At 45.0% G+C, this 144,179-nt stretch overlaps 1 protein-coding gene across 1 annotated transcript; it reads left to right on the top strand.

Annotated features, from left to right (window-relative positions):
* The first annotated feature begins 49,707 nt into the window (after window positions 1-49,707).
* sorcs1 (sortilin-related VPS10 domain containing receptor 1) lies at window positions 49,708-138,433 on the top strand. The gene is given in 27 exon segments (XM_067259137.1): window positions 49,708-50,508; window positions 95,262-95,329; window positions 99,487-99,616; window positions 108,458-108,592; window positions 112,687-112,760; window positions 114,369-114,433; window positions 115,751-115,869; window positions 116,090-116,179; window positions 117,450-117,629; window positions 119,139-119,285; window positions 120,612-120,714; window positions 122,287-122,363; window positions 123,601-123,692; window positions 124,292-124,399; window positions 126,068-126,185; window positions 127,740-127,873; window positions 129,069-129,182; window positions 129,628-129,799; window positions 130,091-130,277; window positions 131,170-131,303; window positions 131,863-131,986; window positions 132,242-132,354; window positions 133,246-133,380; window positions 135,359-135,458; window positions 135,973-136,078; window positions 136,710-136,867; window positions 137,128-138,433. Coding segments are annotated over 27 exon segments (3,813 nt in total). The 5' UTR covers window positions 49,708-49,743; the 3' UTR covers window positions 137,193-138,433.
* Window positions 138,434-144,179: the final 5,746 nt, after the last annotated feature.

Genomic DNA, 144,179 nt, shown 5'->3' with positions numbered 1-144,179 from the left:
TGTTTCCACTAGAGGGAGTGCTCTCTCTCTAGTCTATGGTTCCTGTACCTCCCTCTCCTTTTTGTAGGTCAGGAGAGAACGAGAGAGAGAGAGAGAGAGAGACTGTCTCAGTCTGTTTATTTAAGTAGGTGCATGGAAGGAGTTTAGAGAGAGGGAAAGCAGGATCCACTATCGTTTCACACGACAGGTATGCGGCCACAGCCTGTTGTAACTACCCTCTACCTCCTACACCTGTTCTGGGAGAGAGATGGGTTAGCCCCCACTCAACCCCCCCCCCTCCCTCCCCACACACACACTTTCCATCTTCCTTTTCTCTTTGTCTCCCTGACCTGGTGTCGTTGCTCCACGGCAGTCTTTATCGCCCAGAGACCAAAGGTACTTTTTTTCTGCAGTTGTCACCGGCTGTTCCCGGTATCTCAGTAAGCGATAGAGACGATAGCAGCTCGGGTGATTTGATTGGCTTTGCTGCCGGGCCAGTGCAGTTCCAGCTCCACTTTTGGGGGTTAGCGTCAGCCCAGGTCTATTCTCAAACGCATTGTCAGTTGAAGGAGAGCTGTTGAGGCGGCAGCCATCTTCATTTGTCGTCGCCTAAATGCTTTGTCATTATCAGGCATGTTCAGGGACTTTGCTGGTAGGTTCAATATGGGACGAGTAAAGAAATAATGTGGGGAAATGAATGAGAAACGATAGCTGTAAAAATGAAGTGCTTTAGAAGATTGCCACACTACACTGACAACTCTAGCGCCTATTTAAACTAGGGAGTATTTCCCTAGTGCATTGTGGGAATCTCAGTTTCATACACAGGAACTCAACCATACAATCAATTTCCAACACATCCTGATGATTTACTATGCAGACTTCAATGTGGAGCTCTGCAATCTGTTTCCCGGCAGTATATTAAAATTAAACTATTTGGTTACTGTTATTTTCTACTGTATTATAACCTTTTAGAACGTTCCAGTTTTATTAACTATAGGACATTGTCGTGGACTCACAACTTCAGACTCGATGTTGTCCAGTCCTTTGTTGTTTTTGCACAGAAAGAATTCTGCAACGACTCCTATTACTTCTAAACAACAACACTCTAGAATTCGCTGAAGGATGGTCAAACCAAGAGAGAAACAGATTTTTCTTCATGACGAGGCCCTTTGTGCTGACATTGATATCACACCTTTCACTGGGAGGAAAATACTGCTGGATCAGTAGTATGGATTTCTCACAAAGGCTCAGTTGCTGGTATGCTACGTTCTCAAGGAAAGCAGTTAATAATATGACAGTCTGACAAAGCATAACCATGGAACTTTAGGCTGTTATGTTGTTACTTTTATGTTGTTATGCTAGTTTGAATATACATTTGCATTGTAGTCGTTCATTTTGAAACGTATTACTATACTGTGCCTTTTACTTTACAGGACTCCCAACAGACAAGCAGTTTGGTGTAAAGACATCCATCACACATATCCATATGTAGCATAGTCAGCATACAATTCATGAACAATTCAAGTATTCAACGATTCCCGGTCATGCCAACTGACGTTGTGTCCTTGGGCAAGGCACTTCACCCTGCTTGCCTCGGGGGAATGTCCCTGTACTTACTGTAAGTCGCTCTGGATAAGAGCGTCTGCTAAATGACTAAATGTAAATGTAAATGTAAGTAACACTTCCTAAAACATCTATTCACAAGCCAACCAGTTATGAAGCGCTTCTAAGCAACTGTTTAGTAAAGTGTTACATTTCAGAATCACTGGACACATATCTCCGAACAACTCTAAAACAAGTTGATAAGCAGTATTTCGTCTATAAACCACCCCTGGTAGGAAACGGGTGTTTTGCCAAAGCAGAGCTGTGGGACATCTCCAGGACACCTCTCACTGCCCTGCCGCAACCCTGACTGGTCCTGAACCGTGAGTTTTCCACACGATGACACAGCACCTTATCTATCAACTCTGAAAGCACCCCCCTAGCGATGCCCCCTTAGAGACGGCCCCCGGGACGCTTTGGGCTCCACCCCCCCCCTGGCAAAAAGCCTCACCCCCCCCCCTGCTCCGGGATCCAGGGCTGACACATCTTCAATAGGTTCATCACCTTTTCCCGTACTGCTGAATATACATCAGATAGGCCGACGTCTCCTGAGAGACATGATCCCACGTCCCCCTCGGCCTACAAACAGTCCCACACACACACACACAGCCACACACAAGTCACACAAACACATAGCAGATTCTTTGGGGCCGCCTGAAGACACAAGGAACCTCCCTCTCCATGACAGATGGGAAATGTGTACCGAGAGCTAAACTCTATAGCAGGAGCCCCTTGGTATCAGATAGTGGCGGTGTCTTAAAAGTGTTTAATGCACTTGCGGAACTACTCCGGAGCTCTCAGAGGGGATGGTTATTAAAAGTTAGCTGCTTCTGCAATGACACTTTTTTTTTTTTTTTCCTATAGCTTTGGTTTCTGGCGTTCGTTTTTTCAGGCGCGTTTTTTTTTTCTTTGGTGATGGCCACGAGGGGAAGAATTTTAATGAGGTTTATTTACTCCCGGGCTTTTGTTTTATTCCTTCTTACATTTAGTATGGAGTCTCCCTCAAGGTTCACATTTTACTTTAATCAGCCATATGAATATCCTGTGTTTCATAACATACACCCATATTTACCTTGTCAGAAACCCTGTTGAGAAAATAAATGTACAATTTAAAACTCCTAGTTGGAGTACGCAGAGCCCGAGAACCAGGCCCATTAGTGTTCTGGACCTAAACTGACATCTTTACTAGCACAGCCCATGAAGGGTCTAATCGTCCAGTAATGAGAGCTTGAGCAGGGGATCCTTCATGTCTGTGACAAGGTGAGGGATAAAACAAGCTGACGGTGGCTATCAGGGAACCAATGGCCTTTGACAGAGCTACTAAGGGTATGATGGATAAGGTTAATGGGGTAGTGCTAGAAGAAAAAAGACTCACGGTGTAGATCTGCCTTTACAAGAGCAACAGCCTTCATAAGCATTCCAGGTGGGTGATGACTCACAGGTGAGGGTGGGGTTTGGGACCACAGTGAAATGAAGACTGTGTCTATACAACTTCACTCAGAGCAATGAGTGAAGTGAATCCTCAAGTGTTACTTGAGGATTTTGTTAAATAGAAAAAGGCATCAAGGACGACGCTTGCATTTATTACATATGTAATAAAATTATATTTTTGTATGTGCTTTAAGTAAACCTTTAGAAAAAGAAAACAACACGCTGTTCTGTGGGAAAGTTTCTGAAAGACTTTTGTACAGGACCATCACATAAACTTGTCAGGTGAGCACTTCAAGGTCCCAGCTTAGAAATTCCACGCCACCAAACTGCAATCATTGGTCAATCAGATCTGAACGGTAGCAACAAGATCCAGCCTCTTTGCCCATCCTTGTTCTATTGCGCAGCACTCATGGTTGAGGAGTACTTACGGGAAGGCCATAGACAGTGAAGACCTTGCAGTGTGTCTGAAAGGTGAGTGTGGTGTGTGTGTGTTTGTGCGTAGGTGGTGCATGTGCGTGTCGTGTGTGTGTGCGAGGCCGTGGCCCATACTTACCCTTGAGGAACCTGGCCAGATGTGGGAGAGGTCTCAGTTGAGCAGGGAGGTACCCCTTGCTGACTCGGCGCTAGTGCTACAATGCGCAAGCTCTTCGATTAATAAGCATCGCTAGCTGGCAACTCAGAAAGGGGGGGGGGGGGGGGGGGGGTTATGATATGGAGGTGTGTGTGTGTGTGTGGGGGGGGGGATTGGGTGAAAGCTAAGAGACAAGGGGAGGGTGGTAAGCATCGGGTGAAAGCTCTTTGTGAAAGAAGAGGAAGGAGGGTGGACTGGATTGCGAAGCTAGAAGAGGGGATGGTTACCATGGACTGGTCTCAGTAAAACACAAATCAAACTGAACACCCGTCTCTCAAAGCTTTGGTGGGCAGCATTCAAAGAGTGCCTTCCAAATGTACTTTCTTTAACCATTCACAGGAACCAAAATTGATGTCTCCTCTTCTGGAGGGAAGTTTTGTCAGCGGAGGAAATGTTAACTTTAACAGTTGTCGACCGAAATACTGCTGCAATTTAGGCTACACCAGATTGCTTGCACAACAAGGACCAGACAAGAGCAAGGCCTGTTAGATGATTTGATGCAGTTTCACCACTAGTTTGTTCTTCTTCATAGTTTCGAGACATCTCATCTTCTCCACTTCAGAAGCCCCTTCCAATCCCCAATGCATTCTGGGTTCCTCATTTGAAAAGCCTGAAAAAATCTGCCAACTCTGCCGTTCCACCAACCTCCCTTAAAATAACCACAGAAGAAGTGTAGAAGGCCTCTGTTGGTCGTATTCCACTGCGAAAGCAGGTCATGTTGCTCCTATTTTAAAAGGAACCAGACAATTGCAAGGCGTATGGTACATTACAAGTCAGCAGAGGCTGCATATACGGTCGAGCTCGCAGGAAATGTTCACAAATTGAAAGATGTCTTTTAAAAGTTGGCCATGACAGCACAAATAAACCAAAATGAAAACTCTGGAAAAAGAAGATGCTGGCGAAAGCATTATGGTTTTTATAAACAAATTGTCTACGATTTTCCAGAGAAAATGCTGGCAACACTGGTTGAATAGTGAGTTGACTTTCCCACCTTGTGAAGTAATGACCATAATCATGTTGTGGTTTCTGTCCTTCGCTACTTAGAGGTCACGTTGTCCTGCTAGTTCATTTCTTAGCTGCGGAATATCGGCACCTCAATAAGTGGAATCCTCCAAATGGAATGCTGTGCCCCTCCATTCTTTTACCTGCAAGAGTTTCTATGAGAGAGCGATATTTAAAATGCCCCCTTGTTAAAACCGAATGCCCGCCCATTCAATTCGTTCTGGAAACAAGCCTGCCTTAAGCTACTAATCCATTCTCAGAACAGACTGCACTTATTTAGCCTGTTTGTTGTCATTTGAAGTGCACACAAAACAAATGTATTATCTTTTGTACATTATGTAGGTTCTTAAAACCTTGCTTGACATGTGCAGTATCTCTGTTAGTGACTCGGATATGAGAAATACCCCAGAAAACTATAAATAAAATAAGAAAATTTACATAATATGATAAGACTAGTAAGATTATTATAAGAACAACTTGTAAAGAGGATTAGGGAAACCACTGGGGCACAATATAGTTCAATAAATGATAAAAAAAAAAAAAATACTGAGGAATTCTGAAACTAAATGAACTTTTCTTTTGCTAATCATGCATTCAGCTTTCCACATTAGAAGAAGCCTCTTTCGACCATCACATGTCTCATTCTAATCACTGTCACTGCGGGAAGTTCTGTAGCACAGCATGAAACAGACTAGGAAATGTACTATGAAACACATTGTGTTCCACTGGACTAATTGCAAATGTTGCTCAGTCTCAATTGAAATAACAATGCCCGGTTTTCACATTTTGAGAAGAAGTAGAAATTCAGAAGTTCATGAAACAACATTAAAGTGCTATTAGGGCGACAGTCAGACAAGGGGCGACACATGGCAAGACAAGACTTCTCTGAAATATTAACAAGAGATACCTTGTTACACTGAAAATTTAAAAAAAATACTCCTCTTTGAGAAGCATTATACAGTACGCAATAAACTTCAATCAACACTTTAGGTACATTTTAACCTAATTTAAATTTATCCTGGCTTACAGTGTGTTTACCAAATCTGATGATAAGGTAAGCGATCGCTTTTACACTGCAATCAGTAAACGGCAATATTTGTTTTGATGTGTTGATACTGCAGGACAAGAGGAAAGGGTGGAGAAAGTGGTTGCAGTTTCTAAGAATCTAATTATAGTGAGCAGCACTTGCAAATGAATGGTAGACTGTCATTGCAGAGGTGCGATCTCCAATCTCACTCCTTCGTGCGACAAGTCCCTCTTTTCTTTTCCGCGGTCTGACGTGTTCATTTACCCATCAGTTATTTATCTCTGAAGGGTTTGTATCTGAATATTCGTCTTTTTTCCCCGTTAACCCATGACTTTTGCTGTGCCTTTTGCTCGGAGGTAGAAAGGATAAATCGTGATCTTCTCAACATTGCAAATGTTTTTGATCTCTGACGATGTGGTTTGTACTTTGGTGAATAATTTATGCCGAGGATGCAGTCATGAGACTTTGATTTCACAGACTGTCTCTCCCTGTGTGTTCCCCGCACATTCCCCCCCACCCCTTTATCTCTCTCTCGATATTTCTCTCCCTCTCGCTCTCTCTCCCTCTCTTTATCTTTCGCTCGCTCGCTCGCTCTCTCTCTCCTCTCTCTCTCCCTCTCTTTGTCTCTCTCTCCCTCTCTTTATTTCTCTCTCCCTCTCTTTATTTCTCTTTCACTCGCTCTCTCGCTCTCGCTCTCTCTCTCTCTCTGTCTCTCGCTCTCTCTCTCTCTCTCTCTCAAGAGAGAGCTTAATCCTGCCTATATGGTGGTCCTTCTCACCAGTCATCAGCAATGTTTCCCATCATGCAACACTCCGTCAGATGGAGCTGAACTTGACAACGACACTCTCCGAAGTTCTTATTCTTTTCCTTCCCTGAATAATTTACCTGCCTCTGAATCAATGTTTGGCCTATAAAAATGCATGAATGTTGAATGACCTCATGGGTTTGCGTGCTGCACAAGTATTTTCGGTGAATCAAACGACAATCACAGATAAACAAATCCATCAGCATTCAACACAGCTCTTCCGAATGCCCCTGCCTAATGATGACACATGCCATTTTAAAACCGGATTGATTTAGTCAAAGGAGACTCTTGTTCTGTAGTCTATACGGTTTTGTCACTGCATGATAACATAGAAGAAGAATCGGCAGAGACAACCTGAGGGGTTGGGAGATGGAGTGTGGATGTGGAGGGGGTGGTTGGGAAGGAAGAGGGAGGGTGTCGGACGGGAATGGGAGTTGGATGGGAACGGGGAAGGGGGAGCGAGGGTGGGAGTAAAATGGGGAGGAGGGGGTTTGGATGAGGAGGGGGGGGGGGATTTGATGTGAGAAGGGGGGTTCTTTTATGAAAGCAAGTGGGTGCTGAGATGTGGGACTGTCACATAAATAAACCGGGGAAGTACATGAGACCTGGAAGGCCACCATTATTCATCTCAGGGAAAATAAATGATAAATGTAATTAGTTTTCTTATTTAATTATTCGCCAAGGGCTAATGAATAGAGACCATGCTGGGCAGCAGGGATGAAATATATATGCTTGGTGTCCTATGGGTGTAAAGAAGACTGTGTACAGTCTGAAACGACACAAAACGTCTATCAATTGTAACGACAATCTCTGTTGTGGCCAATTAGACAACTTTAATAAGACACAGTATGTACAAGTTAGAGGACTTGGCGGTGTTACCCGTGGCAACAAAGCAACAGCCCTGGATAGCCATCCAAAAACACAGAGGTGACATTTTTCCAAGACACTGATTAACAAAACATGGACGTGGAGTTCTGAGGGCCAGACTCTCACGCCGGCTCTCTGACGTCTTGTCACTCCTCACTGGAGTGTGGCCGCATCCAGCTGCAGGGCTCCAGGACTGAAGAACATCCAGATAACAGATTAATGCGTGGCCCCCGCCAGGGAGGCCCTGGAGGGGGGCAGGGGGAGAGGGGGTCCTGAAGTCCTTCTCTGGGGCTCTTGGATTGATTGCCTTGTTCGACGATTCAAACACTTTTATCGTCTCTCTCCCTCTCCCTCTCCCTCTCCCTCTCTCTCTCTCTCTCTCTCTCTCTATCTCTCTCAGCAACACGATGCACCCGCACAGAAGAGCGTGCTGAAGCAGACCCTGGGGCAGGAAGATGAAACATGAAGAGGTTAACCACGTACCCGATACAGAGCATGTCTACAGCAGGCATTGTAAGACTTCTCACAGGGCATCGCTACACCTTTTCCCCGCACAGAGAGCCAAAAAGCAGTTTGTGCCAAAACACATTTTCTGCAGGGACACACACACAAAAACACATTTCTGGACAGGATTCCCAGTTAACCCCACGGTTGGCAGACGTGTAGGGCCCTGGCTTAGGGGTAGAAATAATTTGGGGTTGATTTTCGCCATCGCTCACACGTTTTGGAGCTGGCGCAGCAGATGCAGAGCCACAGCGGCTTGATGAGGCTGGTCCTGCTGGATGCAATTACGTGTCAACATCCTCTGATTATGTTCTCAGCGAAGCAAGACAACCTGCCACAGAGGAAGAGAGAGAGAGAGAGAGAGAGAGAGAGAGAGAGAGAGAGAGAGAGAGAGAGAGAGAGAGAGAGAGAGAGAGAGACAAGCGAGAGAAGACACTCATCCATCTTCCCATCCTCTCGTCTCACCAACCGTTCCACCGCTGGTCAATTACTGCAGAGAGTCGAAACAGACCCCAAACGTGTCTAAGGGAAGAAAAGAAAAAGTATTCTAGAGAGACTGGGGGATGGATGGAATTTTATAAAAGACAACCACAAAATGGAGTGAGATAAGGCAAGGGCAATTATTTATACACTCCCTCAAGTCAAACGACCTTCTCGGCCATGAGCAATCTTACGAAACGCCTCCCACAGCACTTAGCTGCCAGCGATACCTTTGTTAATCGAGAGCTCCCAAATGAAAATGAGTCTCTAATCAGGAATTGATTTTGTGGCCATTAACCGGGATGTAACATTAAACAAGTCTTCAGTACCTGCTTTGTTGAGTGCCGCGCTGTCATTAGAAACTCGGCAAGGGGCCCCTGGAGAACAATACTGTCAACTGACTGTCTTGTCCACAGCCGTTCCATCGAGCATCCACACAGACGGCTCGTTGGAACGGAAGATGAAACTAAACAGCCGTGCACTTTGACTCCTAACCCCAACCGCAAATATCATCTCGCGTACATTTTCCAAAGTGAACTTAATCTCTTTAGACTGCGTCGGCACGGCCGGTGTTGGCCTGACAGAGTTGCTGTCTTCACCCGCTGTTAACGTGACAGATGCCTTGCACCCGACTTCAATTAGAAAGGCTCCGTCTTGCAATACAAAGGGTATTCGTCCCCTATTCTCCAAACAGACAGACTCCTGGCACTCGTTATTGGACTTAAGGTTAGCTGCTATCATGTGCTTGTCAAACAGCAATCTAACTCTTTGCCATCTGTTTACATTAGTGTTAATCATATCCATTCTCTCACCTTATTGTTCCAGATGGCTTCCATAATTGCGTTGTTTCTTCTGCAGATGTTTTATGGGACTGTTTGGGATCTGCGCCAGACCGCGCCTGATACAAAACGGTGACGGTTAATGGAAAAATAACAGTTTTGGCTGACGGGTTCCAAGTTTTTGTCACCGGTCACCCAAACACGGGAATTTGTCACTAATGGACGGAAGTCACTGTAAATTCGACAAGCACAAAGGTATACCTGTTTTAGCACGTTTAAGTGGGTGGGAGAAGGTGTCAAAATTGTAATCGTCATTTTTAATTAACCAGGTGCTGATAATACATTTGCATGCAGTCTGGTTGCATATGAGGGTTGCCACAACTTCCTTATGCAAGGAATGCCATTATTCTGGATCTCCTGCTGTATGGCTCTCGATCATAGCTTCAGTGTCGACTTTGGTGGATGGTAAAGTGCTTGCGTCATTCTTAGGAAGGGTACACAGTTTATCATGAATGACTTTGTCATACCGGAGAACAAAGGTTTTTTTGTACGTGTGCAATTTCACAGAATAGGTCAAGCTCCACTGTCACAGGTCATAAATGCTGTTGGTACACGGCAAAGCATTAGTTCATAAATAGTGTTTGAAAATGCCAAGTTTAGTTTTCCCCTGCACAGAGTTCAGAGACTGAGAAGGTTCTTTTCTAATCATCTGTGTGTGTGTGTGTGCGTGTGTGTGTGTGTGTGTGTGCGTGCATAGCACCACTGATTTAATCTGAATTTGACAAATGTTGCTGACGGAAATAGGAAGGCTTTGCCATCCAACATGGCAATTTGGAGGACGGCCTCATTTCCCCCTGCCATTGTCTGCATAGCAATACCCCGCAATGAACTGGAATCACATTATGCTGCTGATACAGGGGCATCAGCTGCACTGTTAAAACCATGCCAGGGGAACAGGGAGGGTCATGCAGCCCCTCCACTTTCCTGATTCATCTCCTCAGACAGGGTCAAAGGTCAGATGATGACTGTAGCTTCCTCGCCAGCCAATCAGGGCTTCCTGTGGAAGCGGGCAGGAAGGGGTGAGGGTTGTAACAGGTGCATTCAGTTGTTTTGACACGGCGAAAACCTGATGAGATGTTTGTATGTTTGCGGCTCTCTTTTTCCACCCGCACGCCAAACGATACTACACGTCGTGTTTCGTTCAACTTTTTTCAGAGTGGAACCTTGCGTGGTCACGCCACATTCGACGAAAGACATTTTAAAATGCACTCAATTACAACTCACTCTCACAAGTCATTGTTTTGAAGTTCACCTCACCGCTCACTGCTATTTGCCCATCTGATGACAGGACACAGTTATCTCTCCATGTCTTCATCCACCCCACCCCCTCTCTATTTGTCCCCTCATTGTCTAATGACAATAGGGATTCCAGATATTGTCGTCCCATTAAAATCCCTGGGACAAAAGTGAATGGAGAGGCAAAATATCGAGCTTACAATTACACACTGACACAGGCAACCTCAGCAAGATGGCCGCCCTCATTTCCTTTGTATTCTCTGAATCAATCTCTGAATCAATTAAACTGAATAATGTTTAATTCAAGACCTCCGCGGCCTTCCTATTTGCATGGGGCACAACTGCTGTGGTAGGCATTACATACAATGACTAAAAGGTCTGTGTTATTGTGTTTTTTTCTTTTATTGCGTCGGTAATGAGACATCGAAATTTCTGAGAGTGAATCGGACTGTCAGTGCAAAACCTGCATAGATGGCACATTGTACAGTCTCAGGGTAGATACAATAGCTGGACATGTGGTCCAAAGGTTCACACACAGTCCAACACACACACACACACACACACAGGACTCCAGGGGGAGGGGGGACTTCACTAGACAGGGGGAGCATTTCCATCGCCTTCAGGGCCTTTGTCTTCACTGCGTAAGACGACATGCGGTGCAATCCTCCGGAGGCGCACCGGCGGTGAATAATAACCAGGATTGGCGTTCATGAGCCGCAATAAAACGCAGGAGATTGGAGCGCATTGAGGGGCAGACGAGAATTTCACAATGACATTATAGATAACTAAGTGTCGGTTGTGGTTCAGGGCACATTGAATGAAAAACCACTAATCATGGGCATTATAATGGGTCTCGGGATGGGTGAGAGAGTTTTTGGCTCTATTTGGAATACGCCGAACAGATATAGAGGTAGAATTAGATTATTTAATGGACCTGGGATTGTAGCGCTCTGTGACAGAGTACTGCACACACTCGTGAAGGAAAGGCTGGACATATTCTGACCCCACACTTCCTGCAGGGTTGTGGTGTTTTTTTTATTTTTTTGGTCCAGCATTTCGGCAAAGATGGCATTTTCCTTTTTTTCGCTCCTTACTCTAAGAAGCAAAAGGTTGTTACTTTTTTGGTCCACTTTTGTCCGAGTGATTACCCCTGAATCAGCGTTTTTGTTCCAACACCCCAACCTGCTGTATTTGCCTTTTTTCCCACCAATCAGACGCAAGAGTGAAACATGCTTACAAGACCACTTTTAAATCACTTTATCGTATGGTACGGTGAGAAATGTCAATACAATTGTTGTCAGAGTAATGTAGTTACACAGTGTTGGCACCAAAACAAGAGCAAGCTACACGCCGGAACGTCCAGAGAGACAAATCGAAGATGTATTACTTTTTTACGTTAGTGGGACGATATGTTTCTGAGATGTTATTTTTAGTGACAGTGGGTCACAAACTCAACATGGGGGTCAAACCTCATGAATGAATATCCTAACCTTGCCAAGGTCATCCTTGTGAGACAGCCATGTACTAACCTTATGATAATAATCTCTTCATTACTTATCCAATGAGAACAGGCAGACTGTGTTAGGAAAGATGTGTCTTACGTCAAATTCGATGGCGTGCTACTGACATAACTCGCAGTTCATAATTAGCTCAGGATTTTATGCAGTATTCAGCAAGATTTATCCGTGTGATTTACCATTTGTGTCTTCTCTGATCAGGCATTCAGTATAATGGGAAATTGGGTTCACAATTACTTTAATGTTTCTGGGATGTCAGGTTGTCAAGCTAACAGGACAACCATGATTGAGGACGTCTCATTGACCTCCCCTTGAGTATACATTATGTATAGTGACTGGTCATGTACAGTGACTGGTCAAGCCATAGCATGTGCTAGCCGCAACTAGTGGATTCAAGCAATATGTGGCAATTACTGTCAATTTATTAGATTGCATAGAAGGGCTGGCACTTGGCAATAACAGTGGCAATAACAGTGCTGTAATTCATATGGGTGTTCCATATTAGCAGGTAGACAGGTTTCTGGAGTTCCACATTCTGGAATTCTAGAAGCACACACACAAGAAACTACTACCCAACAGTCCAACAAGTTACAGGGAGACTTATTTATAGATTATGATTCATGACATGTTTTTATGTGTTTGAGAAATGACTCTTTGATTGTTATTGGCAAGGTGAGGAGGGCCAACTGTTCTAATGGTCTAATATGGATTTCTTTTCAAAACGAGTTTGAGTAAATCAGAGCGCAATGTCAGTGGCCTCCAGATCAGATGATACAGGACTCATGCTGAAGAGAAGCACTTGGCTGTTGCTAATGTTTCAGATTCCTTTCTTTGTAATTCTATAGTTTCAATAGTGATCAAAGTTCCATCATGGTTGTCTTTATGAGTGCGTTAAAGAGTCCAGACACGCCATTGTAAATTGCTCCGTTGTATCTAAGGAAAGTACATGACATGCAACGGGAACATCCAAATTGTTGTGGGCATCATCCATGTTGCTGAGTCTTCCCACTGCTGTAAAAACCACAAGTACCATACAAACTACAAGTCCCATACAGACTACAAGTCCCATACAAACTCCAAGTACCATACAGACTACAAGTCCCATACAGACTACAAGTCCCATACAGACTACAAGTCCCATACAGACTACAAGTCCCATACAGCCCAAAGCACGGTTGGTGTCTGAGTCCTGGCTCCATGTGTATTTAAATCACATCTCAGAGAGGTTTAGAAGGTTAAACCTTTTCATAAGTCACACTTGCTTTTTGAGCTTCCAAAGGAACACAGGAAGAGAAGAAAAAAACCTCTTGAGTCATTCGCCCGTAGAAGACAAAGTGTCGGTGGGTTTCTAAATGAGCTTATTAACCGCAGTGTTATTAGCATACACAAACACGGTGCCTTATTACAAAGCAGCTGGACTGCTCTGAAAAAGTTGGAGACTTCGCCTGACCTCATTAGTCCAAGCATATGGAGGCAGACCTGCGTACCAGCACAGACATTGAGATTACAAAGTAAGTAACCACAGTGACCACAGTGATTAAGTTTGGATAGGACCGCTGAAGAACAGTTTCTCTTTCAGAACACAGAGTCCGTTCAACTGAGAGGTGGGAAACCGTGTACAGTTTTAACATACGACAGGTTATTCAACTTGAGTAGAGTTTGCTGATTGCACTGAACGAAGGGAATCATCGATTAGCGTTTTGAGCAACATTGTACATATTTTGAGAAAAAATCCATTGAGGGGGGAGATCCATAAATCATCGTAAAAATGTGACAAATCTTATAAATGCATTACAATATACTGCTGACATAGTCTGTGCTAGTTATGTCGCAGCATTAGCGAGAGCTCATAGCGCTGGCTGAAACCAGGAGAATGACATACAGGAAGCAAGCCTGGTGGATAATGACATGTCGCCTGGGAAACGCGATGTGACTCCCATTACTACCTGCAGAGCTGAACTGGCAGACATTTCTGGGGCTATCATCGCCAGGAGAGGATAGCCTGGAGGATGGCACCAGAGGCCTGGTCGTGTCAAGATTTTTGAGACGCAGCTTTGACTGCTCCGGAGGGCTCCGGTTGAAGACAGACAGAAAAGAGGAGGCGATTAAAGCCCCCCTCTCCTGAAATGACATGATGTTTTACAGCACAGGACCCTAAGACAAGCTCAGAAAGAGACTCAATGCTGTGGCGTAACAAGCCCGAATACATGCTTGAAGTAACGGTCTAAGCATCTTAGAATAGGCAATTGCTCCCTAACTGCGGAGTTTTGTCTGAAAATGTTTCCAAGTCAAATAAGCTCCATGCGAAGGCAATTGTTGAAACTTTGAGTGACCTTAAATGCCTTTTCAACATCTCTCACAGATTTTCAGTGTTGTATGTTTAGAGCTTAGAGGGGCTATGATAGGGGGAGACATCTTAGAGGGGCTCTGATAGGGGGAGACATCTTAGAGGGGCTCTGATAGGGCAAGACATCTTAGAGGGCGGGCTTCCTGATGTGTTTTTTCTCTTTTTCTCTCCCTCTGTCTCACTCCCTCTCTCTTTAGATCTCTGAGTGTTTGCCCATGCAAGGCCGTCACCTTGGAGCTTGGTCAACTCATCAGGTAATTCAGGGACAGGCAAATAAAGTCCTACCAGGGAATCTTAGATAATGTTTGGATCTACTTTGTGACTTTGAATATGCCTGCCCTCTTCTGTACCCCGTTGCCTCGATTTCTCTCCAGGGGTTCATCTCTCTTCCGCTTTCTTTTATATTTTTCTTTCTCTATTTTTCTCTTTTTCTCTCTCTCTCTTTTTCTTTCTCTCTTTTTCTTTTTCTCTTTCTCTCTTTTTCTCTTTCTCTCTTTTTCTCTTTCTCTCTCTCTCTCTCTCTCTCTCTCTCTCTCTCTCTCTCTCTCCACCGCTCACCTCATCCCGTTTCTCTCAATCTTTCTCCTTCCTCCTCCACTGACATGCACAGAAGCTCGTATGTGGAGCTAATCATTTTTCAAGGCCATGATTTATAGGCCCCTCTCGCTAATAAAGAGTGAGTAACAAGCTGTCAATGAGAGCCCAAGGTTATTTATGCCCCTCTGCTGCAGGAACATTTCTTTTCCTTCTCGACAACAGGACTTCCTTCCTGCTGATGGTATACAAATCCATCCGAGAAAGCTCTGGTAACATGATTTTTGTTTTGCTGTCGATGGTGATGTGGTGCAAGGACACTGTTATCTTCTGATGGAGGGCGCCTCAAAGCGTGGATAGAATTCAGAAAGGTCACACGAACACGACAGCTAACAGGTGAAATGACAAGTCCTTTGACGATAGCATTGTAAATGTTAATATTTAAAATGAAATCAATGGAAATGGCTGAGATGCCTTTCAAAGGGGCGCAGCGGAAAGCGAATCCTCCTGGTTTTGAAACTGAAACTTGAAAGTTTTCGGTCGTTGGTTGCCTCGAAGGACAGTTGCACCCTCCAACTATTGAATCCCCTGTGTACTTTCACTTTTAATGAGGGAACAAAGTACTTGGTGTAGAAATCGATGCACTTGTCATTCACAAGTGTGTTTAGATCTTGAGAAAGGTCACGAGGCCCAAAAACGTCGATTCTCACATAAAGTCTCAAGTGCCATCCTGCAAAATATCATACCATGTCGTACTCGACCCATCCTAGAACGTCTCCCATTCTTAAATCCTTTAGCTCAAGTCCATAGGAGGCCTCACAGAATGCATCAGTTCCAGCCGCCTCCACATACAAGGATATTAATGGCTTTTAGCATTACTTTCATCCAAAAGAAACCTGGATACTAACAATTACCATGGATACCCGGCCAACAATTTGGTGTGAACTGGAGATTTATTAGTACAATAACTGGGAGTCAGGTGGCTGAGCGGTGAGGGTGTCGGGCTAGTAATCTGAAGCTTGCCAGTTCGATTCCCCGGCTGTGCCAAATGACGTTGTGTCCTTGGGCAAGGCACTTTACCCTACTTGCCTCAGGGAGAATGTCCCTGTACTTAGTGTAAGTCGCTCTGGATAAGAGCGTCTGCTAAATGATGTAATGTAAATGTAATGTAACTGCTTAATACATCAATTACATATGAGCATTCATCTTCTTTTAAGGTGTGGCTAGGGCATCAATGGAATTCCAATGATTGAAGTATTAACATCAAATAGAGCTGGATGGTTTTACTATGAATTCGATCATTTTCCGAAAGGTATGAGTCTGTATGTAGCTTCCAGTATCATTGTGTGAGAGTAATGACAGGCACTTGTGGTCAAGCCAGCAGGGAGTCAATCTTCTGTTTGGCAGCTCTAATCCACTCATCTCTTTAGAGAGAACTATAATTCACTCTATACCCCATGTCACTTGCAGATTGAGTTGCTTTCAAAATCCAGTTGCAACAAAGAAGTAAAAAAAGATAAGCTTTTACGCTTCTCCCCAAGAAAGAGAATCTGAATATCTTGTTTGTTGTGGCACCAAGCCGCATATCCGATTCCAGCACTGTGTTTTTTTTTTTAAGCGACCGATACAAATAAACAGAGACCCCAATCTGGAGGTGTCCCTCCGTGTCTTGCCTACTAATTTCAACATTTTCATGCTGTCAAGGAAGAAAGTGTCATCTGTCAAATTTTTTCAAATGTGTGATGAAGGCTTTGGTGCGGTGGTGGGAATGTGAGGGAGAGGGGGGGGGGGGGGCGTCAGTGATACTTGGGAGACGGCCATTACTCATTCAAAAGATAAACATTAGACTAGTGCAATCAGAAGATAACAGTGAAAAGATTTAGATCCCCCACAGTGGGTGGCAGATAACTGAGAACACCTGCAGCTTCCAGACTCCTCTATGAATTCAATTAGAAAGGAGAGAGAGAGAGAGAGAGAGAGAGAGAGAGAGAGAGAGAGAGAGAGAGAGAGAGAGAGAGAGAGAGAGAGAGAGAGAGAGAGAGAGAGAGAGAGAAACAGAAAGAGAGAGAAACAGAGAGAGAGAAACAAAGAAGTCATGGGGGAGGCCTACTCGCGATGCTGAACAACAAGAACCAGAGGAGAAGTTGCCCAAGTTTTCACTACCACTAAATGTCGTTCGACTCAACTCCTAAAGGCCACGTCAGTTCCAAACAGCTGTACTGACAAGACAGCCGGTTCCCTTAAATTCTCCTGTCGTACCTACAGTACATGACTCAATACGAAGGGAGAATGGGGGGTAAGAATCTGCTCTTCAATAAGTAAAGGCTTGCGAGAAATTTATATTCTGTCAACCGGGAGCAAACATTCAACGCAGTTTTTAATTGTCTGAACGCTAAATATTCCCAAGGTATTTGTCCAAAATAACCAACCCCACTGAGCACATGAAGATAATAGATTTGTGTTTGCTGAAGTCAACACAACATACATTTCTGTTGTTTATTCTGGAAATATGGAGCCGGAAGATCACTTGCGGTCTTTGAAATGGTAAATTCTTCAAGCTTAACGCATCCCATAATCACATTTTGAGTGGATATTGATATGCAAAACCCTAATGAATGAGGACTATTTGGGGAACACAAACTAGGTGACACATTGGATGAGTAGCATACTAACTGACAGAATTCACCATCAGTTTTCCTGTGCAAACTTTTTTTCCAGCAGGTTCAAAAGCACAAAGCACAAGTTGATTTGAGAAGATGTTGACCCAGATAATGTCTAGATTTTATAATGAGCGCCACAGTGAGCTATGGGGAGTCCACTGAACTTTAACAACTGCCGCGAATCTCACCAGCAGAGTGCAAGGTACACCAGCAGTAGCCATGCTCTGAAAATAGAATGCTCCACCATAACCCCGTAAGTGTAGTTCACCATCAGGGGAAAATAATTTGACGATACGCCCTGTGGCTCTGATGAACTTCCCCACATTGATCGCACATATCTACTATATATGTAGAATAGACTAATGCAATCAAGCTCTGATTAAGCCCTACCCAAACACAGCCTGAGCCCTAGTTAAAAAGATGTTAAATAAACATGATCACGATGTCTATTAATATCATTAGCATGCTAATTTACAAAGAAAGAAAAGTTTAAGAAAACACGTGAAACACCACATTGTTTCCGCGGATCACCGGACATGTCAAGTTTAATAATCCTTTGAGAGAGGGAGACAGAGAGAGAAGAGATAACGAGAGGAAGGATGAGAGAGGAGAAGGAGACAGAGAGACATAGAGGGAGGAGAAAGAGAGAGGGAGACAGAGAGAAAGAGAGAGAAAGATAAGAGTGGGAAAGACTGGATGTTTTCCCCCCATCTTAGTGCCATTGTCCAGGCTCCTAGTGGACCATGAAATGAATACACTGTGATAAATTATTCATTGTTTTAGCTGTTTTTTACCTTTCTCCTTCGTATCCTTGAGAGAGAGTGTTGCATGTTGACAATGCAGAACTGGACCTGGTGTCGCCTTCCTCGTTTGTTTTACTTTGAACATGAAAGTTAACAAGCATCGGCGGGCGTGGAGCAGATTCATTGTGCTTTAGAGCATAATGAATGGTCTAAAGCACCTCTCCTAGCTTCTGGTTCCTCCTCGCAGCAAAATGCCGCCTCTGTCATTTCGTAAGCCTCTGGGCTTCTTTTTTATTCTCCCCCACTCACATCTCAATTTGTGAGGAGTCTCTAAGTGTGATTATGGCTTTTATCTTTGCTTCAGCCCGGTATCGGAAATGTGTAACATCGAATGGAGGTCTTATAGAGGTGGGAGAAAGTCGTGTTTACTGGATCTGTGCCATTACATTTACATTTAGTAATTTAGCAGACGCTCTTATCCAGAGCTACTTACAGTAAGTACAGGGACATTCCCCCCAAGGCAAGTGGGGTGAAGTGCCTTGCCCAAGGACACAACGTAATTTGATACTGCCGGGAATCGAACCAGCGACCTTCTGATTCCTAGCCCGATTCTCTAACCACTCAGCCACCTGACTCCCTTAGACGCATGTGCTTGACGAGGCTGAGAGAGCATCGGAACACAAACATCATCAAGAACCGAACCCTTTCAGTGGCTCAATTCACGTAAGATATTTCTGGAAAACACTGTATGTGTGGACGTAGAAAAAGGTTGATGTAGGTTTTCGCTAACAAGAAAGGAAACAGCATGAGAGAGAAGAGTGAGAACAGAGAAAGAGAGAGAAAGAGAGAGAGAGAGCAGAGTGAAAAAAGAGCAGAGAGGGAGGGTAATAGAGAGAAATATAGCAGACAGACGGAGAGAAATACTTTAATTGCCTTTTGCCAAGCATCCTCTTTTGTATCAGATTATTGGACTGGCATCCCGCTTTGTTTCTCATACCTTATTCATCACTGGGAGACCTTTGCAGCAGGAATTATCAAACAGAATAGACTCCAGGCATAAACATGACCAGACAGACAAAGAAATTGAAATAATTCTTTATTTATCACATGGATCTCACATTAGTCAACAAAATGGTCTGGCATTACAAAAGAGATGAAAGCGTGGTATTTAAATGTGACCTACATCAAGTCCCGCTACGCTTGTCATGATTTTTGACGTGTGTCTGTTATGTTAGGGCTGTCGCTTAGGTTAAACTTCAGCAGCAAGACTACAATGGAGAAAGGGTACACTGTGAGCTTGCATGAAGGCACAATATTGGCCATGTTATGGCGTACAAGGGCAGAGAGTAATATCACACATTAACTACCCAAGCCGTGCCAGGGCGACACATTCAGTCCATCTCGAAAACTGTACTTCAAAGCATACTCTGAAGTCTTCCGTTAAGAAAGAGGATTCACAAATCAGTTTCTGTGCCAAAGCGACAAATTCAAGGTCTGGGTGGTAGTAAACAACACTGTTACCTTCTGAAGGTGAAGTTTACTTCACGGCAGAAAAAAAAGAAGAAAATCATCCGCCACCGTCTCTTTAAGTCTCATGTCTGCTATCGCCTGGTAGCTTGGCTCAACACAAGCAAGCAATTAAAATGGCCTTGTATTCCTGTGTGTGCGATTCAAAGACTTTGCGACCTTGACTGGTTCCTTGACCCTACACAGAACCCCTTCTCAACCTTACATGGTGGTGTTGAACCGTGTCGGCCGCAGTCATCTGAATTCATTGACGGGCCTCAGAGGAATGGTTGGTATGAAGCAGTATTTCCCACCTGTGAGGTAGACGGCAGCTGCAGACATCAGCTCATGATTTGAAAGTTTTTTTGTAAGATAAACCGAAGCAGCTATCTGCAGTAGTTAAGTGACAGGAAAAGACAAAGCCAGGACCAAAATAATGGCCCATTTTTGGGGGTGCAGCAACAAAAAAACTTTTGTTCACGGTTTGTTAGATATTCACAAAAACAACAATGGGAATCAATTTTGCAATCATCTTCTTGGTTATTGTCTCGCAGTCTCCACAGAGCAACATGTAAATTCCAAATCAAGTCATCGCGAACAACCATTCAAGGTTGTCCTAAAGTTAGCACCAGGTCCCTTATGCTTGATAATCACTGGCTGCCTCTCTTTGCAAACAAAATGGCCTATCTAGGCCTCCATCTGAATGACACAGAGATAATTATCGAACTGGGGGCCTCATCGGAATTCGTCTGAACGCCCGTTCCCTGTGAGACAATGTGACTATTGTGTTAAAATCCCTGTCAGCTATTTTTATCATATCTGCGGCGGATCTAGTCGTCAGTGAATTCATAGAAGGGTAATTACTTCACGCTCTGGAAAAATACGGGTGGCGGTCTCGTGGCAGACGGCAGCTGGAGAGAGGGTTTTTCGTGCAAAGCAACACCCCAGGGTTGTCTGGGACCCGAAAGGTTGGATAGACAGAGAAAGTGAGAGAGGGAGAGAGAGAGACAGGGAGAGAGAGAGAGAGAGAGAGAGAGAGAGAGAGAGAGAGAGAGAGAGAGAGAGAGAGAGAGAGAGAGAGAGAGAGAGAGAGAGAGAGAAAAGCTAATATGAGAAATAATAATTTGAGGGGTGGGGGGGGGGGGGGATACAGCGCATTGAGGGAAGCTGGTGATGATTATTCTGTCCCAATGAGTGGTATTGTGGAAAACAAAACGTCGAGCCACGATGGTGTTGAGGATGATTAAGTGTAGTCCCCGGGCAAATTAGAAGGTAAGCCGTGTGTTCGTTTGAATCAGATTCAAATCCTGTGCCGTCGACGCCATCTGGAAATGAGAAACTCCAAACTTAGCATCCCCAAACTTTCATGAGGCTCTGAGTTCAACATCCCGATGTGTGAATAACGGGTTTTTTTAAAGAACGCTTCCTGTTCTTTATCTCTAATAACATATCGATTATGAATGAGGAGCTTATGGCCCACGCTACACAGAAGGGGAAAGGAAATTATCCTCATCCGTGTGTCAGGAAAAGCCTACATAATCAGCGATGTCTCGTTTTCATTATGAAACACAGAGGAATGTTTCAGCGAGTTGGGCCTATTTCCTCACATCCAATCCATCATCATTCAGGTGCGACAGGCTTTTAATTAACCTGAATGACATCAAATGATCACATTTATCATATGGACACTCGCAATTCTCCAAAGTGTTGTTTGAAATGGATCTGGAGACTGGCATTAGACACGTTCCTTCATTTGGCCCGACTACACCACAAGACTGAAATAGATGTATGTGGAGTTCACAGACATAATGTCTCGACCAGACACAGCCTTAATGAAACAAGGTTTGGAAATGTATTTTTCTAAGATAGCTTTCCATGCATGAAGTGGTTTGATTGCCATTTCGTTCTCTCATCATTGAGCGGTAGCCTATATTTGTGGAGATGGAGGAAAAAGAAGGCTAAATTACTTATACCAGGTACCGTTTGAATTGAATGCTCAAAGCCAAAATGTTTGGTGGGAAAAGTATGTCTTGTCTATGCGACATCCTCCAAATTCTGCTACAAGCACAGCTGACACACAAGCTCACACAGGTAGCCCATTATAAAAAAGCGGGATAATTACATAAGTGAATCACAGTACATTCCTTGCTCTCCAGTATCCTTCATCTCTAAATAATGTCCACTTTAATTTGATATCCTAGTGTTCTGTCGTCAATGCATTTTCATCCACCAGCACCAGTACAAACCCATCATAGCAGTCTGACGTTCTCCTGGAAATGCAGGACAGTTGTCCGATCTTTCATGCCCAATCAGAGCCTTCCGTCCCTCGATATTTGCCAGGTAGCAAAGTGGTGAGCCTGCCAAACAGTCAGGAGGAGACCACCCAGCAGTAATTCAATGCGGAGACCAGCCTGGCAACCTGGGCTCTGCGGAGATTGATGGGGTTGCTGTGTTTAATTACTTTTATTTGTGTTTTTGGCAAGAATTGCCTATTGAGCTGTGTTTTGTTTTGAAAGGTTGTTGTTTGTCTTTGGCAGAGAATTGCAATCATGGGAAAGAAGATTTACAGGTGGTTCACATATACTGCCTTCCACGGAAACGTGTCTTCACAAAATAGAGTACAGTTCCCTCCTGGAGACAACAACATGTACATCCTGTACATTTTAGAAAAGTAGGACAATATTGGAAACATTTCTTAACAATTGAAAAAGCTGAAATCATTCAGTCATAATAACCCATTAAATTTCCCAGTGACAATGTAACTTATAAAACAACAGTAACAGTATTAGCTGTGGGGCCGGGACAGATGCTATGTGTGTGTGTGTCTGGTGTGTGTGTGTGTGTGTGTGTGTGTGAGTGGGTGTGTGTGTGAGTGCGTGTGTGTGTGTGAGTGTGTGTGTGGATGTGTGACAGACAACGAGAGACTCAGGGTTTGTAGACAGACCGAAAGAAAGAAAGATGGATTGCAGAAGCGACCTCTCGGAAGTGGTCCGTAATTGTTGGACCGTGGTGTGCATGGTGAACAAAATCCTCCCGCCTTTTTTTCTCTGCATGTGGAAAGGACCTTGAGTCCTCGTATGAGAGTGTCAAGAAAGCTGCAGACTGACAGTTCTTCTAAACGGCAACCTTTATGACAGTGGGCGGCCATAGCCCTGTGACTATCCGTGAGGGCGAGACGGACTCGTCTTAGTCCTCATTAATGTAGGCGTTAGACATGGCAGTGTTTTGCTTTCTAGGGATTGGGGTGTTTCCAAGTAATGAGGAACGAATATTTTCATCATTGCGTTTTCACACCAATCGTGGTCTCAATATTCCCTATTGCGGGATTCACGGATGGGAATACGAACAGAGGAAAATGCATCAAAGCATTTGAGATTAGATTTGATACAAAATTCTTTGGTAATCACCGAGTCGAGTAAGAAGGAGGACAACAAACAGGCACAGGGACAGGGACAAAATAAACAAGGTGGCAAAATGTGAACAAACAAACTAGTGGCCATCATCCGTTTGACTGGATAGGAAACGTAGAACACGTGAGAGGGAATCTAAATGTATGTCACAATTAAGCACTTTGAGCTTGATGTGACTCGACAAATCAGCCTCTCTCACGGCAAGCTGTGTCGTTTCTCTATAATCAATGCAGCGAGGCTGATCAAATCAAAGAATTACGCACCCTCAAAGAGAAATGAAATAGATTCCGCCTCGGTTTTCATTGTTAGTCGCTAGGATCCTGCGGATTGCTTATTTCACACAAGCAGACTAAGGCCCCAAGGGCAGAGTTCTTCTGTTATAGAGTTGCCATTTTGGAGCCAAAGCACTCACTGTCAGATCCCACTGTAGAGTGCAATCCCTCTCAGTTCTGAACCGGCATAATGACCACGACGCAACTGGGAAACTAGAGTCGCTCACTGAAGTCAATTCAATTCTCACAACGTGACGCTCGCATACTAGTGCTTCCACCAGAAAATACGGACTGTGCAGAGTATTCATTGGACTAATCACCAGTTTGGAACGAACAAACGCCACACAGATATGTCTTGCACGTAGACTGTGATTGGGGCTCAGCGATTCTCTCTTTCACACAGCCTCTCTCTCTTCCTCTCGCCCCCCTCGCCCCCCCCCCCCCTCCTTCTCCACACACACACACACACTTGATCTGTAATTCTGCAAACACGCGTAGAGGTAAAGCGGTGATTGATAATACTCCCACACAAACAACTGGCGGCTGAGCCGGCCAGTAATATATTCATCCAACTGTCTGAAGCGAAGCCCTTCTGCCTACTAATCGTTTGATGGGACAAAGTGAGGCTCCCCCCAAGGGCCAGTGTTCAGAAAGCAGAAGTTAACCAACAACATAAACACTCTCCTCCTTACCCTCTTCCTCTCCCACTGTTGATAGGCCCCTGGATCTTCTTGGCCGACGAAATGCAGGGGTTTGTGTTCCACACGTACACCTGTGGAGGGCACAGCTGTCGTCACCCACCGTTAACTGTACTGTTTCCCCTCCTCTCCTTCCCTGTCATCTGAGGAGCGGGCGGACCGATTGTGTGATGGGACTGTTTCGGGCGTCTCTCTGCAGCGCCTGTCGGGTGATTGCGAAAGGCCTGAAATAAGAGCGGGGATCCAGCTTGAAGTGGTCTCCTCGTTTGGCGCCTGATGGGGCTTCATGGGGCGTTGTCTCGCGGAACCTGACAAGCCTGCACACCCCCCCCCACCCCCCGAGGAGAGGGTTCTGTCATTAAACTTGTTTACCCGTTCCAACTTTCGAGGACCGTTCCTCCGCACCGGTCTCTGAAAACCCGAGACTTCGCCAGTGTTTCATCGCGTCTGGATTTTCCCAGACAGGCAAACTGAGAACAGTTCTTGAGTGAAGACTGAAACAGGGACGGCTGAAGCTGGGAGTTGCTGCACTGAAACATGAGAACACTCTCTACCCCCTGAGCCACAGCCGCCCCATGTGACACAAAACAAAGTCTATATCTGGGGACTGTTCCTTGTTTCCCTAGCGTCCAGTGATTGACGAAAGAGTCAGGGATGGTATGAAAACCACCAACGGTCGCCAACGGCGACAAGAACAGGATGTACGCCAAAGTTTCCGTTGCGTAGTTACAACACAGATCGTTTTCGGTGATTAATTGAGAGCGGTACGTGTTTTCTAAATCCGCGACACAAAGTTGTGATAGGTCAACAGAACTATTCGAGATACTTTTGAGGGAGTAGGTCTTAAATTGTCAAAGTGTCCTTGTCCCAGCCAAGTGAAGAATTAAGCTAGGGGGATCAAAGTGTGTGTGCATGCATGAATCAAAGTCCTGTTCAAATACACTGGCTCTGCTCGGATTTCAAATAAGAGAGGCAGCATCATCTGCTTTTATAATGCATTTATTCAATGCCCCCCCCCCCCCCCCCCCCCTGCCCTCCCCACCTCCCGAACCCGTTGCCCACCCCCACTCTGCATTCCAAAGACTTTGCTGAGGTGTAAATGTCCCTTGGTAACATTTGGTAAAAAAAAAATATTTTGTAGGTCAAATTGTATATCTTCCATGCGAAGGAGTAGGATCTTCAGACTCGGTTGGAAGTTTTAAAGACTGGAAAAACGCACTAAACTGCACTGGTTGTGATCAGTTACAGTATAAGCGTCAGAAATAAGCTGGCAAACAGCTATGAAATACATTTCGTTTTGATATGCTGCAGTCCAAAAATATAACGTCTGTCTTCCACTGAGCAAATCAGTCCACTTATATCCAAATTCCTTTCCAGTGAAGTTTCTCGTTTGAAAGTAATATTTCACAAAAGCATGTAAGCATGGAAATCCATCTATTATTCAGTGGCATTACACACTCTGTCTGGCTCTAACGGTATGGGTACGTACAGTGTTCTGGCTGGTGCTTATGCAAGAGGTATTTCATGTTTTGTACTTCAAGGGTAAATTAGCTGAAACACGAATTCCATTGCCATACTCTTCGTGTGGCCTCTGTTTGAGCCCACTCCAGCATCCTGTGGGCTGCAGCACTGATGGATGCTTCATATTGAGAGTCGTACTTGAGTGAACGGCATTGGGACTCTTGAAAAGAAAAAACACAGCCTCTGCACTCAGAAACGGTTGTCCAACTCATGGAGCTTTGATACCATTGTACTGCCCCTTCATTTTCTAAATAGAAAGTGAATGTAATTGAGAGTAATGTGCAAACTGTCCAGCTCTGGATGTGTTCATTAGAAACCAGGTACCGAGTAAAGAGACACATGGATCTTTTGATCCATACACTTAACAAAGATTAAATATTGACAATTGACCACATCACCAACTTTATTGATGTGCTTAATGATTTGTTACATATAAATCAACAGAAGGCTCGTTCTAGCTTCTAATGTAATTCTTCTAAGTTGTTCTGGATCTGCCAATCCGGTCAGTGATTGACAATAAGCAGGCCTGTGATTCCATTATCCAGCCTTCATTCGCTATCGACTATAGCTTCTTGATCAATTAACTACAAGTGTTAAAGGCACTTGTTGTAATTGCGAGTAGATCGGGTGGGATTATCCCTAATGGACCCCCATTCACCTGACCCTCATCTAACCATAGAAACTGAGCCGTAATGGGATCTCCCACCCCAAACACAATTTCAATCCCTCTGTGTATTAATCAATAGGAAACAGACAGAACCTCTTCTGCATCCCAGATTTCCAGACCACTCATCTGTCTTGCTACATCCGTGAAAGCTGTGTGCGTTAGTAAGCAGTGAAATGTATTGATGCACAGCAAATAGAGCGTGACGCTGAAGTATTATCACACACATCGACCCAGGGGCCAATTTTAGTCTTGATGACCGGCTTAGTTTAGCAGTCCTTTCAGATTGTGAATCAGCAAAAAAAGTCTTCAGAGAAGCGAGCAGAGTGGGGAGGCGGGGGGAGGGGGTTGACCAATTGTAGGCCTGCTGCGAGGTCTACTCCTTTATGAATCCTTGGAGGTGTAAAGGTTAAGAACTGTCATCAGATTAGCCATTGATTTCAATTAACGCTGCCCGCTACTAAACAACCTTTGTCTGTCTGCGATCACCAAGCTTGTATTGATCCTCCCCCGACCTGCTCCATTACATTTGATTGATACTGGGGCACTGTCAGTTCTGAAACCTGATTACTGCCTGACTGTTCTCCTACACCCCCCCCCCCCCCCCACCCCCCTCCTCACACACACCTCTCACCCCCCTCACCCCCAACTCCCACCCACCTTAATCATCCTCTCCCCAGCCAGATATATATTCTGGGATCGGTGTTCATAAAAAGGCTGCTAATAAGGTTAGCCTGGCAGCCTTTCATATACGTCTGTGAAAGGTCATCCAGCAACATCACGCATCCACAATGAAACAACAATAGGGGGCTGTGTTGTGAACGCCTCTCTGTGGACAAGCAGCTGCACAGAAGGCCGGTTTACTGTAAACGACGCAATCAGTTTGGATAATGTGCCTCATTCAGTGGTTGTTCAGGAGTGGGCACACTGGAATGTGTGAGGGAACACTAGCTTGCCATCAGCTGCCATGGAAGAATGGGGAGTCAGGTGGCTGAGCGGTGAGGGAATCGGGCTAGTAATCCGAAGGTTGCCAGTTCGATTCCCGGTCATGCCAACTGACGTTGTGTCCATAGGCAAGGCACTTCACCCTACTTGCCTCGGGGGAATGTCCCTGTACTTACTGTAAGTCGCTCTGGATAAGAGCGTCTGCTAAATGACTAAATGTAAATGTAAGAAGAAGCAAACTGGTGGAACACCTCATGCGAACCGATTTGCGAGTGCCGGATTGTTAAAGTGAAGGATTAAAAGGACGTTCCGCCAAGAGAGAATATTCAAATTTAGGTTAATTCATAGGGCCCACGCTGATCTTGAGAACATCAATATTTCAGCTCGTTCCTCCCACAGCTGTGGCTAGGAGCCTTCTGGTCAGAGCAGGGATGAAGGGGGAACTGAGGTCTCGACTCCAAGTTCCTGTTTCCCTCCCTTACTGTGTCACAGTCCCCACCTTGATATAAATGAAACACAAAGAGGCAATTAATGGTGAATAAATGGCCATTGCCCTTGCGCTCGCTGGAAAGTTATGCAGTTCTTGAGACTTTCAAATTAGTTTATTGATTCTTTTTTTTACCTTCCCTTTTCTTCTTTTTTTACTCCTCATGTAGAAACAAGCTCTATATATCAACACCTACAGGTGGGGTGAGGAAGTTGTTTTTTCCTCTGTATGTTGCAGCAGTATATTTATTCAATTGATTTGATTAATAGATGTTTACTAACCCTATTTCATGAACTTTCCCCTCTGTTATTCTCTGAGAAACGGAGATTCTGGAACTTACTACGGGCATGAATTGTGAATGTATGTAATTAATTTCCATGACTTGGTTTCCGACGGAAACGCTACATGCATCACAAAGCAATCTGGTTAGGACATAAGGACTCCCAACAAATGGTTTTAGCATTGGCAAAACAATCTACATTAGAAGATAAATATGGCTGTCTTCCCTCACTCTGTAAAATAGGGGACATTACTGTCATTTGCAAGTATTCTAGCTTCCTGTTCCCAAGCACATAAGCAGAATCGATACAAAAAAAGTAACTAATTTCTCTGTAATTTTCATCTGGCATTAAACAAGAACACCTTCGTTTTGGCATCACAGTACCAATACAATTAAGAGTACTATATCTACTACACATTCACCCATATTACCTTATTCACTATATTGAGTTCTCAATACTAAGTATCTATCCCGCTGCTTGTGCAGAGCATTTATTTGAACTAATTGTTAATTGAAAGAGAAACTCGGTGAGCCAACACACAAATCAATTACCGTATTCTACATCTTATGCTTTTGGTCCAGAACAGAAATAGCCTTAATGAGCTGCCTGGAATTCCAGTGAGTCTCACACAGGTCAAGACATGGCTCTGAAACTTGGACTTGACACAGAGAGATCAGTTCAAAGCTGCTAACTGCTCGGAGCTATTTAGTCACTGTTCCCTTCCTTCTTTCACACAAAGGGGAGAGAAGGCGGTAATTAAAAGCTAAGATGGCGAGCTAGCTAATCAACATTTTTGACATGTCTCTTTTTGCCTGTAACTTTCTTTTATGTCATTAGAGAACCAGGAAGTCATTCCGTAACACTTTCTCAACTAGCGCAGTCAAAAAGAGAAGCTTCTCCGAATCCTTTTAATACAGGATGAGGTAGAAATGTACTAAACATATTCTAACCATACTCACCTGCTATCCTATTGGTTCCAATAGTCAGATATAAGGCACATTCAACTGAAAAACTCTTATTGTCGAAAAAATAAAAAGTACAGTGCAACACATAGGTTAAAATATGAAAGAGGAAAATACCATTAAACCACCAAACCCTTAAGACTGGACCGAACACAGGCCTATGAACCATCCACAGGCCTATGAACCATCCACAGGCCTATGAACAATCCACAGTAGTATAGACTGGGGCTAGATTATAGTCAAACCCATCCATAGGCCAGCCATCACACACATGTGGTATTTTCCTTGTGTCTGCAAAGGCTCCAGCTGACTTTAAAGAGGCCACAATAACTGAAGGACCTCACATGCTGATGGCGCAGAAGGACATCCCCAAGATAATCCTCTATTCAGCCCCCCACCACTCACCCCCCAGCCCCCTCACCCCAATCGATATCCTTGCGCAACACAAAAGAGATGAATGTTTTCATCCTTATTAAAGCCGTCTGAAAAGATCCCCTTTGGGGAAAGTAGTTCAACCCTTCAACTCTGCAGAGAGAGAGAGAGAGAGAGGAGGGAGGGATGGAGGGAGAGAGAGTGGTTAGTATTCTGTGTGATACATTACAGGCCCTATCATCTTCCCTCTTAAAAGCCTGCCACACAGGGTGCTGGGGAGCCACAGTGGCGTACACAGACCGCCTCGCGGTAGGGATATCGATGCTACTTTGAATATGTTTTTACACTGTGTCGAATTAAGTCGAGCCGAGCTCATTCCAGTGGTGATTTACCGACGAGTGAATTCTAAGTGGACTTTTAATTAAGATTACTTGAGCACAGACAACATGTTATCGGCAATGATGAAGTGGTTAGGGTATTCATCTTTGCGCGTAGTAGAGCTTGGACATGCTACCGCTCTTAGCAAATTATATTAGGGTTACCGGAACAGACAGTTTCTGAGTTATCATCAAGATTGTGCTACGGGTGATTTGGGTTCATGAAAGTTTGAATCACAAAATCCCCTCCTCCGGAGTTCGCTAGTAGCATTTGTCATTCCGGTCACGGACAAGGCGATGTCTTGTATATTTGTCACTAGCAGGAATGAGCTTGTGATTTTACATATTGCTCAAGCAGTGTGTTTGATTTGTATCTCCTCCCCGTCCGAGACTATCAGAAGATATTCACGCCTGGTTGATTTTAATGCATCAGTGGTCCAATGGCTATGGAAGCTTGGCTTCGGGAGGTAAGGGAGGATAGATTCACGACTTGTGCTTTCTCCATCCAGTCCTTTTCAGTAGATCTGAGATTAGCCAACACCTAATGTAACAGCTCAGGCCCGAATACATCTCTATGGAATCAATATCTCATACTTTTGTGAAATTGAGTTTCGGAGCGTTGGAGATGCCAGCATGCAGTCATTGGAGAACTTCACTCCAGTGACTTGATATCAGCTTGACCTGTTCTTTAACTATTTCTTGGTGTTAAGACTAAATTGGCAAAAACATGTTAAGTAGATAATGGTTTATTTTTATTAATGGTCGTTCATCATGGGAAATAGCCCAGCGAATGGATGATTGGTCTGTTTTTTCTTCTGTTCTTCACAGTGCCACTCAACTCTGCCCTTGAAATTCAGTTCCAATATCACACCATCTCCACAACAAACCCCAAAAAACACACTTCTGGACAATATACAAGTCAGCGGTGTCAGTCCTGTTGTTAACTACATTTTCATTGCACAGATGTTATACATGTCATAGAGATTGGATGTAAATCTACTGTAGGTTCCCGAGATGGGAGCAGAGAATTGCAGAGTACCAGCCATGTTTTGTACGCAGGGTAAGCAGGACACTGCTGATAGCCAGCCACCCTCAGATAAGCACTTTCTGTTTCACAGTAGAGGAGAGGCAGTCGGTTTACTCACCCAGACTTTTAATCAAGCTGGTGACTTTGGGTGCATAGGCATTTTTTTTTAAATGTGCTCCCTTTGCTTGTCTCATTTTCATGACATTCGCCCACTCGTTTAAAGTAGGTGTTTTTTCTCAGGGCATACACAAGGAGAACGGGACCAGACGTGTGTTTAACCAGAGGTAAATTAATTTGACTACATTTGCCCTTGTAAACACATATCTGAATTATTCACACTGTTTGGGAGTTTACAGACTCCTTCTTTCGTGCTCGCCCGATGCTAATTTTTAATTTGTCTATGGTGAGATATGTAGTGTTGTTGTTGCTGAGTTTTAGAGGTCAAGCTGTGGCATTGAATACTTTTTTATAGCATCGATCCACGACCTGTGTTGTTATTCGAACATGAACGCACTAGTTGATCTGGCCTGGGACAAAAACATGATGTGATTTAGGGGTTTGCTGTGGCTTTCAAATCTGGGTCAGGCTGAACCAAACCAGTTCTCCAAGCTTGGAGGGAAGATCATGGGATCACAGGGATAATGGTTTGGCTCCATCTAACCAGAGAACATGTTGGGAATGACGGCAGATATCCAAGGTATGTTCAGATGTGAAACTGGGGATTTCATGGTCTTGGCTGAAGTCTCTGATTCTCACCTTTAAACAACACAGAAAGGATGAGAAGCAGAGGAAATGACTTTCCACAGTAATAGCATAAACAGTGGGAGATTCTTGTTTAATTTAACAAGAATACAATAAAGCTACCTTGTGGTATTTAATTTACCAGTGTGTTGTATCCTATTAACTGCTAATAGATTCCAAGTCACGATGTGTGCGCTAAGTTAACTTGCCGGTCCACAGAATTCACAAACCTCTTCGTACTCAGCGTTCTGTTGTAAGTTGATTGTAGCGCTCGAGGCTTTTCAGATACCGTAGATGAATAAACAACTATTCGTTTTTTCTCCTCTAAAACCCCAGCTGTACCTTCACTTACCTTCGCCCCAAAACATGTGACGTAAATAGAGAGAGAGAGAGAGAGAGCGGAGGGGGAAAGAGAAAGATAGATGGAGAGAGAGAGGGAGACTTGGTGAACGTGCATTGAAGGAGTAGTATTCCGAACACGGAGAACGCCCGAGTGTCCAATTTAAGCGGGAGGCCTGGGAGTTGGGTGTGCAGCAAAAGGCTCATAATTGGCATCCTTCTTGTCTTATTAAAGGGGAAAGCGCCAGGATGGATCCCTTAAGCCTCCGCCTGGCCTTTATTAGAATCTTAAGTAAACACAAGCCCACACAGAGGGGGATAAACGTTTGTGTGTTTAAAGGCACTCTGCCTTGAGTGTGTAGTGGTGGTGGCGGTGTTTTTTTTTTCAAGTGCTAATTAAGGTAATTAGTGACAATAAACTATATCAGGGCTTGAAAAACATTCAGACCCATGTGTTGGTTGAATCATCGCCTGGATTAATTTAATTAATCTCTTGTCTTGTGTGAAACAGGGTGGTGCGTTGAACTCCACGCTGTCCTTCAGGCTCGTTCTTCTACTTAGAATCGGTGGTAAAACCACTGAGGACCTAAAAGACCTTGAGCAAAGAGTTTGACCTATGATTCTTTCAATGCGCAGATTGTTCAAAACAAGGAGCGAGTGTTTTGTTTCAGCTCCGCAAACCTGTTATTCAGGGTCCATCATGTTTAACTTGTTTTATCTGGAGACCCGTTTAATACTGCCCTGTGGTTTGTGACGCCTGAAGACAAGGACTAGCTTGACAAACTCACAGCAGCCACCCTTCTTCTCTGAACCAGGAACCTCTTCTGGTTCAGTAAACCGTGTTGGTTTAACAAGTTCACGACATCCAATGCCCGAGGTTTTAATCCCTCAGGGGAACCAACAGAGGATCCAGAAGTGGGAGATGAAAAAACCTGAATCTTCAAACTTCTCTTCGCTTGCCTTCCTCGGCCTTGTCTCGCAGAACACTGACGGCTCCACTGGAAACGGCAGGGAGGTGGAGGGTAAGCAATCATACCCCCCGCCCCTCTCTCTCCCTACTCCTCTCTCCTCAGAGCTATGACCGTCCCTACCCCCCCCCCCCCCCTCTCCCCATATCCCTCACATTACTGCTTTCGGCTGTGCTGGAAGCCTCTATTCCTCACCGGCTGCTGTTTAAAATAACGCTGACATGCTAACAAATCTGACAATTAGCGCTTTTTGCTGTTTTAATAAATCCGCCACGGTAACAATGAGTTCATGTTTCCTTCGAGGGGAGAGTGTGTGTGTGTGTGTGTGTGTGTGGGGGGGGGGGGGGGGGGCGGGAGTGAGGTAGGGAAGGCCTCTGAGACAAGTTAATAGAGACACCTTATGCGCAATTATGATGCCAACCCTATGGCTTTACTCAGCTGTGTTCATGAGTTTTATTCCAACAATGGCTGGAGAACTGTTGTTGTTGTCCAGGTTACTGAAGGCTGCATGTTATGATGGCATGTAGCGTCCCAAAAGTAATGTTAAGGACTTTTAAAGTCTGCCTTTTTATTTTATTTGTTGACGTTGTGCGAAACAGTTTTGGGAGAAAGTGTGTTTTTATGTCTGTAATATGCATGCAGTATGAAGGCATTATTCTTTTCATGCAATAATAGAGGGATTGACAGGATGTTGAATTCTGTGTTCTGCAGCAAACTCCTTGTTTGTGTTATCACTGGGATCTTGCCTGCAAGGGATTGCCGACAAAGGCATTTAATTATTCCACGGAATGAATATGTAGTGTCCGTCGCAAGCCAGATGAATGGTCCATGTTTGTTTGAAGAGAAATCCATTGCAAGACGGGCTCTTTTTCCTCTGTGTCCTGTACGTCTGAATTCACTCTTGCTTGCTAATCCTATTCATTCAAGCAATGTGTCTGCCACTGAATGATGGCAGTAATTGAAAATATTCTTCAAAGGCACTCTCGCAATGCTGTGCTGCATACCTTGAATATACATTGCCAACAAAAGCATAATGTAGGCTACTATGACATCTATGAGTAAAAAAGGCACATTAATATTTAAGATGTTATCAAATTTGAGACTGCTCTTGCCAACTGTTGCTGTGCATCCAGCAGGTACATCAATTTATGTATTAATGTTGCATAAAACTACCATCATTGTGGGCTTTCATTAAAGACAAATAAACGACATTCACTGGATTTTTCAGTGGAAAAACTTGATCAAAAAAAAAAAAAGCACTAAGTCTTACAAGTGACTAACATATAAGCCTCGTTTCCACCGCAAGTTCGCGGAACTTCCACTTTCCATAAATACTTTTCAAGGAACTAAAAGGTTCCTTCAGCCCATTGTTTGCCGAGTTTCCACAGCAGGAACTTTCCCCAGAAGATTAGGCAAAGTAGTCCGCTGACGTGGGGCTATGAACCAACGCGACCAACCAGGCAGCCAAAACTCTTGCTGCTCCACCGGAGCTGCCTTCATATTCTTATAATCTTTTACGCTTTTTGTCAGCGAATCCAATTGCGGTGGGATTTTGTCTTCAGTATAAATGCTAGATAAGGGCTGGACTTTGTAATTGATCCAACTGTCGTATATTCTTCGGTTGATGTATGTTTAAGGCCACAGAATTTTTTTTACTAAAAGCGGTTGAAATATCGGTTGAAACACCTGCAGGGCTAGTCTTAATCCAATCAAAAATGTTCAGCAGTGCAAGCCATGCCCCTAATGTTCTACTATTTTCTGTGCTACCCCCATACAGAAAATGCTTTTTGCTCCCCGAAACTCTATTTAAAACCTGGTTCCTGCGGTGGAAATGCAGGAAGTTCCATGGTAAAGTTCCTGTGGTGGTAAGACAGACCAAAGTAGAGTACAGTAATTCCTTCAGTACGTATACTGCTTTCATGCTGAGTTCTGTTAAATTCAACAGTGAAACATGACCAATTTTCCTGTTCTGTATCTGTTCAGTCAAAACTATTGGTAACAATAATTGCATGGGAACCACCACACAAAGACATAAGGAAGTATTTCATAGTGAATAGATGCCCTGACCTGAAACAGACTGTGTAAGATCATGAAAATGAATGTTATTCAATTTACCGACAATTTGATTTATTATGAATGTGTCAGTGCAACCTTGATGTGTTCACCCTGCTCCGATTATTTCAGATGGTTTCGTGAGCAAGGCCGCAGCTGTCGGCCTCAAGTCAGCTTCTTGTTGAGTGTATTGTCACTGACAAAATAACTGTCAACAGTGCCAAGGTAGTGGAGAAGTCACGAATATATATAAAAAATGAAAAACTAGCAAACGTCATAAAGGTAGAAAAAGGTCAACGTTAATACATGATAAGTAAACAATTCCAGGACTAAATTAGAAAATGAATGAAGGATGTATTTTTATAAGAACTTTTCATCGACAAATTCTTCATTTAATGCCACTTAATCTACAGTACATCGCTATAATTTCAAACGCATGAAATCTAATCAGCGAAGTGGTCCATCAAGGGGAACACGTGCCAAGTGTTATATTTTACATAGAAGCAGAGATGTCTGTCTACTAGCTGTCGTAATATTGGCAGGCCACGTTGAGGCAGCATATTACTTTTTGGAGAGAGAGAGCGACAAAAAAACACCCTCAGGAGAGCGTTATTGCCCTCGACATCTAATCTCCATACATCTCTATGCATTAGGAAGAGACCCAACCAGGTAGGGAGAGAGAATATAAAGAGCGAGGCAGAGAAAGAGAGCAGGAGACAGAGACAGAGCGAGAGGAAGGAAGGAAGAAAGATGGGAAGGAAGAGAGCAGGAAGGAGAGGAGGACATGCAGCGCCTTGGCGCGCAGATTTTGATCTAGAGGACTTATGTCAAAAGCGGTGACATAAATGATGTATCTGGCAAAGCCCATCAATAATACCCAAAGAGGTCCTAATGGAGGTATAAAACTGGACAGATAAGAAGTTTGGCTTGGAGCATCAATAAATCAACTCCTCAGAATGACCTATATAAAAGTGAATAGCCCTGACAGGCTGGCATTAATTACAAATGGACACTGTACTGTAAGAAGTATTACTATTAGTATAATTATCAAAGAGCCATGGACACCTTAAGTACATATAATATATCAAATATTTCTGACTAAAGTGCTGTTTTTTTCACTACACATGGGCAGTGTGTAATTTACGGAGATCATATTCTCATAAGTTGGGGCTAACAATTTGATGATTCATTGATTTGTGCTTTATAGTCAGACCACATTTGTTTTGTTTTACCACCTTTGGTGTTGATTGTGTATGGATCACTCAATGATGTCCTTTGCAAGTAAATTTAATGTGTTGTTTTGATCGCTTTCAATTCTGTCAGAATGTTTGGAGGACTTTACTGCATGACCTCAGGATCAGGATCAGGATCAGAATCAGAATCAGCTGTATTCGCCAAGTAAGTTCACACAAACAATTCAATTTGAGGGAGTCAGATGGCTAAGCGGTTAGGGAATCGGGCTATTAATCAGAAGGTTGCCAGTTCGATTCACGGCCGCACAAAATGACATTGTGTCCTTGGGCAAGGCACTTCACCCTACTTGCCTCGGGGGAATGTCCCTGTACTTACTGTAAGTCGCTCTGGATAAGAGCGTCTGCTAAATGACTAATGTAAATGTAAACAAGGAATATACTGTGGCAGGAAGGTGCCTATGACAACATGTAAGAGTCTACATATAAAATGAAGAAAATGTACAACAGTTGTAAATAATTTTAGGAAAGAAATATATAAAATAAGGATGATAACGATATTGTAAGTTTAAGTTGAGACATTGGGTGGGACTTTCAGGCATGCTGACAATAGGATCCATATTAGCATCTACCTCCTCAATCTAGCAATAAATGACCTTTCAAAAAAGAGCACAGTAGGACGTGAAAATGAACTCCAAAGATAAATTGCAAATCTATGTACACTGCTTGGCTTCATGTAGCACACTGTGCATGTTGCCTCAAGTCACTATTACCGAAATATGGAAATTGTCATAGATTCACCACGTTGGGGAAATAAATTGATGGTGTTTGTGGTTGAATTTTGTGCAAAAAAGCTTGTTCCCACAGCACATTGATATTTCTCCGCGGGATGTCCCCGGACTTTTGTCAGCTGCAGGAAAGCTCAACCAACAGTCCCTAGATCGATTTATATAAAATGTCTAGACATTATGCTCACCCATTCATTCATATTTGAACCCCCCTTGGTATGTAGACGTTTGCTCCCCCACAACCATCCACCATGGATACATTTTTGGACTGAACTGTAAAACGAGCTGACTGTCTACTGAATATATACATAGCAATGTTCTTTACCATAATGCATCATGCCCAATAGGGTTTACACTTGCCTATGGGGCCTCAAAAACAAAAGCCTCAATTGTGGTAAGCTGAGGTATTTATGCAGCCCACTGCAGAGCCTGCTTCCAACAGCAAGGCTTACTTCCCAAAGAGGTCAGACCAAAACATAAAAATAATTGTTTTGGCATAAACTTCCTGTCTTTTCCTGTTAAGTTTTTGCACCACTAACAACATCATGCATTGCTCCCTATATTACAACACAGGCAATCAAGTGAGACTGATTGACAGTTATTCAGTCTTCGGTTGCTAACAGGGCTGAATGAATGCTGACTGGTTGGGAGGAATGGTTTGTTGGGTAACAAGTTCTGTCCAAACTGGAGGGGGAGAGAGAAAGAAACAGAGAGAGAGAGAAACAGAGAGAGAGAGAAACAGAGAGAGAGAGAGAGAGAGAGAGAGAGAAAAACAGAGCGAGAGAAACTGAGAGAGAGAGAAACAGAGAGAGAGAGAAACAGAGACAGAGAGAGACAGAGAGAGAGAGTGGGAGAGAGACAAAGAGACAGAGAGAGACAAAGAGTGGGTAGAGAGAGAGGAAGATATGAAGTGGAAAAAAAAGAGGGGATGGGAGAGAGAAAGAGAGAGATTGGGAGAGGGAAAGTGAGAGGGGTGGAACAGAGAAGGGTGGAAAGACAAACTGACAAAGAGAGAGAGAAACCGACAGAGACAGAGAGACAGTTCGAGCTGAAAATCATTTAAGCTAAATGCCAACTAAGAATAGACTTTGAATCAATCAAGGCCAGCTGTCTGCCTGAAGAATTAATATGTCCCTTAGAAAGCTTCGCCTTCAACCCAAGAGTCTGTGGCCGGGCATATGTTTTTAGCACACCTCCCCTTTAAAATATGATTGCTGTCAAAGCACCTATTGGGCCACAAAACAGATCTACAACATTGTGTTTCTGTGCTGCAGTATGCCGGTGTGAATTGAGAGACATATTTTGTGAAACTCTAAAGGAGCTGAATGAATAACAAGTGAATAACCTTGAAAAATACGTTGAAGATTCCCAAATACCGAACACAATCTTATAAACCGATTGAACGCTTCTTACTCAGGCTCTTAGTCTGTCTAAGGACCTAATCTTCAAGGACTCTTACATGCAATGCCCCTCTCCCCCTTTCAACACATCTCAATACTCTCACGCATTGTACGCAAACACACACAGACACACACACACACATGCTTGCACTCACACACACACACCTCAGCTCTATCCCATTAAACACTCAGAAGTAGCTCTCAGAGGAGTTCTAACAGACAAGTGGAGCTGGTACCTATTTACGTTAGTCTGGTCTGTCTGAAAGAGACACGGTGATTCTAAACCTGTGTGATGGCTTCTCTGTGCTCTTCCTTTCCAACAAATCTCTCCATTAACAACCTGTTCGGCTGTCTGTTGCATCTTTCCACTGTTCCTTTGTGTGATTGAAGTAGCCTGCCACCAGCGCCTACTGGCCCTTGATAAAGAAGCCACGAAAAGGAGGGGTCAGATGGCTGAGCGGTTAGGGAATCGGGCTATTAATCAGAAGGTTGCCAGTTCGATAATTTGGCCGTGTCAAATGACATTGTGTCCTTGGGCAAGGCACTTCAGCCTACTTGCCTCGGGGGGAATGTCCCTGTACTTACTGTAAGTCGCTCTGGATAAGAGCGTCTGCTAAATGACTAAAATTGTAAAAGAATGTGGGCACTTTAGACTTTGAGTTGTTTTCTGACTGTTGCAGTAAACAAGGCCGTGTAACATTTCTGGTAGGACCACACGCACCGCAAGTCGGACGTAACGCACACGCAGGCCTAATTTTTGCCTTCGTGAATCAGCCGTTCGTTTGCACCGTCAACCACAGACGGCAATCCCGAGGGGGACAGGGGGGACACGACCCCCCCCGCCCTGGGAAAAATAGGATTTGTCACCGCCCAATAAATCACTGTAAACATAAGGACATTTCAATAATATTAATAATATACATTTAACATATTACAATGTAGGCTATGTGTTACAGCAGTAATTTTGGTGTCCCCCCCCCAGGAATTGCTCTTGAGAAAATGTCATATAATTGTCCCCCCCAAAATTGATAGCAGATTTTCGCCACTGCCGTCAACGTGTCAGAACTACTAACAGCACTTGCATGATGCATGCCCATAGGTGCTGGTCTTGTCTGGATTGGAAACCCTTCAGTTCCCACCTCAAAAAATGTCACGAGACGCTTCTGCCCGGGTGGATCTCCCACGCGGCTGTGCCGTTATGTGGCCGTAGACCTTGTGTGGAGAATGCTTCGGCCTCAACTTCATCTATCCAGTGCCACGAAATGCAGCATCGCTGCCACCCTGATATAATGGATGTCAATTGAAGCCCCAGCCCCGCTGAAATCCCATGTCCTCATTTATCACTCTTAATCATTTCCTGCAGAATCCTCAAGACCACATTTATTGAAAGCATCTATCTTTCAGGGGACTGAGGCTTCAGACTGAGACGGATCGTTCCGGACAGGAGATTTAAGGACTTCCCTATAGCCCAACACCGCACGGCTGACACTTCTTAATTCTTCGAAATGCTAAACGCTGTTCATCTCTCAAGTGCACATTTTCCTAATCCGGTCACGCACACACACACACACGCACACACACGCGCTTAGACAGATGCGTGGAGACGTACACACGTGCAGATGGAAACACACACACACGCACATGCTTACTTATACATGGACACGTGTTTTTCGAAGGCATTAGCATGTTCGGTGCCGGTGAGGTAGAAGTTTAATGTCTGGCTGAAACACTGAGAGAAGTGTTCCTCAATATTTACTTTGACTGTGCCCAAAAGGTTAACGTGAACATTGAGTGATTTCACCTGATGTGTTTATTTACATTTTGTTCCTTAATGACTGTGTGTACTGGAGCAGGGTAATTTAGACCTCTGACTGTGTAATTATTTATTGTTAAAAACAAGTATGCTGTGTGTGGTCAAATCTGCTAATACTGCACACTCTACATTTCTCTCAGTCTCAGCCCTCCATTGGCACAATTTAAGATATTGACCAATGCATAAACTGTGAAACCTTTGTGTAGTGAAGCCTAAAATGACATAACACATTCTCCATTATTCATAAAACCACACACACACACACACACACACACACTTCCTGCTCAAGGATGTGACCAGCCGGGGGGGTCGTGACCCTCGTTAAAAGATGTGACGAAGCTGGTGAAGAAGAGGCCATTTTTAGGATGCTGAATAGACTGAGCCAAATTAGAATAGCTTTGATATGTTTTTTTCTTTTTTTAACTACTAACTTCTAGCGAACGCTGCTGGTTTCCTGTTTTGCCCCCAGTACCGTTCCTATACGTAATCACCTTCCTCATGAAAATTGCAAAAGCAGTGAATAATTAAAGAGTGCCACGTTAAAGATCATGTGTTTTGCACGATGTCATAACTGTGGTGGTCTGGATGAGAGGGGGGGAAAAAGGGAAGTAGAAAAATAGTCATCCGAGATACTTACATTTTTTTCTTTGTCATTCATTTCTTGCACTCTCCGTTCCCCATCTCTCTGTTCCTCAATACTGCTTTACTGTTCCTCCAGGGCTCACTTGAAGTTTGAGGGACTGAGCTATGAGAGAATAGAGATTGACAGAATAAAATAAAGAAGGAGCCCAGATCATGAATTCCCTTTCACTGCGTACGTTCATGCTGCTGCAGAAATACATACTCGTTGGTGCAAAACTTTCGGAATATGAACGAGTCTCTGAGAGGCATTAGGCATACCTGGAATTAAAACGTTTCTCAATCTGATCTGTAGTTGAGTTTGTACCTTCTACTTGCTACTTTGGGAATGTCTTTGCAGTTACATGAAAGTTAGTGTAACCTTAAATGTAAAGTGTTGCCAAAAATCATTTTTTAGGTTTGTTTCCAGACACATAAAATCTCATAAAATCATAAAATCTTCAGAAACACTAAACCATGTTTTGTCTTTTTTTGTCAGTCTCTGTGCAACTGTATAGCTTAATCACTATGAAGGGGATGAACCATAGATTTTGGTGATGGATATGACCTTGTGACATTGCAACATCCAACAAATCATGTCTGGCTTGGATGAATTAAAAACTATATTTATTTGTAATGGGCTCATCAAACATTGATCAAACTTGTTGTAACATAATATATAATCGTAATATATATATATATATATATATTACACCTTATGAATACATATGAATCCCTGAAATATTAATCCATCTTTGCCTGCTACAGGTATGGAGAGGATGGCTATCTGACCTTAACTTATCAGGGATGTGAAACTTATCAAAATGCAGAAAGGATTGTCCATCCATATACTGTATATATGGGATTATTCAATGGTTTCATGGCAGCCAAATATGTTTTCCTTTCTGACTCACAACCAATTAAGGTAATTAGGGTTCTAGGTTACAGCATCCCTTACTTTTATAAACGTCTGGTCAGCAACACGTGCCTTAATGACCCACTGGGAAACGATAACACAGAAATCTAATTTGTGGCTGACCCCTTAATGTTGTCAGAATGTCGGTGCGGGGAACACTTCCGCGCCTGAGAAATATCTTAGTCGACACACACAGCAGCCTCTCCTGATTTCTCATCTCAGCTAACCACTCAGCCTTGGTTTGTTAATGGCTTAGAATTATTACTGGCCCCTGGGTTTGGTCTTTACTATCAGTGTGCAGATTGTTTGTTGGGACATTTCGTGGCCTCACCATGACTCCCTTTCAATTCCCTACCGACAGCAGGGATGTCAAGTTCAGAGTGGATTTAAAAACCTGAAATGCCCTAACTCCAGAGCCCTCAATTACTTTGATTACCTCTTTTATAATTAACTCATAAAACGGGGAAACTTTGTCAACTCGCTGCCTGGCCATGCTGTTCCCTGCACCGTCAGTCGAATTTCTCCCATCACCCTCTGTGTCACAGCCCCATCTGCATGCTTTAATTAATTTGGTTTTTATGATAATATGACACCTGAAATATTATCCGTGACACATTGTATTTAAACAATGACCCTGCAGTGATATATATCTCATTCTCAATCTTTATGGTGAGACCAGTTCCCATGCAATATCGAGCCTGTGTGTGGATTTGTGTGCGTGCATTATGAATATCCATCCATCTCATACCCATTTTAAACACCCATTCCTCCATATGCATCCACAAATACACTCTAATGCCGCATCGGATGAATAAGATGTATAAAGTGTGCATAATTACTTATATTTCACTGCAACTTATATAATATTCCCGTCTGGGTGAAACGTCTGTGTGCATGGCACATCAATACTCGGAGTCAGCAAGCAATCATCATTTCAGGGGATATATACACCGTTGCACAGGGTGACAGGCCTCTGGTGTGCCGTTTTGCATTGTTTCTCCATAAGGTTTAATTTTCTTGATACATGATCGTTATTCTTTCCGAAGTCCTCGGAAATGATGACTGTCAAAAACCAATCGTTCATTCTCCATTTGCCCTCTAAACGTACGCGGTATCCATCACGATGGGGCACTGGAAGGCAGAGTGGGCTGTTCCAGGTACTTGGTGGAGTATAAAAAGATTGAGCTGAGTCATAACTTGCCATTAGTTGGAAATGATTCTTATTTTAGAACTTGTGATTGATGAACTCAAGGTTCTGTCCGAGCTGAACAATTCTGATACCTTATGATTCCTATGAAGGAATTCTGAGGTAATGACAGAATTCATGATAACTAAAGACATCAGATATCGTACACATGTCTCTGTAATTTCTACTTCCTTGATGCAGCTAACCCCATCTGCCCTTGCTGCCTCTCCATTCACTAGAAGGCATCAACTTTCTTGACTGAAATGTGGACACCCTAATGAAACACTGTGAAGTCCGGACACAATCTTCGTGCCCCCTTCCAACCAATCTGATTAAATATAATCTCATTGTCCAGACTGGGTAATGATAGCAGACAAATTCTGGGGCGATACAAGTCACCTTCGTCCAATAAACACAACCCACGCCAACAGGCAATGATCAGCCGAGAATCTGTCTAACCCGACAATAAGTCGCCGTGCCAAACGGGAATGATTGATTGACTGTTTCGTTCTCTAAAGCCCTTTTATTAAGCCATAGATTGCTGCGCCGTCCTCTTAGCCAAAACCATGGTTGCCGCCAATAAATCCAACAGGCCGACTATTTAGTCATAAATATGCATAGGCGACTCAATTACTCAACACGTCATATCCCACCACAGTCCCAGCTGCAGTGTGCTCTACTGTTAAGCCTGGCCAGAAACTAACCTGTTATTTATACGGCTCAGGTGATGCTGTTTGCACCGTAAATGTAATGGTCAGCTGTTTTCCGGTGATTTGTTTTGCCGAGGCCCACGATAGAACGACACGTTCAAAATGACAAGTTGTTGATGCCATTTCGGTGATTGAAAATGTTACTGTGAAATAGCCTTTGAAAATACTAAATAATTAGTTCGTACAGAATGAAAGTATGGCACACTTCCGTTTTAATCAGGTTGAATATTGTGGCACTCATAGCTCTCTGAGAAAGTTTATTGAGATATTTATGGGCATACCATTATATGCACATACAGACACCTTCAAATATAACTTAGGTCTACTGTCTTACTAGACATAATTAACAATATTACGTAATGGTATTTGTACTGAATAGAATGTTCGGATTGATTTCCGTGCTAATACGTTGAGTCATGTGAGGTGGGATGCTAGGATTGGACATCAATATTCAGATGTAGTGTCCATAGTGCTTTGATCACTTGTCTATGCGTAGATGGTTGACAGTCTCAGGCCTGTGAAAACAGACCCTGTCAAGTCAAACAAATCAAGATCTCTCCTAACAGCTCATCCAGCATAGCCTTCTCTCCTAATTACCTGAGCGTGAAACATCGCTAACATGACAACCTTCCATAGCGAATCCTTCATCATTAACATTCATAGAAACCCCTCTCTGGGTAAGGACACTCCCATTTGTTGTTTTACTAATTAAGTCAGGGTGAAAACAACCTGCCCTAACACTGTCTGATCGTTTATTTATCGTTTCACCATAGGAAGGTTTTTGGAATAAAATGGACAACTGCAATAATAATATGTAGGTTTTTATCTTCTGTATTCAGCAAAAATCACGTGAGAGGAGAGACAGATCAACTATTAAACAATTTCAGACTGAACAAGAACACTGACAGTGTTGCAATTATACTACATGCGCCTCCTATCAGCGCTTAATTAAACTTTTCACAATTATGTCATTTGCAAACTCTTCCTCAGGGTCAAAGTTGTCTCGGTGGCAAGGGGGTTTGAAACTTAAAGACATCATTATCTCAGCTACACTCATAATTATCCTCTTAGGCTGGTGGCTCAGTTTGGATGTGAGGTCAATTACAAATATACTTATTTGCATGGAGGTGCACGCAACAGAGCGTGGATATTTAGCCTAGAAGAGACACCGTCTGACAACATACCCTGCGAATAACACAGCTCCCTCTGAGCGTGTTCATCACGGCTCAGTTGTTCTCATGTAGGTGTGTCTAGTAGTGTGTGTGTGTGTGTGTGTGGTAGGGGGGGGGGGATAAGGGGGAGATTACTGACCCCAGTTATCAACCTCAAACTGAATGAAAGTGTAAAAACTCAAGGCCTGAACTATGATTCATCCACAACCATTTTGTCATTAAGGAACCGTGGCTGGAACGGAACGTACCGAAACAGTGTGTAATGTAAGAATTCGGTACAAACGTCAATCTTCAAATGCTTTATCAAACAATATCACTGCATGGGAGAACGTACTCTTCAACTCAAGCGTAAGAGCACTTTGAGAGCATACCCCAGGCATTCATCTGGTGAGGTAGGGGGTTTATCTGTCTACGAAAATAAAAACCCAAGTACCATCTTCAGAGATGGCTTCGTTTATTTTTTTGTATATATTTTTTTTTAAGACACACAGTTCATGAATAACTCATCTCTGCATACAAGCGAGACACTCACATCAACACATGGATTGGAGGTAAACAAATCTGCAAACGAGGTCCAATTGCAGAGGGATTGTAACAGATTGTACATTTCTAGTCTGGTGACTCCATATTTTAGGTGATGGCTGTTTTTTGTCCTTGTTGATTTTGTTCTGAAGGTCACATGCTTTGAACATGCAGTAGAGCAGGACTGAAAATGAGATTCATTAATAATTGTTGTTGCTTCACTCTGAGGCTCACGGTAATGTTCCTCTGTAGCGAAGATGAATATTTTAACGTGGTAGGAAAGCTTTTAAAGCTTTCATTCATCTAATCTTGCAGATGGATTAAAAGTGATCCTTTTCTCGTTCTCACCTGGCTTCAAATTTTTTGGGGGGGGTTAGGTGTTGAAACATGTATAAATATAATATTACATTCATCTGACGGCTAAGAAAATTTGTCTCATAATAAGCTGTTAATAAATACAAAATCTGATATGGTTTCCATAATATCACTGGTGCAGTATAGGGATGAATGGTGAATAAGCGGTAAATTATCAAAAAAGGAATTTGGATGTTTGGAAATGAAGTGTGCAACGATCCAAGATGCTGTGATGGAAAAACAATACATCTGAATGCATTTGTTTCCAGAGAAGCCGTAGAAAATCTTTCGGCTCACTATTTCATGAATGCAGTACTCAGCCCGGAACCTTCTGAATGGATTCCACTGTGTCATAATGAAATGCCTCTTTCAGAAGGAGAATTTCTTCTCTCTGTTCACTGACAAAATAAATTAATTAATTCCTCACCATTCACAATGGTGACTTTATAGTTCAATTAAGTGTATCACATGAAACATCAATTTGAGGCCTTTCTGCCTTGTCTAAGTGAATTAAAGGGAGCGTTATAATGGGGTTTGATAAAGCACTAAGAGTTGCTCCCAAAAGTACCATCGCAAAGAAGCCACATAAACTACTTTTAGTAGGGGAGCCCAACTAAAGTGAAAATGTGTCCAAACCACTCCCTCTACTAACAAGCCAATCCAATGGGAGGAATAGCCTAGCATATTACATTGGTCGATGTAGTAAGCGTGGCAGAGTAAAAGTTCCTTGGGCAATCCATATTACAATATGGCTGGCTTCAAAGTTGTTATATGTGTTATATGTGAGTGACTGATCTTTTTTGGAGGGGTGGGGGAGGGGGGTTAAAATGACATAATTGCTAAACACTAGCGTAGCTCATTAGGCAAGATCTCACACTACTATTTACATTTAGTAGACGCTCTTATCCAGAGCGACTTACAGTAAGTACAGGGACATTCTCCCCAAGGCAAGTAGGGTGAAGTGCCTTGCCCAAGGACACAACGTCATTTGGCACGGCCTGAAATCGAACTGGCAACCTTCTGATTACTAGCCCGCTTCCCTAACCGCTCAGCCACCTGACTCCCTACTATAAGTCTTGACTCTCACAGCATACTTGAAACAGATTATCCAATTACCAGTGTTGGCCTGCTTCACTATAGTCAGCTAGACCTTCGTCGATTCACTTCAAATTCAGTCCATTCTTTCTAGCAAAAGCTCTAACTTATTACTTTTTGGGGGGAGGTGTCAGAGGTCAGAAATGCCCCCCCCCCCCCCCCCCCCCCCCCCCACACACATTTTTTTTTTTCTTTCTATGAATCTATGAACTGTGAATAGAAAGTAAAATAAAGAAAAGGGTCTTTCATTTCACGTTTCTCTCTTTTGCCATTCAGCTTTTCAGGTCAGACTGCTTCTGTTCCAACGGACGTTTGTCAATCCAGCTCCTTTGGAGAAAGATCCCTTTGTAAATACGTTTATTGGACATTTTGTTCTCAATCCACTGTTTCCGGATAGAGTTTTGGCACAATTCACTAGAAACAAGAAGAAAGGGGGGAAAAACGTGGCTTTAAATTTGCATGTGTTTATCTTTTTGTAAACTTGTTGTGTGTGCAACCTTTTGTCCGTGTTGGAATCTAAAAGCTTTTCTGATGGCTAGGACTCCTGAAACACAAAGACAGACAGAAAGATGCAGCTGTGTTGTAAAACGGCCTTGAAGCCCAAGTTTATGAGTCAATGTCATGGTTTTATCCAATAAACGGGCAAGATTGACTGGCAGCCACTGAAGTGTCTTGCTTAACACCACAGCTTGAGGAAGATTCATGCTACATAACAAAGTACTGTGCAACTACCCCACTTAGATTGACACTTCAGTTTGATTATTATGGCTGGAACACATTTTTTTTATTCATTGACCGAGCAATGTAGGAACTAACCTCGTAAGGGGGAAAATTATTTTGCAACTTTATTTATACATTTAATTGACACTGGAATCTTTATTCACCCTGTTGGAATCAGACCCAAAGGTGAGTTGGCAAAATTCAACATTCACCAGTTTTTCGGAAGAAACAAAAGTAGACCTTTCTCAATGCTCTACATGTAAAAAAAAATACAGTTCTACTGCATTGTCCATTCCCCATTTATGTGGCTTTTGACCTTGTAGCGCATTTATAGTCCAAGTGCATGCACACTCGGATACAAACCAGATGAACTCTGGCCTGAATATCTGATTCTGTGAAATCCTGCAAATCTATTCCTACTATTGACAGGACATTGATTCCATGTGAATGGATGGTGAGTCCACACGTAGAAGGGAGATGATGAGGTATAGATGATCTTTTCTGCACGTCCACACACACACACACACACACACACACACACACACATACGCATGCATATACGTTCACACGCACAAAAACACACGCTCACACTTAGAAAACAAGCTGGCAGGTTAAAACACTCTCTTACAAACACACACACACACACACACACACACACACACACACCAGGGAGCCTCTTGATAAGTGTCGCAATGTGGGGACTGTCCATCACTGTATCATTACGGTAATTCCACATGATACATCTCCTTAATGCTTGGTGCTGTGAGGAGACGGTAGACTTATAATCTTTCATGTTTCTGCTCTCGGACACACTGCAGATTTAACCCTTGGGTCCTATGGGGGGGTCAGATGGCTGAGCGGTTAGGGAATCGGGCTACTAATCATAAGGTTGCATGACGTTGTGTCCTTGGGCAAGGCACTTCACCCTACTTTCCTTGGGGGGAATGTCCCTGTACTTACTGTAAGTCGCTCTGGATAAGAGCATCTGCTAAATGATTAAATGTAAATGTAAAATATGACTGGGCAGTATTGTTATTCCATATCAATTTATTTTTGATAGAACCGTGCAGCGTGTTTTTCTCTTCGTTTGGACGTACAAGCTGTCCATTCGCTTTCAGAGCCCTCTCAACAGCTTCTCACCGAAAGACTCAAGGATGCAGCTGTTCATGAAGCCATTTGTGACCATATGCAACCCCAACCTATGCCTTTAAATGCTCATCTGTACACTAACTGGCACACAAACCAAAAATAAGAATAAAGCCATTTAACTGTATGGCAAAAAGAAAAAAAGACTTACCTTCCTTCACTGTGTTTTCAACACTGACACTGACTTTGATCTGTCTTTGGGGATCCAAGCCTTTAAATGGAAGTGCTTTGTATCTGATGTTAGAGGAAGACAGAAAAAAAGGAGCGAAAGGAGGAGAAAAAAATACCCTAGACATCCATCTCATAATTATTATCTAAGCGTATGCCTTTGTTCTTCACTGATGGCAACTCTGACACCAAGGTTGAAAAATTCATGATTGAACACAACTGTTTGGCTAATAATGTACATGCTAGTCCTCAGGAAAGTCATGTCTTTAGATGTTGTAGCGTTGTTCAAGTTATAAAAAGGTTAATATAGCCCATATAGCTACGTGAAGTAGCTACAGGTCACAGTGTTATCAACCGTGATTTGTATTACACCGTTGGACTTGGTGTCAGCCACATGATGTGAGCTGAGAAAAATCGCATTTCTTTTTTTAAGACCACATACATTGCTGCTGAGGATCCCTGATGTAGGCTAATTTGCGCGTTTGATTCGTGACATAATGCTTAATTGGATACGTATAATTTTTTTCTCCAATTAAAAGAGCCACCCTCGAGACCAATGGCACGACACAGTTTGAGGCACTTGAAAGAGTAAATTAAGAATAAGGATTTTATCTACTGATTGGGCAGTTTGCCATTTTGCATTGTATACTGTAAATGCATGTTGATCCACTACATATGTAACGTTTCTGATTACAATATCTAAGTTATATATTAACAATGAAAAGAAGGACAAATTCAAACTAGAATAAATGTAATTCGAATTGAGAGGTTTGAGTCTAATTTAAATTGTATTTATTACGCTCAAAGACAAAACAACACCAAACAAATTAAATTGAAATACATTGATAACTGAGGTAAACAGAGAGGCAAGAATTCCCCCTATCTTTGCGCCTGGATTTTACCAGCTCCTCCCACATGCGCGCGGGGGCCTCATTTGATCAAATCCTTCAACTTGGACCACTTCGCCAGATCTCACTTTTTACAACACAGGCAATTGGACGCGCCACAACTTGCGAGCTGTTCTACAGCCTCACATCAACTGCTATAGTATCACAAAGGGAAAGCTGAGAAGAGGTGCAAACCGACTTTCATCCAGAGCATCTTTCTCATCCACCAGCTATGGAGAGGGGGGTCCGATTTTTCCCGATCTTGCGTAGTGCGTTGTGGTTTCAGCTTCTGATTATGCTTTATTTCTTTCAAGTCACCAATTCAGAGATAACTTGCAGATCATGTCAACCGGGAAATAAGTGGCGTGCCCGGGCATTACTGCTGAAAATGAGCACACGAGAATTCGCAACAGGGTTAGGAGGCGAAGTTTTGGGAAATGGAGACGGGTCAGAGAAAGGGGATTTAGCAAGCGCTGAAACTCGCCACCTTGATTGCGCAGCTGGGTCCGCCGAATGCCAAGGGAACTACGTCCATTCAAGGAGAAAAAGGAATACTGACAGGCTCCGTTCAAACAATACGCTCAGTCTAGGAATGCTGTATGAAAAACGTGAATTTGAGGAAGACAAAGTTCTAGACAGAAGAAATAACGGTTATCTCAACACTGGTGTCGGGAAGGTTCGTGTAGCTTCAACCCCTACCACTCGGCGCATGCAACGAGTTAGAAGGAACAGCCCAAGACCTAAACCTGGGGATAAAGTTAAGTTATCCGGCGCACCACAGAACCAAGAGTCGCTGCCTTTGCAAAAGCCGCACGACGGTATCACATCGCCGGCTAGGCGCAGAGTAACACGGTCCGAATTACGATGGAGCGGAGAGGACAGGAGGACAGCTGGTTCAAGGCATGATGAACTGAAGCTGACCAGCTCAACCTTCGCCTTGACCGGGGATTCGTCACATAACCAAGCCATGGTGCACTGGTCGGGGCAGAATAGCAGCGTAAGTGATTTGTTTATGTTGACCGTACTCGTAACTTGGCCACCTGCGCAGGCAGTGAAATGTTGGCAAATGGCTATCAATTTTGCATAACAGGTTTTGGTCAATAAACTTAGGTGTGTGTGTGTGTGTGTGTGTGTGTGTGTGTGTGTGTGTGTGTGTGTGTGTGTGTGTGTGAGTGGTGGAGAGAAAGTGCGAGAGAGCATGTAATGGCGCGCGCCGCGCTGCGAGTGTGGGGTTTGCAGGATTCAATCCGAGAAAGGCAACAGTGCGCGCTCTGTTTAGCTTGCGTAATTGACAGTCTATTATGCATCTGGCATGTTGTTAATTGAATCCAGTTGATAAAATGTACCTCCTATTTAGAAGAAATGGCGTAAACTAACATTCTTTGCATATCACATAACAACAAGGATTTAGTGTAGATTTGTTTATATCTACCAGAAGTTTATGAATAGTGTAATAAAAAGCTTTGGTGAGATAAACCGTCGTCATATCAGTGGTCCAAAAAATCAAATCCGTTATCATGGTTAAAATCATTTTATATCTTTATAATGTGGAACTAATGGAAAATATGTGTGAAGTTATCAGTAGGAAGTGAGATCTTGCTATATTCGCACTCTTATGGTGCTAAAACAGTCGCATCGTGTGCACAACATGCTTTAGACGCTGTCACAGATTAAATAGGCTGTTCTCCATTTTGTAACCTCCTGATATATTCGGCAAAGCCAAACAAACATGCCCTCCCTATGTATTTCCTGAAGTAGTCTTGTTTATCCTACCTTATAATTACTAATTACTCCCAACGGCTTTCTGTAACGAAAGCCATTCCATACCAACACATATCCCAAGCTCACGTTCCCTTCTCAGCCAGAAATTGGGTTCCATGCCTTTAGGTATTTGTGGGCTTGAAAGATTGGCTTGTTTCAAAGTTTGACCTTGCACTCAAACCGAGGATAGATATGTCCAAACCCCCCCCCCCCCCCCCTCCAAACATTTCGGACGTTATTATTATTATAAATAATAATAATAATATTAATATAATATTATATATAAATATAATATTATTATATTTAGTCAACAACAACAAAACTATTTTAAGGTCTTCCTCCATCCTTTCCTGAAACTGGACAGTTTCCCATCACCACCAAACTGTCATGGTGCTGGGTGATATGAATAGCCGTTTTTTCATTGCGCAACCAAAAAAACAATTCCCCCATCGACTGACGCAAGCAACTTTGTTTGAGCAAGAATAGATCCCTCATTAAATATGTAGCTAGTGGTGTTTATAAATATACGTACATCTGCATAAAGAGCCCTCTTCTCTATCATCAGAGCGGCACCATGAATAAACAGATGTGTCAGTGGTACTCTGTCAAGCACAAATGGAAGTGTATGGTTTCAAGCACTAACGCTACTGTACGTTTGCCTAACCTCTAGGGCATGTGTTCAGCCAATGTCTTAATGATCCCATATGCTAGACGGCACATCACACCAGATTGGGATGGGCCTCGTCACCATGGCCCTTGAGAAAGTGTGGATTATTCTGAAGTGCAGGGCGGTTGGGTGGAGGAAGGGGTTGTCTGTTTGGTGGGGAGGGGTGGTCTAAGGTGGAGAACACATGTAAACAGTAGTTATAAATGAAACTTTACATGTAGTCATTTAGCAGACGCTCTTATCCAGAGCGACTTACAGTAAGTACAGGGACATTCCCCCGAGGCAATTGGGGTGAAGTGCCTTGCCCCAAGGACACAACATCATTTTGCGCAGCCGGGAATCGAGCCGGCAACCTTATGATTAGTAGCCTGATTCCTTAACCGCTCAGCCATCTGACCCCCCATAGGACCCAAAGCCGTCTGACTTCCCTTATGAATGAACTGGCTGAAGGTGCGAAGGACGGTACTCTGCCTTAAACTAGTAGCATTCTGGGATTTGCTAAAGTTAGAACAAACCAGCAATTGTATATTGAACAAAGGCATGTTTTTTTTTAATAATAGATTTGATCAAAAAGTGTTTGAATATGGATAACGTTACCGGATAGTGTGTTGTCACATGGCCCTCAACTGTTGAGACTGCACGTCTGCAGTAAAGGTTAGAGCAGGGTGTGGATTCCCTTTTGGGGGCTTGTGGCATATTGCTTACACGTGCAGAACACACAAGCTGGGAGACTATGTATTTACATTATTGAAGTGTCAGGCAATTAAGTGGCTTCGACACGTCACTCAGTCCAACATGATCCAGACTGACGTGTCGTCAATCGCTTTAACAAGTTTACTCCTGAGGTTTGATCGCCTCAAAAGGATGAAGAACTTTAACACATAGATCATGGGCCTCAATACAGATTAAATGACATAGAAAATACCTGTGTTGATGATTCGCTGGAACTTCAGGACATCGGTATAGACAATGCTTTAGTGATCCACCGGAAAGTTGACTTGATACTGATGGAGCTAATTCACTATCTCTGTACACACATCAGTACATATATGTTGAACAGCTAGCAGTGCCTACTTTGGCTTTGTATATATATTGTAGAGCCAAATATTGAGTCTCCAACAGAAATTTCAAATTTTTTCTACTCTCAAACACAGCTCAGTACAGAGTAATGGAGACATTGACAACTAACAGAGGAACAGTGACAACCACCCTTGTATGAAAAAAATTGAATGAAATTTGAATCCCCGGTGATCAAGGCTTCCAGAAATAGCGGCACACCTCTGAGAGATTCTTTTGTCTCCCTAACGGTGGAAACGGTCGACGAAAATCAAACATTTTTGTCGCCAATTAGTGCAGTTGATCACACGAAGCTGCTGGGAGTGTTTGCGAGAAACACAGTCTCACCAGCTGCCGTCGCAGCCAGTCTCACGCTGATGCAGTACCGTACGTGTTGATAGATTCTATTTATGGTTCCGTAAAAGAGGAAAGTAGAACGTTTACACTACAATTAGGAACCCTTGCCCTATAACATCACTGCCCATGCATGGGTTTGCGGCCTCAGAAAATGCACGTTGTTTCCTGATTTTCAAACAATGGGAAGAGTGCCAACAGGTGTTTGTTTTCACGGCGCTGCTGTGATATGGGTGTGTGACCTGTTCATTTAAGATGTCTGAATTCAAAGAGGCAGTTTATACAAAGCAAATGCTGATGTTGGATGTCTGGCGTGAAAACGAGGACGTCAGTTGGGTCTCTTAGCGTTGTCACTCCCCACAAGTGGGGAGTGTGACCTACCTGGTGGAGCTGTGTAAAGGACAGAGAAGGTGGCTCACTTGACAGTGTTGCGATATCGGTTCCACATCTATAATTGCGGTGTACAGTATGTTGACACGCAGTAACACGGAAGTCGTTTTTTTTTTTACTCATCAGAAAGTAACCACTGAGCCACATTGCACCTCTTGTTTCACACATCTCGCCGTGAACGAACGTCGCGTCAGGGGCGGTTAATGACTCACCGTGGCTGGGTCGACAAACAGGCATAATCACCATGTTATCCGATCATCAACACGCAGAACCATCTCGACCAGATCCCAGCGCAGTGCTGCCCCATTACCCGCCCCACTGTGAGAGGTTAGTTAACTCCCGTCTGGCGTAATTGACCCCTCTGCGGTCCATGCCGTGCACAGCCGTGATCAGACGGGGAAAGAGGATGGGGGGGGGGGGGGGGGAGTTCTCGATTCACTAGGCAGCGTTTACTTACTTTTCTCTCTCTTTCTCCACACATCGCCATCATCTGCTTGTAAACAAACTCCTCTCCGTCCCAGTTTTCTCTCTCTCTCTCTTTCTTGCTCTCTCTCTGTCTCTCTCTCTCTCTCTTTCTTTCTCTCTCTGTCTCTCTCTCTCTTTCTTTCTCTCTCTGTCTCTCCCTCTCCCTCGCTCGCCTGTGGGAAGAGTTCCCACAGGCAACCATCACAAAATAACTCAAACAGTCTTGATTTGGGGGAATCTAAATAATAAAAGCTAGCAATAGTGAGCGCGTCAGCGAATCGGCGCGTAGGCAGACTCCAGACGAATAAAAGGGGGTTTATAAGTAATGTACCTGGCCACTTTAATCCAACCTTAGGGGGGCCTCAGGAGGCCACACTTCATTTCAGTAAGTGCCCTCAGGTCTTCCAGAGTGCCCTACCCTCCCACCCCTCTCCAGCTCATCACCGCACTCCACACTCCCTCACTCTTCCTCAGTTAAGATGCTCCCTCCATCATATTTTGATATGATTTAATCGTTTTTTTCGGGTCCCTCGGTCAACTTGTGGACGGGGGGGTAGTGTGAAGCGGGAGTAAATTTGCCGTTTACCAAACGGAGATGAAATCTCTGGGAGTAAGAATCGTGGAGAACCCTACTAAGTCCCTGAGCAAATGGGGTAGTGTTTGTAAACCTGCGTGGCTCCATTTCAGAGTTTATTAGTGGGATTCCATGGCCTTTCCTAGACCTTCCGTTGCAAAGTAATTGTGTTTGCGTCCATGAATTGGTGTCAACCAGTTGGCAGACGGAGAGATTGATTACAATGTTTGCAGTGTTGCTATAGAAAATAAAATCCTGCCTGTATATTCTATAGGGTGTTTATAGAATCAATCAATTGATACACAATATGGCTGATGCCTGTGTGTGTGTGTGGGGGGGGGGGGGGGTTTGATTAAAATCGATGTACATCTGTCAGTCAGGTCTGTCTGATTTGGTGAAGGAATGCAGCCGGGTGCTGTTCATCTTCTCCCAGTGAAACATCACCTGGATGGATCCCTCTGGCGTGATGCACTGTGACACAGCTTCCTCTGATAGGAGCTTATCCATCCTCACCCCGCATCCACCCCCAGCTGTTTCATGAGTGGTTGGAGGCATTATCCCTCTCCCCCCCCCCCCCTTCCCCTGCGGTTCGGTGATGGACACAGCGACGTGATTGATGCTGATGGAGGGGCCGTGTGCGTGGGATGTGAGGTGCGACGTGCGGGGCGGCGACCGTTAGAGGGCTGGCGGACCGCACTAGTGCAAAGGCCAGATGGGTCGGCTTCAAGGTGGAACACTCTGAGATCATATCCTGTCTGGATGTTAAGAGCTGTTTGGGTATCTGCCATGATTTATGAAGGGGAGCAGAGTCCAGCCTAGGTCTTGGGAGGACTCCATACATGTTTTATTCCTCCAGTAATGTATGAAAGAATGAATTTGATATAGTGATGCCTGGCCATAATTCTTATTCCACTTACAGAAATTGTTGAATGATCGAGGATGCTTTTGATCATACGGTATGTTGTCAGGATGCAATCACTATGACTAGCGATGTAGTTACACACTGCAACCCGTAACATGTTTTGTGTTGTTTGTGTATTGATTACCTGGAAACACTGTGTGCTCTATTGTGGGTAAACTGTACAAGTGGAAGCAGTCTTTCCTCCGAAATAAACATACAATCAAATATCACACCATCGAATTTGAGGCATGTTGATGGTCATTTCAACTGCAATCAAGTTGCTAAGCTCATAAAAAAAAAAGAACAAATCAATCTTTTGTAAGGAGAACAAAAGTTACGCCTGCAGTGGAGTACACTTCATTCCACGCACTCCAAATCAGCAAATTCTGTAATTCCAAATCGGATGACCCCACAGAGATGAAAAAGGGGGGGGCAAAAGGAAATGAAACGATACGATCCGGCCTCCAAAATGTGCTCGTCAGGCTCAACACACCAAAAAGGAGTGCTCTGACCCTGCGTGCTTGCAATCTGGGCAGAAGGGGAAAAAAGAAAGAAAGAAATGAATCGCTGTGCAGAGTGTATACACATTAACAGTTTCCTCGGTGAACCTGTCGCCTTTAGCCATTCAGATTGACAGGGAGGATTGTCGCCTCTATTGAAAGACAGTCAGGGGTCTCTTTCAGGGGGGAGAGTCCCATCTCACTGCTGATCAGCTGTGGAATTGTATGGGACATTTCTGTGGTACAAATTGAATCCCTGGCAATCTGTAACCCCGAGGAGTATGGCTGAAAGGGAAGATAAAAAAGGTCATCTAGGATGGAGAAGTTCTCCAGCAGACAGGAACAAGAGAGATGGTCTACTTAATCGACCAGGCCCCCATGTAATACACACACACACACACACACACACACAGATCTACATGGGGTACCGCCTCAAGCTATTAATGCCAAAAGCGTGTGTTTCTTTTGTCGAAAAACCGCTGTGAGCTGTTTGCTCTAACGCCATGTGATGACATGGAACTGGAGACAAACCTTGTTTTCACCCACTTCTCAAAGGTGATTTTCTGATGACAGGGACTTTCAAATTAAGAACAAATGCAAAACAAAATGAATCTGCCGTTTCCTGCAACTCCTTAATGGCTTTGCACACCCTCCATTCTTGAAATAGATGCGCCTCAACTCTTTTAATGAGCACTTTGTTGAAAAGTATTTTAATGGAACTTATATTAAATAAACAGCAGAAACAATGCATTTTAATTTGGCACAATGCATTTAACTCTGAGCTAAGCTGCGCTGAGAAATGCCAATGCCATTTGTACCCGACATATTCTCTCTTTCTGTGGCATTTTCTAATGATCGTGTGTGTTTAAGGGGACGAGGGTACTGGATGAAAAAGGAGGGGGGCGAGGAACGGGCTTGATCAATCTTACAAATGTAATTGACATTCCCTCCAGATGTTATTAACCCGTTAAGGAGTAGCATCACACATATGTGATTGTTCGAAAGCGGGCCCCACAGAGTACCGTCACACGTGTGATTCTGAACATTCCAACCGACTATTTCCCGATAGACAAAAACTATATGACAAACGCTATAGTATGGCTTCAAAATTTACAATTAGGAGGCTAACAAGTAACACTAGCAGGTAGTAGCATTGCTACGAGTATTATGCTAGGTTGCTAGGTAACGGAAGCTAACTAAAACTAGCTAGCTTCCGTTTTGGAAAAATAACTCACTCTGGTGGAAGCGTCAGTAATATTTAGAACTCACTCCTTAAAAGGGGCTTAAATGTGGGCTCCCACAGTGCATGTTCCCTCAGTTCCTCGCTCTCGATAAACCACATGACGATGTCAAACAGTCAGCAGAGGCTCCCAGATAAAGGCACCTGCGATTGTAGACTTGTCAACACCCTGATGTTGGGAAGAGGACAGTAAGGCCCAGATGAACACTGATCTAAGCACACTGCTGGCCTTTTATGGTTAGAGTGGAATTAGGAAGAGGGGAAAGATACGGCGATGTATCTTTTCACTATATCTTTCTCTTAAAGAGGAAGATATCGCAAAAGAGAGATGAATGCAGAAATGTAAGAGGGGTGTTTACCTTGATTCGGTATCTTCAGAATCCTCAACATGACCTCGGAAGTAACGATCCTATCATCTGTCCAGACCACACAGGGCACAGCTCTTATTCTTCTTCCTCCTGTCGGTTTAGAATTTGAGTCGCATCAACAGCGCTCTTTTAACAGATTGAATAAAGCGGTATTAATATTAAATGAGGATTTATGAGAGAGAGACAAAAAAAAATCCCTGGAAAGCAACATCAAAGGCTTGAGTTGTGGGGAAGAGCCCCTGTCTGGAGAAGGAGAGAGGCCTTTCAAAAGCAGGTGTGAATTAATACATTAAATAAATAATGTCCCAAAAATGTTCTTTCCTTTGAATCCTAAGCGATGCATATGAAAGTATACATAGTGGGCAAAACAAGCAGATGTCAGATCTGGTTGTTTACAAGGAAAGTGTTATTTGTTGACTGGGGAGCTCTTTTGTTTGTTAGTTTTTCACAGGAAGGAGGGTCTATGAGGAGGTTCTAGTTGAGTTCCCCCAGATTTTGTCGAGGGGAGCATGCACTTGTTTTGGAAACGAGAAAGGCTTAGGAGATAACGCTCGCTGCTTTTGGCAGGTCCCATCTGTGTTGCGAAGCGTCTTTTTGAAAAGCCACATCGCCAGCAGATGAAGACATCTGGTGGAGATACCTGCCACATCTGCCCTCGTCCAAACATGTTTACCTCAACCCCCCCCCGTCCCCACGTCACCGGGCAAATTACCATGTAGCCCTCAGGTTCCTTTGATCGCCTGCTCTCCCTGTGTCACCGCTTTCAAAGGCAGCATCCAGCCATCAGACCCCATTAGAAGCCACCAAAGTGATCCCTCTGACAAGCCACCTCATACAGTAGCAATTCCGGACTCATCAGTCACACTTTGAAACCGTGAATACGTTGTGAGTGGCTCACTGGATTGCTTCCTTATGTACGGTGTCGGTTGGGGAATTCATAAAGAGAGGGGTTCATGAAAGTGTGGTTTCATCTCGATCCTCATAAAGCCACGGGGTGGCCCCCTGTGTAATTGAAAGGTAGCTGTCACCATCTTCCGATCTGCCTTAGTTAATCACGCAAATCCACCCCTCCAAATACTGTCATCCAGCCATGCATCCCCATTCCGTTTCCTCCATCGAAATGTTAGTTGCATATTAAATGTGTCTGGAATAAAGATTGCGTTAATGTTTCGGTGCTTAATTTATATGTAAAGTAGGAAAGAGGTTTGGAGGTGGGGGGGAGGGGGTTGGATGTAATGCAGGTGGTGAAGTGATGGATTAGATAAGTCTCCGACAAGAGCTAGCTCAGTCATTAGTGTTTGGGGGTTGCGATTGGACGCCAGGAATTGGGGGGGGGGGGGGGGGGGGGGAATTCTGATCGAAACACTCAAGCACACACACACAAGGTGTAGTCCAGGCCACGAGCAGGCTTTCACAATGGGTGGAAGTTGCCACCAGCTCTGACTCATAGCAACGTTGACACTGAATCGAAGGAAATCACCCCTAGACTAGATGTACCTGTGTCCTGGCCATGGCCAATTGAGTTCTGCCTCCACGTATTAGTCCCTTGGATACTTTTGTACTGATGCTTCGTACTTCCTATCCAGATGGGGGAGGTGGCCTACTTGTTCCGCCTGGACTTCCAAGACGCTGTGTGAGAGATGAGGGGTGAACCAGGATCAGATTATTTCCACGAGTGGAAGTTGTGTAGAGACTGAGACATAGTTCACCTGGCGGTTGTCAGAGAAGAGAGAAAGGTTTCTCTACTCTCCGTTCGTTCCACTGACTGGAATGGAGACCCATTGTGAGGGATCTAAGGGAGTTTGTGTTTGCACATTCCATCAATGATCAATAATAGATTAATCACCGTGGTTTTATTCTGGAACCAGGTGGGTCTTTTGATATTTAAATGAGGCTTTTGAATCAGAACTGGCCCCTCGTTTGATGAAGACACCACAGAGACCATACACGTCCAAACACCAGGGTGATGGAAGTGTTGGGGATGTACAAAGGGATGGTGCTTTACAATATGTAGCTGTGACAGCGACAGGAAACTTACTCAAGTCCACATTCCAGTAGTTTATTTGTCTAGCGTTTTCAAATTTGATATCTCTTGGTTGGATTAAAAGGATATATTTCTGATATTGTGAAATCATACCTTATCATATCATAGTCAATCTGTAATAATTGAAGTATAATATAATGATAATAATTGTGATATATATATATATATATATATTGTCTGAACACCTTGAAAGAATTACCGTTTCAACAGTCAGTGATTGTATCACAACGCTTCTCATCTTTCCTCAAAGCAGGCAATATTTACCCTAATTTCCAGGATGAACATACTGATTATGATGTTTTGAAAGACAATTTAGCAACAACTTTTAATCAAATATGTCTGATTAAGGGGACTTGAAAGGCAGAGTTCAAAGCCTCAGCTGAAAAAACAATATAATCATTCAATCTACCACATGAGCATAACTAGTGATATTGTATGATCAAATAACTTCTTACTCAAGTCCAAATTATTAAAATATTTCCAAGATCACCAGGCACATACAGACGGACCTCCTACAAAGGTGACCTTTGAACTCCCCTTCCTTTGCTTGGTAACCTTCCAGTGAAAGGGGACCTCATGCTGGCTCGTGCCAGCCATATCAAAGTGGTATCTCTCCGTATTTGGCTGTCTGCCAGGACACACTTCGCCAGGTTAGTCAGGTGCCCGTGGACCCAGTGTAGGCACCCAAGGCAGGTAGTACTCCCCGGGCCAGATGGCTCAGCCGTGGGACTACGTCAGCCACGTCTCCCCCTGGGCCCCCGTCTGCTCGGTGGTCATTCAAATCTACGGGGGCCGTGAAGGTTTACCTCAGCACAAATATCATGGCCATAATCTTTTTTTTCAAAGCTCCTAAAAATATACTCTATATCCATGTTTTTTTTTTCTTTATACCCAGATGAAGACAGGGGAGTCAGGTGGCTGAGCAGTTAGGGAATCGGGCTAGTAATCAGAAGGTTGCTCGTTCGATTCCCGGCCGTGCAAAATGACGTTGTGTCCTTGGGCAAGGCACTTCACCCTACTTGCCTCAGGGGGAATGTTCCTGTACTTACTGTAAGTCGCTCTGGATAAGAGCGTCTAATAAATGACTAAATGTAAATGTAACACCTGTCGTATCATTCAGTGTCACCGCTTCCTTGTTTGAGCTGCTGTGCTCTTGTTGGATATGGATTGACTGGATATCATTGCTAGTAGGGGTGCGTTTCCCGAAAGCATCGTAAGCCTAAGTTGATCGTAGAATCCATCGTAGGACGAATCTTAGTTTTACGGGCTAAAGACATCGTAGCTAAAGTGTCTCTTGAAAATTTGTAACTCTTGAAAGTGCATAGATTAGCCTACTCCTTACGAGCATGTTTGGGAAACGCACGTAAGAAATATTGATGGTTTCGTTTTTTGCTCGATCGTTGCTACGATCCATCGTTATCGGGAAACGCAGCCCTGGCCGATTTCAAAACCACTATGTAGTAACGGTCGGGTGAAGCGATTTGAAGCGTGGGACAACCTGGAAGTCAGTGATTTGGTTTTTCGATAGCCTACTGTACCCGGCCTTGATTGCAGAAAACCTAGACGAGGAAAATCAATGTGGGGGGGAAAAAGGAAAGAGAAACTGTATAAAAGAGGGAGCCTTCAAGAGAGCTGACCACTCTGTCCAGCATCACACGGACACCCCTTCAGGCTCCACCAAGGCCAAAGTCACTGGCAGATCCGACTTTGCAAGCATATCTTTTCACTTCATATCTGTTAAACATTCAGCTGTTTGTCTCGTGTTTTCCTGGCTCTAGGCTGCAAAGGCCAGGGCCACTGAAAGTGTTATCTCGGAGATTGCGGGCTTGGATAACAAGCTTGAATGATGTTTGTGCAAATGTGGACCATCCGTTGTGATGGTAACTGAACACCTTTGTTTCAACATTCTGACAAACAAATCTTTTAAAAGCAAAACACTGCACCGCTTAGTAATATACAAAAATTGTATGTACCATTGCTGTTTTTGAAAGAAATTCATTTTCAAATTTTCAAGTCATATCTGGTCACTCATCACATTGTCAAAAGTATCTTGTGGAGGGTCTTCAGAAATGAGTTGCTTCTCTAGAGATTCACTCCACCGCCAATATCGCTATCCAGGGAACAAGAGTAAAATAAAAACTTTAAAAACTTAAAATAACAATATGTACTTTCAGCTGTTGACCAGGTAGAGGACCAATATTTGGTTTGTGTGTTGGTATATGCCACATCTACACATACTGTATCTCTCTCTATCCTTACCCTCAATCTATCTCTCTTCCTCTCTGTCTGTCTCTCCCTCTCTCTCTCTCTGTTCTCATCGCTGTCAGATTCTGACTGAATCAGGTTAGACATTGGAGGCACAGAAAACACAGGCATCCACTGATGAAAATGACAATGCATCTGTCGTGTTCCTTACATTGAGATGCGAAAGCTATTTTTCCCAAGCTGCAATAACAACTTACGTAACCCGGTGGAACCGCAAACTTCGGAGACTGTCGTGCTGTTCCCTTCCCACCCACTAATAACGTAGAACGCAGCCTGTGAAGAACATGCCAAAGGTAAACACAGAACACACATGTTCGTGATGTTCGATGCCATTTTGCAAAAATATCCATGATATCTTACTGTATGTGACATATATTATTAGATATTTGATAATGTAGTAAACTACAGACTGTGTGTGTGTTTTTGGAGCTTAACTTTATCATGCCAACAGTAAACCATTTTTCACTTAGCAAGTATGGATCATATTAGAATGTGGGAGTGTTTTACTCTACTCTATTAGAATGTGGGAGTGTTTTATTATATTCTATTATATTAGAATGTGGTAGGGTTTTATTCGATTCTATTAGAATGTGGGAGTGTTTTATTCTACTCTATTCTATTAGAATGTGGGAGTGTTTTATTCTATTCTACTCTATTCTGGGAGTGTTTTATTCTACTCTACTAGGTGTTGAATTTGGTATTCAAATCACTTCTGACCAGAAGAGCACGGATAGTTGTGACACTTCGTCAACAAACCCAGATCCCTGAGCAATGTTGCTGATGGTGTTGGTTCATTCAGAGCCAGATTGACTCAGTGTCATCTACATGTAAACTTTCCCTGTCTCTACCCTCTTCTCTGGGTTTGGTCTCTGGAGCACGTGCTTTTGCACCTCCCAGAATAAACCTGATGGCAACAAAGGCAGCACTGTTGATGTCGGTCTGAACGTCGGAATATTTTGGGCTGTTTAAAACGCACGCGTCTCTGCAAAACGAGACGTGCAAAGACACTAAAGGGGAACTGTGAAAGGAGACGGACGTTATGCATTTATGCCACCGCTGACATTGCCTGGGCGATAGTATTCTTGATTCTGTGTTTTGTGGGTCATACCAGAGAGCCGATGAATGCGTCACGATACAGATATTTGTTCCTGTGGATACATTGATTCCACCCTCCTGCTCTTTACAGAGACACACACTGAGAGTCATTATATCAAATTGACTTCACATTACTGTTGGCTACTTACATGTCCGTTGCACTGGAATATTCACTTTCAGAGGCTGTGCTGGGGTAATTGGTGGTGGTGGAGGCAATGTATTTCCCCAGCAAGACTTGAGTAACCTCAAAGACTGGACTTATTTGAAGTTATCTATTTTCATCGGGGAGGAAAGTTCTGTTTGTGTGTGCTTCACATGGAAGTGCTTCCGTCTGTCCACCTGGGACTCTTAAATATTGCTGGTTTGAGCAGTTTTAAGTAGTTTTTTTTGATGGAAGAAATTTGCAATGCTGCACCTTATTTCCCCACCTCCCTGTCTACTCTAAACCTTGCTTTCAGCGCTGCGGAAGCAAATGAAAAGGACGGCTTTTACCGCTTCTCCTCAGATTTCGCCTTCATCCGGGCGCCGTCCTCAGACCAAAGTGACTCCACTCACTCTCTTATGACTATGACAGGGCCCCTGTAGAAACAGGTTTGGATATTGTTCCTAATGAGATTTCCTCTTCCTCCTACTCCACACCCAGCCCGCCCTCCCTACCCTGCGGGTCGTGAGAGCCTGCTTAGTTCAAATGGAGAGGCCCTGTCTTCTTACCGTATTCCTCCGTCACACGGCTCCTTCAGATTCATACCTCAAGCAAATTCGCACCGTGTTTGATCCCCTCTGCCTGGTGCCGGTGAATTGATCTGAGGTGAAGACGAAGAAGAAGAAGAAGAAAAGGAAAAAAAAAAACGTAAGGTTCAGCATTCCTGGATGAAAGAGAGATCCATGCTGTGTGTATCTCCAGATCTGCTTTCCAGGGTTTTAATTGTGTGGAGGGAGAGCGAGAGAGATAGAGATAGAGAGAAAGAGAGAGAGCAGTGTAAATCTGGTTGAGGCACTGGTTAGGTTCAAATGATGGAGTGAATTGGCTCGTTAGGTGGCATCCGTGACAACTTGGTTCTTTATGTCTTCATACTGCCTGTCATCAAGTCCCCACATATGGACACATTGTAGAGAAATAATTGGACACCTTGTCAATGACAGGCTAAAAAGTGTAATACTGCACAATGATTGCAATGGGATTGCATCGATTTTCTGACTTTTGATTTCATGTACTAACGTGATTCTCTCAAATTGATCTTCTGTTACTATTTAAAACTGCCTCGTTTAGTTCAAAATGCCGTAGTTGGGCTTGTATCTAAACCCCCGTGCTCAAGAGAACGTAGTGTTCACCCATGGGAGATCCTGCAGAATACATAACACATCATTCAGACTTCTCCGAGAATTCTCGGCCATCACATATTCATGAGTTGTTATGGTAATAGAATCAGTGATGGCGCCAGCATTCCGAGAGAGAGTCAAGCTTTGCTAATGGAATCTGCTAATGAATAGAGTTTGAGCAGTCTTTCCACGACCATCAATCATTTAATTGTTAATTTCAATGATTAATGTTGCCTTCGGTTACATTGACTAATGCTGAGTGAAGACTGGGCCGAGAAAACTTGTGGCCTCGGAAGAATTTTTCTGATCAGTCTTCAGCTAAGCTCTTTTGAGGCTAAACTGTGTCAAATGTTCTCACAACCTGTCCTATGGATATGAGTGAGCGAACCGCATTGAGCGATCGGGGAATACGACAGAGCGGCATCTCCTAAAAAGGTGTTTTTTAGTTTGATGAGATTGAAACCTCAGACAAACGTTAGTGTCGCTTCATTTGAAGTCCGTTCTGCGTTGCAACAGCGACCGATCCCGATCAAGAGTTTAATTTCACAGAACAGTGGTGGTGTATTACATGGGCCTAATCTACAGTTGGTTCCCCTATTATATCGGTGTGGTGTGGGGACAACAATCTGGTCCTCAACGCCATCATGACCAAGGAGCTGATAGTGGAATATAGGAGGAAAACAAACTGACATCCAGCCCCTGTGCATCGGTGGGGACTGTGTGGAGAGGGTGTGTGCCTTCAAATTTCTGGGCATCACCGTCAAGGAGGACCTGACCTGGAGCGCTAACACCACTGCTCTGGTAAAGAAGGCCCAGCAGAGACTGTATTTTATGAGACTCCTGCGTGAGAAACTGCTGGTGTCCTTCTGCCGCTGCTCCACAGAGAGCATTTAAACAGGGAGTCAGTTGGCTGAGCGGTGAGGGAGTCGGGCTAGTAATCCGAAGGTTGCCAGTTTGATTCCCGGTCATGCCAACTGACGTTGTGTCCTTGGGGAAGGCACTTCACTACTACTTGCCTCGGGGGGATGTCCCTGTACTTACTGTAAGTCGCTCTGGATAAGAGCATCTGCTAAATGACTAAATGTAAATGTAAACATATTGTGCCTTTGCTTGGTTTGCCAGCTGCACAGTGCAGGACAGAAAAGCGCTCCAGAAGGTCAACACGTCAGCCCAGAAGAGCATCGGCCACCTTCTCCCATCTCTCGAAGAACTGTACAGTTACCGCTGCCTTAAAAAAGCCCAAAACATTTCACAGGACTCATCACATCCTCACACACTCTGTTTTAACTGCTGCCTTTGGCCGACGATACAGAACAATAAAAAACACGGACGAACAGATTAAAAAACTGCCGTAGTCACCCTAAATGCTGCTGTACATACACACTTTTAAATGCAATATTCTAACTTTTGATGTGCAATTTTAGGGAGCTGTGGAATGTGATGGATGTGTGTGTGTGTTTTAACTTATAGCCTTAATCTTTTTACATTTTTATCTTATTTTATAAACTTGTGTATCTATTCAGAGCACCTGAGGAGGATTGAGGAGAAAATCTGGATGGAATATGTAGAATATCTTTATTGTCATTGTACACTGTACAATTGATATTCTATATATTCCATCCAGATTTTCACACTGTTGCCTCTCACAGCTGTGTAGCTCACCGGGTGTGAAGGCAGACTGTTGACTCCCCGGTTGTCTGCGTGGTCACCAACACATCAGACGTGTGAAGGAAGTTGAAGCCAACTGATATGGAAGGGATTCGCTCTCTGAATTATGCATAGTTGTACCCTACCTGAACTCTCTACCGCACCACCCATGTTAAGTTGCCTTTAATTGTCATATTACAAATGTCTCAGGTGTCACAGCCTAGCCTGGCTCTGCCCTCCTACGTACTTCCGCTCAATTTTATTTTTGCTTCTGTACATACGTCTGGCCATGAGGTACGTAAGTTAGATTTTTCAGGTTGATTTTCTACCGGCGAATCAGCGAACAGAGGGAGTGGCTGAGAACGATGACGTTGATGTCGTGCGCTAGTTTGTGTTGTAGTTCCGTAATGGCGGCGGAGAAAGATGCGAGCAAAGCCATTCGGTCCGTTGTAGCAACGCTGCCTAATATCCGACAGCTAAAGCCGGAGCAAGAACAAGTTTTGCTGAGTTTTGTTGGTGGCCATGATGTTGTGGCCCTCCTCCCCACGGGGTTCGGGAACAGTTTGATTTTCCAGCTACGGCAGCTAGCTCTGTTACAGTAGTGGTGAAGGAATTGGCTAAGGCGAACGCTAGCAATTGGTTATGGCAGATCAGAGTGGCTCTGGGCAGATCCAATAGTTTTAAACTTCAACAGAGTACCCGCCTACAAGGAAGTCAACGCTTGTCAATGGAGCGAGGCCAGACTCTCTGTACAAATGCAATGTACGAGAGTCTGGTTAGGACCAGGCTAGTCACAGCCCACTGGATGCCACAGTTTCGTGGGAAAATGGTCTTTTAAAGATTAGTTTGTGTCTGATGTTATTTGCATAAACATTTCATAATGAGAAAAAATTGGTTGTGTTGGAGAATCAAATGATATCGACTGTACAGAAATCACAATAGAAAAAATACAGTTATCACTGAGCATGTTGCAGCCTAACCATAATCATTATCATACGAGTGAATGGGAGTCAGGTGGCTGAGCGGTTAGGGAATCAGGATAGTAATCTGAATGTTGCCAGATCGATTCCCAGCCGTGCCAAATGACGTTGTGTCCTTGGGCAAGGCACTTCACCCTACTTGCCTCGAAGGGGGAATGTCCCTGTACTTCCTGTAAGTCGCTCTGGATAAGAGCGTCTGCTAAATGTAAATGTAAATGAAGTAGCCCCTTAAACACAAGCTTGGTGTTTAATTGGAACCAGGCTTTGTTGGATGTGATGAGTCCATAAACAGAAGGAAATTAGGAGTGAATGAAATGCAATCAAGCTCCATTTAGTCCCCAATTGGAGGGACATCTGCTTAGTCTTTTCTAACTGTTGACATATTTCCATCGATTTAACAATTACTCTAACCAGAAGCAACAATGCAACTTTCTGTGGTCATTTGAGGGGTATTATTGGGTTGATTTCTCTTCTGTGAGACTCTGTTGTGCAGTTCTGTTTGATGGTTCTCCACGGTCTCTCTCCCACGGCACCATAACTCCTGTTTTAATGTCTGTGGCATTTTTTATTTACACTCGGGCCTGTCAGCTCACAGGAGACAGGAAGGCTGTTGATATTCATCAGTCAGTGCGTAGTCCTTACATCAAACCAGGCACCGCGCAGGTGAAGTTTTCAGCCCTCTGAAAGACCCTGTATTGTTACCTTCAGTTCTACTGTATTCCTCGTTATTTAAAACGACATCCACGGTGAGAAAGACTTCCATTTCAAAGACACAAAGTACGTGTCTATGTTAATCACGTACACTACATGAGTTAAGGCTTATAGCAAAGAATTACATGATGGAAATCTCTTGATAGAATTTATGTAATTTTGTTTTTTAACAGCATTTGGACTTTTGAGATCAGATACATAATATGAATTAGCTGGAGGTAAGATTAGATAAACCTAAATTACTCCCGTTTGAAGTGGCTAGTCTACGATAAGACCCTCTCTTTTTCCCCATAGTGGACAAATCACCCGTAAGTGACATTAAATTACTGTTGCATATATATTATATTTATATATCTTTTCAGTGAGTGCCAGTAGTTTGATTGAAAGAACCTAACTATAAAGTGCATCACAAGTCCCCCTTTACCTTGAGAACAAGCTCTCGCAAACAAGTGCATCAGCAATTTCTGAAATTAAAGTGGTGAAAGTTGTATGCGAAAGCCAATTTATTTTAATCTATAGGTTCAGGCAGGAAGCCATTTTCTCCCAGTTGTAGTACCAAATTAGAAGCAAATGATTTCATCTATCCTTGGCTGGCGAAGATCAAAACCCCTGCTGTTTTCTGTGGAAAGAGTCAAGGAAAAACAAAACATCTCTTTGATGAGGTATAATAAAACATTGAACACATAAAAATGAGTTAAAGCCATAAGAGGAGAACGCTAATGATGATCTGTTTTTTTATCAAACTGTAAAAGACTGCCCCATCCACAGAATAAGCAGGCGGACGTCTGTGCAGGTTGCAAGAGGGTTAAAGAGAGAACCAGTATCAATGAGTTTTTTAAAGTAGCAATCAGTACTGCAGGGATCATGTAGCGTTCAATTATTATAATTTTTTTTTTTACTAACTTTACGAGGTGAATGTATTTTTACTATAAGTAATTCCACTGAAACTTTCAGTTTTTCCTTGCTGTACAGGCTGAGAGGGGATACTTTTCTGTTCTGTTACACACTTGGCTGCAGAATGAGATTGATGCTCCCTTTTCCATTAAAAACAGCATCGAGGCGAGCGGCTCAGTGTAGAATTTCAGCGGATTGTATTCGGATTTGTTTCCCCTATCAAAGGCAGCGTAGATTAGGGCTTTGGGGATCCGCACACCCTTGCATAATTATGCCCAAATTATTCACTGTCATGTGGCGCCTAGTGCTAAAAGCTCACTGGGCAAATGTTTGTTCTCACTGCTGTTGTTTTCAGTGTAATCTAGACATGGTTTCAATGTGCTGAAGAAAGTAAAGGTACGGTTGGTTTGTTGTACTCTGTGTCGGTTGAGTCATTGCATATCCTAAAATTAGCATTGAAAAATAAACTTTGAAGTGAAATCAGCACTGAAATTGTATGCCTTGTGTGGTTTCTGCAACAGTAGGACACTTCACAAATGGTATAACACAGCCTTAGTTTTGCATTTATTGATCGAAGATAAAGATTGATTTAGTATATTCCTCTCCGCTTATTCTTCTGGCTTGGATCAAGAGCTGTGAGAACAGTACAGTGAGCAGTTGCTCAAAAAAGATAAAAAAGCAAGAAGCCAGTTATTAAATTATGATTTTAGGTGTATGACACCACAGTGATTCCTGCCAACACATACAGTGTTGGCTGCCATCTTATTTAAAGAAACCCTTTATTACTAATGAAGCAAAATTAATTACTAGACTCCCATTGGTAGGTCAAGGTTTAGTGCCGCATTTGTAATGCGGACGTTACAAAACATCTGGTGAGGTTGTCATCGATGTTTTAGACTCGACGCTTGATAAGACTAATGAAGTTCAGACTAGGTGCTGGCTCCGGTCGGAAGGCCCTGGAGCCGGCCGTGAAGACCGCCCGACATCACCACTGCCCAGCCTCCCTCCACGGAGGACATCCAGAGCAAACACTGCCAGCTGGGGCCTAGAGGCATCATGAAACACCACTCTCACCCCCCCCCAACCACACTCTTCCACCCTCCTTCAAATCAGGGAAGGACTCCAGCAGGCCTCTGTGGTTCCTGGAGGCTCCGGAACGGCTTCCATCCCTCAGCTGCACAACTGCTGAATCTTGGACTCACGTTGACCCCTCAACTCTCTCTAACCTGGCCCCCCTCCCCGCCCCACCTCCCAGCTATGACTCAGGATAACAATCAGACTGGCACAACCTCGCACCTACGTTTTACTGCGCTACTGTTTTGCACATTAACTATTTAATATGTACTTTATGGCCCCATTTGATTGCAATGCACTGTTGCACATTCCACTGCTCTGCAATAACCCGACATATGAGGTCATAAGTACAGTTCCACTTTCCCATTGCCACTTACTTTGGTTTCACATACTTTCTAACTCGGTTTATAAACTGTTACTATTCACACTTCTGGTTGGATGCTAACTGCATTTCATTGGCTCTGTACTCAGACCGTTCACAATGACAATAAAGTTGAATCGAATATAATCTAATGAGCTGTTGTTCTGTAGCCAACAACAATGCTCTGTGCTAGGAAAACATAAGAATGATAGAGAAAAAGGCCACATAGGTCTACAATAATTAGAATTAGCCTGAACAGACAGATTACACGATCCAGAGGGCTTTCAGCAATAGTAGTTGGATACCTTACATATTTGTAATAAGCCTGACGTTAACGAAATTAAACCCTAAAAAACAAAAGTTTTAGCCAGCAAGTCTCTGAATCTGTCACACAGTGCCCAGGAGATGCACAGAGCTATAGGGTCGGAGTTAAATTAGCTTTCTGTAGGACACACTGTTGCCAGAATAGACTAAAACTCAACCAAGGGGCTTTTGGGCTTTCTGGAACACACTCTACATGATTTATGTGGATTTTTGCAAAAATCCCTATTCGGTTAAGAAATCCCTGAACCGAATGTCTGTGTTGGGCGGAACAACTGTCACGGAACTTCCTTTACCCTGCTATCATCGGCTTTGCAGCTCTGTGGTTTTATTGTCAAATGTGTTGTAAAGAGACCAGCAGTTGATTTAGCTGTGATGGTTGAACTTGACTTGATAAATAAGAGGTAACCGGTCTACTCTTTGCAATAACTGAAACTCACGTCAATGGTTTCTAATGACTAACCAAGAGTTCAATTACAGTGTTAGCTTAGCGTGTTTTTTATTAGTGTAAATACACAAAATACAACCAGTATTAATACTTTTAACGTGCAGAGCCTTCAACACGACAGGTCCAGAAGCTCTCTGTGAAAACCAAACCCTCTCAGCGAGATGAATTACCCAGCTTCTCCGGGCCATCCATTTGTCTTTGCTAATGATCAAAGTCTCCTCCCTCTCGCTCCCGAGTTGTTTTACCTATAATTATGGATTGATTTGTGACTCGGAGGCTGAGGCGTCTGCGAATGAGTGAGAGAAAGTTAGAATTGAACTCATTAAAGTTTGTATCATCCAGTGTTTAGCACACTGATTATGGCAGGGGGAGCCATCTGCTTGTGGGAGCTTGGATCCCATAGCTGCTCTGTATAATTTACCAAACAAAGTTTGCCTCTCCATCCAGAAATCAGCCGTCCAAGGGGGAATAGCAAAGGCGTCTGATGCCCGGCAAACCGCGAGCAGGTGCATCTCAGCTGAATCCCCCTCTACAAGGAAGGTCTGTTTGATGTTTCCCCCCCAACGAGGACCATCTCACAGCATTAATTAGCGGAGTTAGCCATTCATCTCTTCCGCACAGTCAGATTGCCTGATTATGAAATGAAATTGAGTCGCCTGGTGCCTCATTAGGGGGTGATGTCACAGGATTTCCCCCCTCAAAAAGAGGATTTTAGGGTGCAATTACAGACGTTCATCGCCGGTAGCTGACGACGGCTGACGACTGCAGCAGATTCATACGACGCTTCCAGGATGGAGAGGTGTTTGAGATGACGACTGTTGTCACTTGGGTTTGTGAGTAATGCTTGAGCACTTTGAATTGATGGGTGCAAAATGTACTCACGTTACATTATAGATGAGGCTAACCTTTAGGTGGATAAATAGGCTATGCAAAGTAGGAAAATAAACAAGTGAAGAGAGCATGGTAGATGGGTAATGACACATAAAAACTATCTGAAGTTATCTGGGACACAAAGCAGTTTTAAAAGGTAATTCTTTAATGCCAAAATGTGTGGGAGTGAATTGTTTAAAGGTGATGGATCTCTCGCTAACAGTGTGCTTTCTTGATGTCATCTAACATTCAAGTGTAGAGACAAAACAAGCTCACTGGCCCTTATAAAATTAACCGAGATGAAATGAGGAATTGGAGAACATTCTCAAAATGACGCGCCCTGTTCAAAAGCCCCCCCCCCCAAATGATCCCCTTTCATTCATTGTGTCTTTGAGAAGCCTTCATGGGTGGCTTTGAGAGAGTTTGATCTTACACAAACAAAAGCTCGGATGCAGCTCAGACCAACATCTCCTGAAGGGCTAAAATACCAAAAAGTGTGCCGTTATATATTTACAGGTATTCTAATTTATTTAGTGGTTGGTTTTACTGTCTGGTTTAAGTGCTCGAACCATTTTTCTCAGCTAATAAAGACAGCAACGCTGGGATAAAACATGTTCATTACCTTTCAAAGTTCAATGGGTTTTTATCTTTTCTGTTAAGAGGGCTTTAAGCGCTTTGTTAAGTCCCCCATTAATTCAGCTCATATTGATCACACACTGACACTGGAGAACCGGCCAAACATCATATTTTCAAAAAAACAACCTCTTGCCTCTGCAAAATGCATGCACGCTGATTACTTTAGAAAGTCGAATCCTCAGTCCTCAACTCTATCCATTAGTGATCAACGGTATTTGATATTTCATCCTAAGTGGCCATTACCTCCTTGCCAGTGCAATTACTGCAGGTATTGATGTGCAATTAAGATGAAACTATTCACCCGAGGTTTACGTTTGTTTACATTATGGTTGATTAAAAAAAGGCATAACCTTAAGGCTTTAGATTATCTTTAGAACTGTGTCTGCTAGTTTTGGTCCTAAACCACCTCATATTCATCTCTACCCTGGTCTCGGCTCGAGAATATTTGTCGATAGTTTGTCCAAACAGCTTCTGATATGACTTTCCGAACAAGGACTTTTATTGTAGAGCAAACCCAGTTCGAAGCAGTTTCACACTGTTCTTTAGCTACTCTGTGTGACGACAGACAGCTGAAAAAATGTATCCAATGTCACACTAGTCTGCTGTCATTCCCAAATGAGAAACCAAACTTTTTGGGGAGGCTCTGAAGTCCTACTCACTCTCACATCAACGACACGCGAGTCACGATCAGGCTTCCCTCGTCTCCTGCCGTGAATGTAGATGCCAGGTTTTCACAGCATTGCAACAACAGTCCTCCGCAATGTCTGGGCCCTCCTTCATCTTGAACGTCAACGCAAGCCTCTTTTCTCCTTGTCCTTCATTACGCTTGTCCCTCGCAAGTAAACAAGGATTCATCCTCATCGTGCTTTCACAGACACTCATCCTCCATTTGCTCGCTAACAACCTTTTTCCTGATACGACAGATGCAACTTTCCCACCCTGTCTAAAGCTCCTTTGACCCAACCTCCTTCAAATCCCTCCTCTTCCTCTGCCGGGAGCTGTACTCAATTAAGACTGCAGGCGTCCCTCCATCCCTTCATCCCTCCATCCCTTCATCCCTCTATCCTGGCCCTGCCATGCCCCTCTGTGATTGATCCCAGGGCCCCTGCGAGCGGCCATGGCGCCGGTCCAAGACACCTCTCCTCCTCCTTCAGGGGGTAGACCTTTTGTTCTCATCACTGCCGAGAACGATGACCTGTCTGAAGTGATTGAGCTCCCCCGGAATGGCAGATGGAGGAATACATTTCCACCTTCCGTCCTCCGCAAGACTTTACACCCGGGGAACAGGAAGGTCACTGGGAGGCGAGCAGGGGGGGGGGGGGGAGGAAAGGAGGCAGGGGGAGGAAGTCAGGGGGAGAAAGGCAGGCATCGTTGTGCGTAGTGCAGTTTCACTGGAGCTTGTAATGACGACCGGCTACCAAGGATCAAAGATAAGTTTGTGTCTCGGAATAGTGGGGGTTTCCAACTGCAAGTAAGGGTGGATTTATCTGAGAGGTCAAATGGTAATCAAGTATTCAATATTTTTTTGCCTCGGACTGCTTGTCATCCTTTGACACATTGCGTCTCTTTCTCTAGGTTATTGGAGAGGGTCAGAGAAATTATTTTTCTTTTTGTCTTCAATTTCTTAACTGTAAGTTAACCACAGGAGTTAAAACATATGTAATTTTGATGCCTTCACCTTCTCATTGTCACATGGTCAATGATATACCTGACCTTTATGTGCCAGACCAGACACAAATATAGTAAGTTAGCAGTTGTTTTAAGGTACGATTTTCATCTGTGACCAGCTGAAACAACTCCATGAGGAAGGACACTTGAGAGAAACAATTGATTTGTTTGCGCTATAAAAAGGAAAACATGTATATTGATTCCTGTACTGTATTGACAACTTTGCAGACTGGATAATGTGCTGTTTATGCTGGGTGTTGATAATGGGGTGTTTTATTGTTTTTACAGATGTTATCTCCAGCATTATCTCCACATGATGACAAGCATTATATATTAAAAACAACTGTGGAAAAGACTAACAAATAGAAACGATTTAAAGACTAAATCCCTCTAAATCCCCTGCTTTTTTTTGTGTCATGAATATGCATATGATGCTTCCAGCTCCTTAAAACATAGTTTCAGAGGGAAAATATGGCGTTGATGTATTATCATTAGCTGGTGAAAATGATGGATACCATTCCTGGGATGGACTAAATTGCCACAATTTGTTTGGAACCTCAGCAGAGAATTTCTAAGCATTAATAAAACATTATCAATCATTAGTATGTGACACAGAGAGAGGGAGGTTGTTGATGCCTGAGTGCAAATCAGTCTAGCCGTTTTAGGAGACAGTCTCGTCGGCAAACCCAAAACACATACGTCTTGTCAGCTACAACCCACCCATGCCTGACATTTTCAAAAGAAGCCAAATAAAAATATGCTGTTTTGCATATTTAGGATTGTGCTCGTCAGGTCTAAGTGGATTAATGCCAAGGGTGCTCCAAATCTTTCTTATCTCCGTCTCTTGTAAGCAACGTCAGCATCGATTCTTGTACCCGTTGCTCATGGCTAGTTAACTGGATTCCATATTGAAGTCTTAATAGTTTGTGTGCACCAAGTGCGCCGTTTCCTTAGGAAGAATGCATCATGTGAAACCTGTAATTACATGGTCAATTGACTAATGCCTCAAGGTGCTGGTGACAATGTGGAAGAAACAAAGCAACTATTCCAGTATGATTTTGTGACACCCCGCAACATATCATTATTGATTCATGTTTAAGTCATTTATGTTTGCTTTCTTTTCCTCCCCCGAAACCAAACTGACAGAAGGCAGGAACTTTATAAATAACTAGAGGTGTAGGCAGCATTCAAAACAAGTTCCCTGTGAGAAGGGAGTATTTGAAAAGGAGGAGAGAGAGAGATCTGCGCAACATCCTTTTTCCTCCTCCATCTTATAAATCTCTCATGTTAAATATAGAGGACAAGGAAAGGAAGAAGAGGAACAGCTTCAAAAAATAATTAGTCTCTACAGGGGCAGAGAAGAGACAGAGGCTGTATATACCTATCCCCAGACCCATCCTATGTTCAGGCCTCTCTCTCTCTTAGTTCCAGATAAGACAGTGATTTGTTGTCGTACCTGAAATGTCTGTCTCCATTTCCACTCTGTGGATCATCTGCAAATCTACATTACACGTCTTCGCAAATGAGCAGTCTCTCACTCTCTCTTTGAGTTCCTGTCCGAGCAAGTGATGATGACTCTAATGACCAAAAACAAACCATGAATACAACCCCGCAAACGTGGAAAATAGAACTTGTACCTTCACCCGTATAACCTCCAATGCCATCTGGGCTGGTCTAGCTGGGTTGGGAGTGTCCATATATTGTCAAATGATCAACGATTATCATTATCATAGACATGGGACATTAAGCTTGAGGGAGTAGGGGTGGCACAACCATGAGGCGTATTCACACTGTCCCACACACATTTCCTGTGGAACAGTACCCCAGAACCGCAGGACGTGTGAGAACCCAGCAAGCTGCAACCATAAGCTATCGTAACGGTTTTCCAGTGACAAAAAAAAATACAAAACACAACGGCCATGAATAAGCACCAACACCTATAGGCTCTGCCTCTCTCCTTTTGAAGGATGTGAAAAGGGCTCCTCTGATGTGGTGACCGATATCAGAAGAAAGCCGGTATCTTTGAAATTTGGCAGTTGCTTTGGCCCATGACAAAGCCCACATGCAAATGACACCGACGTGATGACATTTAAGTTAGCGCCTTCTCCTCTGACGTCCCCCTCGCACAGTCCTCTAACCCCTGGCTCGTCTGGGAAGCTGATGGCAGCAGTACGCAGTGTGAAGGGGCCTGGGTAATGGATTCCCTGAAGGGGATCTCTGAGTCAGTCTGTCTAGTACTCTGAACCGCCTCTGCAACACAAAGCCCGCAATCTAAAACAGTGTGGGAGAAGCACTGTCCGTCACAGAGGGGGTTTTGAGAGATGGTGAGGAAAAAAAGAACAGTTTCGAGAAATTGCGGAAATGTCATTGAGTACTGCTCTGCAAGGTCACTCATGGCTGTCAGAAAGTCCCATCTGAACTGGCTTTGGTAAAAGCCTGTCCAAAATCCTTACTGTGTCAGAGAGAGAGAGAGGCTTTTTAACACAAGACAGGTCCAGATTAAAGTACTTGTGTAACTATTAAAGGCACTTTTGTACAATTGAGCAAGAGTAGTTTTATACCTGTTTGGATGAAAGGGGGTAGCAGTTTATCTACTTCCTCCCACTGCTAGCTGCCTTCATATCGAAACTTTATGCACTTTCATTGGCCTGTGGGTTTGAGCTACATGCATTAATGCATGTCCATGGGCGCCCCCCTAATATAATGGTAGGGGAAACATGTCATCACGGTTTATACTACGGTTACAGTTTGTTACACAGTGTGGCTATTTCACAGTGTAAACGGCTTCCAGAGCGTGTAGGGACACTTCCGTGTACTGAAAGAGCTCCAGGTGTGATATCCGTGGCCCATGATGCCCAGGGCAACAGAGTGTGTGAACTACCCACACTTCCATCAACTCCTCAGAGGCTTCTCTTACCAGAGGCATGCTGACAGCTCTCCACAAACCCAACAGTCTCCTCTCCCAGGTATTTAAGATAAGGTCCTGGAGGGTGGGGGTTGGGGGGGGGGGGAGGGTGGGGGGGGGGGGGAGGGATCGGGTATGGGGAGAGACAGAACTAAAGGGGAAGAGAGGGTTGGATGGGTGAATGAGACTAAGAAAGAGGGAGGAATGGGAGTGAGAGACCGAAAGGGAGGAGAGAGAGAATGAATAGACTGGAGGGGAGGGGTAAGGACAGTGGGTGAGAATTTTCTTTTGGTTATGAACCGCTGGGCTGTACGGGGGTTCCCATGAGGGCCCGAGCGCAAACAGGCCATTTGAGACACCCAAGAGCTCTCCCTCCTCCACAGCTACGGAGGCTTTAGCTCGTCATTTTGGGAGTTTAATCTCAAACTGGAATTAGGTGGCCAATCAATCCCTCTGAGAGGTAGTTGGAGTTTAATTCAGTTAACACTTTCAGGGAGGAACTGTCCACAGCTCGAGATCCAACTGGCAAATTCAAATGTACATTTATTTCCCTCATTCAATTATCATGGTAACCTCTTATGTGATGAAATAGCCTACACAACGTCTGGAATATTCTGGAATAATATCTTGCCGAGCTGAGGCCTGTGGCTGCCAGGACAGAATAATGGACAGGCAGAGACCTGATATTTAGTTGTATGGCATGTTCTCTTGAGTCCTTGGCCTATTGGAAAGGTTTGGCAGTCACAGTCTGCAGTTAACACCTCGTCAGCAGTAAATGATTTTCTTCTAATCCATTTGATCTCATTAAGATGCCCAATAGCACGTGGTCATGCATCCATGAGGATCTCTTTAACAGTTGTTTTATTTTTATGTTTTGCGAACACTTAACTTTTAAGCTGTCACAGACGACTATAAACAGTTTATATATACATGTAAAACATAATTTACTTTACGTAAAAATATATATATTCATGATGGCATATTTAACTTGGAAACGATATGTTGCATATGTAAGACGCATCAATCCTTCAAAGAAAGGCTCCCAAAAAAAATCTATCGGAAAAAGAGTGACTGATGTGTGACCTATGCAATACCGTGTAAAAAACATTGTTACTCCATGCTGTTCAATTTCAAAGAGTCATTCCTTATTAACAAGAAAGTCCTTCCCGAACATCGCCGTGACTTGATTTCTGCAAGAGCGTGACTTTGGCAACCAGAAAAACCCCCCTGTGGGACAGGACAAAATTTACATAAGTAACATCTTGATTTGCTGTACCACAAAATTAGGCCCGTGTTATGTTCAATTAACTCCCCCGTTCCTCGATGTAATTAAAACGCGACAGCTCCCCACTGTTCAATAACTTCACACCGGGACAGAGAACAGTCAGACAAGGGAGGGGTGTGAAGGTGGTGGTGGTGGTGATGGGGGGTTCAAGTTGAAAGATAAACTGCTTGTTCATCAGGTTTTCATCAGATACGACCTTGGCAATCATAACGGTCGAGGGTCTGAGATGTCTTTGGAGAAGAGCCACGCTCTCCGTCAGTTGAAAGTTAATGGGAGAAGCATCGGCTGCGGAGTTGCCACGACGGTGCCCTTGCCAGCTGTTGTGTGGAGAAGCGTGCGGCCGTTTTGATGCCCACGCCTCTACCCGACGATTTTCCTCAAATTGATCACATCTGGGAGGGATGATGTTCGCATGTATTACGCTAAGCAGTTTCGCTTTCGGGGGTTAACCCGTTTTGTATTCCACTCTCTAGTCACACGCTCTTTGGTAATTTCCGTAATGGCAGCATTTAGGAGGACGCGGGATGGAGCTATACACGCACTTCGCAGCATGTCTTATCTTACAGTCCCACTGGAAGGGTGAGAAAGAAAGAGAAGAGAGGAAAAAAACGGTTTTAATTTATTTTTGGGGGGGGGAGGGGGGGGGGGCACGGGGGGATGTACAAGTGTTTTTTCTTGGTCCAAGTCGCATTGTCAATGTTAATCTGTGTCACAGCTTCTGGTTGTGTGCTAAAGTGCGGCGTAAATGAGAAGGAAACCATTATCGTTTGCATGGATCCTACTGCATCATAATTGCCCTGTCTTGCTATACTGTGCATCTAAAGTCGCCGCTTCATAGGATCAGTTGGAAAATAGTGCAACCTAATCCCTTAATTCGTCACAATTGTTTGGATGTAATATGCATGTCTTAAATCAAATCAGCATTTGAAGAAAAGGCCCAAACCAAATTTTTTTGAAGTCAGCAATAGTTGGATTACTGTACTAGATACACAACTTAGTTGCTGTTATTCACTGGTGTTGGGGAGTACATTCCCATGTGGTGAATTTAAAACTGTAAAACTTCATACCTACCCTAGGAAAACACCCAAAACAACTTAAATTCTATCCCAAAATAACGTCTTAAACCAAACACAACATGAATATCTACCTCAGATTCACCAGTTGACATTACAAAGAAAGGAATAGTTTTGACTCAAATTGCCCAGTGATTGGCCTTGCCTTCGTCCGTTGCCCCAGACACTTTACAGTCGCGCCAAATCACGCTCTTGCAGCCATGTTTTATTCAATACATCACAGCAAATGTGGCCTTGGATTTTACCATTTATTTATGACTTTTTTGATAATGTGTGCTTCAGCGCTGGTACCGGTCTCAGGGGAATTAGTTTTTGTCCATTTCAGGCAGTTTGCTGTGTTGGAAAAGGGTACATTGGTCATTAGAATATTTTGAGAGTGCCTCATTAACATGTTGCTAAAGACCGGCCTGGCCACATTAATGTGCACATTTTTCCTTCCAAGTTGGCAGTGCTGCTTACACCTGCAACTTTCAACAGGAGCCCGACATCCCCCAGCTTACTATAAAATGGTCTGAATAAATTACATCTATATTAAATGCTGTTTCCTTTCCCAGGAAATGTACTCTTTCCCTGTGGGCCAGGCTATTTATGTATGGAAGGGATGCAGTGGACTCCTGCAAGCCTTTTCTGCTTTGAGGAATAATGAACATTTGTCATTATGAAGTCCGGCTGTGGCTAATTGGAGTATCTCTGTGCATTTTGAGACCAAGCAAGCCATCTTGGATAATCTTTCAGACAAAATACACCAAACATGGCGAACATGACTAAGCAGACATGGAGCAGTCACAGATGACTGACTTCTAGCAAGGAGAAATATACGTGCTAAAATCTCAAACGAATGTAATCCAGTGTTGGGAACAATACATGTAATCCATTGCTGGATCACACTAGTGAGTAAAAATGAAACACTCAACTTGAATGCAGACATTCCAGGGAACAATGTCTGGCAGAATGGACTTGTGAAAAAACATTTATCGATCCTGCAGGTATTTCATTGCCGAATTGGACATTTGGCGTCACAGCTATGGCCATCGAACGTTGTCCAGCAACTGCATCCCAGAGAGCAGAGGCTTTTGTAGTGTAGTGCGGCTCATGTTGACGAAGGGGTTCCAAATTGCTGACAGCAAGCTTGGCAGGTGGAGGGGGGGATGGAGCGGAGGTTACAGCCTGATGGCTGGACTGTGCCAGGGTCTCTGCAAAAGACTCCTTTTTAATCACCCCCCCCCCCCAAAAAAAAAACATATAAGCCTCCCAGATCAATGAAAATGTAAAGCAGAGCCACCCTTTAATTCGATTTGTGCTGATATCAGCTTAAAGGATCCCTGTTGAAGGGTCCAGACTTTAGTTTCTAGCCCCTGGCATGGCCCCCTAGTTATGTACACCCCCTCCTCCCCCCCTTCCTTCAAACCCACCCCCCTCCTCCACCCTCCTGTCTCCTGACACAAAATTCCTGCTGTTAAAATGAACTTTTTTTTAAGCGTTGGAGAGGTAGGCTCTCAGAGTAGGCAGTCAGGTGGCTGAGTGGTTAGGGAATCGGTCTAGTAATCAGAAGGTTGCTAGTTCGATTCCCGGCTATGCCAACCAAATGATGTTGTGTCCTTGGGCAAGGCACTTCACCCTACTTGCCTCGGGGAGAATGTCCCTGTACTTACTGTAAGTCGCTCTGGATAAGAGCGTCTGCTAAATGTAAATGTAGGTAGACAACATTATGAGGGGAAAAAGTTGAGAGGGAGAGTCAATCTGAAGAGAGTCACAGCATCAATTACTCTGTAATGCACAAAGCAATGTCAGGAATGCTTTAAAATAGTTGGCCTGTTGAATTTATTCAAAGTGTTGCAGGTGGACATTTTAAATCCAGGTTTGAAAGCTAACAAGTTGCCTTCTTGCTGAGGTGTTAGCTGCACCGCTTAGCGTTGCATACATAATAAATGTGTTCTCAAGTGCTTCCGCGCCCGTAACAAATCCCTCTGTTCACTGTTTTTGTCTTCTGATCAGGCTATTTGTGTTCACATACACTTCCTGTACTGTTTATTTTGCTGACGCCAAAGGTTTTCATCGAGTCAAGAAACTGCAGCTTGGCCTGTTAGGCTCCGACTTCGTCAGCTAGTGTGTCAGACGGCGATAAGAGAAGTCGAGACATAATTCACCCTCGAATCTTCACAGCTCCTGCTAAGCGCTCCGCGTTTGCGAGGGCCAGAGAGAGGCTCCATCAAAGTGAATGAGGGTGTGCTATAATGGGAGGCATTAAACATGTACTGGGTGCAATATATGGAATCGTTTAGATGGGGTCTTGTCTAGATTTACATTAAATACAACAATGTTAAAACATACGTCTGGTATAATAACGTGTGCATGTCTCGCCATACATCTCTTCTTTCATACTTCCGGAATATTCCTCACTGCCACCATAGACAGCCTCGAATGTAAATGTAGGACTACAGTCCTTGGTTTAACCCTTCTGCCTTCGGGTCACATGACCCAAAGGTTCATAACGAACCATTGTGTTTACACAATTTTACTCAATACAAAAACAAATAAAAATAATTTTCTTTTAACCATTGCAATGTGGGGGGTCTGAGACAGCCCGACGGTTAAAAGAAAATGCTTCACTTTGTTTTTGTATGAGGTAAATTTGTCGCAATACGACGGTAGCTCACAATGACTATGGGTCAGAATGACCCGAAGATAACACAAGGGTTAAGTAATACAGCTGAAGTCCGTTATCAAATATGCAACCATCCAATATGATAATAGATGACCAACTCCCAGTCTAATGAGACGGTCAGGTTGAGCGACCACATTCGAACTCCACGCCTCAGCTTCTAAACACCACTGTATACCTTCAACTACACTGTAAACCAGGGGTGGGCAATCCTGGTCCTCTGGTGCCCCTGTCCTGCATGTTTTAGATGTTTCCCTCCTCCAGCACACTTGATTCAAATGAATGGTCATTTACCCGGCTTCCACAGAGCTTGATAACAACCCATTTATTTGAAACAGGTGTGCTGGAGCAGGGAAACATCTAAAACATGCAGGACAGTGGCCCCTGAGGACCAGGGTTGCCCACCCCTGCTGTAAAACGTCACGTGTTGTTGATCGATTGTCAGTCTGTTCCTGTGTTCTCCTTTCCCTCCCATGTGACTGCATTAGTAAGCTTCATGCTCCACACACTGAGGTGCCATCTGAGCGCATACCATCATCATCTACAAACTGGCACACTTACAAGCTGCAAATCCTATCCGCCCGTCCTCTCGGGGTGGTTCATCTCCACATTTCCTCCATGGTAATCAAGTTTAGCACCTGTTTATCTAGCTGCCAGGGCCAGGCTCACCTTGGAAGCAGATCATTATGTACCTCTTGATGCCTCTTTCACCGCCATGTTAGGAAATTACCAGGAAGTCCTCTGAGCTGTGCCAGGGTTTTTTAAAACCTTACAACAACAAAAAAGATGTATCCATGGAAACCTCTGTAGATGGAATTCTGGATGTTTGGTGAGGACATGTGCAGTGGCAATTTCAGAAACCTCTTGATTTAGTGCTGTCACACGGAGAGAGTGGGATAGGTTCACGCTGATCTAGTTCTGCTGTATTAGAGATCCGCACGACAGTATCATTCTTCTCCTGAGATCCCCCCTGTGCTAAAAGACCATCTGCTCGCGGTTATGCCTAAATTACTGAGCACTTCAGTGTAGCCCACTACCTGAGACTTTCCATTTGAATTATTCCAATTACATCGAAACATCTTCTTCTGTCTTGCGCCACGGTATGAACTTGCAATGTGCGGTTGGGTTAATGGATGGCTGGCAGAAGGTATCTCGCGGACGGTTCGCACGTTCAGTTCAGGTCGAACACGTACAGTATAAGACATACAGACGAGAACGGACAACAGATGTCATACATCGAATGACAGTCCAAATTGTGACTCACAGCTAAACTGGATGGCAGGAGTAGGATCTGAAATGACACTATCGTAGCATCTGCGCTAAATCCAGGTGAAAGCTGGAGATGAGCCGGATCGGCGGGTAGAATCGCCACAGATTAAATATCAATACACAGCCAGGGGTGCCGTAATCAGGAGATCGGAGGAGAGAATTGCATCAGGATAGGAGCATCATAAGCCTAGGCCCCGAAGTGGAGACTGGATGCTTCCTGACCTTCTGTCTCAGAACTGAGGATTTTAAGTAATGAGATCCGTGCGACGTGGCAGATACTGCGGCAGACTGATAGACAAGTGGGTTGGGGAGGGGGAGGGGGAGGGGATCAGAGAAATTTTACACAAAATGGAGAAATATGCCTTGGCAGCAAAGGAAGGCGAGAGAGCTGGGGAAAGGAGAACAATTCACATTTGGCAAAAGGAAATGGCCAATTCAACAAGGTTTGATATCCCAGCTATGAGGTCAGTTGGATTTTCCATGGCATTTTAATGCCCTACACAGCGACTCCTAACACGCATCCTTCCGAATATCCCTGCACTGGGAGAAACCAGCTGACTAAGACTTTCCATTAGGTACATTAACAGCCAGGAATGATACGCTCCTAGACGTTCGATTCAGTTAGTGTGTCTTCAGATGCATGCGTGTGTGCTTGTGGAAAACCCCAAGAGCAGTTGCAGGGTGCATGTTCAGAAGGTTCATGTTCAGAAGGTTCATGTTCAGAAGGTTCATGTTCAGAAGGTTCATGTTCAGAAGCCTTTGGGTGTCTAGACTCGGGTCTAATCCACCTCTGAGCCCGCCTTGACAACCAGTCAACGATGTCAGACCGTTCCACACCACTAGGTCCCGGGTTTGACCAGGAACCATCATTAATAGGGGTGTGTGAAAGGGGTATTTGTATCCCCTGGTCTAGATGATGTTTACGGGAACACTATCGGAGTTGTCTCAACAACAACAACAAGGTCAGAAAGCAAATGAGACGCGCTTAAGAGAGCTCCCTTAATCCTTGAACCCTTAGTTTGAACATCAGCCTCTTTGCTAATTGGTGTCTGCGTGTTACTTTAGGTTATAAATGATCCCATAGTTAAAAGGGAATCTTTTCATATATACAGAAGCAGAGAAACTCATTAATACTGCTTCAGCCTGTCCAGAATGAAGAGGAATCATTTCATGTGAATGATTTCAGGAAGGTCAGCTCTCTTTCTTTCTCCATGTCTCTCTGTCTCTCAGACACACACACAATCATCTTTCCTACTCCCCCCACACACACATTAGCAGGCTCAGCAAGCAATATAATTTGTATATAATTACTCTAAATAACCAATCTTTCTGGATAATTAGTGTAATATCTTTAATTACTTCTTTTTTTCTCAGAATGTGGCAGTTATAGCAGGGCGGCACATGTTTGTATGTGTAATCTTCTTGACAATAATTAGCATTTTGGTGTATATGGGACTTTTTGTGTGTTTGTGTTGGAAGAGGGGGGGGATTGTTAAAGTAAAAAATGTACAACAACAAAAATATCTACCAAGTACACGCTCCACTCATAATTCCATGAATAACAAAATGTCAGGTAAAGTAGATATGGACCAGTCACAGTTAATTGCCATCTACAGTTTTCCCCTCTCCTCCATCTCTGTATTTCAATGCACTAGTCCTATACTCAGAGGACAGCTTTGTTATGTTACAGTGCTGCACTATTAGGCCTTTTTCCCATTGGTTGCTTCCGTCATTGTTGGTTTATGCAAAGATATGATCTTGTGTTATTTGTTTGCTTATTCTCAAAGGCACGACGCTGGTTTGGTATACACCGGTAGACAACGATATTGGTTTGGTTATGCATTTCAAATAGCTTCCAATCGTTATATCCCACACCCTCTTTCTTCCAACGCGAAGCAACTCCTGATTTGTCAATTTACCTTGTACAGCCTTATTTAGCAATAAACTGTACATTACATTTACATTTAGTCATTTAGCAGATGCTCTTATCCAGAGCGACTTATAGTAAGTACAGGGACATTCCCCCCGAGGCAAGTAGGGTGAAGTGCCTCACCCAAGGACACAACGTCATTTAGCGTGGCCGGGAATCGAATGGGCAACCGTCTGATTAATAGCCCGATTCCCTAACCGCTCAGCCACCTCACTCCCTAGATAACGTACATAACGTTGACATGACTGCAAAGGTGGGATCATCAGTGATGCTGCCTGGTTCGGTAGCATAACAGCTCAACGACAATGTCACTTTAATTTTGTAGACATAACTAGGGTTTACGTTTTCCTTAAGTCTTTATTGTGTCAGTAAGACTGATCTAGAAAGGATTCCAGCTTAAGAGACGAATCCAGACGCAAGCAACCTGGTTTCCACGTTCAAAGCACACATGGGTATTTTCTAAGGCCAGTTGGCCTATCGCAAGTTAGCCCAGCCCAGTGCTATCACAGTGGGATCCTTAGAGCAATCATAGCATTTCAAGCTGATGGGCGCAGACGTCAGCTTGCTTCGGTTAGCTCTTGCCTCAAGCTCGCCTCGGAAATCTGTCTTCCATGTCTATTTCTGAACATCCATATGAGGAAAAGGGCCTTTCCTGCCTTGGTATGGAGCACAAAGAGATGGGAATGATTGGACTGAAGAACTGGAGTCGAAGTGAGAGGGAGGTTTGGGATGTAACCGTTTAAATGTACCATGGTCCAGCTAACAGATCCTAAGGTTGGCTTGCAAACAGCTTTAGTACAGGCTTCTCCATGCTTCTCAAATGAAATTGTTGGATATACTGTGTATTGAAGTGTCCTAATTCAACATCGCAAATAAATAAGTCTTGCGTAATCTGAACAGAAGTGACGTTGAATGTAAAACCCTTGATCAAGAGTCCTGGCTCCAAAGTGGCCTCCGACTTTAGCCTGCAGCTGTACATCAGGTGATTATTAATTACTGTAGGTAAATATGTGGACAGCAGGATTAATGACGAAACTTGATTCCCAAAGTGCTAAGAAGGCAGAATTGAGAAGGTCAGGGAAAAAAGGGGCATGTCAATATACCCAGGGTTCTATGTTCCCAAGTTCAATATTCTTTTAACACACATTAACTCTCCTATTGTCTGAGTTAAAATAGTTCATACATAGTCCAGTTAAGTATAGTACAATAGTTAAAAGAAATTATGGAAAAGATGTTTCAAAACAGCTAACCCTAACATGTCTACATGTTTGCCCCAAGAAACATTAACCTTAATGATGACCGTTGGTGATTCCATGACCATTTGATACGTTTCCTCAAGTCTAGGCCTAGTTTGAGCCATATGCCAGTTCTGGGGAAAAGAAAATCCTTCTCAGGTTGCCATTTTGTCCCCATAACGACTTGGGAAACATTTGGACACATAGGAGTGACTTCAGGAACGGTGTTGTAAAGTCAGAACGAGACCTGATCCTTCTCTCCCCTATGACAACAACCCCTGCATACACAGCCTAAAGTAATTACATCTGACTGTACGATTAGGAAGCCGCTTTACATTTGCATAACCGTGACACGTTTCCTGAATGCCATCTCTGTGGTGAGCGCGGCTTAGCCTACCTCGGATACATCAGAGCCCGAAAATCAATTTATTCTCTCGCATATTTTGTCAAATCAGACAGCAACCTTTCACAGTTAGCATAGATCCATATGAAAAACAGTAACTTGTGAGATTGCGAAAGTTAACTTTTTTGCATAGTTGGTGAGATGAAATGAAGAAAGGTCGTTTGAGTGAAGGGATATTTTAAGTCGTGACATGCACAGCAAGAAGTGTGGCCACATTTACAGTGGTGCGAACTGTAACAAACATTTCCCCATTGTGCAGTCGTATCTAAACATGCTATTTTGTTCTGTTTGATATAGCTTCTATTCTTATCCTCGTACATACGAGTTGTCGATGAGGTGTTCCAGAAACATTTGTGTTAATGTCAACTAAAACCCCAGCACTAAAAGTGCTTCAGGGATTTGTGCAGGGAGCGACTAAACCCTCAAAGCCCTGCCTGTCAAACACACCTTTTCTTCATCCCAGAAAGAAAGAGTGCAACCGCAGAGTCACGGAGAAGTCACCAGCCCTCGCCTCCCACACATTTCGACGTGAGACCTCGTTGATAAGTCGATAGAAAAAAAAAATAAAAAAAATAACTTAAAGCCAGTTATGCGTCCGTCAGTCGTTAATTCCTCTCTCCATATCTCCCCATATGCCCCCCCTCCCCCCCGAGGACTCGTTCGCCTGCCGTGGTTTTAGCTGACCGTAGAGAAACCTCGCCTCTCCGGTTCCTGGTTCCACTGAGGTGAGAGGATCTTGAGCTGCAGCTGAAGGAGTCCCAATGAGCAGTAAACACTCTGGCAGATAAGGGAGAGGAGGTTTTATAGTTTACCAATAACCCTCCAGCTTTATAGCCCTCGATCGTCTTATGGTGGAGTTTCCATGTATACCATACCCTCGTCCGCCCATGAAACAACTCCCTCCCGCCTATTAATTTATGCATTAACTTGGACGTGGTCCAGAACGAAATTTGAAATGGCGACCGCTCATCAGGTTCCAGCCCAAATAATCCCACCATAAGTAATTGGATAAGCTATTAAAAACTGCGACGGGGCCTCGGCAGGAGATGGGTCAACAATCAATCAATATTGCCCCCGCACCCCACCCAACCCCCGCGCCCCAAACCCATATTGTTCCCCCCACCCCCCTCACCCTGAAAACCAATAGGAACCCCACCCGTGTATGGCAGAAGCTCATTTTCCTAGAGCTTTTTAATAGGGAGTTTGGTTTTCGATCCCCCCTGGTCCCACGTCCGCCTTCTACATTAAACAAACACTCGATAAAGAGGCCTCTCTCCAGCGTGATATACAGCCACGCACACCCAGAGGTCAACACCAGAGCTGTTGGAACAACTATTAGCTCATAACACTCCCATAGAGGGTAGGGCACTAAACCCATACAATGTACCATATGTAATCACAGAGGCTGGAGAAGCCAATAAATTCTACTTCATAGGGGTTTACAGTTAAGGCCCTAGCCATTTTAAAGCATTGTGGAGGAGCCTGAGGAAACGAGCATTGATCATGTTTACTCATGTCCCCTGCATTAACCTGGAGGTAATGACGCCCATTCGGATCAATAATTCTGATTGCGCCCCACCGCCGTTAATTGATTCCGTGGGTTGAGGCCAATGAGCTTCTCCAGATGACACTTAAAGAGGCGATACCTTTGACTCGTGTGTGTCTCTCTCTCTCTCTCTCTCTCTCTCAAAAAGTGTCTTTGCCTGTCAGCGTTTGTTGGTTTGGACGGCCTCGCCCATTCATCCTTCTCTGGCTCTTATAACCCCAGTGTGGCGGCCAGCTTTCCCGTCTGTCTGTGTCGGTTACCCCCCACTCCCCCCCCTTTAAACGTGACTCCAGCCAAGCCTGGCACAATCACCTGGCCGCGAAGGACTTCCTGTGTGGGCCGGGTTGAAATCGTGGTCAAATCTGACCCCACGCTGTGATTGGTCGAACTCCAACGTGGGGCCCAGGATCAGGACGTCCACTAAACCCGGAACGTTTTACCGTCTTTGTGACTTTGAGGTTGTTTCCCCATTAAAATCCCATGACTTTGGATCGTTTTCGCCAGTCAACAAACGGCATACCGTTTCTCTCGGTTTGATACCTCGTCCTGGTGACTTTGAGAACACCGTCGCTGCCCTGCCGTGTCTGTTTTGTGTGCAGAGCATGTCGCCTAATTCTATTACTGAGCTGCACCCAGTTGCCTATGTATTGATACAGCTGTCTGAGTGTGTACATGCAGAAAAGGCTGGCTTTCAGCCCCCCCCCCCCCCCCTCCCAGGGGATCCCTTTTATCATCTCATTACAGTGACGTTGAGACAAGGTCAAGACCCGCGTTGATTGCAATTCTCGTTCTCGTGTAACTGCCTCTCTTTAACCACCGCATCAAAACACCAGCCTCCACTTGAGAAGCGTGTCAGAAGCGTGTCAGAAGCGTGTCCCGCGCTCATATTAGCATCGTCCCTCAGCTGAATACCCCCTGCCCCCTTTCCCGCTCGCCACACTTTCCTCCTCCTCCGATCTTCTGAAATGTTGTCAGAGCAAATCAAGTACGTAAATGAAGTCGCCGTTTGTTGTAACGCCTCGTGCGATTCCAACTGATGATACACATCGAGGGCCGGTGTCGACGCTCGTGATTGAAGTTTAGCCGTGGGGGCCAGATTGTTCCCGGGGAAATGTTGATGCTTCTGTGAGACCCCTCAGATAATCACCTCTAATCACATGCAAATGGGGGTGAATCAAGAGGCTTTGATTCTAAATAATGGAAACAAAGCAATTGATGGAGAGGATAAGAGCTTGTTAGCTACCCACCATCAGATCGCTCTGCCTGTCTGCGAAAGCCGAGGGGGTCTTGTATAAATAAATAAATAAATAAATGAAGGAATTCTGTCTTGCCTTGGGCTAAAACTGCCCTCACCCCGAAGCCCATGCAGACCGGATAGGAAATTAAGCTAAATCAATGACTCCTCTAATTCCCTTTCAAAAAGTGAACAAATTACCCCGGGTTGCCTCGGCTGTGGTACGTTCTTCTATGGTGTTATTATCCCATTAGTGAACCGATGGTACTTCTGACGGCGTCAATTAGAATAATTCATCCGCAACGGGACTGGGTTTTTGCCGTTTCTTTTCTTTTTCATCACAATCCATCTGTCTGCGACTCCCGCAACACCCGCTGAGCTGTGCTCACATGTGATATGACGGCACAGGGGATTAGTAAGACTTTGATTAACACGATCGTTCTGTTGGTCGTGTGTCAGGTATTCATAAAAAATAGTAGCTTCATGTATTTATTATCAAGAGAGAAGCAGGCGATTCGGTTTACAATGACTTGGGCCTATTCCTTTCATCTGGTGTGTGACTCTGCATGTTATCTCCGAATGCACGACAAAGTTACTGTGTTTATACGTTAGTGCGGGTAAGCTACTTGAGTGAGGCTGAGTTGCTTAGCTTTTCATTCTGGTCAGGCACCTTTGGGTACGTAGGGTGATGTGTAGACCTTTATCTACAGAGAATGTCCGTGAATATCATTTTGAATAATTGTGTCAAGTGTTATCTGTCCTCATGGCAAAGTACTAAACAGTGATTTATTACCCGAATAAACAGTTTTCAGACACAAATTTCATTCCAAACCCTCTTCAGTATGCAAACACTCACAAATATACACACACACACACAGACATATTTGCTTGTACACACAGACAAAACACACACGCAGACACTAAGATTCAGAACACACAAATGTAGATGCATACACACACACACACACACACACACTCTCGCTGAAACAATGGCTCACTCTTATCCATAATTCATGGCAGTATGTATACCACTGAGTAGAACGTGGAGCTGATATTAAGTCAGAAGCTGAGCAGTTCTGAAGTCCCCTGCTGGGTTTGAAGGAAGACCGAGACACCCGATGATGCCACATGTGGGACAGTCAAACCACCGCCACAGTACCACATCTACAACACAGTGCAGTGGGCATTAGGATTTTATAAATCCCATCTCATCAGGATGCCTTGTTTCAGCCTGTCGTCTTTTCCTGATGTTTTTTTTGTATATACGTGTAGGCCCCATTACAGATAAACCCAATCTGGAGAGTGAGTACTGGTAAACATCTGATTAGCTTAGACGGAGACCGTGCAGGGCACACGCACACACTGTTTTACAGATGATACTGTTTGACCGAAATCTTCTGCTTTTCACCGGATCCGCCACAAATAATTAAGAAGATAGACTAAATATAACTGGTGTATTAAGGGCTGTGGATATTCAAGGCTCTGAAATGGAGCCACTCCTTGTTCTTCTTCTGCACCTTCTGCAACGTTTCTCTTTGTATTTTTGAGCAGTTTCAAGCATATTTCGTATTCTATTCATATCCTCAGTGACACATTACTAATGACAAGATTCCATCACTTTAGACTGAAGATGATGCCAGGTGTTTTAGAAATCAGAGAATCTTTGATATGCAGTCAGACTCCTTCATATCTGTAAGAGTGAGTGATTGGCGTGTGTTTTCCAAAGTAAGCCATGCTAACCAAGTGACAGCAGGGAATGCCTTTCTGAACCACCAGGAGTTGAACAGTCCCAGACTTTGACATCAACCAGGAGGGTGCGCGGTAACACATCACACAAGAATATTTGAAACGTGTCGGAATATCATGGATCACAGCTACATAAATCCCTTTAATGTCATTCTTAAAGCATAACCCACACAGTGTTCCTCCAGTATTCGCAGTAATGATTGTATGCAAAACCAATACAAATATGCTTTCCAAAGCTTAAACCGTTACAATACCTATTGGGATTCAACTTAGGGGAAAGAATTGTCTATTATGATTACTGTTGAGTAAAAAAAAAAAATCCAAGAAAAACTAATTGTTTGAAATGCCCCAAAGTATATCAGCTTAGCGTGAAACACTGAGAAGAGACTCTGCTAGGATGCAGCTAGTGTCGAGCTTCGTATTGATTTACATTTTCCGCTTCTCCGTGCCTGTAGGAAATAGTAATTGTTATTTGTATATGCATGTTTGGGGATTTTGGATGCCGAGTGAAACCCACCCCCCACCACCAAGGACAATCATCAAACATCAGGGAAGACGGAATGTGCTAGCAGCAAAGGCATTGGGTGGTAACAAAAAAAGCACAAATGTGTGAAACATGTTAAGCATTTGAAGCGTTGCAGAGGCCCACTGATCTCTCTTTTCTAAGCCTTTCTCCACGTCTCTCTTTTGCTCTGCTAACACCTCCTAAAATCTAATTCTGTCTTGAGATAATAATAATAATAATAATATATATTTTTATATATATATATATATATATATATATATATATATATATATATATATATATTTGGTAATTTTTTGTGTTCTCGGAACTCACACGTTCGCACTTATTTCAAGAAAGGGCCATTTATCTCATCTCAAACTTTAATCACACCCCTTCAGAATATTCTCTGGAGCTGATTGTTACCTTTTTACCAGAACGAGTCATTCACCATCTATGGAAACCCTTCCCCTCACAGCCCCACGTCCTCATGCCCCTCATTATCACCACACGCCAACAAGAAATCGTTCGTACTGTACCCCCCACCCACCCCCTTCGACTCTCCCCACATACGTTCCAAGGCGCCCAGTCCGCACCTGTTAAAGGCTGTCCTCTGAGCCCTCTGGGTGGAGCATCCACGGAGGTCATATTTACAGTAGGAGGAACCCCACAGGCCTAATTGGCACGGTCGGAAAAGGAGCATATGTGGTTTCCAGTGGGGGGACCATCTGACACGACCGCTCGCCGATGCCCACCCGCGTTAGGCTCCATATGGGGCGGACAGAAGGACCCGTGTGCACACTGTCCTTCAGCCGACGGAGCCAAGCGCAGCGCTCGGTTAGATAACCGCTAGCCGCTCGCACCGAGCCCCTTTTAGAGGACTTTTATCCAGGAGTCTGGAGCCAGGCTCATTCTCTCACCTAAACAAGTGATACGTGACCTAGACGCACACACACACACACAGACACGCACAAGCAGATGTACACACACACACAAGCAGATATACACACAGACGCACACACACACGCGCACACATACAGTATGCACATGCATAGGCAGGTGCTTGCAGCCTTGACAACACAGACAGGCTTATTAGATGTAAGGGTATGCCAGCACACACTCACACACCCACACACACCCCTGGGCTTGCTCTAAAAACAGTTGAGATGTGAGGGAGTCAGAGAAATAGACAGACAGGGGGAAGGCAGAGAGAGTGAAATAAGAAGGAAGAAAAAGAGAGATGTGGATGGATTGAGAGGGGGGAAAAAACATGAGCAAGGAAGAGAGGGGGGAGAGAGAGAGACAAGAGTGTGAGAGAGGGAGAGAGAGAATCAAAGCTGTAAGGGGCGAGTGTGAATTCACCCTCCAGCTGGCTGGCTAAATGGACTCGGTCAGTCATTAGCATGCATAGGTTTAGTCTGGACATTTAAGGTTCTTCATTCCTCAGGCTAATTCCCTCCTCAGTGGAGAGCCAACACACGAGCACCTCGACATTTCCTCCTCAACCGCCGTTAATTCAAAGACTCTTGGCGTTGTTGTCTTTCACTCTTCTCCTCCTCGCCTTTTACCTCACCCGTCACCTCAGCCCGCCAGGTCGGACGAATGCAGCGTCCCTTGTTTGGGGGGGGGGGGGGGCGCTTGTTTCGCGGAACGCAGATGTTAGCGCATATTTAATAAGCGCGATCACAGGATGCCAATGCAATTCCGCTGCCCAAGGTGCATCTGTTGTGGCTGTGCTTGGAGGAACTTCATGCTGGCAGAACTGTTTCACAAAGTCACAGGAAGTCGTACGGCGACTGCGCGGTCTCCGGTGCGCTAACGACGCCATCAGTGACACTTAAGACGCGGCGGAACAGTTGGAGATCGGCTGAGTCTCCGCGTGGAGCTTGTCTGCTAGACGGCACATACAAATGACATAGGATCGTGTTGTTTCGATGACTTACTGCACACTCTGTTCTTGTTTTTTTTATGTTCTAAGCACAAGGAAGTTCATAGTTCTTTGCTTTGGAAAGTTTTCTAGAGGTGGAGATCTTGGGGACTACCTAGGTTACCTGTTTGGGGAATGCTCAACAACAACAACAGCAGCAGCTGCTAAACTTGACTTGTTGCTAAGGTCATCTGCTGTGGTGGTCAGTTTGCTAGCAGGAGACAAGCTCCGCTGGGCGTGTTTGCTCTTCTCGCCCACCCCGGCAAGATGACCTCTGCTCCGCACTCAAAAAGCTCGCCCAGAATGCACTCGAATCATCACGGACCTTTCAAAGCCGCGGACCAATCCCCTCTCTCCCCCTTTGGCAATTACACTCAATACCACGCAACACACACGCAACTCGCACAAACCGGAGAACTCAAGACCCCCCTCCCCCCGATACAGTACAACAACTGTACTACAGTAAGCAGTTAGACCTACAGCGGAGTGAGACGACCTGCGGTTTCTCGAACCAGCCGGCTTCTTCAGCGTGATCTCCCCTCCCCTCTGCGTCTCCACAGAGAGAATGGCTGGGAGCACAACACAGGGTTCGATGCTTTTCAGATACGTCTGTAGTCACAAAGTACATACATTTGAGAGACGCCGCCCTCATGTAGATCTATTCCACTCCGCGCAGATTGTGATGTTTCTCCCCTTACTGTCGTACTACTCCTCCCCCGGAGGCTCGAGTTGACCCAGTTCTCTCCCAGATCCCATCCACCTTAAGGGTGGAACCGCACACGGCATATTTACTATTCGGTATTTAGATCGAATAAGTGATGATTTAGTAATGAGTTTGCGATAATTAGAGTCCCACACAACAGGGAGTCTGATGCATCTTTCAGAGGCTCTTTACGGTTCAGTGCCGTTCACTCTTCAAACCACACAAGGATCCACCAGGGAGGATGAAGGAACAAACGGGGGGAAAAAAAGGTTTTCTGTGATTTTAGATTCTTCGTCAGCGTATGAGTGGAGTCGCTCGTCACGAGATCAACAAAGTTCACGTTGCTCACTGGAACGTCTAGTGACATCTGTTCCTTTACAATGGAAATGATGTGTTCTCATCTGGATTATAAAAGCATGTGAATGTCAGAGAATGGGATGGATGGGTGGCTGCATAGGGAATAACTGATGAGTAGAATCATCCACAGCACTTCACTGTAATTATCCATTTACAATGTGTTCTTCGTTTTTTTTCAACCCCCCTTATACAAGCAACAGGAGCTGGTGGATATTTGCATGGATATTCAGAACCAGCTCTATATATCAGTACATTTTGCAACCTAATTATAATTTTTTTCAACTTCTTCTGACAACGTTTGGTACAAATACCTTCAAACGATCCTTGGTGTTTTAAAATATTGTTTGTTTTGGTGTCTTGCAGGTTATTCTAATGCTGACCAAGTTGTTTGACTTCAACCTCAACAGTGTCACTGAGAGCTCCCTGTGGAGGTAAGTTCGTTGGCCCTACTCTCTTGATTTCACAAAAAAAACAAATGTCCATGAGTATTCCAACCTCTTGCATCTCTCCTTTTGCTGAAACATCTGTGTTAATATGTTTGTTTTGAATGTATGTGAAGTACAGGGTGTTTTGAATATGACTTGGTGATTCATCGACTTTGAACGCATCTCTTCGGTTTTATCGAAACAACCCTACCCTGAATAACCTTGAACACATCCCAGCTCAACAGATGACACTCGAGAGGCCCGAGTCTCATGTTATTACACACACACACACACACACAAAACACCCACAAACACACACAAAACACCCACAAACACACACACAACACCCACAAACACACACACAACACCCACAAACACACACAACACACTTACATTATTGGCGTGTGTACGTGTATGAAATAAGTAGGGGTGTAACGATACACTCGGCTCACGATACAATACGTATCACGATACTGGGTGTACGATATGTTGCATATTCAGAATCCCTAATTTATGCCACATGAAACATAAATATGATGCCAGTATTTGGTTTTGTTTCACTAACTGAGACTGTAGCGGTTTCTGTTCTGCAGGCTCTCTCACCTCAGTCTCATTTTACGGCATTTCGTCTAACAAAGTGACGTTGTGAACATGTCCATTGGTTCCATACGCTGCTGCACTCATGACAAACTAGCTCGACTGAGTTCTCAACCTCGAACGGACGCTCGGAACAGCGGGACTACCAGACCCGGTGTCCCCTCTCCGTCGCCGTGGTAGCACACAGGAAATGCCCTCTGACCCGTCAAAGCGTCTCATGAGCTTTGCCGCCCAACCCTATTCCCATAGCAAGGCAACAAAGGGCCGTTTGGAGCCCCAGTTGTGGTAAATGTACCGTCCTGCAATCGCTTTATCTCCGAAGCTGGGATTATTTGCCGTCTGATACCACATTAGACTCCTAATGGTGCAGATCACATTGACTGTTCACTCGCGTCACAGGAAACGGGATAGTCTGTAAAAAAAAAAAAAAACCCTGATGCTGGAAAAAATTGCGCGGATGATGGAGAGACAGAGAGGGAGACGTCTAAGCGGATGGAGAGAGGGAATGGGAGTTTAAGTGTCAGAGAGAAAGAAGGAGATTGGGAGAGTGAGTGAGTGAGAGGAAGGGAAGGAGGGAGGGAGGGAGGGAGGGAGGGGGAGAGAGGGGGAAACCGAATGGGAGAGGGAGAGAGGGAGAGGGAAACCGAATGGGAGAGGGAGAGAGGGAGAGGAAAACCGAATGGGAGAGGGAGAGGGAGAGAGAGAGGGGGAAACCGAATGGGAGAGGGAGAGAGGGAGAGAGAGAGGGAAACCGAATGGGAGAGGGAGAAGAGGATCTGTGTCAGAGTGTTGGCAATAAAAAAAAAAAGTAACAATGAAAGGCCCCCCCGTCAAAGCTCATGGCGGGAATACGAGGGCTTAGGGGAGAGCTGAACAGCTCTCCTCTTTCTTTAAAAAGAGAAGGCAGGCGGGCAAGAGATATACTATCAAGAGATCGAGGGGGGGCCTCCATAAATTCATGTGGAATATGCAGCAAAGCTGCCACTGCATTCTCCCAGTCCAAGCGCCTCTTGTTGACGTTCACGCCTTGTTAATGCCAGGAGCGGCCTCTCGTCTAGCGCCTCAGAGGCCCCGCCCCTTCTTTAATCAACGCCCTGACAGTAGCGGGCTCTATGTCTCAGAGTAGTGTATGTACAGTATATTAAGGATTATAAAAGATGATAATGATTATTTGTGTGGGAGTAATTACCATTGACTTTGTCTCTCTCGCTCTCTCATGCTCTCGCGCTCTCTCATGCTCTCGCTCGCTCTCTCAGCCCTGAATCGTAATATCTGATCATGGACGCACAGCTGAATAATGTAAAAAAATAAAATGGTCGTCTTGAAATTGAAGCAGAAGTTTTGGACAGTGGGAGGTGGGGAATGGCTCCTTGTCTAATGTTTCATTAACTCAGGCGTGTTCAATCCAACACATGAGCAGCTCTGAGAGTCTGGCTTGCCCGGGGGCCACAGAGGGATGGAATCAGAACAGAGCGAGTAGTTCAGCCCTGTTTTAAACACACACACACACATATATATAAACCCAGCCCTGTTTTTTTTTCACCAACCCCCTCATGTATCCAGGCCCTTCAGATCCACTCAGAGTGATGAAACAAGACGAGACGCTTTCACTCAGGTTCTTCGTCCTTGAGAACCCATCATTTTCCTCTTACTGTAACTTTCCTTCCCCCCCCCCCCTGATTGTCAGACGAGGGCCCCGTTTTTATTGGTCCATGTCGAGAGTCGCTGTAACAGTAAAAGTAACTCATGGGATCTTAAATCAGGCTGGCCGATGATGGGAGTTCTGAGGGGCAGATCAATATCCCGATGATGTCATTGTCCCGTGGTTCAACATGTCGATGGTTGCGCCTTTGATAAATGTTACCGCGGTGATTCAGGGGCTCTCACCGGGGACGGTGGCGTATTTCATTGCCACGGAAACCGGCCCATAATAAATCTGATGGAGGAAGAACAAACTCAGATCTCCCCTTTGGGGGGCCTTTTGGACGTGTTTGTCAGAAGAAAATAGGAGAAAGTGATGAAAGCACACCTACTTCTACATATATCCTAATGCTTCAGTTTTAAGCTTAGGTTCCAAAGTCTGTATTTGACTGGAGGAATAAACATCTGATGATGTCAGCGGTTGCTGTGTTTGAAGTGACAACGAGCATTGTACTCGGATGCCACGCATCTTTTTGAAGTTCACCCCCGCCCCCCCCCCCCTCTTTGCTCTTCTCTTTCCTAAGCCTGAACATGAAACCAGAATCCTTGATTGACTCTCGCTTCGTCTGGAGAGGAATCGGACCTGGGAGATGACGTGTTGTTGTTCAAACTTCAGAGACGTTTTGGAAAGCCAGGCCCCAGAGAACACAAATGTTACATTAACACTTTGACCTCGCTTTACATTTACATTTAGTCATTTAGCAGACGCTCTTATCCAGAGCGACTTACAGTAAGTACAGGGACATTCCCCCGAGGCAAGTAGGGTGAAGTGCCTTGCCCAAGGACACAACGTCATCTTGCACGGCCGGGAATCGAACTGGCCACCTTCTGATTACAAGCCCGCTTCCCTAACCGCTCAGCCACCTGACTCCCCCCGCTTTAAATATCGCAAGGGTTCACCTCAAAAAACTTCCAACCATCTCTTGGAAATTGCTGCTTTTTCATAAGCCTGTGCAAATCAAATTGTTAAACATCTAACAGTTAAGTCTCTGTTGGAGACTGACATTTGCCCCCCCCCCCCAAAAAAAAAAAAACCTAACAAACAAACACCAAACAGCATAATAACATCTCTGTTGTGGGGTGACGTCGTTTTGTCGTGAGGAAGCGCTATCTGTCTGTCGTGTCCAACATCCCAGTTGGAGACGTCTCTGGCTGTTATATTCACCAGGGTGTTTACGCCGTTAAGGCTTCCACAGGGCGCAAATCTCAAGTTCACAATGTGTCACCTAGGGGTTTCAGGGTTTCTGTCAAACTGCCAGAACGGGGAAATGGCAATGTGACTTTTGGGGGTTGGGGGGGGGGGGGGGGGGGGGGGGGCAAATGAGCGCTCTACCTGTTGATGTCAGCAGGTGTCAGAATGTTCCTTCTCCTGTCAGAAACATTTGACTAGGGAAGGAAAAACAGGCTGCCTTTTGGAACCTTGTTTTTGTACGCTCAGGTAACTTACACTTACATTTAGTCATTTAGCAGACGCTCTTACATTCCCCCGAGGCAAGTAGGGTGAAGTGCCTTGCCCAAGGACACAACGTCATTTTGCACGGCCGGGAATCGAACCGGTAACCTTCAGCTAGCCCGACTCCCAAACCACTCAGCCACCTGACTCCCGCACAACTTAACAATCGAGCACGCCTGAACAGCAACGATGCATATGTCTCCAATCCAGATTATCTCCAATTAGAACAAACTGGTTACTTGCCCCTTGTATTCAGAGTGTGACGCAGATGGTGTCCTGGGCATGCAAGAAGGAGGCCATAATTGCATGCATGCTCTTTCCCCCCTCTCTCTCCTCCGAAATTCTCAGGGGAATTTTTAATTGCAACAAGTAATTCATTAAGTCTTCATCAACATCTCTGATTAAATTTCAGGTCAACCGACTACGGAACCACTTACCAGAAGCTGAACGAGAAAGTCGGGGCGAAGACCATACTCCACTACTTGTACGTCAGCCCCAACAACAAGCGCAAGGTAATGTGCTTTTAGAGCTCTCTAATGGATGTGTTGTTTTGGGGCGTTCCTATAACTGGCTCGGTTTGGGGCCTCTCTCTCCCCTCTCTCTCCCCTCTCTCTCCCCTCTCTCTCTCTGATATCAGAGGGATCCATTAAAATAAATGTGATTCCCCTCCCAGAGAGTTAAGTGTGCTCAAAGAAAATACTCTCCCAGATTTAATATTAATAACTTGGCTATAGTTTCTCTCTTTCTTTCTCCGGAACTAATGAATTATAGACTAGACGAGGGGGGAAGGAGGAGAGCGGCTTTAATAAATTCTAGTGTTTTAATCAAAGACGTACAAGAGAGAGGTCATATTTACGACCATTCCTGCACTCCACAACCCCCCACCCCCTCACACCCCCAGTGGAGGCCATCTTGACAGTTGAGACCATTAGTCTCTGTCCCCTTTCTTTGAACCCCCTGCCCCCCCCCCCCCGATCCCCCATCATTCAAGCCCTCCTACTCTTCCTCATATCTCTCACTTTAACATGACTGTAATCAGAAAGGGTCATTTTCTTGTAGTTAATTATGGTTTAATAATGAAGATGAAGTACCCCCCCACACACACACACACACACACACACTACATTAATTTTGTCCATCCCTCTTCAAGAGAGATAATGTCTGACTGAGAATAGATACCGTCTACACCAGAATAAATTCTTGACAAACCAACAAAAGGAATGGGAAATGTACGGGGAGAGCGGTCAGGTTGCTAGGGTGGCTAGCTCCTTGCTGTTGTTTTTCCGTTGTGAGAAGGTTATCATCCATTGTTTGGGACCTTGACTGTATGGTACATGAAGATCCAGCCTGTCTGAGAGAACACAAAAGAATATCATTTTCGCCTCCTAACGAGCAAGTGTCGGGGGTGACACACACACACATTCTCTCTCTTTCTCTCTCTCTCTTTCTCTCGCTCTCGCTCTCTCTCTCGCTCTCGCGCGCGGAGGATAGCACAGTGGGTAACAGTACGCTATGCGACTAGAAAAATGGAAAGAAAAACTGGTACACACACAACAAAGAGAGCACTGAATTGACTCGTAAACAGCTTGCTAGGTTGCTAAAACCTCCTGCACATGCACACTCACACACACACGTATTAGACATGGAAACAGCAATGTGGGTGTATGTATTCCACAGACACACCAAATACATACGGCACACACACTGTTATCTGTGTGTGTGTGCGCTGTGGGTTTGTCCCTCTCCCCGTCCAACCCTGGCATGACTCGGCGCGAGGACTACGGGTGGCAGACAAAAGCTCCTGTCTTTACACGGCTGGAGTAAATCACTCCTCTGTAAGGCTGCAGGGCACACAGAGAGGAGGAGGGGGAGGGGAGGGAGGGAGAGAGGGGAGGAGGGGAGGGAGGGAGACAGGGGAGGAGGAGAGGGAGGGAGAGAGAGGAGGAGGGGAGGGATGGAGGGGAGGGATGGAGGGAGGGAGTAATGGACTGGGAAAAGCGAGAAAAAGGGAGAGTCTAGGAGATGCTGTCTGTGTGTGTGAGTAGGAAAAGGGTGATAGGAGAGAGAGCGAGAACAAGACAATCAGAGAGAGAAGTGGGAGGGATGGAGAGAGAGACTAGGAGAGAGAGTAGTGGGAGGGAAGGAGAGAGAGAGAGAGAGAGACAGAAGTGGGAGGGAGGGAGAGAGACTAGGAGAGAGAGCGATGGAGTTATGCAGGGGAAAAGAGAGGAGACATCAGAAGTTTCATCTCAAATAAACCCCTCAAAACAGAATCCATCACCTCTGTGTAACGCAAGACGGGTAACAGTGAGAGTCCAGAATACGAAAGCAAATTGTGGATAATTGCTTGAAGTAGGAGATATGAGTGGGCTAAACGCCACACGATGGATGTTAACATGGGCTGGATATACAGCTCACTGTGAGAGTATCGAACTGCAGGTCTAGAGGTGGCAGGTTTAATTCCCCTCCTGCATGTTTCTTTGGCTAGAATCAGCGGAGAAATTACTTCATTCAATCACAATTTATTATGAGTAAATATCGTGAAAAATCAAATGTGTTTTGTACCTTGTCGTTTTTCTATGTTTAGTATTGTGGGAGGAATATGGAAGGAATTTCAGGGGCGAGGGAGCGATGGTATGATTCAAGGAGAACCTTGTTTGTTGATATCTGAAGTGATGATTAAAAAAATAAAAAATAAATGCATTGACTAAAAATGCTGTGGGTTTTAGAGGAAAAAGTGTGCACAGTGTGTGTATCTGTGTGTTTGTTCATTGTGTCTGCAATGAACTGTTTTGACCTTGTGAGGTTACTCTGAACCCGCATGTGGGTGGCATACAATTCTCCCTTTCGACATTACTCCCCCCATTTCGGAGTTTCAAGACTTCCATTCGTTGGCTGTTTTTTGGAACAAGTGCACGCATAAAATTGCAGATGATGTTTGTTTTGTAATGTCCCCTAGCTGACCTTCAAAGTGTTGAACACAATCCTATTGAATCCTGCCACAGACTCTGTGGACTGGCTCAGAGTAGCAGACATAAGAATATCAACTGGGAGCTTTTAGATAACAGTTCAATTACTCGACATTAGAGCATACACAGATATAGACAACACGAGATAGGCAGTTTTCCATGGGCTGCAGTTGGAAATATGATTTTTGTGCCAGGCCCCATACTTATTGTGTCGCTATATTTGTATATATTATATTATATCTGAAAAGGAAAGGTCTACACTGTCTAACCGGGAACTCAAACCGGCCTGTATAGCATGCTAGCGCAGTGTGATTGACTGTACTTGCATACCTCAGTGCCAGCTATAATGTTGCTTTAGCATGCTAATGCACTATGATTCATCTGTTCACCAGAGGGAGCACCAGGGAGACGGTTATCGTAGCACCGTGTAATTTACCTGGCTGTCCTCCTCTTTCACGTCTCCATGAGATAAAACCAAGCCCAGGAAGAACTCGTACACAAACTTTCTCTCTTTCTCACATTTTTCTCCTCCTCCATCACTCTCCTTTTCCCCCGTCCTTTCATTCGCCGTCTCTCCCTCTCACTTTCTCTCTCCCTCTCTCTTCCCTCTTCCCCCCTCCCTCTTTCTTCCTCTCTCGTCCACCAGTTCTGTTAAATGGCCAGTGCGGGCGATCCGAGTCACAGTGAATCAGTAGTGCCGTGCTCAGTGTACTGCATGGGAATGTGCTGGTAATGGGATGGAAGTGATGGAAGAGTACAACGTCACTGGCGGAAACAAACTAAAATTAAAAAAATAAACCGAACATCTGTCAGCCCCAAGGCCGAATCTCGAAATGGTTACCATGAGTGGAGAGGCAGGCGCACCGTGGGGAAGAGAGAGAGGAGAGAAAGGAGGAGGGGGGGAGGCGAGGTGGGGGAGACAGAAAAGATGGAGAGAGGGACAGAGACAAGATGAGTGCATCATGCAGAAAGGGAAAAGATAGGAGGAGAGGAGGGGATGGCAAAGACTGAGATGTGGAGAGAGGGTGATGGATCAGTGCTGCGATACATCCACCGCAATATCTCACAGCTTTGTCGTCAGATAAGTTCATGACTGTCATCATCCCATGGTGCACCTCTCTGTATCAACATTCGTCTCTGGAGGAGGGGATCTCCATGAAGGGGCTCCCTCCACGGTTTCTTCCCTTGTTGTTCTCTGAGTTTCCCTTTGAGGGTTTTAGGTCGGTTTTGGTGCAGTTCTGTGGGCATTTGTGAAGCCCTCTGTGTGACATTGCTTGTAAAAAAGGGCTAAACAAATAAAATTTTATTAGACTTGACGGTTCAGACCACTGAGAAATGGAAGCATCCTTTTTCAATTTTTTTTTCAAAATGGTTGAGAACACCAACACTTCTAATCTCTCTCTAAAACACGGCCCTTGACAAGTTGAGCACAATTAATATGAGATGAAGCTAGACTCTCGGGTCAGTACACAAGCGCTCCCATACCTCCCGTGTGTTTCTTATTTATTCCTCAACTTTCCTTTTTGGTGCCAAGGGACCAGGCATGTAGACAGCTCCATTACCAATGGCACGATTCCGAAACGTTCCTGTTTATGAAGTTTCACGGGGTCTCGGAGGTTGAGAGCGGAACGTCACGAGCGAGTCAATTAGCTCCGACTTCAAATCCCCAGTATCAAGAGCCGGTGCTTGTCTTTAATAACTGGAGTTCAAACTAGCTAACGGTACAGGGCCCACTGCCTGTGTCTGGCAGGGAGGGGCAGAGCGAGATCGTTACGTAGCCTCCATAAGAGCTGCCGTGACTGTACACAGGTGATGAGCTGAGGAAATGATCAAACGGTGTCGCCGAGAACCAAACTAATGAGTTCGGTCGTCCTGGTGTGTGTCCCCGGAGTGTCGATCTCAACACCACAAACTGCACACATTACATTGTGTGTTTCATCCAACCTGCACCCCTGTCTGTTCTTCTCTCTCTCTCCACCCCCCCCCCCCCCACCCTCCCCCCACGAGAGCTTGAGGCTGCACTGTCCATTTGACGTGTATTATGAAGACTTCAATTTTGCTCGGACAAGACCAGACTAGCCGCGGTCCTCTACGTGACTGCCCTTTCGCTCGCAGCTTCAATTAGGCCGTCTCCCCCCGCCGACCAGGACCCGGTGGTTAACCCCTTCCCTGTCCCTCGTCATTCCCCTGGCTTGACCTTAAACAGACATGGAGGCTGCTGAAAGGGAACAATCATCAAGAAAGCCCCAAAGTCAGGTGGTGTTAGGGTCTTGCTATTTCACGCACACACAGATCATGTGTTCATTGGATTTTTCTCATTCTCAGATGGGTGAAAATGCTTTATTATTAGTCAAAATGATTTTTTCCCAAGATTCTTTTTCTAGTCTCTCTCCCTCTCTCGAGGCTCAAAGGATTTACAAAAAATATTGAATCTCACTTCCTCAAAAGGTTTTAGTCGGTGTAGATGTGGGATCTCACAATAGTGATTCAAAGACATCCACAAAGAGGCAGTTTTTTTTCTAGATATTCGACTGTGGGAATTGTATGGGTTTCAATCCCGTCCAATAGAAGCTTGGATTCTAGGGGCAGTAGCTGGCAGAATATCCGAACATTGTAGATTTGACTGGAAACCTTTAGAGACTGAATAAGCCCCACACCCACCCTCTCCCTCTGACAAACACATACTGGCTCTATATACTGTGTATACGGTTGTAGCTTTTGAACCCGGCGACTAGAATGCTTTCCATGCAAGTTGGCACGACTGTAAAACTCAATAAGCCGCAAAGTTCATCCAAGTTCAAGGCCCTTTCATCCCTACTTTCCGTCTGCTGTTAGTCTTTTCAAATAATTAATCAGCAAAATAAAACAGGCTGATGCACAGTGACCATGAAGGACCTTGAAACGGGCACGGGTCACTTTTTTCCTCTTTTTACCAACCAGCAATTATTGTTATTTTGTGTAGCACCGTCTCCAGCCACTAGATGGCGGTTGACTTTGACCAGTTCATCATTGAGGACAAAGCCTCGATGTTGGGGTGGAGTTCACTGACTGGTCACAATTTGTGCCATCAAGATACCATCAGTAAACAGGAAGCAATCAGCTCCAATTGCCTGTTTGACAGTTGAACGTATCGGCTTAGTCGGTCCCAAAGTGCTCCTAAGTTAGGGAATGGCCGTTTCAAATCATTCTCCATGTTACTCTTCACAAATGTCCTTTTCAAAATGTAGCCATTAGATATCCCCCTTAAAGCTAAAAAGAGTATATATATATATATATCATTGAGACAGAGCAGTGTGTTAGAGTGAGATTTATACAAGAGCAGTAGGAACCAATTACTGGGACTGAGTTGAAGTTGAAAATATGGGTCTAATTTCATTAATATTCTATGAGTGAGTATTTACTGCTGCGGAGGAGATGGCTCAAGTATTCCTTACACATCTCGGAAATGTCCTCCAGTCTGCACAAACGCTTCATTAACCTTTGTCATTTTGAACCTCTTTGGCCTCATAATTTAGACGAGCACACACACACACACACACACACACACACAGATTCACACTGAGGCTGGAACACACGCAGACACACTCTAGGATGCCTACAGGGACACGCACGCATGCGCACACGCAAGTGCAGAAACACACACGTACAGGACACACACACACACTCGCACACAAACACACACGCAGAGATAGTCATGCTCTGCATGCTCCAATCTCCCTCCCAGAATTGCACAGGGACAGTGCAAAGCTTAGAAATTAACCAAATGTCATAGTTTAAGTGTGTTTTTTTCCCCCAACACACACACACCAGATAAAGAAAGTTTCAGGGTCAGTTTGGTTCCTCGGGAATTTTAATGAGCCTCCCTGAATTCTAAAGAGACAGGCTCCATTAAGAGGCAAAGAAACTGCCACTCACATTCAAGTCCACTAGGCCACGTCCACGGACTTGAAAAGGAAAGGGTTAAAAATAACGCGGCTAAGAGTCCGATCGCATTCCTGAAACGGACCAAGGGCGGGGGGGGGGGCTAATTCAAACGGTTTGATCCGGATGCTAAGTCTTTAACTTGTCCTCCGCGTGCAGGCTCGGCTGCCCACGCTGCCGCCATCGTGGACCGCATGCCACCCTCCGCCCAACACTTCCCCTCGACCTGCTCCTCTCTGCCCAAGGTTAACCAATCAGAAGCAGGCACTAATCGGAAGCACAGCCCCTTTGTTGAACAGCTCAGGGAATCTCCAAATCCTCATTATTTGCACGCCACACAGGAACATATCGATTTTCACGCTCCAAAGCGTCCAATTGGAAAAGCCGGTGCATCTGAAGGTAGCAAATTGCCGAAATACCCATAATCCCATTTTTACAGTAGCGTAAGTGTATCACCCTACAAATACAGCTCTCCCGTTACGAGGGCTGATGTGCGCGCTAATTAATGAGGCGGGGGTTTAGCGCTTTAGCGGAGGCTACAGCGGGCGCACTCAGATTTGCTTGGTCACCAGTGACCAATTAGAATGCGGACGGGTGCGGATCAAGATGGATAGGGGGGGGGGGCTCAGAGATATTTCACAGTCCTCGGGATTCCAGCCCCCGTCGCGCTGGAGGCTGAGAGAAATGACTCGACCACTGCACGGCTTCCAGCCCGTGTCAACCCACCGGATCATGTGGGCTGAAGGATGCCTGTCAGCATACTGTCGAAACCCCCCCCCCCCTCCCCCCCCCCCCCCCCTCCCCCAAGCAGCATCAGTATATGGTCCCTTACCTTTGCCATCCTCCGCATGACTGATCTCATCTATTCCAATTTGCTGGCCTAATGTAATCAGTGGCTTGGCATGGAGAGAGGGAGAGAGAGGGAGAGAGAGAGAGGGAGAGAGAGAGAGGGAGAGAAAGGGAGAGAGAGAGAGGGAGAGAGAGAGAGGGAGAGAAAGAGAGAGAGAGAGAGAGAGAGAGAGAGAGAGAGGGAGAGAGAGAGAGGGAGAGAGAGAAAGGGAGAGAGAGAGAGGGAGAGAGAGAGAGGGAGAGAGAGAAAGGGAGAGAAAGGGAGAGAGGAACTTGCCTCAGGTCCCCACTGGCAGCAGCCCCGCAGCTCAACTCATCTCCAGCCTCATGACATCTTGATTGGAGGGCTCAGAGGTGTGTGTGTGTGTGTTCAAGTTCAACTGTCGTGTGTTAAATACGATGAAATACGTGTGCTCTCGCTTTCCCTGTCTTAACCCAAGGGACACATCACCCCCCCTGGAAAACAACAGCCCATGCAGGCCCTCTGTACATCCACCAGGAATACATTTACAAGTGACCTACATCATGTATACATCATACACAACACACAACAACATGACGTGACACCCATGTGGGGAGGGCCCATGGGTGTCACGGGTGATTGTGTTTTGCTCATTATTGCCACAAATACAGTTTTAACGACAGTCACACACACTCTAAGCCACGTGCACACTCCTCCTAAATGATGTTCTTTCAACCTCACACATCTGATGGTAAGAAAGGAGTTTGTAACAGTTCGGGTCTACTGATTCAATTATATTTTCGGCAGATTATATCTTTAGATTCTTTTTTTTTTTTCTTCCCCAAACTTGGCACAATCACCAAAATGGCCGCCCTCTAAGAAAAGAACAAAGCTCGTGGGAAATTAGAACTTTCTAGGCCTGACTGCACATCAATGGAGGATGGAGAGGAGAGAAACACACACACACACACACAGCACGCGCACCCCCACCCAGACGCGCACACACATCAAAACGTGCCCGTACGACTGTGATCATGATAACACCAAGCGCAGTGAAACCCAAATTAATAATTGAGATGTTTAATGACGGTGTGATAACAGTGAGCGGAGACGAAGCGCTCCAATCCAGGCCCCTAAATGAGTTACACTGATGCATGTGTACTGTCCATGACCCCCAACATTATTTTTTCTTCTTCTTCTTCTTCTTAAAAAAAAAGACATAATTAAAGCTACACATTCACATGTGAGAAATGTTTTAAGTTTCAGCTCGATTGTGATGCGTACAATGTGTGGCTTCCTGTATAAGCCATGGTCGAAATGTGTGTTCCTGTGTCTGGCCCTCGGGCCTCACAACCCCCCATATCTATGCCCCTCTATCTCTGTTCCCCTCTCTGTAGCCCTCTATCTCTGTTCCCCCCTTTCATCCGTCTCCTATGGTCTGCTCTCTGACTTATCCTTCAGTCTCTCAATCTGGATCTCTGGGCTTGAATATTCTCATCTCTCTCCAGCTCCCTCCCTCCCCCTTTTCTTATCTCTCTGTCTTGTTCTCCACGTTCTAATCCTTTCTCCTCTCTCCGTTTTTATATTTCTACCTCCCTCTCCCTCCCTCCCTCCCTCCCTCCCTCCTTCTACCTCCCCCTCCCCCTCCCCTGTCTCAGATAATGCTGCTGACCGACCCGGAGGTTGAGAGCAGCCTGCTCATCAGCTCAGACGAGGGGGCCAGCTACCAGAAGTACCGCCTCAGCTTCTACATCCTCAGCCTTCTCTTCCACCCCGAGCAGGAGGACTGGATCCTGGCCTACAGCCACGACCAGAAGGTGGGAGCCAGGAGGGGGCACTCTCTCTCGCACGCACGCACACAGACACTACATTTACATTTAGTCATTTAGCAGACGCTCTTATCCAGAGCGACTTACAGTAAGTACAGGGACATTCCCCCTGAAGCAAGTAGGGTGAAGTGCCTCGCCCAAGGACACAACGTCATTTGGCACGGCTGGGAATCGAACTGGCAACCTTCAGATTACTAGCCCGACTCCCTCACCGCTCAGCCATCTGACTCGCCGAGACACTCACACACATAGACACAAACACCCGCACACATAGACACGTGCACACACAGACACTCGCAGCACACACTCAGACCCTAGCCCCAGGAACACACTGACAGTACATGCTTGCATACTGGCCCTCATGGGCCCATCACACACACACACTTCCTCACAAGTGTCTGTGCTGAGGGAGGCCCTCCGTGCCTTGGCCTCTCTCACACACCAGAAGGAGCCGGGCACTGAGGCCACCGGGATGAGAGAGAGAGAGAGAGAGAGAGAGAGAGAGAGAGAGAGAGAGAGAGAGAGAGAGGGTGACACTGCAAGGCTCCACTTAGACTCCAAAACCTGACTCACAGTGGGGGGTTTGTGTGTGTGTTTGTGTGTGGGAGAGAGACAGAGAGGGATAAAGTGAGAGAGACTAAACGGGATTAAATGAATAGCATCATTAAATGTTTAAATCGAGTGTTCTCATTGGCCTTCAATTCAAAGTGAGTGGTGTACACAAAGAACCGTGTTCAACAGGCAAAGTCGACTACGCTCCAAACTTGTAACTTTTTGCCCTTTTCAAACAATCACCGTTTTAATGGCTGACACTTGGGGAATTTGAAGTATGAGTAAATGCATCTTTCAGCACAAACCCCTAAACCTTGAACTGCAATTTTCTCCCAAAATATTATAGTGATGCAAACACCAACAGTGCTGAAGGACAACATAATGGTTGCAAACACCTTCCTATTCTTCCTACACATGTCCTTCCCCTTTTCTCTTTCACCGCAATCCAATGCAAAAGAGATTCAACTGCACATTTTGTCGATCGTTCTCTGAAGAACAACGTGCACAGGTTTTTCACAACAAACCAGGCAACGGTAATTGTTTAGGTCGAAAGGCAATTTTGATTTTTATGATTTAAACCCAGCTGAGGCAGGATATGAGCCCAGACCGCCATGTTGAGACCTCAGCCTTGCTGGTACCCACACACACATATCCACAGGTGTATGTTCAGTATATCCATGTGTGGTCATGGTTTTCCTATTAAAATACGGCTCTGGATGTGTTTAAGCATGTTAGTTAGAACGGAGCAAAACTGAAATGACATTTTCCATCTGTCCACCCCTTCTAGCTAGCTATGTAGGTAGCAAACTGACTTATTCATGACCTTTAAACAAGAAGCCTTTGTGTTTCTCCAAATATTTGAACATTGTGGACATTTAATATTTATTGAAACTTGATCAATTGAAATTTAGAGGTGATAAACTGCCCCAGCTGAGATGAACACAAGCACACTTCACAATTCACCCAGAACTTGTACCCTCTCTGCTTATCTGTGTGGCAGAGGAGGAAGCAATGATAAAATAGGAGGGATATATTCCTGTGAGCGTCAGACACTGGGATGTATTGCCATTTTCAGAATGGGCAATAAGCATTCATAAAATTCTGTCCTTGCACCCGTGCTCATTCGGGGCTCATGCTTCATCATAGATGAATTATGAAACTGATTCTTGTCATTTTTTTACTCCTGAGGCAAGGAGTTGGAAATAAATATCTCTGGAGATTCTGGTAAGTTCTAAAATGCACCTGGCCGTGAAACACTAGGGAAACTGTAATATAGAGTATTCACTTATGTTGGCACCCTCAACCCCCCCCCCCCTCCCGCATCACCTCTCTCTCTTTCTCTCTGTCACTCGCTCACATACACACACACACACACAGTTACACAAGACAGTACACTCAACACACATACACACACGCTTACTATCTTGGCTTCTCCTGTATCTCACTCTCTCTCATTTTCTTCTCCTTCCCTCCAGTCCTCCCTCCCTCCCTCTCCCTGCCTCTATTTCCTCCACCCCTCCGAGCCACTCTTCTGCATTCGTAGATTGAGAGACCCCGTAGGGCAGAGAAGTACGTATTTCAGGGTAGAACTCTAGTCTGCCTCACTCCCCTTCTCTCTCTCCACCCCCCCCCCCTATTTCTCTCTCTCTGTACCCTCCCTATCTCTCCCTCTCCCATTTTTACTATCTCTCTCTTTCGCTCAACCCTCTCTCTCTCTACCCTCCTTATCTCTCCCTCTCCTATTTTCTCTATCTTTCCCATTCTCCTTCTCTCCCCTCTTTCTCCCTCTCACATACTATACTGTATCCCCCCCCCCCCCCCCCCCCCCCACAGTGACTTGGCCCGGCTAAGTGCAAGCCCTGTGTTGGTGGGAGTTGATTAGTCAAAGTGATTTGCTACCTCAGTCTGCTCTCTGCAGCCCGGCACCAGAGCCATATCTCAGCACACTCACTGTTTCCTCACCCACGCCTGACATGGAAATATATGAGCCATATTCAGCTGCCCCTGGTATGCAAACTGTATCCTTGCTCCATGGCCATGGCTAGTTGGTTACAACCTTTTATACTGTGTACTATCACGGAGGAATAGCCTCTAGGCAGCAACAACTTTGCATGTGAAATTTACATTTAGTCAGTTAGCAGATGCTCTTATCCAGAGCGACTTACAGTAAGTACAGGGACATTCCCCCCGAGGCAAGTAGGGTGAAGTGCCTTGCCCAAGGACACAACGTCAGTTGGCATGACCGGGAATCGAACTGGCAACCTTCGGATTACTAGCCCGATTCCCTCACCGCTCAGCCAACTGACTCCGGACTCCAAATTTATATGGTTGGTTTGTGTTGTCCGTGACACCTAATAGACCTGCACTGACTATATTCTGCCACGGAAGCCCATATTCTTGCTAGTTATTTCAGCTGAAATGGACACTACTGCCGTTTTGTTTGTGTTTAATTTAGCTAATCTGATTAAATATCAGGCATTTATTAGTAGAGAGAGTCTGCAGCTGATACCCAAGTATTTGACTTCACCCTTCAGGAAAACGTAAATAAACACAGAAAATAAACTAATATAAACAAGCGGCATCCCACTTGAGTTAGTAGCTAATATAATAATGTTTACTTTCTTTGCATGGCCGCTCATGTTTAAAATGGGAAAAAGTCCAAACGAAAACATTGAAACTGGATTCACGCCTCATTAGATACCTGCCTGTAAATCAAGAGTCATTTGCCCTCGCAGGGGTAAAAAAAAAAAAGGCAATCAAATAAGCACCCCGACGAGTTTCTCACCCTTTCGGGCAAAGGAACAGTCAATAAAGTATATAAGCCCCAAAGAACTACATACACAGACTGTATCACTTGTTCCACTGTATCATAATTGGAAAGACAACACAGTAAAAAGAAATCCGTGAAAATCTCAAACACAGAGGAAAATAAAAGCCATTTCACGGTTTTCAAAGATTACTCTGTCGTGCGGTGAAATCCCCCCCCCCCTCACACCCCAACCCCTAAATGAGACTTCTTCTGTTCCCATATCTAATCCTCCCTGTAACCATCTCGAGGTTAGCATCGGGAGATTGTGATATCTCAGCAACCTGCTGATGCGCTGTGCTGACTAGCCAACAATGGCTTTGTGTGGACCACCCGCGGCGTGGAGCTCCTGCTGTGCCTGTCCGCCCCCTCCCTCCCTCCACCCCCTCCCTCACTCCACCCCCTCCCTCCACCACCCCCCCCCCTCGCTCCTTAGTTCTAGGTTGTTGTTAGCGTGTGGAGCGTTCCTTCAACCGCAATGACACCGATCAGCCTCCGTGGTCTCCTCTACCGTTTCATGTTGAACCGCCACTCTCGCTTGTGTATGTGGTTGTGTGTGTGTGTGTGTGTTAATGCGTGTGTGTGTGTGTGTGTTGGAAGAGCGGGGTGCTTGTTTATTTGTGTCAGAGAGACGGAAGAGGGAGGGTTCACCGAACGTGTTGACATCATTACCACACGGTATAACAAAGATGACCAGGTCTAATTGCTACATCTTCTTCCACAGCTCTACAGCTCCGTGGAGTTTGGAAGAAGGTGGCAACTGGTGCACGAGAAAGTGGCCCCCAACCGATTCTACTGGTAAGCAAATCACTGTCAGGCAGAAGGACAAAGAATTAGACCACGGATCTACATTGTTTTATCTACCGCTACACTTGCATCTGTGCCACCATTAATCCAACAGCAGTCAGGCTTGTTGCATTTACATTTAGTCATTTTAGCAGACGCTCTTAACCAGAGCAACTCACAGTAAGTACAGGGACATTCCCCCCGAGGCAAGTAGGGTGAAGTGCCTTGCCCATGGACACACCGTCATTTGGCAGAGCCGGGAATCGAACCAGTAACCTTCAGATTACTAGCCCGACTCCCTAACCGCTCAGACTCACGCGTGTGTAATGAGTCAGCTTTAAACTTTTCCGTTTCATCAAAGGGTTTTTCTCCACAAGCCTTTCATGTTCCTTGAGGCTTATCCATCCCTGTTCTAACTTAGACCGAACACAAGACAGTGGAGCGGCCTCGGTTCTGCTCTGGTGTCCTCCTGTGTATCGGTTTGTCCGCCCCTGCTCCCTTTCCAGACCGTTCCTGAGTGTTCCTTTCTTTTTTTTACGATATAACTACTTGTTTTCAAGCCAAAAAATCGTTTAATCTCCAAGCTACTCTGGAAAGATGTTAAAACGATAACAAGCTGAGGCAGTTAGGAGTGATGGTTGCTACGGATCCGCGGAGGAGTCTAGAGGGCTGTTTGGGGACCTTGAAAACTTGGCACAGGGGGCGTCCACCAGGTACTAAGGGCTTGTAGAAGGATCCGGAAGCCCCAAACCTGGACCTGACTACTGTGAACTGAACGAAGACGTCATGTCTTGAGATGGCTTATATTACTCCTGTCAACCCAGCAATTACCTTCTGCAACCAGCCAGCCAGAGATAGGGGTTATTTATTCCCCCTCTACCCTGAAACGTACGACGATGCTGTCATGTGTTTTATTATCGTCCTCCTCTCACCTGGATTAGTGAACGAAGAACGAAGAAGCTTGTAATGAGAGAGATGAAGGGACCGAAAAGTAGGTCATTACACTCGGAGCTCCGTTTTATCATGGAAATTACCAATACTGCCAATAACTGTCATAATTAAGGCTGTAGGCTCTCACTGCTTGGTGCTTATCCTTCGCCATCTCCTCTGATTCCCAAGTCCTTTTTATAAATTTTTCATGGCGTTATAATTAAATGCCCGCTCGCCGCTCCTGCCGGGCTTCTGCGGGCGAGCGAATCAATGACTTCCCGCTCCCTAACGATGTCAGGGTACACGGCCACAGATCTGTTGGAAAGGCGGTGATAGAGAAGCGTTCTGCTCTGTGGTCCGGGGGCCGTCGACGGCCTCCCAGTCGGGCTGCAGTCGATCACGCGCCACACCTGCGGCCGCCTCCGCGTCTTCACTCGGGACGCGCAGACGTGACGGACGCGGAAGGCTTCGCCTCGGGGCCGAGGACGAGGCTTACCGCGTTTTTCCCGACGGCTGCCGTGGCTACACAATGTGCGAGGGATTTATCGGGTACCGTAGCAAAGCCATCTCCCTGATGAGAGTACAGGGGGACCAGATGCCGTGTGCCCTGCCCCCACCCTCTCCGTCCTTCCCCGGGTAGGACGGAGGGCGGCTTATCTACGTCTGTAAAACCCATTTGTCTCCTCACAGGTCGAAAATCGGTTTGGACAAAGAACCCGGGTTGATCCACCTGGAAACCAGCATATCTGAAGGACGTGAGTAATTGATTTCCTTGAGTCTCAGCTCGAGTCGTTTCTCTCTCTCCCCCCCCCCCCCCCCCTTAACTTTGTACGCCAAAATAAAAGCGGGAGGAGTGGATCGGAGGAGTGTTGAAGGGGGGCGGCTGGGGAGAAAAGGATGAGAAGATGACGAGACGACAGGTTAAGGCGAGGGGACGGAAGGAATGCCCAGGTGCGGGGACACAGGGTGACGATTGAGGAAAAGTAATGCATACATTAGAATGTCTTTTGGAAGCGATTGACTTTCCTGATGCGGCTGAACATCCTGAATGATAACGAGAAGCACTGACAGGTTTTTCTTTTGCAGGACAGTTTCCTACATTTGATGCAGACTCGCATTTCCGTGAACTGTCCAATGAAAACACGACAATTACGCTTATATTCCAGATTAAAAACACAATAGGCCACCATGTATTGTAATGATGTTGCTATATAATAACAGTAATTAATAATATATAATACATTGATGTTAATAGATATTTAGCCATATATTACGTGTGGAGCCAATACCACCAGCAGTATTTCTCTGCTTACATCTGACCCTGATCTCCCCTCCAAGCATCTCTCGAACTGAAAGCTGTACAACGCCTCTTAGCTTCATGATAAAAGAAAAAAGAAAAAAGGATTTTCCTCACCATCCATATATCTCCCAGATAGAACACACTCTTAGACGAGGCGGGTGGCTGGGGCGGGGTGTGGGGGGTTGTGGTTTGTGGGCTGGAGGGAGGTGGAGGGGTTTGGGGGGGGGGGGTGGTATCAAACCCAGTTAGTGGCAGCCGCAGAGACCCCCCGGTGACACCGCCTGCCCCCGTGGAAGGCCATCTCTATTGATCATGTGCATGTGGATGGGGACAGACGGGCCGTTAGCAGAGGCTAACTCACACGGACAGCCTCTCCCACCGCAACGCGATTGAAGGCAAAGAAAGCAATTGGCCTCTGTGGTCCTGCCTCCCACCCACCCCCCCCTCCCTCCCTCCATCCACTCCGCTCGGCTCTGATGCAACGGACACTTTATTGATGCTGTTAATACGAGGGGAAGATGGTAGCTGGGCGAAGGCTGCCCTTCTCTCTGGCAGCTAATACTATCCTTGGCTGTGTGTGTGGGGGGGATCTGTGTCAGTGTGCATGTGTGTACGAGTGTCTGCTTGTACACCTTATTTCGCCGACCCCTAAAATATATATTTTTACCTGTGCTTGTGTGGGTGGGTTTGTGTGGTAATTTGGTTGTGTGTGTACCCCGGTTTGTGTGTGTGTGTGTGTGTGTGTGTGTGGGGGGGGGGGGTTTGTCCACAGTGGCGCTGTACGTCACCTGCAAGTTGCAGAACTGCACCGATGCCAACAAGGGCAAGCCTTTTCCTGGATACATCGACCCCAACTCCCTGGTGGTGCAGGACGAGTACGTGTTTGTCCAGGTAGGACGCTGTGCCCAGTCAGACGGCCGCACAATAGCACTGTCTGCCCGGAAGACGGACATTGTGCTCCGACATGACAGTCAGGAACATCACAGAATCTGTGTGAGGAGGAATGCGTCACCGCCTTTGTGCAGAGAGTTATTTCGTTGTGTTGGAGATGGATGTGTGTTGATGAAGGTGTAATAATATGTTTCTGTTGAACGGTTTTGTGACTGTGCAGGTCTCCACTGGTGGGCGTGTGATCTACTACGTCTCGGCCAAGAGAGACGCGTTCACTCCCATGAAATTGCCCAAGTACACTTTGCCTAAGGTAACCCTCTGACCTGAGAGAATAAACGTAGTAAAAAAATAGATAACTAATAAAGAAAAGGAAAGGAAATTCATTTCCAACTTTTTTCTCTGTGTCGTGTGTGTGAGTGAGACATGGTCAGGAACAGCATGCAGAGCTCTGTGTCGTGTGTGTGAGTGAGACATAGTCAGGAACAGCATGCAGAGCTCTGTGTCGTGTGTGTGAGTGAGACATGGTCAGGAACAGCATGCAGAGCTCTGTGTCGTGTGTGTGAGTGAGACATGGTCAGGAACATTTCACGGCGGCTCACAGCATTGTAATGCCAAGCAGGCCTTTAGTGAGTATGCGCTCAAGTGTGTTGGCGTGTTTGCTCAAGTAAGTGTGATGGGGTAGCTTTGTGTGACTGTGTGTGCGCAACTGTGTGCGAGTTCAAGTCTGCGTGTGTGCGCAACTATGTGCGCATGCACAAATGTGTGTGTTTTGCAACTGTGTGTGTGTGTGTGTGCACGCACTCCTTCACTCGTGACCCTTCTTGTCACTTTCCTAGTTGTCAAATTAAACATGTTTTATTCAATCAAGCCCCAGGCTGCCTGCTTGCTCACCAGGTGTGTTATTGGCACAGCCAGAGGTAGATGAGGCCCCGCTACCAACCAGTGTGAACCTTGCTGTTGCTAGCTGCTGTTAGCTCTTCCCCAACAAGCTCGGTTTAAAGGTAATAAGCGAGGCTATCCGTTTGGCGGCGTAGAAAAGGTAAATTATGCATTTCTAATGCTGATTATGAATAGGAATGAGTCCAGTGGGGGGGCGCTTTGAGAAATGGGTAGTGACTAGGACCACAACTGCATCTCGTGGAAACGCTTGTCTTGTTTGCATGCATTACCGCTCCCCACTCTTTGATTGTTAGGTGGAAATTAAATCATTCTGAATGTCAGTTGTATTTACTGTTAATCAAGGGAGAGGTTGCTGTAGATTAGACAATCATTTGTTTGAGTTATTTGGAGTATCGGCTGAATTATTCAAATCCTCCAAAAGTCAGATGTTACAGAGCAAACAGGACGACAACTCTCGAAAGATAGGCGACTCTCGTGATCAACCGTGTGATCAGCTCGGGAAGGGGTCAAAAGTGACTCCGGAAACCCCTTGAGGTCATCGTCACAAAAACATCAGTCACCGAGAACCCATTGAAATGTCGTCATCATTTCGTTTAACCCCCCCCCCCCCAAAACATTTCGAGTTTGACAAACGTCGATGCAATCTGCCAATCCCCCGCCCTTGTGCCTGTGTCCCCCAGGACCTGCATGTGATCAGCACCGACGAGAACCGCGTGGTGGCCGCCGTGCAGGAGTGGAACCAGAACGAGACCTACAACCTGTACGTGTCGGAGACGGCCGGCGTGTTCTACACCCTGGCCCTGGAGAACGTGGTCAGCAGCATGGGACCGGAGGGGAACGTCATGGTTGACCTCTACGAGGTACACGCTCCTGGGAGACGGGGTCTGTTCTGGCCTGGTCTGGACTGACCTGACCTGACCTGGTCTGGTCTGCACTGACCTGGTCTGCACTGGCCTGGCCTGGACTGGTCTGGTCTGGTCTGGACTGACCTGGTCTGCACTGGCCTGGACTGGTCTGGACTGACCTGGTCTGCACTGGCCTGGTCTGGTCTGGTCTGGCCTGCTCTGGCCTGCTACATCATGCTGCGTTCCTTTACATCAGCTGTCATCAGTAAAGAGCCTGTATGAGGTGCCGGTAATTAAATGCCATTGAATTCCAAAGAGGCCGCAGATGGAACCCAGTCGTAGACTTCAACCTCAAAGTATCCAGTCCTGATGCATGATTCCCTATGAAGTTATCCTTGATAAAAACCTGCCAAGTACATTTTTGTTTGGAAGGCAATCTCCCCTGGCTAGATTAGGCCTCTCGTATTGAGTTACACCAACCTGCAATCAATGTGTGAGCCAGAACAGAAAGCTCTCAAGTCATTTCAGAGACAAACTCCCAGAGAGCGTTCCTGTTGCCATTTTCCAAAAGGCACATTGTATGAATACGAAGCAGCCACAATCTGCTGACGTACAGTAACACCACAGCTACAGGCCAGGGCTGAGCCGGGGTTATCGATTTTTTTAGGGTGGAAGATCGTTCCTTTTCTCAGATGAGTAAGTGCAGATGTTGGTAGGCAACCTGTGCTCCCCACCATGGCATGAGGGAACTGCAGTCCATCTGTCAGGTTAGGTTACAGGAATCCACAAACTCCTTACGCAAGGAGAGAAACAAACTGACAGTGTATGAGGATCGTTGAAAGCCTCGCGGATAAAGATATCTGCAACCTGAATAATTAAGGTGCAGGTGACGGCGCGCCAAACCACATCATCTGGCTTGCTGGGATGGAATCACATATTGTCATCTTGATTGGGGTTACCAACCCCAAGACATTGCGTATGCTCAAATCTTTGACCCAAGGGGAGGATTGAGTATTTGGTCATTATCGAAGAGGAAAGGGATCACTTCTTCATGTGTCAGAGCCTGATTCTATGATCCATTTTCATTCCCAGTAAGCCCCCTGAGGATTCAGTCTCACTCACCGAGGACACCCTCTGATTCAGTCTCACTCACCGAGGACACCCTCTGATTCAGTCTCACTCACCGAGGACACCCTCTGATTCAGTCTCACTCACCGAGGACACCCTCTGATTGCTTCAAATCTACACAATATCAATCATGTCTTGCTTAACTTGTTTAGGCTGGGTTATTTTTTTTTTTTTGGGGGGGGGGGGGGGTCGACACCATTCCCTTAAGTGGGTTGTTTACCCGTATTGCCTAAGGGCTTTTAATATTTCTCACGATATGTCTTAGTTCTACTTATATGACGATATAAAAAGGGTCAATGTTCCAGCAGGGTACACGGAGTGCGCGTCTGTCTGTGATTAGCTATCGTTAGCGTCACCGGAGCACCAAGGTGTCTGTGTTTTGGTGCGTACTCACAGGTGGCTGGGATCAAAGGGATGTTCCTGGCTAACAAGAAGGTGGAGAACCAGGTGAAGACCTGCATCACCTACAACAGAGGGAGGGACTGGAGGCTGCTGGAGGCCCCTACCACTGACCTTAGGGGGAACAGCCTCCACTGTGTACTGGTGAGAGTGCACGTGTGTGTGTGGGTGTATAAGTGTGTGTCTTTTTGTATTTATGTGCGGGCGTGTGTGTGCGCAGACTGGTGAGAGTCTCTGTGTCTGTGTATGGGTCCATTTGTATGTGCGTGCGCGTGGACTGGTGTGTGTGTGTATATGTTTGTGTGTGTACGTGGACTGGTGAGAGTGTGTGTGTGTGTGCGTGCGTGGTTGGTTTCGCAAGAAAGTAAAACAAGTAAAGAAGGAGAGAAGGGAGTCGGGAGCCAGTGAGACAGAAGGAGAGACAGAGAGCGCGCTCTCATCAAAGCGAGGCCTCGTCAGAAGTTGAGTGATCCCAACCGCAGCGGCGGGTTGATCTCTCAGGAAGAGCGGCGCTCACCCGTCAGAGCGGCGCTCACCCGTCAGAGCTGAGCGCTCCCAGGCCTCCGCGCTAAAAGGTCAGCCGTCTTGATCCAGCCCAGTGGGCTGACCTCCCATTTAGACAGAGAGAGAAGTGTCAGTTTCCAGGAGACAGACACTTCCATTTCCCTTTTGTTTTCCAACAAACTCCACTTTCGAGCCTAAAGTCTGATGTTTATTGGATTCGGGTGTGTTCCTTTGCCGTTTCCTTTCTCCAAACGACTCTCACTCGAGTTGGGCGGGTTCCCGTAAAAACTGCTTTTATGCAGTTTCCGAACAAATTCTACCCCTTCCCTGACTGCAGATTTGAAATGACAATAAAGTATAACCGGCTACAAAACGTCCGGAAAAACACCTCAAGCAGTCAGGGATTCATTAGTAGACCAAATGAGTCCGGAGTAAACATTCAGTTAAACGAAAACAAATGATGTACTTGTGTTTGATGTTTGTCCTTCTAGTTTGAGACCAACCCATGTCAACCCTTATCCAAGGAATGTGCAGACGGCATCCTTAAATACACCCCAAGAAGAATTAAACTAATTACAGTAGTCATAGTCGTGGAGCTTGTCTCGGTCCTGTGTTATACAGTCATTTGTCAGGGAATATCTGACTTTTAATAAACCCTTAAACACCCCGTCACAACATTGCTTGCGCCACTGGCATTTGCCTGTGTTGTAATGAGTTTAGTGTCTGTAAAGGTTAGAATAATCAGAATTAATGGTTAGGACGTGCCAGCGTGTGGGAGTCTGTGTGTCAACGTTCCCGATAGACGTAGTACGATGGGGTGGCGGTTTGTTTGTGTTCTTGCAAACCGATGGTCTAATGAGCAAGGGCTGCTGCAGTCGGCGTCTACTGATCGCTTTCCTCACATGTGTGTGTGTGTGTGTGCGTGCGTGTGTGCGTGTGTGTGTGTGTGTATCTCTGTCCCCTCAGCCGTACTGTTCCCTCCACCTCCACCTCCACGTTTCCGCCAACCCCTACACGTCTGGGAACATCGCCAGTAAGGACTCGGCTCCAGGAATCATCATGGCTTCAGGTAGGTGGAGAAGGAGATGAAGTCGGTGGGAATACCCGAGTTTGCTCACGACACTTGTTTGTTTTCTCACCAACAACCTTTAGCTAAGCCTGCCTGGGTGGGTTTGAATGTCGAAGGGTTAGGTTTGGAACGGTGAATGTCAGATCTTTTTTATTTTTTTATTTTTTCTTCAAACTTATCGTTCTTTCTTTTGATTTCCTGAATTGGTTCCATGCGAAGCTCCTGGCGTGCTTTCAGAGCTCGCCGTGTCCAACGTTGGAGGATGCTGCCCATTGGTGTCATAGAAATGTCTTCAGCCCAGACGAAAATGGGTCAAAGAGAGTCCCAAAGTGTAACTTCATCCATGTGTTGAACACAGATGGACTCGGCTAAGTGTGACCCTGGAGACTTGGAGTGGGAGCGCAACATTTTAGAGAGCGTTTGTTACTCTCTCTCTCTCTTAAAGTGCCTTCTCCTATTCAAGTATGAGAACAGCTCAACTCAACTGACAGCTTAACAACTTTGTACTATGCAGCGCATCGCTGCTAACGAGACAAAGACACACGCTTGACATGTGACGAGATATGACATGTGGTCATGTCTCCCAGCCTGCGGGGGCGGCTTGTGTTTCTTGTTGTCTCCTTGTTCAGCCTCCCACGTCACCAGGCGGCTGCTCCACCCACACCGGCAGCAGACAGCATGGCTTGTGTCACCTCGCGTTTGAGGAGAAACCCCCAAAAACACTGGAGTAGTACACGTACACACACACACACACAGTCATACCCAGAACAACAGCCATCAAAACTATTCCTTCTAAGCAGCTCGACTTTGCCCATACTCAGGGGGGCGCTCGTCGCTCACGGTGCCTTAGCGGAGCGAAACCAGGAAGTGGGGGAAGGAGGATGAGACTATGGGTCCCCTCGGTGACATGTCACCTGTGTTCTCCTTCCTCCATGTCAGGAAATGGGGCGGAACTCCATGTGACAGTTCTCCTCAGACCTATGGAGTCACGGAAGGGACAAGTTTAAGACAGAAATTGGGCTTGTGGACGATTTGTTGGTGGTCTCTGAGTCGTCATTTTTAAGGTTTTAGGATATGTTTTTTTTTCTGACCACAAGCAGCCCTGAGCAGGACTGTCCTTGAGGCCTGGGTCCAAATCTTTTTATTTTCAGTAAATTTCACAAACATCTACATTTTAGTTTTTAGGTTGATGTTTTTTCGTGGCTAAACCATAAGACCAGCTTTAGTCATTGTAGCAGTTTATTAACCCTAACCCTGTCTTACTGATCCAAGGTAGTAATGAAAATACAGCATATGGTAAGAGTTTCCTTTCTACTCAATCATGTTTGTCCTTCCCCAGAAGCCATATGTCCTTCTATTCAAATCTAGCTCCTAATCTAATAAACGTTTATATTCCCAGTGTTAATCAAGGCGATTCAGAGAGCCGCGGCGATCTAGATACAAATCTGTTTCACCCTCAAGGAGATTCCTGATCAGCCGCGTCTTTGGCATTCCACCTCAAACCATTAACCCCCCCCCCCCCCCCCTTCTCGTCCTCCCTACCCCCCTCTCCCTCCCTCCCTCATTCTCTAGGCTCCATTGGTGCAGAGCTGTCCACCAGCAACGTGAGCATGTTCATCACGTCTGACGCCGGAAACACCTGGAGACAGGTGAGCATCGCTGCAGCCTCTACCCACACAGCCTCTACCCACACAGCCTCTACCCACACAGCCTCTACCCACACAGCCTCCTCCCCACAGCAGCCTCTCCCCACAGCAGCCTCCCCACAGCATCCTCTCCCCACAGCCTCCTCCACACAGCAGCCTCCACACAGCCTCCTCCCCACAGCCTCCTCCCCACAGCAGCCTCCCCACAGCAGCCTCCCCACACAGCCTCCTCCCCACACAGCCTCCTCCCCACAGCCTCCTCCCCACAGCCTCCTCCCCACAGCAGCCTCCCCACAGCCTCTTCCCCACAGCAGCCTCCTCCCCACAGCAGCCTCCCCACAGCCTCCTCCCCACAGCAGCCTCCCCACAGCCTCTTCCCCACAGCAGCCTCCTCCCCACAGCAGCCTCCCCACAGCAGCCTCCCCAGAGCGCCTGTGCGTCGAGAGCCGTTTATCCCAAACCAAGGACGTTGCGGTGGCGAGGAGAGCTCAGCCCCCAGGCACACACAGGCCACAAGCCTGCTGTAGCCGTTCACCCGGACCTCCGTTAGCTTTCTATTAGCTTAGTTTGTTTTCCTGAAGGTCACACACAGAATTAAGGACCCAGTTAAGAACCGAAAGAACTGATATGACGATATGAACCAGGGAAACAGCACCAAGACAGCACTACATGGAGTTCAGAGCCTCACAGAAAGACAGTCACACACCAGATACCCCCCCCCCCACACACACACACACACACACCTCAGGCATGAAAAAAGAAAAAATATTCGCCCCATGCCAGTGTTTTTAGTGGAGGATAATCAGATGAGATCGCAGGAGTAATTTGATCCAGAGTCCCTCACGGTGCCTACAGGTGCCCCTCTCCTCGTCTGACAGCCCACTGCTTACATTTACTGGGCTTGTTTCTAATTAAACATGTAGATGGGAAATAATTAATCTAAGATTGATGTCACACACACCTCTGTACGATGCCTTTGTGTGTGTGTGTGTGTGTGTGTGTGTGTGTGGATGTATTATCAGGACATATTATGGTCGTGCTGATTTGAGGCATAACTCATTTGTGTGTTAGTTGTGTGTGTGTGTATGTGTGCGTGTGTGTGTGTGAGAGCATCTGTGGGTGTCTATCTGTGAGGATGGATTTCATAAACATTAAAGTCCACTCCCAGTCAGAGCCGTCAAGGTAATGAGTGATGGAGTGGAAACCGCAGAGTTGCACCTATTCCTCTTCGCCTTTTTAGATCTTCGACGAGGAGTACGCTGTGCTCTACTTGGATCAAGGCGGGGCCCTAGTGGCAATACGACACACTCCACTTCCCATCAGGCACCTATGGTGAGTCACTGACAGAGAAAAAAAAAAAAGAAACATAGGTTGCTTGTGTAACTTTTCCCAAATTTTTTTTGAAAGTAACAAAAAGAACGCAAATCGAGCCGTGCTCACTTACACACACGCACTAGCGCACACAAGCACTCACACAAACACAGATTCATACATACACTCACACACATTAATACGCACAGGCACATATTCATGCACAATGTGAGCCAAATGAGTGTGTCAGAGTACACAGAGTCATTATTGTAATTCAGACCCAGTGATGCGTGGGTTTATATCACTCCTTTGACAATTGTCATTCAATTTCACCTTTCGTGTTTGAACTTGGCATTAGCCGTTTTTTTTTTTTACATCCGCTGTTCACACACTGCATCGCCGCAGCTGAATATGAAACGCAGAGTTGTTAAGCAACTCTCTCATATGATTAGTTTCTAAGATTAGCATCGCGGCCGCGTGCGGCGCCCTGTTGGAGTCTTTCCGCCAGGCTCCAAACTCGGCTCGTCACGTCTGATATCTCCTCAGGTTTTTAGAGGACCTTGGCTTCGTCTTTTTTTTTTTTTTTTTTTCACCGTCATGTGTGTTGCGATTCCTTTCAGGTTGAGCTTCGACGAGGGTCGGCAGTGGAGCAGATACAGCTTCACGTCGTCGCCGCTGTTCGTGGACGGGGTTCTGGGCGAGCCGGGGGAGGAGACGCTCATCATGACGTAAGACAACGAGGAAGTCTGTTTTTCCCCCCCGTTTGTTTTCTTTTCACCGATGTCAGATAACGAGGCGGAAGGAGAGAAGACAGGTGTTTGGGTTGTCACGTCACTGTGCATGTGTGGGAGAGATTTTTGGACAATTCATCTAGATTCAACGGGCTTGACTGACCGCCCCCCGTCGCCTCCCCCCCGTCGCCTCCCCCCCGTCCCCTCCCCCCCGTCCCCTCCCCCCCGTCCCCTCACCCCCGTCCCCTGTCCCCCTTTCGTGAATAAAATAGATTTCTCCCAAGGTCTACCTAACATCAAAACTGTCTGTCTGGAGATTGCGATCACAGGAGGTCAATGGGGCTCTAGCCGGCGACAGCCGAGCTGTCCATTTGAAGAACATGAGAAAAATGATCAAAAAATAAAGCTGAAAAGTCAGTCTCGAACAAGAACTGAAAGTTATAACGGCATATGAAGCAGGCAGTTTAAAACATAGTTTTCAGGACACATCGAGTTTGACATAAAGACAACATCCAGAATGTGAGGAGGCCCCGACGTGAGAGTCAGCGGTGCATGAGGTCCTCCTCACACCACAGAAAGAGAGATGAGGATCTAGCTTTCCCTACATCTATGTTTGATGCCACCGTCGCAGTGCCAGACAGCTAACTTTGTAGTCTATGGCAGGATGACTGGCCACAAGCTGTCAGCAGAGCGGGAGAGGAGAGGCAGGGTGGAGAGGAATAAGGGATGGGAAAAGAGAGAGAGACAGAGAGAAGGAGCGAGAGACAGAGAGGAGAGAGAGACAGAGAAGGAGAAATACATAGAGAAGGAGAGACAGACAGAAGGAGAGAGACAGAGAAGGAAAGAGAGACAGAGAGAAGGAGAGAGAGACAGAGAGAAGGAGAGAGAGACAGAGAGAAGGAGAGAGAGATAAAAGGAAAGAGAGACAGAGAGAAGGAGAGAGACACGGAGTGTGCGACGGAGGAAGGAGAGAAAAGGGATGAGGGATGGCGTTCTGGCTAGAGGTCTCTTGGCGACACACTTCTCTGAGCCCAACCGGCAGGCAGAGACACGAACCTTCGCCGTTTTATAAGAAATGGCAGGTCCCTGGTGATGAGCTTGTGCCTCTCTCTCTCTCTGAGATGTGCCATTAGTCCTCATTAGACACCCCACACCATTTTCGTATCCATTTGTAATGATTTTCACAAAAATTGACAGTCACAAGCCAGCGCCTCAGTCGGTTAATTGATAGATTGATTGTGATGAATTTGTTGTTGGATAGATACTGAGAGAGGGTCACTTCAGACAGAGCCCCCCCCCCCCACACACAGGATTTACACTAATAACAGATATTTATTTTCTCATCTTTTTCCTTCATAACCTTGAATATAGGTTGGGCTGAATCTGTGGTAGCTCTGGGACTGTTGTACTGTGTGAGACCAGGGAACACTGCTTGGATGGTGGTAGGAGTCCATTAGTTTCCACCCAAAGGAGAGCTTACATTATTCACTTTTTTTAAGGTCACACTTGGCTCAGACCTTTCTTCTTCAATGACATCTTTCGGCAAGACCGTACCTCCCTGTAGTGTTCGTGCCGTCTGTACCATTAGCCACACTCTCGTCAGAGTGGGCACCTTGCATAGTCCCTGTCAGTGTCGGTGCCAAGGCTGTGTTTGGCTGTTTGCAGGATATTCGGCCATGTCAGTCACCGGTCAGAGTGGCAGCTGGTCAAGATCGACTTCAGGTCCATTTTCAACAGGAGGTGCACAGAGGGGGATTATCAAACCTGGCACCTGCATGACCAGGTAAGGGTCTTACTGCCTGCCTGCCTGCCTGTCTGTCTGTCTGTCTGTCTGTCTCACTGACCGACCTTGTAAGCACGAGCTGGTTATCCAAAAGATCTCTTTTGATGCGAGAGTCGTTGGTTTGGTTCTTAAATACATTACATTTACATTTAGTCATTTAGCAGACGCTCTTATCCAGAGCGACTTACAGTAAGTACAGGGACATTCCCCCGAGGCAAGTAGGGTGAAGTGCCTTGCCCAAGGACACAACGTCAGTTGGCATGACCGGGAAGCTGGTTTATTCGTATCTTGTGTGGATAGACATCTCCCAGCATCATGCTATTCCACACATAAAGTAAGTTCCGTGTCCTTGGCAGTAGCAAAACACGCCTTCTCATCTTTATTCTGAGGGCTTCACCAGAACCATCCCCACTCTGGGAGAAAGCATCATCCTAATAAGACGCGTTCAAAAAGATGTCAAAGTTTTAGCCAAATTAAATCAAGTTAAATCTGTGCAAGTCCATGCCTTGGAAGCACTCCCCTCTCTTACTATTCCGTTGACTGAGAGGTCAGACACAGCGATATTCCTTGATCTCGTCCAAGGCCGTTTGACCGAGTGCAGTTTCATCACCTCGTTTGGCTGCCTCTCTCCTATTTGCTCGAGCTGTGTATGGCGGTGCACACCATGACTTGACAGATCTCTTAGCCCGGAAAGCACTTTAGCATATTCTCCTTTAATCCCTTGTTGCTGCTTTAAGCACTGTATGAAGCCTTCCCTAAAACACGGTGGACTCTTCCAACCCCAGAGTTGCAAACTGAACCTAGCCCGGCAGGCCCTGAGCCAAATGACGAGCTGGGGGCAGCATCCAGCTTGTGAGTGGTGCTGGTTTTAATAAGCTTAGACACCCCGACCCCCTCCCCCTAGAAACCTACAGACTGAAATACATCACGTGGAAGTGGGCATTGTGGCCAGAGGGAGGGGTTTGGCTCGAGGAAACACTTTAGGGGCCCAGAACTCAAAACAGAGAAGACCTCGGTGTGGGTGTAAACTCTTAGAGGGGGTTCGGCACATTGTGTTTGGGGTTTGTCTCATCTAGAATTCAGAGTATCTCACTACTGACACCTATTGCTGAGACAAAGAAAACTCCCTGTAGGCCTTGTAGTGGTGTAATGAAACAGGATATACGCTGATAGAAAGAGTGCTCTTGAGTTGAGAGTCTAAACGTTCTAGATATACAGTTTTGACTTTTTATTCATAGACGGCTCAGAGGTAGATGGGCATCAGGTTCTATTGCCAGTTTTTATTCATCCGTGACAAATCCACGGACAGAAAAAAAGAAAACCGAATTTTCAGAAACAGCTCATGTAACTGCTGAGGTGTGAAAGGCAGAATGTTGAGATAGCCCTCACACAACAAAGCTGCAGTTGACACGGCAGACACTGGCAGAGTTTGGACAGATTACAAGCCAAAGGAAAGAAAAACAAATCTATTCATACTGCACCGTGGAACGAATGCACTCAGTAAAAAAAATCTACGCCTTTTCTAATACAAATGAATATCTGATTGGTCCTCAGGGAGAACCCTGCATCATGGGAGTGAAAAGAATCTACCGGAAGCTGAAGCCAATTGCCAGGTGCGTTATGGGTAAGACGTACTCTGTGACGATGACCTCGGGCCCCTGCGACTGCACAGAGAGGGACTTTGAGTGGTGAGTGACCATTTATTACCAAGTATATCATATCCTAACAAATTGTAATCAAAAGGTATAGGATTTTCAGTTAAAAATACATGTTTTAAAAACTGTGGAAAGGTTTTTTTAACCTGTTGGTTTACAACATAAACTAATAACTCTATTTGAATCGCATAAATTGTACTTTGGGGTAAGACTTTGGTATCGATACCATGTAAATATATTTATGTCAAACGTAAAGACGTGAGTAAGAAAGTAAAAGCCAAAAGCAGAGGATGAAAAGATAAGAGATCACCGTCATGGTTACGGTGCTTCAGATTAGAATTGCAGAGGAACTTGGGCTCATTCTCTTTGGAGGCTGCCCCTGCTAAATGGAAAGCAGTCAGCTGCTCAACTCCAAGCTGTGTGTGTCAAGGAATGAAGGGAAAACACACACACAGTCCTGCCAGATCCATGTCTGGCAAAGAGATGTGTGTGTGTGGACATGTACGCGTGCATTTATACTAGTGTGTGTGTGTGTCTTTAAGAGTGGGTCTCTCCTTGAATGACACCCTGCTCCATACAAAGCACTGCTGCCTTTGTAGCTTCTGCCAGTGTACTTTTCACTAAACAAGCTTAAAAAGCAGGATTAGCCAAAACGTACTTCTTCAAAACCCATTTTCTTTGAATCATGAGCCTTATTAATATGTGCTTTTGTCTTGGTAATTCCCAAATTCGAGGGCCCCTTGAGTGATGCAGTGCCGAGAAGGAGCTTCCTTTGAGACTATAAATCATCAGGCTTAATAGCTTTCATTAACAATCACAACACTTCTGCATCTGTGAGCATGTAGCACTAATTGGGGCAATTTGTTTCCATCATTTTGGGGACGCGCAACTACGTTGCCTTTTAATTTGTAGGACAAACAACTTGGGGCAAGATCCCGCCCCCCCCCCCCCCCCAAAAAAAAAAACTTAGGCATGTCAAGTTTTCTGTGCGATCAAACTCTCTTTCATCGAGTCAATAACGTTCCTTTCCCCCCAGTCAAAGACTCGTTGAAATACAAATCATGTCGAATCTAAGGCTCGTTGTGGCAAGCGTTCTACCTAAATGTGCCGTTTTTAATTATTAATCCCCAGGAGATTGTTGGACATCTTTGGAGTCGCTATCAAAAGTATCTGCCCTTATGAGCATTCATTTTTTTTGGGGGGGGGGTGTGTGGTCCAAACGCTACAGCGACTACGGCTATGAGAGGCGTGCCGACAGCAAGTGCACCCCTGCCTTCTGGTTCCAGGCGTCCACCATGTCCAGGAGCTGCACCACCGGGACTACGTTCCTCAACAGCACCGGGTAAACGGTCGACCCCACGGTCAAGTGTTTATACAGAAGAAAAACTACAGTTGCTCGCTCGAAAAGTAGACCAAGAACTAACCATTAGTATATTATAACCCAGATATGACCCCCCCCACACACACACACACACACATTTACATTTAGTCATTTAGCAGACGCTCTTATCCAGAGCGACTTACAGTAAGTACAGGGACAATCCCCCAGAGGCAAGTAGGGTGAAGTGCCTTGCCCAAGGACACAACGTCATTTGGCACAGCCGGGGATCGAACCAACAACCTTCTGATTAATAGCCCGACTCCCAAACCACTCAGCCATCTGACCCCCCCCCCACACACACTATCCATCCTCCCTCAGCCACACCTACACAGCGCCTACAGAGTTGTCGGTGTTACCTGCCGTGCGTGACTCCGAGGCGTGTGTGACCCGTGTGGTGGTCCCTCAGCTACAGGAAGGTGGTGTCCAACAACTGCACTGCCGGGGTGATAGCGGAGTACACGGCCCGGAGGCAGCACTGCCCCGCCCAGGCCCCCAGAGGCCTGCACCTGGTCACCAGCGAGGGGACGCTGACCGCCACCCTGGCAGCCAACATCACCTTCCTAGTCTTCCTGGAGGAGGTATGGTCTTTGGGGGCCACACATGGGATTTGTCCGTGTTGAGGTTTGGGCTGTAGGCTGGTGTGTGTCTCTCTCTCCACTCTTGTTCGAAATATGTTTTTTTGTTTTTAACGGGTGTAAAAATTGTCGTCCGAATTAGCCGCTCTGTCGTTAAACCCCTAAGAGCTTTTTTAGTTAGCGTGAGAAGTCGTTCCAAGTTCCTTTGCTCGCTTCCTGTTTATTTGTAGACTTGTTGTTGACGTTTATTTATTTTTTATCCCTTTCTCGTTTCCACGGCTGCCGGACGTGAAGGGAGACGGGGCCAGGACGAGCGTCACGCTGGACTTTGGGGATGGCCACGCTCTGACCTACTCCAACGTGAGCTCCATCGAGGAGGGGATCAAGCACGTGTACAAGGCGGTGGGGATCTACCGCGTGACCGCCACGGGGGAGAACGCCCTGGGCTCCGAGAGCGTGACCCTCTACCTCCATGTCACCTGTGAGTTTGCGCAGCTGGGTGGGGTCTGGGAAGGCAAGCGTGGGAAGAGAGTCTGTCTGGGAACAGTGAATCTGTCAGTGTCTTGTTTTCCATAAAAAATGTAATAAAAATCAAAATGTATATAGTAATAGCTAATCAGAAAGTACAAGTTTTAAGAGCTTTAAAAATGTTGAATTCACAGGAACTGAGGCCGTTCACATGTAGTAAGACTAATCCCGCATGTTGCATTCGGTGCTTCACAAACAAACCGAGTTAACACAGAATGCTAGAGACTGAATCCGATTAGGATTCCACTCAAGTCCCACTCCCCTTCAGGCTAGAGCCCTTCCCTACCTAACATGGAAGTCACTCCTGCCTCCAGTGTGACTGAGCTGTGTACTGAGGTGTGTGTGTGCGTACGTGCAAGCAAGTGTGTGTTAGCTGACCACCCCCTGGTGTATTGAGGCTTGACAGATGTAACAGAGCTGACTTATTGATCAGGGGCGCACGAAGGCTCTCCAATCTGTCAATCGGATGTGCCAGCTGTATGAATGAGGGCCGTGCGGGAACAGCAGTGCCAGGGATGAGGAATAACACCCAGATGGTGGCAGCCGACAGTCCCTGAGCTTAGCCACATCCAACACAACTTTTATTTTTTATTTTAAGTTCTGCCTTTTCTGGAGGACAACATTGCTGGGAAATATACTGACAGTCTTTCGAGAAGGAGTGATTGTACGGTACACACTGCACTTTGCTAAGTGGGTTTAGCGTCAACGTTCAGTTTTTTGGTGTGCTTGTTTTTGCAGTTGAACGTCCCGTGAAACGGGTCTGCATTTGTGTGTTTCATTGAAACAGTGGTGTCTTTGAGCTTAGAGGCGGCTGACGTGTTTGTGCATGCGTGCGTTGTGAGCAGGTCCACTGGAGTATATCCATCTCTCAGCCCCCTTCGTTGCGGTGAAGAACAAGGAGGTGAACCTGACTGCTGTGCTGTGGCCCAACCAAGTGGGAACCGTCACGTACATCTGGTGGTTTGGAAACAACACTGAGGTACACCATAATCTGGGAAAAACAAAACACTTTTTTACCAGAAATAAAGTCGCTTAAGAACTCATTTCCTCATTAGACCTGACCATGACGCTTCTCAGTTTACTATGTTTTAAAACAGAACAGTGAGAAATGTTTTTAGACTAGGCTAAAAACGACCAACTACTAAAACTACTAAGCTGTAGTTTTTCTTGGGTGGTATAAAACACTACAGCGGTGGATTACGATGAACAGAAGTACGGTAGATCTTCCCCAGCAAGACAGACCGATCCTACATTAGCATCCCCCCAGCCATTTGAAAAGTAAATAAAGACGTTTTAACAGGTACAACTGTATGTGCCGGTGTGTGACGCAGTCAACCCTCCACAGACAGACTCTGCGGCGCAGCCGTGATCACCACTGCGTGTGTCCCTGCCTGGCTGACACCTCTGTAGTGTAAATAACGACTGTGTGAGATGTTAACCAGGTTGATAAGGGTCTCCCTCGGGACACGCTCTCTCCCTCTCTCTTTGTGCTTCTCTCTCCCGCCTCCTCGGTTCCCCCGGTCTTTGTGAATCCACAGCCAGTGATTACCCTGGAGGGGAGTGTGCCATGCGTGTTCTCCAGGGAGGGTATCAACACTGTCACTGTGCAGGTGTCCGCCGGGAACAGCATCCTGCAGGACAGGAAAACCATCGCCGTCCATGGTGACACACACACACACACACACAAACACACACAAAACCACACAAACTGTTACTGTACTCCACTGTGGGTTTTGAAACCCGTGTAAACAAACCGACAGGTCATTAAAATAAAGCATCTGCCTGTTTACATAGAAACATAACACACGTTGTAGACATCTTATTCCTTTCAAGAAAAAAAAAGAAAAGGCCAGCTCATCGAAAGGTACAAAGCGTTTCTGCCTCTTAAACGAGACGCTGTTCTCGCTGTCCCTGTAGAATACTTCAAGTCTCATCTCCTCGCCTTCTCGTCTAACCTGGACGAGCACAACCCTGACGTGGTGGAGTGGAGGCTGGATGTGAGCAGGGTCATCAAAGCCTCCATGGTCCAGGTGAGTCGGATGCAAAACAAAGTTGAGCTGCGTTCACCGGCCCGACTCCTCCCATGGTTTCATCTCTGCTCCATGCTGGAAAGTTCACCTGACATGCCAGGTCATAGACAACCTCCCTGCCAGGTCATAGACAACCTCCCTGCTGCTTAACAGCCCCTGCAGCTCTTTCACCATGGCAAACACAGCAGGAATGGAAGGTTAAAACTCAAGGGTCGCCTTACCACACCTACTCAGTGATCCCAGATCCCACGGATATAAATTAGAAGTTTTATGACATACAGGATGAACCTACAACGCGGGGGAAAAAACTAACATTTCAAGTACATTATGATTGCTTTGCCACCAGTTTGTTGGTTGCATTGAACCCAGAAATAGATGGTTTGTGAGTTCAGGGTCGTCTCTGTGGGGTATTATCCAGCTGGCACAGATGTACCGAAGGATAAATCAGTAAAGGGTGTCTGTCTGGGGTGGTGGGGGTGTGCTGATTTGATGGTGCGATGGTCCCTCTGAAAGTCACACAAGGGCCGGGGGTCAGAGGGCCTCTTCATCATGTGTACTCGTGGCATGCCTGTAGATACTGTAGGCTATATTTCTGAATGTGGTTTGAAATGGACTATTGTGGAGTGACCCAAGGCCATGCTTTATTTGATCGAAACATCCTTGACACGACGGATGAATCTCTCTCGCTTTTTACGAGGTCACATAATGCTGCCACGAAAACGTCTCAAGCAGGGTAATCAGACTGTAATCTGAACGGGTGTATAGTTCGACGTCTCTCGGTGAACATCTCTACCTGTTCTGACTGAAATGAGAGAATTCTTGGTGTTGCGAATGCACTTTTTAACAATGTCAAGTTTCTCTTCCTCATTCTCTTCTTCTTCTTCCCTCCAGGCTTCTGGGATCCGGGAAGACAGGCTGCTCGTCACAGTCCTCCCAGGGTTGCCCACGGCAGCAGAGTTTTTCCTCCTGCCAGACAAGGAGTTCACAGAGGGGAAGCCAGAGAAGAGCTCTGCTCACTTAGACCAGGTGACGGAACACCCAGAGAAGAGCTCTGCTCACTTAGACCAGGTGACGGAACACCCAGAGAAGAGCTCTGCTCACTTAGACCAGGTGACGGAACACCCAGAGAAGAGCTCTGCTCATTTAGACCATTACATTTACATTTAGTCATTTAGCAGACACTCTAATCCAGAGCGACTTACAGTAAGTACAGGGACATTCCTCCGAGGCAAGTAGGGTGAAGGTGCTTTGCCCAAGGACACAACGTCATTTCGCATGACTGGGAATCGAACCGGCAACCTTCTGATTACTAGCCCGATTCCCTAACCGCTCAGCCACCTGACTCCCCAGACCAGGTGAGGGAACATCCATCGTTGTGCCCAGTGGACCACTGAAGCGTAGATCGATTAGATGGGACGGATTGGAAAACAATGATTGTGAAAGAGAAGGAAGTGTTTCCGTGGTAACTCTGTCCTTGGACTTACCGCTCTGCAAGTGTTAGAAACAAAATGGCCTCTTCCTGCCAGTAGAGGTCAGTGTTGTTCCACCAAGACACACAGGCGTAGTTCCAGAGCACACTGGACGAATTTCAACCAGACTCATCTGTACAATACGTGTGACAAGCTTTCAGAAGTAATCATCAGTGATGACTTAAACTTCCTTTAAAACCTGGGATGGGGGTCGGCGGTGGTTTTTCATAGGACTATAATTCCAGACAAAGAATGTGTCAGGTCTGATCAGGCCACTAAATCACAGCGTTATCAAGATGGGCCGCATTAGCTTGGGAGCCTCATATAACAGATAATGAATGAACTATAATAAAATCAGATGTGCTTCTCATGGGAAGCAGAAACGGGGAAAAGAACAGGGAGGAAATTAAATAGATTTTCCTCCCTTCATTAGTTTCTTTCAAACCTGCCTGATTGCTCAGGAAAAACCCTCCCTTACAAAGAGTTTGCCGATAAATCTTCATTCAAGGTTGGCATCTTGAAAGTGTAATGTTTGGACCGCTTATTACAACGTATAATAGATTTACTGACCCTGATACACAGGCAGAAAAAGTAATTATTCAAATTGTGGTCTAATTTTAAACTCATAAGAAACAAGGAGTTAGGGGAAGAAGGACTAGAGAAATTACTTGTATCACAATTAATTTGGCAAATGAGATTAACGAAGCCTCGCAAATAAAATGAAATGGGTGTATGGGGGGGTGGGGGATTTTTGTAGCTGCGGTAGGGTTTTCATCTCCTGACCGCTTCACGAGTCCTGCTTTGGGGTGGACCCTGATTGTACAGTATTCCGAGTAAGTTACAAGTTATATTGTATAATATTACAATCAATATTATACTTAAGGAAAATGTTCAATCGACGGAAAATATATTTCAGTATAAACTATATGTATCAGCCCAATATACACACTTGGGTCAGGTTATGGTCCAGCCAGATAGAGCTCACCCTGGCCATTTTTTACGGTTCACCTTCCGGTCAGGGTGATTTGCTTGATTCATGTCAAAGTAGCATGTTCCTGGAGGTAGAAGGTTTCAGCCCCATGCATCATGTAGACAGAGCTGGATGGAACCCCATCTGATCTCCCCTCGCCACGGATACTGTATTTCACTTTAAGTGGGGCTCTTGGAGGAAGAGCTGCGTAAAGTGAGGTTTGGTCGGGCCATGGCCGCCGGGCACGCGATCAAAAGCGTCGGAGGAGGACTGTCAGCGAGACTCGAAGATGAAAAGTGACAAGCGGCACACATAGCTAGCGCTTGCTGTGTCAGCGTCACGTCGAGATCTTTTTAAGGAGTTTGTTATTTTTCCAAAACGGAAGCTAGCTAGTTTTAGTTCGCTTCCGTTACCTAGCAACCTAGCATACTATAGCGTTTGTCATATAGTTTTTGTCTATCGGAAAATAGTCGGTTGGAATGTTTAGAATCACATATGTGTGACGCTACTCCTTAACGGGTTAAAGCAGCTACGTTAAAGATGTCGTCTTTGTATCCCCATACAGCTGTCTGAGGTCTTGCTCAGCGCCCTCAATCAGAACCTGGTTCAGTTCACCCTGCGACCAGGGGTCCAAGTCACTGTGTACGCAGCTCACTTGTCAGCAGGTAAGTCCTGCTCAGAACCGGATTCTTCCACTTAGTTTCAATCTTCTAGCTCGACTACTCCACATTATTGGGACATAACAATTGAGTCAGTTGACAGGTACAGAGTGATGTAGAAAGAGTGAGTCAGGTGTTTTTTTTTTTTTATGTTGCCCCAGTAACTAACGACCCCAACCCTGTGTGTGATTGGCTCCCCACCATAGCTACACAGAGACATTCAGAGAGTGAGCATCGTTACAAGTATGTGTGCCTGTTCCTATTGGGGATGCTGCTTCAGTCCTAAGGGGCTTATAAGCTAAAGAGTAAGAGAAGTCAATACTATAACACTGTATTCCACCCAAAAATGTATTTTTCATATTTGAATGAACGAATAACAAGGCATCAACGTTAATCTGAAAACCCCGGCTTCTAAGTGCATGACTGTGTCTGTGTGGTTTGGCTACCTGCTTGGGTCATTGAACAGGTGTCAGTCGCCGTGTATACAGTACTTTGCGACTCTTGTCTCCCATCTCTGCAGCTCCCCTAGTGGACACCAGCGAGAACCACAGCGGCTCGGCCATGCTAATGCTGCTATCGGTGGTGGTTGTGGGTTTAGCGATATTTGTCATCTACAAATTCAAAAGGTACAGTGTTTATGAAACGGCACAGGGTTCGAGATGTTACACATCAATTGAGCAAAGAGAGGTTTATAACTATGCATGGAAGTTCCTGGCAGGTTTAACAACAGCAAAACTGCCGAAACGTTCGCCTGTAGCCTACACCCTGTCAAGGGGGAAATTAGCCTTTCTCACAGTTCTAACCGCAGACATTCTTAGAATCATTTGTGTCTGGGCATTCTGGGAAAAAAAAAAAATGTCAGTCAGGCCTCAGGCATTATCAATATTTAGCCCTTTGAGCTTGGCTAGTTGACCTTTATGAAATGTAACATGTTCTCTGTTCACCCAAGGTGCTGGTTTGGTCAGAAAAGGGCAGCGGGGGTCAATGAGACAAGATCATGAGAAAATAAAGAGAGAGACAAATATCTGGCTATTTGGAAGCAATATTTAAACTGCTTCATCCAGGATACTATTTTGACTTTAAACACAATTCACCTTGAAGCAATATTCTGCGATATACAAACAAGGAATAGAAACAAAACGTCCTATAGGCTTTTCCATCTCCATCCCCGGGCGAACATCCCCTCCTCCCTCTCTCTCTCTTTATTTGCTGTTTTTTGTTCTTTACCTCCCGTCTCATTGTAAATCTTTCCTCAAGGAAGATCCCAGGCCTCAACGTCTATGCGCAAATGCAGAACGAAAAAGAACAAGAAATGATCAGTCCAGCGAGTCCGACAGAGGTCGCCCCGAACTCCCAGAGAGACGTGGCTACTTCATCGGTGTTTCTGGACACAGAGCTTAGTACACGACCCATCGGTGACTACAGATAACCATCTATTCATGCATCAATTTGTTCCTCTATTTTCCTCCTAACTCTTCCCGCTTTCATTACAAACCATTTCTTGTACTTTAATTCTGTTGTTATACTTTGCTATAACCCCCCCACCTTCTCAAAGGTAATCTTTTTTTGACACTTCAAAGTCTGATTTAATAATTGTTCACTCAACTGTCTACTGACTGGCTAATTATGAATGTAATGGTTACAACTTAACTCTCTCTCTCTCTTTGCTTTTAAGGATGTATTAAGCTCCACGCACATGTCAAATTTTCGACGGAACTCCCCACATACATCAACGTTTAAAACTTCAGAAACGAAACAGCAATCCAGAGGTGTCATGGATTTTCTACCATTTTTCTGGACGCAATGGTTTTGAGCTTTATACCTGTGCATGTTGGACCTTGCTGACACTTAACTGTGCTCTGTGAAAACCAGAAGAAACTGTGTACAGGTTTTTTTTTACATATACTGTACATCCATCTAATAAGTCATTTTTATTATGTTTATTTATATAAATTCAACTACATAAGAAGGGGAAAGCCAGCATGAACGAAAAGGAAGAATACTTTTTGGTTTGCTTGAGGGCAAAACGAAACCCACTAAACGCATCTGGGTAGAGCAGGAGAGCGAGTCGGTATTAACAGAGACTTGCAGGCATTTGAAGCTAGTATGAAATCACCATCCTTCAGACCAAGACTATTTTTGGGCTGACGAGGATGAATGAATTCACCTCTCGCCTTGCATACATCAATTCGAATTTTTCAAAATTTGTGATCATTCAAAACATGGATATAAAACAGCCACCCAGCTCTGCCTGACTGTCTGCACTTGTAGGGTTTCCAGTATGAGCATTCAACATCCTTTTGTTATACTCTGTTGTTTACAACAGTAGTGCCCTGTTCATTCCAGAGTATTCTCTGAGGTAGATTATAAAGATAAAACATCCCATTTATTTTATAAATCATGAATGTCAGATCACGTGTATTTTAATAATAAACCGTAAACAAAACAGAAAACACTTTATAAATCCTTGATGTGGCCATTTCGCTTCAGTTTGTCATCTCATTGAAAGCTGTTAATGGCACAAAACATTTTCTATATAGACAGAGGTTATGTTTTATTTCGCTTTCAATCCAGTACGCTAATGATACATACAGGGTTTTGTCGTTTATGGATTCTGACAGTTTTGTTGAACTGTTTAATGTTGATGTTTTAAACAAAAGAATAACTATTTAGATTATATTTTGTTCCTATGTTGTAGCCTGATAGGTCATTTTTTAAATGTTGTGCTGCACAGTACCATAAAACCAAACTATAAGATATACCCAGTTGTAATTTCAAGTCCATCTTCAAATATATACTGGATTTGACTGGACAGACATCTTGTAAAGACATTTCATTTAGGAAGTTGACATTGTCTCAGTCTTAAGTTAGACTCCAATCATGCCCTCTACAAGTAACATCTAAAAGCAAGTACTGTCTAATATATAAGAGTTTACAAGATTACACCTGAAATTATTTGAGACACTATTGAACACGGAACTTGACCAAGTGGGGGGGTGGCGGGGGTTTCTGGGTATTCTAAAAAACCGTAGAGAAATAGAAGTTTAATTCCTGAATACTTAATGTAGCCAGTCAAGCTAAAGGCTGGCTATGGTTGGTGACACATTTAGGCTAATGTCCTTGGCCTTCACCCTCGCTAGCTCATTAGCCCCCCTTGTGAAGAACCAAGAGAAGTAGAGCGAGATGGTACGGCACATGGATGGCTACCTTGTTTCTGAGGAGAACTGGGAAGGCTGTGAAACCCACGTAGACCATCTGACAGACATGAATGTTAGACTGGTCTAGAGTCTTTGAAGGGAATCTGGCCCAGTCATTTAGTGATAATGTAGTTAGTGTGAAATAAAAAGCTTAACACAAACAATATGGACGAACTGTGCAGCATATGCCGTACAAACTAGTTAAGGACAACATAGAATGTAAATTATGATAAATGAGGGGCGACTCGCATGTGATGCCAAAAGACACAAAATTAACAGTTACTAATAGAAGAATTATGGACCTGATACCTTTATTAATGGATTGGTATTGATATACTAATTCCCTTATTGATGAATCCCTGCCCTATCATGTTGCATTGCTGTCTTAAACCATCTAATTGTAAACTTGTTTTGATTGACGATTTATCTTTGATATCTGTTTGAACTAGTAAGGCTAGCCCAGGTTTGGAAATGAAACATGTATATTGGAGACTGCATGTGTGACTTACGTTTTTTAATAATCAGACCTGCTTTCATTTAACTTTTATTTCTATTTGTATGTTTTGATGATTTAAACCAGAATACATGAGTTTCATCTACAGTAGTACAGTATGATGGTGTATACTTTGATTTCATGAGCTGACTTGTATGACAGAAAGCCATCATTTTGTATGATATAAACAACACATCTTACAGAAAACTACATGCAGATTACTTGAACATAAATTTGGCTTTTCTTTCAAAAGTCTTTTCAGAAAAAGTACAAAGACAGGTTTTGCCCCATGTTTGTTTTGTGGCTCCTTAGATCTAATTTTGGCCCAGAAAGTAGGCTACACGGTAAAGGCAGCAGCACCTATGGGCAATACTTATGTCAGAAAGATGCCACCTGACCCTACCTGGTTGAAGTTACCTTGAGGTAGAGGTAACCCTACAACCACTGATCTCAAATCTGATAAACCAGTACCCTCGCTTCTTACTCCTAACTAGAAGGGTCTTAACTCAATCTGATCCTGGGTCAGTTGGTTGTAGAAACCTCTCTCTCTTCTCTTAAATCGAAGCACCTTCTGCCTTTGGATTCCTCAGCTGAACAAAAAACAGCAGCAGGAAGTTGTCAGGTGGAACTTCCTGTGAACGAACGATAATGAAAGGGAACTCTGACCTGCATGTTAGGGACATACTGTGATCAAACCTGGTTTAAAACCCATTTTCAAATACTGTTAAAAGTATTTGATTCCAGTATTTGACCTAGGTCTGAGTGTGACTATCACAGAAGCCAAGTTGAGAAAGCTGACTAAACCACTACAGACTAGCTAGGTGACTCTTTCCCCATGTAAAATTAGGTAGATTATTTTTGTAGAGAAACAAGTTTTATTATACTGTAAAGCTTTTATATACAAACAGACGTTAAGGTGTACAATGTTTTTGTTTGACCTCAACTGTGCTGTGTAATTGTTTTATGCATTTACAATCATATTTATTAAATGGAACTTCTATGTTAACGATATGTGTTTTCATTTTCTTACAATATTTGTAAAGAAATACTATGTATTTGCAGGAGTAATATTCAACCTATAAAGAAAATCCCTCAACCGAGTGTCTATTTTGTTTTACTCAAGTAATCCTCAAGACTACATCATCTTAATGCATGAGTGTGGACCGGTTATAATCCTGACCTCATGTAAAGCAGCCCTCCTCCTAATTAACTTCCTACTGGTGTCTCAAACCGCAAACCTTTCCCTTGGTGCATCATATATGGTATACTAAGAGATTATGTGGGTCATATGATGGCCTACAAATAGTTAAGGATAGCCCTTAGAACATACTAATGCTTTCGGGGACCAGAGAAACATGGCTGTGCAGATAATGGTGCGTGGACGGTGCAAGGCATCTCCAATTGTATCTAGCAAAGGCTTCGAGTAATGTAGAAATCATTCCTAAAGAATGTGATGGACTGACCCTGAAGGCGAAGGGGACGGTCGTGTTCTCGCACCCGTTTGACGTCCCCCCCCCCCCCCCATGCGACGCATGACAACGGTACAGAGGACGAGCCAGAAGAGGGAGTCAAGATGGCTGAGCGGTGAGGGAGTCGGGCTAGTAATCTGAAGGTTAACAGTTCGATTCCCAGCCGCGCAAAATGACGTTGTGTCCTTGGGCTAGGCACTTCACCCTACTTGCCTCAGGGGGAATGTCCCTGTACTTACTGTAAGTCGCTCTGGATAAGAGCGTCTGCTAAATGACTACATGTAAGAGGCCTGACTGGAGGGAATGCCTAATCTCTCTTAGTCAGCCCATGCCCGCACGCCCAGGGGAGGCAGGAGATTACCCCGACAGGAGGGGCGGGAGGGGGATTGGCACAGTTGACATCTCAAGGTAACTAAACTACACACTGCTCCTCCTCTCCCTCCCCCCTTTACCCCCTCCAAGGACCTGCAGCCAAGAGGCTGGTACTACTCCAGAATTGGTGTGAAGGAGACTTGGAAAGAGAGAGAGAGAGGGAGAGGGAGAGATTGGTCTAAGCATTGTTGAGGTAAACAGGCTAATTAGAGCATGTTGGTTACACGCCATGTTATCAAGTGTAGTTCCAGTTGTTCGTGTTTGCTGTAAGTAATAGGGGTGAAAAAATAAAAAGTAATTCACATATGAATCGCGATTCCAAAAATCGATTTTCCAAACCTGAGCTTGGCACATTAACACTTAATACAACAAGGCCAACTCCCTGTATGCTATTCCTCTGCGAGAACTCCATCCTCCCCAGACTCACACTCGGATGACTAACGCCGGCGACCATGGTCCATGATGTCACATCAAGTTAAATCCCAGGCTTAATGACAGGTCGCCTCGCACCGAAGGAACTTGACTTACCACTAATTGCTCACATAGAGGAACGGCTAAGAGGGAAGGGCAGAGGGAGGACAGCCCTCTACGTGTGTCGGGGGAGAGGGGATGGGGGGGGGGGGGGGGGGGGGGTCATTTATGGTTGTACATTTATCAGTAATCCAAGTCTGGTTGTATAATAGTTAGTAAATAAAGTTAGCAAATATAACAAAAACTTTGATAGTTAAAGCAAATAGTTACTGGTATTTATAGGTTATTAATTACGGAAAGAATACTAAAATTAGAAATTAAGATGTTACATTAATATTGGTTGGAGTGCTGGGCAACAGCTCAGAGGACCATGACAACACAGCCTACTTGTACTCTCAAACGGCTTGAACTTGAAGTGAGGGTGTGTTGTGTTTAAGTGACATCCCCACGTTGCACACATCCTAACCCGTGAGCACTTCATCCTGGGCTCACTGCCCCCGTCCCAGGCCATAAACTGGGACGGGGTGTTGATAACAAACACACGTGACCGGACCCACAAACAGCAGCTACAAAACCAGTAAAAAACTAGCATCATCCCCAAGGTCTGATATTATGGGGTAGAGGTTTGACCAATTTGAACAGTTTATGAGCTTGTGTGTGTGTGTGTGTGTCTATGCAAGTGTGTGTTGAGGTGGGAGTTGAGGAATGCCTCACACATGGGTACTGTGTGAGTGAAACAGCCCCCAGTCACTACCCAGCATGCACCACAAAAACACAAACGTCCCCTACCCCCTACCCCCCACCCCCCTCCTCCACAGAAGATTACTTTGATGGGAAGCTAGTCTACTAGGTATGCCCGCAGAGCCATCCAGCAGCTTCCTGGAACTACTCCCTGAAAAGGACACCTCCGTCTGGTCTGCAGGGTTACTTCAGCGCTAAAGGCTAAAACTATGTAACAACATTCTCTTCATCAACTCCACATGATGGAGCTTCTCGCTGACTCACATTCTGAAGACGTGGGGACTTTCCCTCGAGAAAGGGAGCGAAGGAGGCGTAGCGGGCAATGAAGGGAATGTCACTTTCCTCGCGATTTGCACGCTCTGAAGTTCATTATTTGATTAAAGGGGCAGTCCCGGAGGGGTGGGGCGCTCTGTGAAGACAGGCAGGGCTCATGATAACCTTCTGATGTAGAGCAGGGAGAGCACAAGTGGGAATGTCCTGTGTGTGCGATAACACGCAACCAGATCAGATACGAGACGGTGCTGATTTATACACGTTCGAACGCACGCAAACATGCAGAACAGAAATGATATCCCTGGGAATGCAAGAATACAGACCTTTACAACCCACACACACACACACACACACACACACACACACACACACACCACCCCTCAACAGACAAGGCCACAAAATTGATCACAGCCTTTGGTATAGAAGTGCAGCATAAGCAACAATCAAACCAGTCATTTGCATTCTGCTGATTACGGTTTAGTTCTTACAGCCTTAACACACACCCTTTTTAAAATGAACCATGCAGCTGAAATTAGTATTTTGTTGTTACCGAAAATGCAGTTTGTCCACTAACTATACGACAAATGGGACCTGACAAAAAATATGGCTGTTTATCTTTGAACAATTCATTCCCTTGTTGCAGAATATCAGTATGTGGGCCGAACAGTGTACAAGATACACTGATGTCTGGCTCCATATGTTTGTGATAAAGTAAGATTGATGGTTGCTTTGTTGACACTGGCACAGTCAGAGGTGCCACGCTTGCATGTTTTATATAATGATGAACAAACATCACAGCGAATAATGACTTAACTCAGAGGGCAGACCCACTTTAACTCGCACACACACACACACACACACACACCTGCAGGAACACAGACCCACACACACTCCCACTCCTTACATTCAATCCATATCATTAACACACCAGCCCATTAAAATCATAGCTCATCTTAATGCTCCTCTCTTCCAAAGCCTTCTGAAGAAACAAACAGCTGTGTAGTTAAATCTTAACTCCAATAACCCTCGGCGTACAGTAGTCATCAGGCTTCAGAATGCAGAAAAAGGGCTTGTATAGTGCTTGGTAAACTCAGCATTCCGCCAACGTTTTTATTATTAGAAGCCTGTCATTAAACGAAAGTGTGCCCACACTATTCATAGAAAACCAGGAGACAGTCATAATGCATTTCATTGTGCCACGCTTTGTTTTCGATAAAGACGTGACGTGCTTTGCCAACACCAACAAAGTTTGAGACAAGCAGGCTTCCATTCGTTAACATCATTCAGGAAACTCAGAAACTGTTGGTCTCAGTGACATGTTTTGCTCAAGGTCAAGGTATATTACATACAAGGTATTTAACCTACACGTGACGATCTCTGAGTTCTAAACACAAGGCTGTTGTTGTCAAACGACTGTGTGGATTTCTTGGTTTGGGGTTGACGCATTTAGCAAAGGCAAACCTGCATGGAATCCGTTTTAGATAAGGCGCAAAGTCATTGTCATTCAAGCTGTTCTACATGATTTCTTTTAATACTTTTTTTTAATTATTTGAATGCTTTAATAGACACCATTACTGGAGCCTAGTTAATCGCCTGAAAAAGGAAGATATTAAAACAAGTTAATTAATTGAGCCAATGCATGTCTCATAAAAAGAGGCTCAAACTAAACTGAGTGACACACAGTAATGCTATCTGATCGCCCTTATGGAGG

The sequence above is a fragment of the Osmerus mordax genome, chromosome 21 (genome assembly GCF_038355195.1).
Source record: "Osmerus mordax isolate fOsmMor3 chromosome 21, fOsmMor3.pri, whole genome shotgun sequence".
In the NCBI taxonomy this organism is placed as follows: domain Eukaryota; kingdom Metazoa; phylum Chordata; class Actinopteri; order Osmeriformes; family Osmeridae; genus Osmerus; species Osmerus mordax.
Note: the sequence above shows the minus strand (reverse complement) of the source record. Positions and strands in the feature narration are given on the sequence as shown.